This window comes from Glycine max, chromosome 2, assembly GCF_000004515.6.
Source record: "Glycine max cultivar Williams 82 chromosome 2, Glycine_max_v4.0, whole genome shotgun sequence".
NCBI lineage: Eukaryota > Viridiplantae > Streptophyta > Magnoliopsida > Fabales > Fabaceae > Glycine > Glycine max.
Genome location: NC_016089.4, coordinates 46,230,964 through 46,342,100, shown reverse-complemented (window position 1 = coordinate 46,342,100; position 111,137 = coordinate 46,230,964). Strand labels below are relative to the sequence as shown.

Below are 111,137 nucleotides of genomic sequence, written 5' to 3'. Positions count from 1 at the left end.
TAATCTATAGTGCATCTTTTTATCATGAAATCGTTAGTTTAATTGAGTAACGTGGCCCGTATTTTATTTTTTTCTCTTTTCCTTTGCTTCTTCCACTCCTTCTTCCCTTTCCTCTCTTCCATGTTGGGTTTTTTATGATTTGCAGTTGTAGGTAGTTGTAGGTGGTCATCGTGGGTCTTCTTTCCCACAACCCAAACCACCACCGTCACACATGACCATGGCGTCACTCTGCACCCACCTCGGTGTTGGAACCCGACCATTGTTTCTGATTTAGGTCAACACACAAAAAGGGATTTTTGATTTAGAATGGTGGTGATGTGAGTGATGTTGTCGCCGTATGACCAAACAAGAAGAAGGAAACAAAGACGAAAGGAAAAAGGAACAGCGTCGCATACAGTAAACAAAAATCACCACAAATAGTGTTTTACGTTAGTTTCGACGACGATTCACCCTCAAGTTCGACGTGGTGTGTGATGGCGGTGGGCGTTGAGGAGGAGACTTATTGCTTGTGATATTTGGAAGAGGAATGATCTGGTATGGCGGGTATACGATATAAATGTGCATATTAGATGAATCCAACAATTATTAATAATGTTGCACCGGGCAAGACTTTCTCAATTGTGGCATGTTAGAAGTCACCCGAAGTGAAAGAAAATCTCCATGTATAAGTCGTGCATGTGACAAAGCATCAAGCATGGCAGAGTGACAGTGAAAATGATGCAGATGTGTCGAGAATGATACAAAAGAATAATTAACCAAATCAAAAGTGAGAAATGACACCAAATTAGAAAAAGATCAAGAATGAAGCAATCAATCAATATAAGAAAAAAAAAAGGAATAAGTATACAAGAAGACGAGAGAGAGAAACATCAAATATTTTTTAGTGAGTGTCGTTGAGAATTGAAAAGGAAAAGGCTTTTTGAATAAATAATTTTGATATGATAATATAAATAACAAGTGAGACCCAGGGTTTTACTAATTATCATAGTTTTAATAATCAGATTCACCTGTTGGATTAGGATCCAGAGTAGTAGATGGATCGAGCAGAACTAGGCATGGCAACGGGTTGAAACGAGGACGGGTATTGCATTTCCCACCCCCGCCCCCGACTTTTTGACTAATCCCCGACCCCGCCCCCGACCCCCGACGGGGTTAAAATATCCATACCCACCCCCGTCCCCGTTGGAGGTCGGGTTTCCCCGCCCCGCCCCCGCTAGAATTGATTAAAATTTTTTTTAAAAGAGAAAAAATATTGAAACTTATTGAAAAAAAAGGCTAAAAAATAGTTTCATAACAAAAAAACAATAACAAAGCCAAATTCAAAATATAGGATCATTATCATAATTTAAAAAATTACTAAAACAAATCAATCTATTCAATTAAAATCATAAAATTTGGGTATTGCATGAGGAATTAAGACATGCATATTTATTTTCCCACAAAAAAAACATTACCATCTAAATATATGTTGTCCCAACAATAAGTAGCATATGATTCTATTTAGCAAAAAAGGAGATATTAATATACTATGTTGGTTGTCCTTCAACATGTTTCATTTTGTTTAGCAACTTAAAAATGTTTCATTCTTTCAAATTACATAATAAAAAAAAGAAACAACTTAAATTGTTCAACAAATAAATGTTAATCATTCCTCCAAATTAGTGACACTAGCAGCACCCATCATTTCACCTGCATAAAAGAAATAAAAAATTAGAACAAAAGCTTATATTATATAATAACAAAAAATGAAATTTAGAACATTATTTACCTTCATCATCTGAAACCATTTCATTCATTACATTAGCACATTCAGCAACAACTTTATAGCTCGTAGAACCTATAAAAATACATTACTAGTATTAGTTCTTGAATAAACACAAATATCAATTTAACAACATATATGAATAAAACTTTACCCGTATTTTCAGCACTCCACAACCAACTTCTAGCGCACATTAAAGCCTCTAAAGTAGTCCATTGAAGTCTACTACGATGTGGGCTTAATACTTGACCACCAGTGCTAAATGCAGATTCTGAAGCTACGGTAGATACTGGAATAGCTAATATATCCTTAGCAATTGCTTGAAGTGTTGGATACTTGACACCATTAAACTTCCACCACATCAAAATATCAAAGTCAACAGCTCTTGGTAAAACATCTTCTTCTAAATAGTGGTCTAACTCTGATTTAACATAAGAACTTCTAGCCCTTTTTTTTCTTATTATAAATCTATCATACTCAGATAATGCATCACCAACAACTTCACTACCAGTAACATCACCAACATTACTACCAAAAGAGCCTTTGTTCATTTTCATTTGGTAATCAGAAACTAAGTCATAACACAATTGTTGAATGCCCCTCACTTGAGTAAAAGAGTCATGCTCATACAATTTTTCATAATAATACTCAAGCAACTCCATCTTGTACCTAGGATCTAAAACAGTGGCAACTCCCATCACATTATGAATCACACCCCAATATTTATCAAATTTGATCATCATATTTTTTGCCATTTGTTGAATCATTGGGTTAGGAGAGGTAATCCATTGTTTGATTGCCAACTTAATCTCACATATATTTGGAAAATACAAATTAGCAGTTGGATGTTTAGTAGAAGAAAATAATTCAGTGATAGTATTGAACAACTTCAATCTCCCACAAATATCCTTTGCAAATTGCCACTGTAAAGTACTTGGCAAACAAGTATATTGAGACTCTCGTTGCTTTAATCGACAAAATACATCCTCATATCCTATGGCAATTTCAAGCATTTTATAAGTTGAGTTCCATCTAGTTGGACAGTCTAATGCCAAATTTTTAGTGTAAGGGATTCTCAATTGTTTAGCCGTTTCCTCAAATTTTTCCTTCCTCTTGGGTGTTGCTGTCCAATATGCTACACTATCCCGAATATTTTCTACACCTTCTTTCACCACTTCCAACCCATCTTTTACTATCAAATTAAGGATGTGAGCACAACAACGCATGTGAAGTAAAGATCCATCCCTAAGCAAACTACCTAAGTGCAATTTATCCTTAATTTTATCAATCATAGCATCATTTGTGGTACAATTATCTAGGGTGATAGTGGACAGTTTTGTGTCAATATTCCAATCCATCAAACAGTCAGTCAATACATTGCAAAGTTTATCACTTGTATGAGGAGCAGGAACATAGATGAACCTAACATAAAAATAGAGATATAATATAAAAACAACCAAAAAAAAGAGATATAATATAATCATATTCAATCATTTTATAAAATAAAAGGCCTAATAATATAAAAAGTTTAAATTGTTTTATTAATTACCTCAAAATTTGACTTTGTAAGTTCCAACAACCATCAACGTAATGAGCTGTAATAGCCATATACCCCCTCTTCTGACTTGTTAAAGTCCACATGTCTGATGTAATGGCCACTCTTCCATCAAGACTATCCAACAACTTCAAAGTTGTTGCTCGTTCATTCTCATAGATTTTCATTATCTCCTTCTTAATTGTGTTTCTAGTAGGAACCTGAAAAATATCACTATATTTTATTTTATAATATACCAGTTGTATATATCAAAGGATAATTTAAAAATAAAAAATGCATTCATCAATAAATCAAAGGAAATAATTACATTTATTAATAGTTATAAATCAATAAATGTATCTATAATATATTATTTGCATACTTGAAAAAAAGGGATTTTGCTAGCGAACCTGAAACACAGGTTGGAGGGCAGCAGAGTATCTCCTAAAGCCAAGGTGATCAACAATTGATAGTGGGTACTCATGCATAATAATTGCTTTTGCCAACTCTTCCCTTGCACGTTCTGCATCATAAGTTCCCGCACCCAACTCTTGTTTTCCTTGCACGACCTTAGGGGTAAGAAATGTTTGGCCTTTCATCCCTCTCATAAAAATCTTGTATTGAACACAAATCTCATTATGCTGCCACAAATGCTTGGTTCCATTTTTTGATTTTCCACCAAGAAGTTTCTTACAATACTTGCATTCAGCCTTGTCCAAACCATTGACTTTAATTTTTTTGAAATGCTGCCAAATCTTACTTTTCAGCCTACATATTCCTCCTTGTGCCTCCACATTATTAACTTCATCTTCATGAGGTGAAGGAGTATGATCAACATTAACAGGTGAAGGAGAAGGTGCAAGATCAACTTGAATAGGTGAATGAGTTTGATCAATTGGTGAAGGTGAAGGAGAAGGAGACTCATTAATTGGTGAAGAAATAGGGTAAATTCCTTCTGGTGAAAAACTAATATCTTCCATTACTTTCCTGGAAAGAAAAAAAATACAGCAGGTAAAACTGGGGCAAAAATTAGAATTTATTAAAGAATCAGAGAGGTTATAAAATATCAATAAACCTCCTCTATTATTCTATTTCTGTTTCCTTCCTATTAAGTTCCTTCAAAGTACTTGTAAAACAAATGCTAGAAAAATTAAGTGTTTCATGTTAAAAATAACAGCATCATGAACCTTTAGCACAGTATATATATACAACTGCACAAATTAAAGAGTAGCTCTCATTGCCCGATTAAGGATAAAACTACAAAAGGATTGAAAATTGCAACCAGCTTGGTTCATGTAGAATAAAATGAGTGCGACAACCAAGAGGTCAAGCTTAATGTTTCATTACTCCAAAACCATACATACAACTGCACAAATTAAAGAGTAGCTCTCTGTTTTGTCTGTGCCTAATGTTTCATTACTCCAAAACCATACATTAATTTTAACACTTAAATCACTGGTGGAATGAAAACAGAGAGAATTACAAAAAATCTATTTTCAAGGATATCATCATACAATAAATTCATGATATCATCATGTATTGAAGGTCAACCAGTAGTAAGGATAAACAAAAATGGTGTCTTATCATACTCAAAAAGAGAAGCAATAGCAAGAAATCAATCACATAATGGCATTAGATTCTAGAAATTAATGAACTTTATACAAAACCACAGGATTCCATCTTAGCCTCCCCCACCTTTTAAATTCATCATTTATGCTCATCATTCATTCGATACAGTCGATAACAATTCAATCTAAAAAATTACAGAGGGGGCTTAAAATAGAGTAGAGTTGAATTCATGAAATACCACAAGGGAAATATATGTTTAATTTATTGGAGATTTAAATGAATATGTAAGGAGAGAATCTCATTTAATGTTGTTTATATCTTATGTATTTGATGCATAAATTAAAGACCAGTAAATTCATTCTTTTAAATATTTTTAATTAATTAAAGATATATTAAATAATTTTTGTTTTAAACAGATATTGTTTTTCAATAAAACTTATATTTTTGTTTGATTAACTTGAACACTTCACGTATAATATATATATATATATATATATATATATATATATATATATATAAAAATGTTAATAAAATTTGTATATGATAAAAAGGAAAATCTACTATAGTTTTTTATGTTAAAACATGATAATAAATATTGATTGTAAGGTATTTTTTTAGGAACACTGTAAGGTAATTAATAATTATAAAAAGTTATTCATTGGATTATGATTATCAGTGAATGAACTTGGCTAAATATCCTGATTACTGTGAGACCAATTTAATCCCTTATTAATCATGTCGATACTTACCTAATTATTGGTAGGCTTTTACTTCAAAAATTGTTTGTAAAAGTAGCTAGTAGAGCCAACCGAACTTTATGTATCATCTAACCTTCTTCATTCATAAAATGTCTTCAGGTAAGGAAATTGGATAGTGTTTGAAAACAAGAATCGATGGACCTAATAAAGTTTGCTTAATCAATCACTTCATCAGAAAAAATAAAGCAGAACTGTATAATACTATAATTATAAATGGAAGAAGTAGGGTATGGAATGAAAAAAGAGGTCCAGATTTTTAAGGAAATGAGCTGCATTTGTTAATCTGTGTTGTGTCAAGTTGGAAAAGAATGCTTAGGTTTTTCAAGGTCTTTTGGTATATGGAGAAATCTTTTGGGAAAGGATACAGTTTTAGCTTCTCCAGTTCTCCTTGATGCTCTGCTCAAGGTCTTCATATGGGGTTGCCATTTCAGATTTTCCCAGAGATCAGGGTGCTAGGCTGCTATTATGCACTGTTACTCTTGACTTCTGTTTTTCTGGTTCATTGTAATTAGTTTTCTTGTGGAGGAAATATTACCCTCCTATCTTTGTATACTTTTTATTTATTAATATACTTCCAGTTCAATCAAAAATAACTATATATGGAAGAATTTAGTTAAATGTTTGTAGGAGAATGAACTTGCTATATACCTTGCTTTAGTGCAAATGGAAGTTGGAGATAATCAAATGCGTCAAGTATCAGCTCCACATTCTCCAATAGTACTTCCTCTATGCAACAATAGATGTCAAGTCAAAAATCAGTTCACCAAAAACCGTCAATAAAATAGCCTAATGGAAGCACAGCATGATTATAGCCAAGCTTGGTTATCAAATCGTGAATCACCATGCTAATTTTTAAATTGTGAATCATAATTTGTATAGAAACATAAGATCTAAGACAACGAAAAACAACCTTCTGCATCGGGATCTACCGCATAAATCACACTTTCTGCATAGAGATGATAAACTTAAATCTAAAAGCATTTCGGATCTAATAAGCTGAGATTAAAATAAATTTATGAATGAATGAATGAGAAGAAGGAACCTTCGTTGATTCCTCTCTTGAGCGGCCTCACGTTCTCCACCACTTCTCCTTGACTGAGAGGCTGAGAGCTGCAGTAGCTGTAGCGGCGCAAAATAAGATTTAGGTTTAGCAAATAGCAATGTGAGGAGTGAGGACTGAGAGGTGCAGCAGTAGCGGCGCAAAATAAGAGTTAGCCTTTAAAAATTAGGTTTTTCAAATTATAACATTGAGGTGGGTCGGGGTCGGGGTGGGGGCGGGGCGGATACCTGTAATCCCATACCCGCCCCCGCCCCCGTTTTGGGTTATCGGGGAAAACCCGAACCCGACCCCGAACCCGGTCAACGCGGTTTTTATCCGTCAAAGTCGGGGCGGGTTCGATTCGGTTCTCACGGGGTCGGGTTCTGCTGCCATGCCTAAGCAGAACATTAGATTGGACATGCAATGAAATTGGTGTAAACTAATCAATGTGACTCGCCCTATTAAGTGGTTATACCGATGAACCAACAAGTTGAATTGACCTAAGCTAGTTCGTGCATTTAAAATAAAAATTGAAACTGGTAAGGTTATGCAACAGTCCTCGCTAGGAAAATGTTTGCACCGTCATCGGAGGTCGTTTGTGTCATCGTAAATAAGTTTTATCACTTTCTTCTTACTAACTCCAGCCTCCCTCGAGCATCTTTAAAATAAAAATAAAAAATGAAAACTGGAGTTGGATAGATTATGCATCCGTAATGTCGCCGAAAAGCTTTAGCACATTACTCTTGCCACCACCAAGCCCAATTGAACTCGATTTTAGTTTTAGAAAGAAAAGGCTATAACACTAGAATACAGAGAACTGACCAGTGGTAATGGTTTAGGTTTTTAAGGACATGTTTGGTAGGAGGGGAAATAGGTAGGTAACAAAATAAAAAGAAGATAAATATAATAGAAACAAAGGTTGTTTGACGGGAGACAATTAGAGTGAAATATTTGAATTAAAGTTATTTAATAAGTAAATAAATAAATAAAAAATCATATATTTTTGCCCTTAGACATAAAATAATTCATTTTTAAGGGATACTATAAGTAAGTCCATTTTTAAGGGATACTATAAGTAAGTCCAGGCGAAAAGTAATCTAATTTTATAATTTTAAAAAATAAAAAAGACAAAAACACAATTTTAACAAATAATAACCGATTTAGGATAGTGGGTTCAAGGCAGCGTAACAAGCAATGTTTTTTTTGCACAAAAAATAACCATACAAATTACACACCCATCTTAACTCAAAACATGAACAAAGTCCATAAAAAACAAGGTGCTCGGATTAGTTCATACAAATTAAGACAAACAATTTGCAAAAAAAGAAAACAACAAACTAGCTAATAGGAGCAGATGATGGAGAAGAAGAATCATGCAAGCAAACAGGAGAATAAGATGGAGAAAAATGTGCAGTCACATGGATGATTAAGTAATTTCACAACCACAATGTTGTACCATGGGATCCATTCCATTTTTCAAATATTTCAACTCAAATTCAATTTTGTCAAATTGCTCAAATCCTACCGTCTCTTGGTCACCCTTTGGCTTTCAAGCTATCTATGCAACACCAAACATATCCTAAGGGATATGGCCCACGTGGGCCTAATGCTTTTGAGGATTTGTTGGGTCATACACTTTGAACACTACAAAGGTGAAATTTAGGGTGATGGTAGGTGCACCCAGCACTATTGCTAGTGCATCCAACATTTAACGTGAATGGACGAAAATGTCATTTTTATAAATTTAAAAGGTGTACACCCATCAACCCTCGTATCATGTGTTCCGTACGAGCATCTTCTTCCCTCTTCTTCCCTACGCCGCCATTTCATTTGCTTTCGTTGTGCCGTTCGAGCTTCTTCTTCGTTGTGTCATTTAAGCTTCTTCTCCTTTGTTGGTTGTCGGCATTGAGGACCTGTAATTTCGTTGGGTTGTTCCAACGTCGAGGTAAGTTTTTCCTCCCTGTTAATGGCTGCCTTTTCATTTTTGGTATGGTGTTGTCGTACGGATCAACATGATCCATGTTAGTAATAAGATATGTATGACTTGTACGGATCAACTTAATCTGTTTGACCTTTTTATTTCAAAAATTTTAAAAATAGGTATTTATGTTTTGAAAAATGTTTTTAAATAGGTAGTTTATTTGTTAGTTTTGTTATAAAAACAGGTATTGTTTGTGTTTTAAAAAATAATATGTATGATCGCATGGTGTTATGAAATAGTTATAAATTGTAATAGTAAATATATGAGTTTTTGTAGTTGTTTATGTTTATTTTATTTCAATGAAAAATAGTTATATATTATTTAATTATGTAGTTGTTATTTTATTTATGAATTTTGTGTTTTAATTATGTAATCATATATGCTCGTATGAAATAGTTATAAATGGTGTTATTTTATTTCAATGAAAAATAGTCATACATTATTTAATTACGTAGTTGTTATTTTATTTATGAATTTTGTGTTTTAATTATGTAGTCATATATGGTGTTATAAAATAGTTTTAAATGGTGTTATTTTATTTCAATGGAAAATAGTCAATATATTATTTGTAGTTATAAATTTTGTAGTTGTTTATGTATATTTTAAGAGTAAATGTTGAATTTGACCAAAAAATGCACGTGTGTCAAGATTTGCATATTATGGTTAGAACTAGAGGGTTAGATCGTACCTTATGCAGGGTTATAGGTAGAACCCTGGGGAGAGAGGACCATCATCATTCAAATGATGTTCTCCAGCGGCGAAGGCCTACAGCATCCGCATGTGGGCAACGGGAAGTTGCTCCTGTTATTGAGGATGATCTTGTCATGACTGAAGACGTACATGCACATACTAAAGAAGTTGTTAATGATGTTGAGGGATTTCCAGGTGGACCGTATAACCCATCAGTGCTGACTGACTATAGTGACCATGTTGTCGCGTGACCCAAACACTACATAAGTCTCCAAGACTATTCTCTAATACTCTTTTTAAAGCCTAATGAGCAGATTCAACCTTACATTTGAAATGCACAATAAACAATTAAAATCCATCAATTCATCAACCCTAATAGAAAAACTATTGTAATTTTCATACCTATTTGTTGTTGTGTTTCTTAAGTGCATCACCTTATTCGCCCACGCTATAACAAATTTTTCCTTGTGGAGGATTATCCATGTTTCGTTAACATAGTCAACAAACATTGACCAGAGTGAACAAGCAATTTCAAACTTCTTAAGGCAATCATCGAACTGATGTTTCAAAAGACAATTAACCAAACTTCCCCAGGCATCCATCACATACTCCCAAGCATTTTTTTGACCAAATAGGGATTTCTATATTGCATTTACATTCTTGTCGATGTGAAACCTGCACAACAAATTTGTACACTCAGGGAATACAGTTTTCACTGCATTCATCGATGCTAGGTCTCTATTAGTCACAATAACTCCAGGGAGGGCATCACGTCTTAGAAATAAACCTCGAAATCGTTTTAAAGTCCATACCATATTATTAACACGTTCACCCTTCAGATATGCAAAACCAGCAAAGAATGTAATTTTCGTTGGTGTCACACCAATAAAGTCAAGTAGTGGGAGTCTGTACATATTTGTTTTGTAGGTACTATATATCAAAAACACCAAATTACATGCATTACATAACTTCACTGCATCAGGGTGACACCAAAAGATATCATGTATCACGTCTTCATTCTTTAATCTATGTCAATGAATATATTGATCCCGTTTAAGAAGCTTCATTAGATGTTGCATTTCAGTACCACTTTCTCTAATGGAAGAACAATATGTACTTCTTGCATTGTATATTTGTTTGATTGTTGTACAACTATTGACATTGTGCTCCTTCAACGTTAGCAGAATGTTTCTTAGTTTGACCATTGACTTTGTCATATCAGCAATAATTATTTTTTCATCCTTAGTCAATCGCCCAACGTATGGATGTCTAACTAATGACTTCGCCAGTTCATGATTATGACTCTCACACATCAACTTCACCATCCAAGTATCTCTTCTAACAAATTTTTTTTTCCTAGACCTATACTGACCACTCATTTCACAATCAATTAACACAAATGAAGTCCTTCCTCTAATACCAGTGTTTGTGTCTGACCTCATAATCACCGCCACAAATTCGTTTTCATGAGCAACTGATCAAGCCCACTGCAAAACATCATCTCGGATAGCAAACACCTACAACGCAACCCACACAATTTTAGTCTTCAACGGGACATTCATTTTATCAATTTAATAACAATAATGAAGATGATTACCTGAGAAGTATTGAACGCATCCAAGCAATCAACATGTTGTTTATTCACACCATATTCTTGTTCATTTTCATCATCCATATCAACTTCTTCAGACATTATACTATCATACATCCATTGATCTTCATTCATCTTAACAACAAATAAAAAATTTCCAGATGACAAACATACAACACCTAACCGCACTATACATATAATATCATACAAAACTTTACATAATCTTTTACTGCATATCATTTTATAAACACTACAATTCATAACCATATATATTAAAAACCCAAAACCTTATATTAATCCACATACGAATTATTTCAAATACACATATAAACAAATATTTTTTTTTTACAAATTTACATACAAACATATTAATAATTTTAGAAAATAAAACTTTAAACAATTTTTACAAATTTCAAAATCTATAAACCATACGGATTAAGTTGATCCGTATAAACCATACAGATCAACTTGATCCGTATGTTGAAATTACACATATGGATCAACTCACTCACCCAGCAACACAACTCACATACCTGATGTACCTCCAACGACGAATCAACCACTAGAACAACCACCACCCACCAATAACACTTTCATCTCCATCCAAGTGACGCCTCACTCAATGACAAAAACCAACAAAGCACAAAGCGGAACGCAAATGCCACAAACCACTAAAAACTTAAAAAAAAACTAAAAACAACTTAAAACGAAAGAAGAAGACTCGCATGAGTAATTCTAGAATTACAACAAAATGCTGGGTGCACAAGCAATAATGCTAGTGCACTTAGCATCACATTGAAATTTAACAAGTCTCCCTAAAGCTCTAGATATTTTTTTTAGAGGAGCTCTAGATATTAATCAACACTCAATTGATCAATTTCATATTCACCTTTTTTTTTTTACATTGATGATAGTATTTATGAGAGATAAAAAATATATAATCTATTATAGTTAAGCGCGTAAATGTCATTTATTCCATAGCATACCCTTGGGCTAAAGTTTGTAGCAAGTAGACATGATATCTCTTAAATCTCACATCATGCATATGACTGACCAAACAAAATATGAAATAATAACTAAATCATAATAAAATAAAATATAATAAACCAAATAATAGCAGTAATTATAAAATATAATAAACTAATTTAACAAGAAAATATGTTACATAATTAACTAAATAATAATAATAATCATAATATAGGTTTTCTAGGCATGATATGAATTTTTCAAAATTTCAATAAAGATCAAGTCATGCGATTCAACCATTAATCAAATGATTCAGTGTTCTAACCATGTTAATGAGCGAATAGATTTTTAAAACTATGGCAATTATCTTGTTGGAGGAAAAAACAGTTAACATTCTTTGTATGTCAACATGTTATATTAGACAAAAAATTCAATTAAGCAAACTTGACTAGAGTTAACATTAGAGTATTTTTTGGACCCATAAAAAAAATATTAGAGTTTTTGTTTGGTCTTAGATTAAAGATGGCGGATATCTCTTAATCCATCAGGTCAAATAATGATGTGTGATTATCGTTAATTCAACCGAATTTTGATAAAACAAAAGTATTTTTTGAAGGAATATTAAAAAAACAAAATATTTCAATAATAATAATAATAAATAAATAAATGAATTAATTAAAAAATAGGCTTCAAAATTAAATCCCGGTAAGGTACTACTTCAAAAGTCTAGGGTTTAAAGTTCAAATTCAAGCCCCGGTGCGGTTGGTACTTGCATTCGAAACTCAAAAATAAAAAATCAACCAAAAATATAAAGAGCGGGAGACGAAACTTTTTTTATTTTTTATTGGTGGAGACTAAAACTTAGTTCTGCGAGTGCGACACACATTTCACTCATCTTAAGCGCGAACTCAAGCTCAGTTCTTCTGCTCCACTCTCGTCACCACCTTGGAACTCAAGCGCGAGAAGAACTTGCTCTGAGCTCCGAGAAAATGTCCATCGGAGTCCGTCGCTTAACATTGCTGGGTGAGTTCAAGCCATTTGGCCTCATTGCCGAAGCCCTCGATGGCAAGCCCCCCGACACCGTCACCGACAAGTACGATTACTTCCTCTTCGATCCCGAAATCGCTCGAGACCGAGACGCCGACGACGATTGCGCCGACATCGCTTCTGCTCCGAGCAATCGTGGCGATCACGAGCTTTTCATCCGAGGCAATCGGTAATTTCTCATTCTCTTGCAGTAAAACACTAAAACCCTCGCTTATCTGCTCAGTTGCTTCCGAAAGTGCGGAAATGAAGTTAAAGGAAAAAAAGGAAAACGGAAAACGAAGTTGAATTTGAACCTTCGTTTTGAAATTCGGTTGTGTTCTTTTGCTGATGTGCCTGTGCATTTGTTTCTCATTGTTATTACTTTGTCTGAATCTGCACTGTTGCTGCATTGCTTTTATCTAACGTTGTGATGTTTTGTGATAGGATTATTTGGTCGACGGGTGCGAGAGTATTTAAGAGATTTACCCTGTCATCTGACATCGTTAAGGTATGTATGAGTGAGTTTTGAGTTTTCATGGTCTGAATTTGAATGAAATGAATTGGTTTAATTTAATCTGCTATATTAGTAATTTATAACTGCTGTACTACGATTTTTTTGTTTAGTGAACTGAACATTGTTGATGGAGGGATATGGTTGTCTACTTTGCTCAATGCTCACATTAGAATGGCTTTTTGTGTGGAGTGTTTTTTTTGTTATTTTAATTTTGAGTGAAGCCGAAGCTAATGGTTTGAATCTGTAGAGAAAATGTTCTTTAGTGTTTCAGATAGAAATTTATTGGTTTAGTGCTCCCTTCGTGTTTCAATGTATTTGTTCTTTTCTTTTGTAATGTTTACTTTAATCTTCTTTACTCCTCACAAGGAGAAACAGAATTTGTGCCTTTGCAGCCTGTGGTTAGAGGACATGTGATTTGCATATGTAGTTCAGATTCCCATACACATTGTATAAGATGAGATCTAGTGAATATAGAAGCAGATAGGGAAATAATCTTTTAGAGGATGAAAGTGTAAACAATATTCAAGTAAGTAGTATCTGGAATTTTCAGATTGTAACAGTTAATTCAGGAAATTTGGATGCCAAGGATTAGAATTGTATGAGCAATTTTCAATTTAAAAGGAATTTAATTTTAATGGATAAGATAAGAGGATGAGTGTTGTTTAGGACCGTAAGAAAGGAAGATTGCTACTAGCAACATTTGAAGTATCCTTCTTGGCGTGGTTAGTGAATCTTGAGTTTGTGCTAATAGCTTTGGAGTATTTCTTTTTTACTAGTTTTATAGATTTTGGCAGGAATAAGGTAGAGCTCTGTGACCTACGTGATTTATGTTGTCCTTTGAATCCTATCATTTAGTGAAATGTTTGGATTTTAATGAAATATTTGGCCATAAATTTTTGTTGGAAGAATAGTTTTTATAGTATATCTTTGGTGTTCAAAGGTTTCTTAGTGGAACTTTTTTGGTAGGCATTCATACTGGTGCTAGAGGGCGAGCCCTGGTGCAGCGGTAAAGTTGTGCCTTGGTGACTTGTTGGTCATGGGTTCGAATCCGGAAACAGCCTCTTTGCATATGCAAGGGTAAGGCTGCGTACAACATCCCTCCCCATACCTTCGCATAGCGAAGAGCCTCTGGGCAATGGGGTATGAAGTTTTTATTCATACTGGTGCTGCTGTGACTTTGAGACACTGTTGGCCGTACTCTGTTTAATTTTGCTTCTTTGTTTAAGGAGTTTGTTTTATTTTATTTGTATTATTCCATTTTAATCTTTCCTCATAATAAAGTCTTCCTTCAAAACATTTTTGCTTGACTTGGCTTTGGGTTTTCAAAGACTAAGGAAGTTGAAATTTATCCAATCAACTGATGGTGTCAACATTTCCCACGCAGTAAGAAATTGCAACAGTGGAGGATTAAGTCTCAAACTTGATTTTTCTTTTCCCTTGTAGTAAATGTAATGCTGCTTTTTGTTCCATTTTAACTGAACAGTTCTGCTTTAACCAATTGTTTTGAAATTTTAGGTGTGCTGGTGTCGTCTTGGTTATACAGCTGAAGCTCTTCTGTGTATATTACAAAATGATTGTTTGACTATCTATAATACATCTGGTAAGGGTAATGAATGAAGTTTAACTATCATATGATAGAAAAGGAGAAAAAACACTTATGTCATGGGGATGGCACTAGTTTCTGGCTTTGTTAAAAAACTTCATTATACTCTCATTGGAAACAGGTTTCTTTTACTCATTATTCATGTAGAACTAGAACCAAAATAACCAAGAATCCTTGGGATTCTAGTAAAAATTCACAATTTCTTTAATTAATAATTTCAAAACTACAACAGCAACAACTGAGCCTTTTTCCACAAGGTGGGAGTTAATAAATATCAAAGTGTGAATAAAACAGGACACCTTAAATGGTATCCATAGTCAAAAGGTGGTTGGAATCCCAGTCAAACACTAGCTTCTTGAAATTAATAAGGTTAAATTAAAAATTTGGAGCCTATTTTTTTTTTTTTGGAAGGCAAAAATAGTATTATTAAAATAAGTAAACAGTACCAGAGGTACTTAATAAAGTAATACAAGGCACCTATGGTGCCACCTTCCAAAAACAGAACCCAACAAACATAAAACCCAGCAGTCCCCTAACAAGAAGGAGCCTATACTTCCAAAATGGTTTGGAGCCTATACTTCAAACCATTTTTTGTTTTGGCTCCTTCATGGAAAACATTTATGTATTGGTCCTTGCCATTTATAATGTTTTCCAAGTTGGCTAATGTTTGGTAGCCAGTAATGTAAGACAGACATTGGTCAAGTCAGCAAACATTTAAAATGCAGAAATTTTCATGTATGGACCCAAAACAGAAAATGGTGTCAAGAATAGGGATCAATTTTTTTAATTTAATCAATTAATATTTAATAACTTAGTCAAACTAAGATAAATTCCCTAAATCCAAAAAATAAAAATGGCATAAATTACTTTATAGTAGCAGAAGTATGTTCTAATCCTAATTAGTTCATATCATTTATGTAAAATCCAAAAATTAGATTATTGTTTTAGTTTTTATATGTATATTTTGTTTTTAGTCATGGTGAAACTGGGGTCCAATTTAATTAACTATGTCTCATGCTCCTTTCCATTTGAATTAACTATATGTCTAATTGTTTGGGTGAAAATGGCATCCTTTCCGTTACAACATTGCTCTACCATATCAGCATGGCCTCTTCCATTTCATTTTTTGCTTTAGCAGGGAATTTAATGTACTACATCTCTCATGTTCCTTTCCCATCTTTGATTTAATGATCTTTTTAGATCTCTACTTGATACTCACACACTTCACTCATGACTAGAGAAGCAGTCATCAATTTAAATCTCCCTTGTATATCACTCTATATCTGATTGTCAATATTTTCAGGTATTCAAATTTATTTTTGTTTTTGGTGATATAGTGACTGAAATTTCCTTCTGTTTAATAGGTGAAGTAGTATCACTTCCATTTCCTCACACAATTACATCTATATGGCCTCTTCCTTTTGGTTTATTACTCCAGCAAGAAGTTGAAGCAAATATACCGTCACATGTTCCTTTTTCATCTACAAGCCCTTTGCTTAATACACGTGATATGCTGCATAGTGCATCTAATCATATCCAAAAGGGGGAGGGTACTTCGGTATCCTCTCATCTCATTTTGATGGATCCACTGGATGAACTTCGAGTATGTTACCAATCTCCAGATTGTTGCTGAAATTTCTTCCTTCTAGGTTGTCCTTGTGTAGTTTTGACATATTTACTGCTATAATTTCTTGTTCTGGTTTACCTTTTTCATTTGATTACTGACTTTTACTGTCATTGTAGCCAACTTTTATTGAAGAAAGAGGGAAATTGAACATGATGAAGGAATATGATGAAAAGACAATTTGGACAAGTGATCAGGTCCCAGTTATGGCATCCTATAATAAAGGTTTCTTTCATTGAAGTTCTTGCAATCAGTTCCTGGTTGCCTTTCAAATAGCTTGTTGTCTTGGTAATTTTTGTGATAGTGTCACTCTGAATTCAGGAAAGATGCAGCACTCATTGTGGGTTGCAGAAATTGTCAACTCTAACATTGATGAGGATCTGGCCACTAGTTTATTACATATAGATCCCATGAGTGTATTGCCAAAACATTTGTCCTTCCGTAAAATATGGCAGGGTAAAGGTGCTCAGACAGCTGCTTGTAAGGTGTGATATAGGCTATTAGGCTTCTTCACAATTATCTGGCTATTGTTTGTCTGTGCATTTAATTAGGCATTTTTTGGTTTTAAAAGGGAAGTGCAATTCATCAGTTAATGACATGGTTGTTTACTTTGCTTTTCAAGTATTAATATTAATTGCAAGTCCTTAATTAGACAGCTGGATGGATGGATGGATTGCATTTTCCTTTCCTCCTTGGATGGTTTATGATTGAGTTTATACATTCAATTTTATTTCTTTTCTTTTGACTTTTCCCTCAAATGACGACTAGGTCTTTTTGGCCACTGATGATGATGCAGCTCCTGTTGTCTGCTTTTTCCACCAAGAACAAAGAAAGTTGTTGTCTGTTAGTCTTCAGATTGTTGAAATAAATAATGAGATTGTGTTTGATGTTAAACCTGATATGAGCTGGAACATATCTGCAATTGCAGCTTCACCTGTGATGGTAACCCGCCCAAGGTACATATCCCATCTATTTCTATGCTGATTTTGTAATGATGGACATAGTTTTCTTCAAATGTGTGTTTTCAGGGTCAAAGTAGGACTACTTCCATATTCAGACATAATGGTTTTGGCTCCAGAAAATGTTCTGCTTCTCTATGTAAGCCTTACACATGGATGGGCACAAATTGATTGTGTCATTCTTCATATCTTTTTAGTGTCCTGACTCCTGGCATTTCTCTCAGTCTATATACTATCCTGTCTCTACATGTATTTGCCATTATATAGTGTTTTGATTATTATTCTTTTCCTAGCTTCCTTGTGGGTTAATAATGCTTGATTTTTTACAATAAAGGTTTCTTTGCATAGAGTGGATTTGAGACCTCTTTTGAGCTGATGCTTGCATCATTTTTTTGTTGTTGTTGTTAGGTCTTAGTAGGGTTCCTGATTCTCCTGCTTTGTTTTATCTGTGTCAATTAACGTTTCCATATAAAAATTGCTTTCTTTCTATCATCTGATTTTATGAATAATTGATGTGAAGTTTATTTTATTTTTTAATGCTAAATTTTGGGTACTACCTCTCTTAGTAATGTTGTACGTATAGTTTTATTGATTATTGATAACTTGTTCTAGCCTTCTAAAATTTAACCTATATGTTACCATAATGCCTGGATATGGTTTCTTATAAATGGAGCTGTAAACATGTCAGCTTTAATTTGTAGAAATTCTTTTTCATATTGATTTTTTATACTTCATACGAAGTTGTCAGTCTTTCTCAGACTCACCCTTTTTCAAGTGCCATCAATATTGCTAAAGTCTGATATTTCTTTTAGTAATATGCCATGTTTATATTGTAGTCTGGGAAACAATGCCTGTGCAAATATGTGCTACCTTGCTTAAATAAAGATAAGATTTTGCATGATTTGGAGCTTTCAGAAGAATCTCCTCTTCCCAATGACTTAAAGATTACAGGCCTGGCTGATGCAGTTGAGGGGCGAGTCAATGTGATAGTAAATCATAGGCAGGTATATTGACTTGTATTTAGGGATGATTTCTTTTCATTTTTTACCTTGAAGTTGACATATGCAGGTTTCTTGGCAAATGGAAACCTAATAATCCGTTTCTTTGCATCATTTGACATCTCTTCTTTGCATATGCAGATCTTCAGATGTGCATTACGACAAAGTCCTTCATCAGCATTAGCTAATGATTGCATCACAGCACTTGCTGAGGGGCTTCATTCTAGTTTTTACAGACATCTTCTTGGTCTTCTCTGGAAAGATGGTGATCCAGCTCATCTGTCAGATGCTGAATCTATTGTTGATTCAGAATGGGACTCTTTTTGTCATGTAATTATGCAAATCTGCAGAAAATATAAAATTATATGTCAAAAGCATTCTGATTCAGTGCCACATTCTGCTTGGGACTTCCTTGTTAGTAGCCAATTTCATTATAATTTTTGCAAAGTAAACTCCATGTTCGGAATACCTTATGCAGTGTCACTTGATCAACGGGGATTAAATTTCCAAAGGTCATCTGTAGATGGTGCACAAAATTCTGGCAAGCCATTTTATACTGATCTGTTAAGGGAAAGTCTGGAATCTCTTCATGGGCTCTATGAAAGCCTGAAACTTGATAATCTCCGCAAAAGGTATGTCTCTAATCCTGTGTAATATATTTTGGGTTGCCTTTTCATTTTAGTCTCTAGCATCCTAGCTAATGCATTTTCTGATCATCTCTTAGTTCTATCCTATTAGGTGTTTTGTCTGGTAATACTTCCCTGTTTGTTTAGGAAGCAGCTAGTTGATTGGGTTTAGTGAATCTGGCCAGTAATCTATATTACTTTTAGTTCTAAATTCATGTTTTCAATGTCAGCTTGATTTGATTAGCTTGAGGCCAACTTTTAAGCTAAGTGGCTACCTCTTTTCTTCTCTTTCATTTCATGATGATATACCGGCTTTCTTTTGCTTTATGTATTGGTATAGACATAGTACAAAGAATAGTTTGCATAAGCCCTGCTCCTGTATTGCATTTTTTATTCTGTCTGTTTTTGTTTTTTTAAATTGATTTACATGTTTAAGTCCACATTTATCTCTCCTGGGTAAGGTAGAGCAGCCAACTTGAATATCAGTATAGCTGGATGGCAACTGAAAACTATAGAAACAATACAAGTTAAATAATTTATACTTATACATAAATGCTCAAAAATAAAAAATTACATATAAGGATACACATATTCATAATTCATAGTACGTTCATAAGAACTATTAATTGAAAGTCACAGTCTTTAGTCTTAAGCTAAACGCATAAGTCCATAACAACAAAAGTCTAGGAATCAAATAATTTTGTTAGCTACCAGAACACCAGTAACACAATTGGGAGAAATAACTCGCTGTATAGTAGTATTTACAGAAAAAAGAAAAAATAAGTTTGTTCTCGCATCTTTTCATGGTCTGCCCATTGCTATTATAAGTTTGAAATCGCTAGAAGTAAAGATCATACGTCAGTCAGCAGTCTTAGTCTTAGACCTGCAAAAAACTTAGTGCTGATGTTTTTGCTGAGACTTCCATCTGTCATTTTTTACTTCATCATGTCATGCGAAATCTTTAGATTTTTTGCTTTGTGAGGATGCCACCAGACTTACCTTACTAATACTATATCATAAGATCAAGAAAAAACTTTTGCTTTGTGTTCTGATTATTGACAGCTAAAAGTTTAATTTGATTGTCTTTTGGTTATCCATATATATTGTTACCACCATCTGCTTTAAGCATTTCATTGTGATCATAGGCTGTATTTTCCCAAGTAGTTAATTTCCCACTTTTAGTTTTTTCTTAAAATATGTTTTTTGATTTTATATGATAATTGTTTCCTATGATAATTGATTTTATATGATAATTGGTTATCCATATATATTGTTACCACCATCTGCTTTAAGCATTTCATTGTGATCTTAGGCTGTATTTTCCCAAGTAGTTAATTTCCCACTTTTAGTTTTTTCTTAAAATATGTTTTTTGATTTTATATGATAATTGTTTCCTATGATCTATAGGGACTTGGAGCTTCTTTCAATTCTCTTATGCAACATTGCTGAATTTCTGGCTGAGGACAACTACTTGGACCATTATATTCGTGATTTCCCTGGCCTCTGTAAAAAGTTTCTGAAGTCTGGTGGAATCACCATTTTGCCTAAAATTTGTCCAAGTTTATTCAGATGGTTTGAAAATTGCTTGCAATATGGATGTAGTTATGCTAATATTAATGATCTTCCAGCTTTAGTCTGTAAAGAAGGAAATTCTGTGGTTAGCATAGCCCGGAAAGTAGTTTGCTTTTATAGCATATTATCTGGTGCCAAATTGCTGGGAAAGAAACTGTCTACTGGTGTTTACTGTAACATTACTGTGGGATCACATTCTTCAAAGGAGGAGCTTACTGTTTTAGCAATGGTTGGTGAAAGATTTGGACTTCAACAGCTGGACTCACTACCTTCTGGTGTATCTCTTCCACTTCGTCATGTAAGTTTGGCTTCGTTGGTGTCAGTTTCTCTGGGCTTTGAGAACTTTTTATATCAATTAATTTAAAACATTTTACAAATTTGTTCAGGAGTATGTTAAAAATTTGAAATTATATGTCATCTTATATAATGTCATAATTCTAATATTCATCTCGAATGATCTTGATGGCACTCTCATTTATCAGGCATTGCCTACTGTTTTTCTTATATTTGTTTGAATTTTTTACATTCTTGGGACAATGTTCTACCCTATTTTCCTTGTTTTGCTTACTACTATTACTATAATAGTTCTTCTTTGAGCATTATCTCTGGCAAGTTTTAACATATATTTCCAGAGCTTTTTCATCTATTTTCTGTTATGGCTTCTAGGCATTAGATAAGTGTCGAGATTCACCTCCCAATGACTGGCCAGCTGCTGCTTATGTACTTCTTGGCCGACAAGATTTGGCAATGTCAACTTTGGCTCGTGAATGCAAATATAGGGGCATTGAAACACCAACCAATGTGAATGTTATATCTATGTCCACACCTTATATGTTAAATCTGCATCCAGTGACAATATCTTCTACTATTTCTGATGCAATTGGATTGGAAGGAACAAAGTTTGAGGATACAGATTCAGTTGATGGGTCTATGACTGATGGTATGGAGCATATATTCAACTCAAGCACACAGTTGCGTTATGGTCGTGATCTTAGATTGAATGAGGTCAGTTATGGAACTTAAGAACTTTTGAACAATACTGATTTGATTATTGTTTTTCTTTGATATATATTTTCAATCCCTGTTGTGGCTTGTCTATAGATCATATAAAAGATTATGGTTTTTGCCCATCAATGTATTTGCAATCATTTTGGGCAAAGTACTGCTGCTGCTTTTTTGTCATCTCATTGCTACTGTTGAAAATCAGAATATAATATACTGATTTATTAATAATAGTGGTTTATAGGCACATAATCTTTGATTTAGAGGAAACACTATATCTTATATATAATTAATGTAATTAACCTATATAAACATGCATCCACAGTGTACTCTGACACACAATTTTCAGTCACTTATTACTCTATTTCTTCTATTTTAACAGCTACTAGTGAGTCCAGAGGATTTTTTATTTTATTTTTCACCTTTCTTCAACAACAAAAACTGATAGGAGAAAAGAAGAGTGCTATATGATACTGTTAATGTCAAGCCTTTATGCATACAACATCAACTGCTTTATAGTCTTAGAAATATGAAACTTTTTATACTGTTTTTCTTACTTGATGGGACATTTCTGAACCTGCAATGTTACTATGCCTCAATGGAGAATTCTTACAGGATTAGGCTCTATAGTCTATCAGTACATGGATTTTATCTTTACTGATATCTTGAGGCATTTTACTAGTCAAATGGAAATTGATTTATGTTATGCTGGTGCAGAAGTTACTTACAAACTTATTTCTTTCTTATCTGAATCATGGCTCTGGCTACTTTTACTAGGTTAGACGCCTTTTGTGCTCTTCAAGACCTGTGGCAATTCAAACATCTGCTAACCATAGTGCTTCTGATCAGGACCTCCAGCAGGTATGTGTTGCCGTGGTATTTGTTTTATTTGTGATTGTCAACAGTTTTGTTTATAATTTGATTATTCAAGCATCTGATAATATACTCAATGGTGGTATTCTTAGCAAGTCTGATCCTGCCACCCTCCTTCTTTGGTAAAAATTCTTATATACACCCGATGTAATGATCTCAATCTTGCTGACTATGACATACATATAACTTTGAAATTAGATCTGCTGTTCTGTACTGTCATATTAACTTTAAGTGGAATTCTTGGTCATTAGGTGTAAGTGTGTAACATGCCTGATTTATGTAAAAAAAATATCTCCCCATTATAAGATGTTTCATCACACACTAGTGGAAGAAATTCATTCTTTTTCAGGTGACACTTTAGCTATCCTACATATAATTGAGCTTTTCATACATTTCTTTGGTCACATAATTTGGTTGTTTGTTTCCTTGATTTCTTTGTTTATTTTGTCATAAATTTGTGTTTCTTCCGAGTTTTAATGTTTAGTTGATTTTTGTTAGTATCATCATATTGAGGTTAAGTTATGATTTTTATATTAGGTCACACTATTTGATTTAACTATTAAGGTAACGTAAAATAATTACTTGCCAATGTCAAGAATTAAACATTTTGATTCAACTATGGTATATATAACTAAAGGAAAATATGTTTATTTTTTTTTACCTTTTTTACTTTTTCTCCCTTTTGATGATTTTTTTATATTAAAAAAAGTAAATCTAGATTGTTATGAATTGGTGTTTGTTACATTAGTAATCATTTTTCATTTTTAATTGTTACAGCAGCTAAATCAAATCAATACCAAACTAAAGAAACCTAAGAAATTTGTAATTTGCATATTGTACACGACTTGTCTTGTTGTACTTATACAGGGAACATGGCTTGCTTGAGTTGGTAATGATCGCAATTGTGGGCTATGTTTTAATTCTTCCATGTTTGTAATTGTTTTCTCATTTAGTATGTTTTTTCTCTCCTAGCAAATTCTATTCTTGAAAAAGATGGCCAAATTTGATTTTAATTATCTGCTGCACATTGCTTCCTGTTTGTGATTTATATTCTCTTATATATTTCTCAAGTTGAACGGGTACACTTTTTATTTTATTTTTTATTTTTATGTATAAATCTGTCTTTGATACATTTCTTTTATTTTTATGAAGGCTCAATTGTGGCACCTTGCACAAAGGACCACTTCACTTCCTCTTGGACGTGGGGCATTTACCCTTGCAACCATATATACACTCTTAACTGAGGTGCTCTTTACGTTTAACTATTTTATATTCATATTTGCCTTCACTGAGAATTTTGAATTTTCTTTTGGAAATATACTCTTTCTGATTGAAATTGTCACAATTTTTAGGCTTTTACTGTTCCAAAGCTTGTATTAGCGGGCCGATTGCCAGCCCAACAGAATGCTACTGTAAGTAGATATCATATTTTTTACTATATCTGCAATACCTGTTTTGGCTTGTGAAATTATTTACTAGTTTTTCTATTTGTTAACTTGAGTCATGTTTGTCTATTCACAGGTTAACCTTGATCCAAACATCAGGAACATACAAGAACTCAGGTCGTGGCCTGAGTTTCATAATGCTGTTGCTGCTGGACTTAGACTAGCCCCTCTCCAGGTTTAACATTGATCCTTAAGTTACATAGTTTTGAATTGTTTAATCTTGTTTCTGCTAGGAAATTATTTTATTTTATTTTTTGATAATAAAGAAATTTATTAAGATAGGAAAGGAAGATACAAAAAGATGATAAGAAACATTCAACACAACTTGCCAATTTCTCTTGAGATCTAACTAGGACACTCCTAACTCCCCTAAAAAGAAACAAAAACATATAGTAATTAGGCAATTGTTGGATATTGTTAGATATCCTTAATTATGGTAATTAGGCAATTACAATTTCTCTTCACGACTTCAATGAGCTTCTGCCACCCCAGACCAAGAACTTGAAAAGTGGAAGACCTTTCACATGTTATTGACCTTATATGGGTACTTGCTGAGTATTCTTGTATTCATGACCAGTTTTGGGTTTCTCCTACTATTCTTACGTGGTCTATTTTGTTGGAGAACTATAAAGTCTCACATCAAAAAAATAAAGACAAGCAAAGATGTATATAAGTGTAGAGGGGTTGTGTCCTCTTAGGATTCGAGTGTGGGTCTAAGCCTAACTCAACTCCAATAGCCAGCTCATAGAGTGAGGGTTGTGCTCCCTGCCCTCCACTTATGTAAAATTGTATAATTTTTTGTATTTGATGTGTATGGAGAGACAAACAAACAAAACAGCACATTTCAACTCGTTGAGTCACAGGATATTATTTGTATAGGAGCTGTTTGGTGACTGATCACAAGATACGAAAAAAATTTTGTGCTATCCACCAATTGATACACTGCAAAATTTACTACTATACCTTTTATGTTGTGTAACATTTATAAAAAAGGATCTAGGAAAAAAGATTACAATTTTTTTTTTTTTTTTTAAATTAACCCTTTGGCTTCTTTTTGTCCAGAACTTGGACTATTTTAAAAATGGCTTAATGTCTTGGTCCATTATGTTTTGCAGTTGTTTCGTTTTGGTACATTAAGTTTTTAAAGTTTCATTCTGGTACTTAAAGATTTTAAAGTGCCTCACTTTTGTCTTTTTTTCTGATTTCCGTTAGCAAACGTTAGTGTCCCATTAACATTTGAATTTTAAAATAATTAATTAACGTAGTGGCGGCTAAAAACCGCCACTATGCTTATTTTATTTCAAAAATTATAAACCATCAAAAAACCCATCTTCCCCTGTTCAGCTTCTTCTTCAACCAAACCTTAATCTCCCTTCATCTACACAACACACAACATCCCCAGGGATTCATTTTTTCACGACCTTGATCTCACACGCTCCCTTCTTTCCACTTTTGATTCACTCACAAAGCCATACAAACTGTTACCCAACAATAACCTCTGACAATCTATTTTTTCACTATCTCAACAACTCCCCACACATAACCAACCCTTTTCTCACTGGACACAAAGAGAAACAAAAAATCTTGCCTACACATCCAGATCCGAGAAACGATGTGGTCATTGTGTTGGATGCACACAACCATTGAGTTTTGGGAAACGATGTTGCTGAGCGGCATGGAGTGGAAGAGTGTGCGAGTGGCGACGAGATTTCCGTAGCGTGAGAGGGAAAGGTTCTAGAACTCGCCTCACAATCCTTCTTCTATTTCCTGTTCATAGACCCCAAGTTATTGCCTTGCTTTAGATGCGGTGGTGGCGGCAAAGTGGAGGCCGAGATGGTCTGGATACAAACCTTTTTCTCGGATCTGGAGAAGGAGCGAGGGAGTCTGAACCGTGCAACCCCAGCACCACTGTAATGCCACCGTGCGCCATTGATACCTTCACCATCACCCACTTCGTTTTCTCGTCTCATGAACCTAGATCCGCACGACCACCATCACCAGATCCGCATGCCGCCACCCTCTCACGCTCCCTTCTTTGTTTTCTTTTGATTTTCTGTTTTTCGGTCATCTCCTTTCTCTGCAAATCTTCTACATTCAAACATTTATAAAAAGTAATTTAAGACTATACTTTGTACATATTGTTTGATTCCTTATTTGGGGGAGAAGGTAGTGGTGTTGTTGTTTGTGTAGTGATTGAGGTTTTTTATGGAAAAAACACAGTGACAGCTTTTAGCCGCCACTATTTTAAATTACTATTTCAAAAAATTTAAGTTAACAGAATTACTAATGTTTCTAATGGAAAACCGAAGAAATATAGGAGAGTAGTATTTTACTCTCTAAGTGTTTTTTACTTAGTTTCTGTATCTCTTGTAATCAGAGGTTAGTTAACTGTTAGACCGTTGTAAGTACAACTGTCAACAGCTTTATCATTCTGTTATGCAGCTGCCTATATGTACTGCTTCATTCCCCAACCTCTGGTTGGGTTGAATCCTCATCTATACAGAAACACTTTCCTCTCTCTCTCTCTCTCTCTCTCTTCTCCCTAAATCTCTTTAAGAAAGGACTAAAATGAAACTTTCAAAAACTTAAAGGAACAAATTGAAACTTTTAAAACAAAATGTACCAAAATGAAACAACTACGAAACATAATGGATCAAAAGTAACATTAAGCCTTTAAAAATTAAACAAAGTACTTCTTTTTTTATGCTCTCCTTTCCCTTTCTTTTAGCAAAACAAACAGACTGTTAATGGAGTCTGTCAGAAATTAGAGACACATACCAAAAACTCAAGGCATCATACTGTTTTAAAGCAATAATTCACTCTCAACTATGTTGTTACTGAACAAAGCTTTGGGTTTGAGTATTTGTTATTGTAGCTTGCATAATTGTGTGGTTGCATATTTTTGAAAAATGCATATAATTCCTTTTGCAGGGAAGAATGTCAAGAACTTGGATTTTGTATAACAAACCTGAGGAGCCAAATTCTGTTCACGCTGGACTTCTACTTGCACTAGGATTGCATGGATATCTGCGTGTATTAGCTGTTACTGACATCTACCAATATTTTTCTCAGGTTTAATTATCTAATGCTCCACTAGCACTCCATTTTATTTTAATGTTAATGATTTATTGTTACTAAACAGAAACAATTAATCATAAATTTCTGTTGAAAATAAAAAAATTCATACCTCATAGCATATATTATTTGTTGCTGCCTCTCTAAGCTCAATCTTACTTTTTTGGCACATATTATTTAGCCTTTGTATAGTTACCTTTCTAGTCGGGTTGTATCTAGTTATAGGTTGAAAGCTTTTACAATTAGGGTATTTGCCTAGTTATCAAGCGTTGTAGTGTTGCATTGTGGCTGTCCCTAGCTATAGGAACTGCATTGCAGAGTGTTCCTGTGTCTCATCTGTTGTGCCTACAATGCAATTGCAGGTATTGCAGCAACTATGCTGTTTTTCTTTTGGGGTGGTGGGGTTTTTCAGTTGGTAAGGAGCAAGAAGACAATTTTTGTTGCTGAAGGAAAATAGACAATGATGATTGTAAAGTTCTCACAGTTTTTTGTTTTTTTTTTTTAAAACTGAAATATTCTCGTGAGTGATTGGAGTCAGAATGAAGTTCAATGAACTAAAACTTAAATTGGAACTTAAATTCTCTAAGGGTAGAGTCTATAAACTGTTTGATTTTAAGGGCCTGTTTGTCACCACAAAATGCTCGATGCCATATAATTCATTTAATTTCAATTAACTTGGGGACAAATCTTTACTTTTTATGTTATAGTTATCTTTCAGCTTTTCCATTTTATATTTTTTTTTTTTTTTTCAGCAAAAATAGTAATTATATTAATTGAGTACCAGGGGTACTAAAAGATACAATATAATAATCAGTGTTAGGCTCGAGATTAAAATAGATGTCTGAATCAGTAACTGATAACGAGTTACATGCTACATCCGTATGCTTAAATAAAAATTCTATACATGACTGCTGGAAAAAGCTGCACTAATATTAGAAGACCAGTGGTTGTAGTGAATACTAAAATCTTTCTCCAGCTGCATGAGCCATGTCCATGTTAAGAAAATAGCTTCATCTAGTATTCTGTTGGCATTAAAAGTCCCATTGGAGAAGATCATATTATTCCTTTGCTTCCAAATACTCCATGTCAGTGCTAGCCACCACCATTTCCATCTACTTGCTCTCATTCCCTCTGTCACTCCATATATGTGTTGGAGGAAGTGTTGCCTTGGATGATTTGGGAAAGCCCCCACTAACTTCACCCATGATAATGATTCCCACCATAGCGGGATTATCCTTCTACAATGAAAAAATAGGTGGACAGCGCTCTCCTCAGCTGAACTGCAGAATGGACACATTGGATCTTCGACCTCAATTTGCTTTCTCCTCAAATTTGATCTTGTTGGTAGCCTATCTCTTAGTAGTCTCCACGCAAATATGGTAATTTTTGAAGGAAGCTTAAGCTTCCACAACTCCTCAAAAGCTCCGTCCTGCTGCTCATGAATCGCCTCCCCTCGTAGTACGTCATATGCAGATTTAGCTGTGTACCGCCCGCTCGGATCCGCCTTCCACACCCATTGATCTTGATGTTGAGGCTGGATTCTGTAATCTTCAATCTCTCTTAAAAATGCTGCCGCCATGTCTATTTCATTGTCAAATAATGGCCTCCTCCATCTAAAATCCCATTCCCACCCATTATCTCCAACAGCCCCCATATTTTGTATATTTTGATTTTGCTGTGAAGATATCACATACAACCTAGGATACCTTGTAATCAGCGGAACCTCCCCTTCCATCCAGCTGTCCTCCCAAAACTTGAACTTGTCCCCACATCCTACCTTCCATGTAATTGTGTTCTTCAGTGACTCACCCTGTGGCGAATGTTGAACCATGAGCTTTAGATCCCTCCACCAAATAGATTCATTTCTTTGTGTCGATCCCTCACTTAGGCCCCTCCATCCCCCATACTTTGACTCCAGCACCCTAACCCACAACTCCCCCGGACATTGGAATAAGTTCCAATTCCACTTACCCAGCAATGACACGTTAAAAGAATTGATGTCCTTTACTCCCAATCCCCCCTCTTCCTTCGGTAGACAAACTGTTTCCCATTTTATCCATGCTATTTTGCGCTGTTGTTGATCGCCTCCCCATAAAAAGTTTCTCTGCAATCTTACTAGCTTATCCACTACCTTTTGCGGGACCCTGAAAAAAGAAAGAAAATATATAGGAATAGAAGTTAGCACTGAGTTTATGAGAGTCACTCTCCCCCCAAAAGACAAATGTCTTTGCTTCCACTTCGCTAATTTTCTCTCACACTTAGATATGATAGGGTCCCATGTCTGATATCTTCTCGGATTTGCTCCAATAGGAACACCCAGGTATGAGAAAGGTAGTGTCAACAGGCTACAATTGAGGTATTCAGCTGCCTCCCTTTTCCACATTTCAGTCACTCCGAAAGCACCAAAACCGCTTTTAGCAAAGTTTATCTTAAGGCCCGACACTAGTTCAAAAGCCCTCAACATTGCTTTAATAGCTCGGACATTTTCCATGGATGCTTCGCCAAAGAAAATTGTGTCGTCCGCATACTGGAGGAGACTAATTTCCACGTTGTTTTTACCACAAATAAATCCCTTAAACATCCCCTTCTCGAGTGCTTGTGACATAATGCCACTTAGAGCCTCCGCAACCATATTAAAAAGGAGAGGTGACAATGGGTCTCCTTGTCTGAGTCCCCTCTGAGGCACAAACTCGGCTGAAGGACTACCGTTGACCAGAACCGAAACTGATGCTGACTTTAGGCAACCCTCCATCCATGCAATCCACTTAGTGCAAAAACCCATTCGATTCATCATATAGAACAAGAAATCCCACCGTACAGAGTCGTATGCCTTCTCATAGTCCACTTTGAAGACTATGCAAGGTTTATGACATCTTTTAGCTTCATCCATCACCTCACTAGCAATCATCACACTATGTAACATGTGCCGGCCTTCTATAAATGCTGATTGCCTTTCGTGTATGATGAAAGGCATAACCTTCTTTAACCTGTTCGCCAACACCTTGGCAACAATCTTGTAGGTGCACCCTATCAATGAGATAGGTCTATATTCATTTAGCCTCTGTGGGTCTAGGACTTTGGGGATTAGAGCTATGAAAGATGCATTTAACCCTTTTGGAAACACCCCATTTACATGGAATTCGTCCAAAAAACGCAGGAAATCAGCCTTGATAATGGGCCAGAATTGCTTTATGAATTTGAAAGTCAGCCCGTCCGGCCCTGGGCTTTTGTCAGACCCACACTCCCACACTGCCTTCTTGACCTCGTTTTCCTGGAAACGTCCCACCATGATATCATTTTGATGGCTATCGATAGACTGGAAAAGTATCCCCTCCAATGTATATCTTTGGAACTCTGATTCTTGGAAGCGCTTTTCAAAGAACGACCTTACTGCAGCTTTAACTGCTGTTGGCTCTTCTATCCATGACCCATCAATCATCAGCCCTTGCAAGCTGTTATGTCTTCTGCGTGCATTAATCATCAGGTGAAAATACCTCGAATTACAGTCTCCTTCCCTTATCCACCGAGCTCTTGCCTTCTGCCTTAATAGTGACTCGTGTGATTGAGCCGCCACCCATAAGTCCTCCTGAAGCTGCTTCCTTATGCCTTCCTCTTGAAGAGATAAGTGCCTATCAGATGTGGACTCCTCCAGCTTATTTAGTTCTTGTTCAATCTTCTTAAATCTTTTGAAAGTATCCCCGAAATGGTCTCTATTCCACGCCTTTAGACTATTCTTGAGTGCTTTTATTTTCTGTTTTAGAACGTATCCACCCCAGCCACTTATCTGGTTAGATGTCCAGCTCTCCGTCACAGTTTTCTTGAAAGAAGCATCCGATAACCAACAATCCATTATTCTGAAAGGTTTTGGCCCCCAATCAGAATTTCTGGATCTGAGTAGTAACGGACAATGGTCTGAAAAGTTCCTCTCCAATGTGAATTGGGTTGTTCCAGGCCATTTGGTGAGCCAATCTGCAGATACCAAGAACCTATCTAACTTGCTCCTAGCTGATCCATTGGGTCGTACCCAGGTGAACTTACTTCCCACCCAAGGTGGTTCGTCAACCTCCAAGTCTTCAATCCATCCATTAAATTCTCTAGACCCAATATTCTCCAAACTCCTGTGGCATGTTCCAAATCTCTCTGTGTGATTTCTGGTACAATTAAAATCCCCTAAAATGCACCATAAACCATCATGATGCTGACATTTCAGTTGTTTAATTGCCTCCCATAGCACCCTTTTGCCTTGTATATCACAAGGAGAATAAACACTAACAATATTCACTGATTGGTCTTCTTGTATCCACTTTCCTGACATCATTACATATCCTGGCCCAATGATCTTCCTCTCCATCCTAAAAACTTTTTCACTCCATAGGCATAGAATGCCGCCAGCCGTATGAGTTGCTGGTTGATCTGCCCATTGTACATCAGGATCCCCCCATAGCGCATGACATATGTCTCTGTCTATCAACTCCTTTTTTGTCTCCTGAATGCATAACATATCAACATGCTGTTTATTTACCAACCTTCTTATTGCTGGCCATTTTACCCCTCTCCCTAGACCCCTTGCATTGTAAGTGATAATATTCATTGACTCTTCCTCATCCCCCCTAAACTCTCTGACTCTTTAATGTCCCTTTCTTCCATTGCTATCAGCTGCTGAACCTGATCCATTTTCTCTTTGTGGCACGTCACTCCAAGCTCTCTAGTCATCTGCCAAAGTGTCTCTGCTTCCTTAGTTATATTGGTGTCCTGTATTTCATTTTGCTGGCTCATACATTCCCTATTCACCTCGATGTTATCTGGGTCAGCTTGCCAATTATTTGACTGCTCGTGGGCCTCTTTGTTGCTTTCCTGTTGTGTTACTCTTTTCCCCTGTTCCACTACCTCTCCCGAAGTCATCTGTGGTCCATTTTCATTTGATTGCTTTTTGCGCCATTTTTTCCTAAAATACACACTAAATGGGGGTGTTTGGGCAGATTGGGCCTTCAGGTTATAGTCTACCTGATGTGTTAGAAATTTGGGGGGGGTGTGAGTAGTAAAGTCCAGCCCACAATTGTAGTGGGCCATGTCACAAGCCACTGCTGAGTGGATGTTTATATGCTCTACATCTGTCCCGGACCCTCCTTCCTTCTTATTTCCTTGTTCATGCTTTGCTTTTCCCTTCCCGACAGGATTTATGGCCCCTATAATCCGCTCTACCCCTGAATCGCACCTGGTCACTGCTCCCACTGCTGCTCTGGCCTCACCGTACGTCCCCATTTGACTTTTGGTTGCCCCGTTGCTTTCCCCACCGACCCTGCAACGGCTTTCTTCCTCTATCCCCCAGTCCAAGTTATTATCCAGTGGTTCGCTGGTTGTGATGCGACCATTGGATAATAACTGGATGGAGGTGCTTGCTGTCGGTCCTTGCATGCCGTTATCCTCCTCCGGCGCTGTGTCCGCCTCCGACGTTACCCTCCGCTCCTCCACCATTTCAACCTTCTGGCTCCCACTTTGAGGTTTCGCCGTCATCAGTTCCGATAACGAAACCATCTCGCTTTCCTCCGAGCAAATGTCCTCCGATGAACTAAGCATCGTGCTCCGCCGGCAATGGCACCAGTTGGGACTGCTTCCACTTTCCTCTATTATGTGTACCTGGAACACCTCCGTTTCAATGTGGACGCTCACCGTGTGCTGAATCAGTGGTTTCCACGGTGTTCTTACAAGGAGCCTTGCCCTGTCCATCTTCCTCAAATCCTCCATCTCCTCGTCTACTTCCACTACCTCGCCTATGGCCGTCACGATCTCCCTTAAGTGTGTTGGGTCCCATGCTACCAGCGGCACTCCCCAACATTGCACCCATGTAAGTCTAGACCCAGCACGCATCTTCTTGTTCCACCTTTCTACCGAGTAGAACATCACCTCCCTTCCTGCATTCCCTTCCTCCATCATTTGTTTTGCCTTGTCTTCGGTAAGTCCGGGGAGAAGTACCATGTCGTCGCCGATGTATTTCGGCACTACGTCTAATCCCCAGTCCCATAGCATATTCTCCTCTACTCTGTCAAGGAGTGCAAGATTTTTTAGCCTTCCCACCCATGCATCCTGTAGCCATTTCGGTGCTGTCATAGGTCTGTCGAGATGTACTTCTGATCTCGAAGTGTTGGTTTTAGCATTCTGAACTGCCGATGTCCTCCTCTGCTGTATACGTGGTTCTCTCCTAGCTACCACATCTGCAAAAGACCCGCGTACCAGGCCCGGCGTCGCTGTGTGTTTCTGTGCCTGGTAAGTTTCTCTGCGCCCCTGTTCGACAAGCCTGGTGTGTTCTCGTCCCCCTGTTGATTGTGGTTGCACTCGACCCCTACCTCTTTCAAATTTAGGGATGTTAACATATAACTTTAATCCCCCCATGACTATGTTATCCAAACGCCTTTCCAACTGTTGGACGTTATCCACTCCGATGAATCTCACAAATCCATACCTTCTTCCGGTCCTATTCCTCTTGTTGGGAATAAACACCTCCCTGACATCACCCGCTCTTCTGAATATCTTCCATAGCTCATCTTCTGTTGTATCTTCAGGAAAACGTGTGAAATAAAACGATGATATATTCCGATGATCTCTCCAGTTGACTCGCAAGCGACGTTGTTGACCTCCTTTCCCTTCCCTGGCGATAAACAGACATGGACCCTCCATACCTCTCGTCCTCTCATTCTCTCTTCTCTCCCTTCTCGACCTCACTCTTTCCCACCCGCTGTCTCTCTCACTGTCTCGCTCTGTCTCTCTCTCTCTCTCTCTCATTGTGAATTTGATCTCCATTTTATATGACGTTAAATTATTTTCCCTACATATTTTTAGGAGCATGAAAGTACTACTGTGGGATTAATGCTTGGCCTTGCTGCTTCTTATGGAAGCACTATGCATCCTGCTATATCAAAGGTATTATCAAGCACAATTTTTCTGGTGAAATTGTAGCAGATCTCTGCCCTCAGATACTAGATCATAGTTGAAGTGCATTAGAAAATCTTATTGATTCCTTTGTTTTTTTCTTGATCATGAAGGTACTTGCAATTTTAATGCAAAAACACAGTTTTTTTTTTTTTGAACGGCCAAAATATCATATATTATATAAGGATAGTACCAGGGGTACTACAAAGATACAGATAAAAAGCCATAGGCTGAGATTAGAAAGTAAAGTCTACACAAGCTTCCCCAACTAGAGACCGTACAAAAACCACCCGTCCTTCCCACACTAGGAGAATGCAAAGGACATAGATGATGACCATTGATGAAACGGAATGGCAAAGTCCTTTTCCCACCCCCTCAACCAAGACCAGGTGAGAAAAATTACATCATCCACCAACTTGGAAATATCAAACTGTTGGTTTTTAAAAATCATAGCGTTCCTATGGTTCCAGATAGACGCTGTGGCCGCTACACAGTTTAATCTAATGGAACTAAATAAGAGGTATCTCAAGCTGGAGTATAATAGAAAACACTGATTCTTGTCAAGATTTCCATGAAAATTAAATCTGCGATGTGCCTAGTTCAACTGTTTTCCATGACCATGAGGAAATGGTAATATTTTGATTTTAGTGTGGTAAAATAAAATAATAAGCCTTCTTAATAGTATATTTTTACTTAGAACTATAATTTGTTGTGACTATCAAGTTTGCTTAAAATTAATTGAATTCAAGGATATGGTTTTGTTGATGGGGTTGACTTTAGGAATGAGGAGTGTAATTGGATTGAGTTGCCTTTCTTTTCTAATTGTTCTAGGCTAACAATTTAGATTGAACTCCCTCCCTCCCTTACAATCTATACTGTGAATTTTTGCAAACATGATCTGTCTTGATAAATTTCTTCTTTCATCCAAAACAAGGAAACAAAATGGTAGTAGATTTTGTTTTTTTTGGTTGGGAGTATTATAGAAATCATTTGATTCACAAAATGGTGTCAATTGTTGACTCAGCCATTCATTGATACAAACCAGAGAGTGAATCAAAGCATGGCTGGAATTGTCACCTGAATTGCCAGACTTGTGTGCCACACTAATGCAAATGGTCAAATAACAACACCCCCTCATGCTTAGAAATAGACAAACAAAAAATACGGGTGATCCAAATAATGAGTCGAGGATAGGTTCTGATATCATTTTAGAATGTGGACTTAGGGCCTAATTCAACCCTATAAAATCAACTTGTAAGGTTAAGATTGCCGAAGCTTTATAGGAACTACATTTATAATATCTCTAGTTGATGTGGGATCTCAACATATCCCCTCATGCCCACGACCAGACATTTGGAGTGTGAAAATATGCAGGTGATCCCTCTCATGCCTAGGAATAGATATCTAGAGCATGGACAAATATGAAATATAGGTGACCCAATAACAGATCTAGCATAGAATTTTATATCATCTCATTATTAGATTGATCCTATGTAATCAATACTGACCTTATTTGCTGATTATAAGGTCATTCTTGACACATAACATTATGGTAAAACACTGTTATATGGTATCTAGAGCTTAGGTTATAATAAAAGTTGTTCTCAAAACACCGCCAAAGACTGCCACATTGTCCATGGGGCCCCACATAGGGCCCTCACACGTGAAGTTCACACACACGATGCGTGACACATCTCTAGCGAACCGCCTTTAGTTTCTATCGGGTTGACCACATTTGTAACTGTTAGATTTCAACTTAAAAACCAATTACTAAGTGAAGTTACTCAACAGATATATAAGCTGCACCCCAAGAACAGAGGCAGACAATGTGGGACTTCCTAACACCCCTCTCCACAGATGCCTGCCAATACAGACGAGCCTACTAGAACAGTTAAGAACTAAGATGGGCTACAGACTTTGATACCATGTTAGATTTCAACTTAAAAACCAATTGACACTATGTGTGTGATCTCAATCTCAAATACACTCCAAATAAAACTTGACCATCAAAATTAAATAAAAATTAAAAAGCATATTTAGAGTTTTGTCACAATTACTTGCTCAAATACACTCCAATTTCTTTCACATCCTGAAGCACGGCAAGTCAAACTCAAAATTTTAATAGCTAGCTTTTGCAAATTTGGAGTTTGTGACCCAAACATTCGCCACCAATGTGCTACAATACCAACCAAGAGCATAACTTAGAATTCTGAATTGTAACATTACTACATAAAAAAAATGGTATAGTATTTGTATTTGTCATTTGGTAAAAGTTTCTTACTAGGAGAATGAGTTTTCCTTTGAGCCGTTGCAAACTCAGAACCAAAGTGTTCAACACCAATCTTGTAAAGATGCAACTCAGTTTGAATTTTTTGTTGCACATCAAATTGTGGAACCAATTTCTTAATGCAATCAAACAATCCATTGGTGACCTCAAAATCAAACTCCAAATCAGTGTTGTCATAAAAGGACTCTGGATTTAAGAAGTGGGTAGTTGCATGCAATGGCCTATGAAACTGACAATTCCATCTTTTATCAATGATTGCAAACATATCTTTGTACTTGCTTTCGATGTTGTTGAAAGACTTGATAATTGTTTCTTTTGCCTTGTCCATTGCTTCATAAATATAGCCCATGGTTGGTTTCCTTTCATCATCTACAAGACGAAGCACTTTGACAAGTGGAGCCATGACTTTAAGAGTGTAAACCACACTATTCCAAAAAGAAGGCATGATCACTACCTTTGCAGCTTCTTTCCCCTTAGGCTCCTTAGATAACTTGTTTAAGATCCATTCATCAGAAATAAACATCTTTCTAATATTACCTTTCTCTTTGTGGAGCCTTTCCAAGGTTAGATAAGAAGTGGCAAATCTAGTAATAGCATGTCTCACCAATTTCCTCTTGTTTGTACAATTTTTCAACAAGCTTAAGATACTAGAATGGGCATAGATAAACCCAACTAGATTAATTGCCCTTCTAATTGTCTTCCTTATCAAGGGAAGCTTCCCAATGTCTTCAAGCATCAAATCAATATAATGGGCTGTACAAGGAGTCCAATAAATATGTTTCCTTTTGTCTTCTAACAACTTACCCGTTAAAACATAGTTGCTCCCATTATCAGTTACAACTTGAAAAACGTTCTCTTCTCCAACTTCCTCCACAATAACATCAAGCAACTCAAAAAGCTTTTCACCTGTCTTCACAAAATTAGAGCCATCAACAAACTTCAAAAACATTGTACCAACTTGAGAGTTAACCAAAAAATTAATGATGCATCTTTGTTTTCGATCAGTCCATGCATCAGACATAATAGTACAACCATACTTGACCCATTGCTCCCCGTGGCCTTTCATCAGCTTTTCAGTGTATTCAACTTCCTTGTTTAGGAGAGGAACTCTGATGTCATGATAGCTTGGAATGGACAAATGTGGCCCATATTAACCAATGGCTGCAACCATATTTTCAAAGCTTTTCAATTTAATGAGGTTGAATGACAAACCAGCTTGGTACCAAAAGCGAGCAATATATTGATGCACCTTCAATACTTCATTCTTATCCATTGACTCTCTTATGCTCATTTGTCTCAACATTTCCATTTTTTTTCGATTGATTGCATTGTCTGGATTCTTACAAAACCTGTCAATTGGTCCTTTTTTAGTCTCACACTTTGTCTTTGCGGCCAAAGCAATAGCATTGCAAGAGTCCGCAAACTCATCTTCACTTTCATCACATCTAATTGGTTCACCAAATTCAAAATCTCTTATATTTGGCACATTACCACTGTTAGAACTACTGTAAGTGGTTGGGTCCCACTTTTTTTGTTAGACATATATTCCTTGAGCTCTTCGACTACATCTGGTGGAGTTTTCTTACAAGATGCAACGTTACCCGACTTCCCAATCAAGTGTTCTTTGACTCTCGTTATTCCTCCTTTTGTGATTTTTCCACAGTAATTACAAACAATGGTGTTTGTATCCCCTTTTACAAGTGGATGACAATACTTTCAACCAGAGTCTGTCTTATTTTTTCTTGTTGCAGCATTAGATGATGGTTCAGTCATTGTAATTAGTAGAAGAGGACTGAACAGAAAAAAAAAAGCACAACCAAAAATTGTAATAGAGTGTCAAACAAACAAAAAAAATAGAACCAAAAAGTAAAAAAGGGTGTAAAAAAAAAAATAAAATGCTCGCGTGCCTGTAGTCGTCACAATTTGTAGCCGTTGCTGCCGCCCGTTGCTCGCGTGTGTGGTGCTCGCGTGGTGCCGTCATCGACTTCGGGTGAGACTGCCGCCATCCATTGCTCGCGTGCGTGGTGCCGTCTTTGCTGGTGCGTGCAGCTTGCTGCTTGCTGCTCGTGCTCGCGCTGGAGTTCGCGTGCTGCGTGCTGCTCATCCCATTTTGATTCGAAAACTTGGTTTAGGGTTGGGTCGGGTCAGCCCAAGACGACCCAATCTGTAATTTTGGGAAAATTTTCAAAAAGAAGAGAAGTTTCTTCTGCCATAACTCCGCCACCACCGTTAAGCCTATGGCGGTTGCCATGGCGTCGCCATTTGAAACCCGCAACGCCAATGCTCTTTGGTGGCGTTTTTTCAAAAAACCGCCACGCCATACCGCCATGGTGCCGCTGTAACCGCCATTTGACAACACTAAACAAAACCCAAATTCGCAGCCCAATTATTCAAGTGCAGAGGTTCTGACTTCCAAGTGAATTTTACCCTTGAAATGACAGAAATGGCCCAAGCTTATTTGTGACAAAATTGAAGATCTTTTTCTTAGCTTTCCAGGGACTACTCACACACTCCATTTGGAGTTTTGTAGTGTCCTATAGGCCCTGCACAAGACAGATAGGTCAAGTGAGCACAAAAATCTTAAAATAAGCCACAATTAGTAATTAAGCTCAATCATTTGCCAAAGACCAAAACTAAGTTAAAGTGAGAAAATAAGGGTCAAAGAGATGTCGATTGAGCTAAGAAGAATAGAAAAATACTAAACTACTGATAGGGGCCATGCTGTTGATTCAGTGCCACATGAGGAATTAGCTCATCATGAGACAAGAGGGCCCAGAACTTGGCTAGTATATTCTAGAAGGGGTAATAAAGGAAAAAGTGGCTAAGGTTGTTAGAAATGATTGTGACGTGTTATGGGAGTGAGGGAAATATTCTTTCTAGTTATAAGGAGTAAGAAAGAGAATGGGGGGACTCACCTTAGATTGTACTATTATTCCATTATGGTTAGGGAGTACTAATTTCCTAATACGGAGCCTAGCTCTGAGTCAGAACTCTGGGGATTGTTCATTCCTTTTTCTGTAATTGCTTCATACTTTCAGTCACGAATAAAATCCTCACTTTTTTGATCATTTGTTTTTACTATTCTATTGCTCTGTTTTTTCTGGTTTGTAACAAACTGGTCCGACCTGCCGGATAACGACGCCGGAGCCAGTGGATGCCACCTAAGAAAGTTACACTACCAGTGTTCAAACAAATGGAAGCTAAGGTTACAACATTGGAGAGTGAAGTGTCGGAGGTACGTACCACGCTCATGGAGGTTCAAAACAATGTGAAGGAGAATCACGCGACCTTAATCGCGTTGTTGGAGAAGTGTTTTGGAAAATCCGTTCAGCAGGATGAAGGTGCGAGTGGGGTGAAACAGAAAACGCCGGAAGGAAAAGGGTATCCAGAGAAGGAGGGCTCAAGTGGTAACAGTTCCGGTGAAAGCGGAGGTGCGGTGTTGTCGGAATTTCGACACGCTGTGAAGAAAGTAGAGCTTCCGATGTTTAACGGCGAGGATCCGGCGGGATGGATCTCGCGAGCAGAGATCTACTTTCGCGTCCAAGAAACGACGCCGGAAGTGAAGATCAGATTGGCTCAGCTGTGTATGGAGGGATCGACGATCCATTTTTTCAACTCTTTATGGAGTGAAAATGAAGGGTTGACATGGGAAGGGTTGAAAGAAGCACTGCTAGGAAGGTATGGAGGTTACGGAGAGGGTGATGTGTATGAGCAGCTGACGGAGTTGAGACAAGGAGGAACAGTGGATGAGTACATAACAGAATTTGAGTATTTAATAGCTCAGATTCCAAAACTTCTAGACAAACAATTTCTGGGATATTTCTTACATGGATTGAAGCCGGAGATTTGTGGGAAGGTTAGAAGCTTGGCGACGATGGGAGAGATGAATCGATCGAAGCTTCTTCAGGTGACTAGGGCGGTGGAGAGAGAAGTAAAAGGTGGTGGGTCAAATTTCTATCGTGGGCCTAAATCTGGAAATGGGTCACACCGGCCCAATTCCTATGGATCCAGCAAATCCGGGTCCGATTGGGTCATGGTAAAGGGGCGTGAGGTGGAAGCAACAGGGGGTGCAAGAAGTAATGCTAATGGGCCCAATGCTGATAAGCCAGCCCATTCAGATAGAAGGAGGACTGGGCCTAGAGATAGGGGCTTCACGCATCTTTCCTACCAAGAGCTCATGGATAGGAAACAGAAGGGGTTATGTTTTAAGTGCAAAGGCCCCTACCATCCAAACCACCAATGTCCCGACAAACAGTTACGCATTTTGGTGGTGGATGACGACGCCGAAGCAGAGCAAGAGGCGAATGTATTGGCGGTTGAGGTAGACGAATCAGAAGAGGAAGAGGGTGGTGAGATGTGCATCTTAAACTTGAATCACATTGCTTTTGAAAACCACCAAACCGTCAAATTCCAAGGTCAAGTCCAAGGGGTTCCTGTGCTAGTGATGGTGGATAGTGGTGCAACGCACAATTTTATCTCACAAAAGCTGGTGCATAAAATGGAGTGGCCAATTGAAGAAACACCTGTGATGAATATCAAGTTGGGAGATGGGTGTTACAGGAGCTCAAGAGGAGTTTGTTGTGGAATGGAGTTGGGCATTGGGAGTTTCACAATATCTCCCAAGTTGCATTTATTTGAGTTGGGAGGCATTGATGTTGTTTTGGGCATGGAATGGTTGAAAACATTGGGTGACATGATAGTGAATTGGCGCCAGCAGACCATGAGTTTTTGGAGTGATAAGAGGTGGGTGACTCTACAAGGCATTGATGGGCATGAGAAGAAGTTAGTAGCTCTGCAGAGTATCTTGAGCAAACCCAAGCTCAGTGATCAAGAAGTGTTGTGGGGCTTAGAGACTCAAGAAAGAAGTGAGGTGCAGTGTTTGACTAAACACCAGCAGGTGGAGTTGGATCATTTATTGGTACAATTTGAAGATATTTTCAGAGAACCCTCAGGCTTGCCCCCTAGGAGGAATAAAGAGCATGCAATCAACCTTGTAGAAGGGCATGGGGCTGTCAATGTTAGGCCCTATAGATATCCACATCATCATAAAAATGAAATTGAGAGGCAAGTGCAGGAAATGCTCACTGCTGGAATCATTAGACACAACACTAGTTCTTTTAGCAGCCCTGTCATTTTGGTGAAGAAGAAGGATAGTACATGGAGGATGTGCGTTGACTATCGTGCCTTGAATAAGGTAACTATACCAGATAAATTTCCTATTCCCGTTATTGAAGAGTTATTAGATGAGTTGCATGGAGCTAATTTCTTTTCAAAACTTGATCTAAAATCTGGTTATCACCAAGTGAGAGTCAAGGATAGTGATGTATGCAAGACTGCATTCAGAACACATGAGGGCCATTATGAGTTCTTAGTGATGCCTTTTGGACTCATGAATGCCCCTTCAACCTTCCAAAGCTTAATGAATGAGGTATTCAGATCATTGTTAAGAAAATGTGTGCTGGTTTTCTTTGACGATATTTTGATTTATAGTAGAGGATGGGAGGATCATATGAAACATTTGGAGACTGTTTTGAAAATGTTAGCTCAACACAGTTTGGTTGTTAACAAAAAGAAGTGTCAGTTTGTCCAAAAATCAGTAGAGTACCTAGGCCATGTAATTAGTGAAGCAGGAGTAGCAGTGGATCCGAACAAAGTGAAGAGTGTGATCCAATGGCCAGTCCCCAAGAATGTGAAAGGGGTGAGGGGGTTCTTGGGACTTACTGGGTACTACAGAAAGTTTATTAGAGACTATGGGAAGGTGGCTAGGCCACTGACAGAGTTGACAAAGAAAGATAATTTCAAGTGGGGGGTGGAGTCCCAACAAGCATTTGAAGAATTGAAAAGAAGACTCACTACTGCACCAGTGTTGGCCTTGCCTGATTTCACCAAACAGTTTGTCATTGAGAGTGATGCATCAGGTGGAGGCATTGGAGCAATTCTCATGCAAGACAAAAGACCAATTGCCTATTTCAGCAAGGCATTAGGGAGGAGAAATCTGACAAAATCTGCTTATGAGAAAGAAATGATGGCAGTAGTTTTGGCCATACAGCACTGGAGACCTTATCTCTTAGGCAGGAAGTTCACAGTTTATACTGACCAGAAGAGCTTGAGACAGTTGATGCAGCAAAGAATAGTTACTGCTGAGCAACAGAATTGGGCAGCCAAGTTGTTGGGGTATGATTTTGAGATTGTGTACAAGCAAGGAAGGTTGAACAAGGGGGCAGATGCTCTGTCAAGAATGTATGAAAGGACAGAGTTGAACACCATCACATCTTATGCACAATGGGATCAGAAACAGCAAGTAACTATGGAAATACAAAAAGATGAGAAGCTCCAATCTATTATTAAGGCTTTGCAGCAAGACCCTAAGGCAAAACCAGGGTATGTCTACAAGCAAGGTGTGTTGATGTACAATGGAAGGTTAGTTTTATCCAGTCAGTCACAATTGATTCCTGTGTTGCTACAAGAATTCCATGCCACTCCCCAAGGGGGTCATTCAGGTTTTTATAAGACATATAGGAGGATTGCAGCAAATGTATATTGGATGGGAATGAAAGGGACTGTTCAGGAGTATGTGAGGAGTTGTGATATCTGTCAAAGACAGAAATATATGGCTACTGCTCCAGGAGGTTTGCTGCAGCCATTACCTATTCCAGAGCAAATATGGGATGACATATCGATGGATTTTATTACTGGATTGCCCAAATCCAGAGGGTATGAAGCTATCTTAGTAGTTGTGGATAGACTGTCCAAGTATTCACATTTTATACCACTTAAGCATCCTTATACAGCAAGAAGCATTGCTGATGTGTTTTGTAAGGAGATAGTTAAGCTTCATGGGATACCAGTGAGTATAGTAAGTGACAGGGACCCTGTGTTTGTAAGTGGTTTTTGGAAGGAATTGTTTAGGATGCAAGGAACACAACTCAAGATGAGCTCTGCCTATCATCCAGAGTCGGATGGACAGACAGAAGTTGTGAATAGGTGCCTAGAGACCTATTTAAGGTGTTTTGTGGCTGATCAACCAAAAACATGGGTGTTGTGGGTGCACTGGGCAGAATATTGGTTTAATACCAACTTTCATGCTTCTACAGATAAGACCCCATTTGAGATTGTATATGGCAGGCCCCCCCCTAAGTTGATAAGGTGGTTACAAGGTGAAGTCAGAATAGAAGCAGTCCAGAGGGATTTGATAGATAGAGATGAAGCATTGAGACAGTTGAGAAGCCAATTGCTGAGAGCTCAAGAAAGAATGAAGAGACAAGCTGATAAGAAAAGAATAGACAGAAGCTTTGTGGTTGGAGAGTGAGTTTTTGTGAAGCTCAGGGCACACAGACAACAGTCTGTAGTAACTAGAATTAATGCAAAGTTGGCTGCAAGATATTATGGTCCTTACCCTATTCTTGAGAGAATTGGAGCTGTTGCTTATAAATTGAAGCTCCCTACAGGATCAAAAGTTCATCCAGTATTCCATGTTTCACTACTTAAGAAGGCAATAGGCGAGTATCATGAAGAAGAGGCATTGCCGGAGCTGTTGAGTGATGAACAAACAGAAATCTTTGAACCTGAGGCTGTGTTGGGCACTAGAAAAATTAAACAGCAAGGAGAAGAGATCAAGCAGGTTCTGATACAGTGGAAGGGTAAAACTACTGATGAGGCCACATGGGAGGATGTTATAATGATGAAAAGTCAATTTCCAACTTTCAACCTTGAGGACAAGGTTCTAATTGAAGAAGGAGGTGTTGATAGGGGCCATGCTGTTGATTCAGTGCCACATGAGGAATTAGCTCATCATGAGACAAGAGGGCCCAGAACTTGGCTAGTATATTCTAGAAGGGGTAATAAAGGAAAAAGTGGCTAAGGTTGTTAGAAATGATTGTGACGTGTTATGGGAGTGAGGGAAATATTCTTCCTAGTTATAAGGAGTAAGAAAGAGAATGGGGGGACTCACCTTAGATTGTACTATTATTCCATTATGGTTAGGGAGTACTAACTTCCTAATACGGAGCCTAGCTCTGAGTCAGAACTCTGGGGATTGTTCATTCCTTTTTCTGTAATTGCTTCATACTTTCAGTCACGAATAAAATCCTCACTTTTTTGATCATTTGTTTTTACTATTCTATTGCTCTGTTTTTTCTGGTTTGTAACAACTACAAGTGCTCAATCAGACCGAACTCAACCTCACAAAATTGGCTTGTGAGGTGATGTTTGCTTAAGCTTTATAAGGACTACATTGCCCATATCTCTAGAAGATTGTGTTTTATTTGTTTGTGCCCTTTAATGCATGAAATCAGCATCTTTATATTTCACAACTTCTTTGATAACATGCATACTAACCCCTTATCTCATCCCTTCTGCCTGCTATGTTGGGAAAACTGATAATTATTCACTGGCAGACACTTTATTTTCATATTCCTGTACGACATCCATCTTCCTATCCAGAGTTAGAGGTTCCAACCTTGCTCCAGGTATCTTTATGTTTATTTTATTTGTTCACTTTAGATTGGCCCCTTTCACCCCCTCCCTCCTTTGCTGGTGCTTTCTAACATCAGAAGAGAAATTATAAATGCCCAAAGTTGTGGCTTTCACTTGCTTCATTTTTTCTCATGAAGAAATTTATATTTTTTCAGTCAGCTGCTTTAATGTCTTTGGGGATTTTATATGAAGGTTCAGCTCACCCACAAACAATGCAGGTTTTATTGGTAAATATATTTCATGTCTTGATCTGCTGTTTATTCAATGGTTGAACATATGCCAAGTTATTTAATTCTTGCATGCCATCAAGATAAAGGGAACATGAAGGTTGATTATGGTTGAACTGGTACTATTTATTCTGCTGAATTCTATTACTTTCTTGGACCATTTAACCAGTTGGTATGATACTATGTTTTACATTATTGTTTCCTCTTTCCACTTCCATTATATGCAATTAGCTTGAAGTTTTGATATATTTATAATCTATTATCATTTGTGCACTTGTGTGTTTAGGAATTGGTTTATCAAAGTTGTTTGCTTGCATGATATTATCTGTCTGGTATGTGCACAGATCCTATGGTCTGTATTTTGAACAAACCAGCCTTAGTAGCAGTGCATAAATTTCTTTCATGATTCTTTTTTGTTTTGCATGATGCCGTTTCATTCTAAATAATAATACCTATGTCTCCTATGTTTCTCAATTTACTAAATTGTTTGTCTCCTATGTTTCTGTTTGATTTAATTTCTTCTTTTAGGTCTTCCCCTACATCTATATGTATTTTTTTCAGGGTGAAATTGGGCGCCGAAGTGGAGGTGATAATGTTCTTGAGCGAGAGGGTCATGCTGTTTCTGCAGGATTTGCACTGGGTCTTGTTGCACTGGGTATGAATGCTTAAATAATAGGTTTTGGATTTTGGTTTTCTGGTTCTTTATCTAACCAAAATATATTGCCTGAAGGACGGGGAGAAGATGCACTTGGTTTCATTGACACGTTTGTGAATCGTCTGTTTCTCTATATCGGTGACAAAGTACACAATGTAATGGAATTCACAAATTCTCCTGTCATTTCTTTCCTTGTTGAAAATGTTTATAATTGCATATAATGCTCAAGTACTTCTGCATCAGGAGAGATCTCATTTTTCGACAGTCTCAATGGACGAAAGTCGTGGATCTGCACAGGTTCAGAGAATTCAATTTGTAATTTTTTTTCCGTAATGAAATAAAAGAGAAATAAAATTGTATGATACATTATAGTTGAGACTTTCTTTTGCATAACTAATTTAAACATTTGTACTTGTTGTAGATGATGGATGGGACAACAGTCAATATTGATGTCACTGCACCTGGAGCCATCATCGCCATTGCTTTGATGTTTATGAAGGTGCTTTGAATGAGCTCACTCTACAATAAGTAGTAATGGCAACAAGAAGTCTGTTTATCTGCTGCAATTCAAGTTGTTTTCTACCTTTTATAACTTTGGTCTTTATTCTTTTGACAGACAGAATCTGAGGCTATTGTGTCTAGGCTCTCAATTCCCAATACAGGTTTTGATTTGCAATATGTGAGGCCTGACTTTATAATGCTTAGAGTCATTGCTCGAAATTTAATAATGTGGAGCAGGTTTGTACTGGTTTCCTTAAGTTATTGCAACAATCTACTTGGATCTGTTTGCCACCCTTTTGATCCATGTTTACTGCATATTTTTTTTTGTAGGGTTAATCCCTCAAAAGATTGGGTTTGGTCCCAAATTCCTGAGATTGTCAGATGTGCTGTAGAAGGGATTGGAGGTGATGACAATGATATTGATGATATGGATGCTGAGGCTTTTATACAGGCCTATGTTAATATAATAACTGGAGCTTGTATATCACTTGGTAAAATGTTCTCTAGTCTTTGCATTCGTTTTATGATAAATTTAACAGAGTGCTTGCATGTTGTTATTATCCAAATTCTTTATATGACATAGTAATCATAACACTGAATGAAATTATTTAAATCCTGATTGTTACTATTGTCCTTGATGTTATTTTCTTAACCACGGTTCCTTCTATCTTTTATATTTTTTTTTACAACTCAGTGGTTGTGGTACTGTTTAGTCTTTGTCTTAAAACTTATTCTTCTTAACCATGTCAGGACTGATGTTTGCTGGCACAAGAAATGAAAATGCACAGGAATTACTTTATGAATTTTCTATTTACTTTCTTAATGAGGTCAGTCCAGAATTACGTTGCCTAACTCCCCCATGCATGTTAAGTGGTTGGTTTTAGATGGTTTACTTTTATCTTGCAGATGAAGCCTGTTTCTCCTACATGTGGAAAGGTTTTCCCAAAGGGACTGTCTCGCTACATTGATCGGGGCACATTGGAAACATGCCTTCACCTTATTGTTCTTTCTCTATCTGTGGTACCTGCTTCCTCCTTCTGTCCATTGTCAATTATAGATTAAGATCATGACCGGAATTCTATGGTTAAACTTCTAATACCAGGTTATGGCTGGGTCTGGACATTTACAAACCTTTCGGTTGTTGAGATTCCTAAGGAGCAGAAATTGTGCAGATGGGCAGTCAAGTTATGGTATTCAGATGGCAGTAAGTTCTGGAAGTTGTCTTCTTGCTTTTTAACTTTATAATTTTTCTTAAAGAATAAAATCTGGATATATATGAGAGGCTGGATTTGGAACTTGAATTTTCAGGGGGTTGGGGATTGAACTGCCCTACCTTAAAGTGGCTGGAGGTGGGTTGGTACCATTATGCTAAACGGCTAATGATCTTCAAATTGTCTTTTTATCTCATGTCCACAAGTTGTGTCTATATTATGCAAAAATGTTTGTGTGTTAGGCAGTTGGGCTTTAGATAAAAGAATCAGTGAAAAATTCTCTTCAATCATTTGGTGTCTGGTGAACCAAAAAAGTCTGCTTATGTATTCATGTACATTAAGTTTCTTCTCTTCATGCATGCATACATGATACATGCATATAAACATCAGTAGACGAAGGGCTTTTGGTGATTCAGATATCTTGTATTATGATAGTAATATCAAAGAATCAGTTTGAAATTCATATATTCCTTTACTTCATTTGGTAAAACAAATTTTGTTTACATCATTACATGATCTATATTCATGCAACATCTTATATATGCTTGAATTTTTATTTTTTTTCACATGAGTTTGGTAATAATTAGCCTTCTTCAGTCTCCCTTATTTTTGTTTTATAAACCTGATGTTCTAGGTAAGCTTAGCTATTGGTTTCTTGTTTCTTGGTGGTGGAATGAGAACGTTTTCGACAAACAACCATTCCATTGCTGCTTTGCTAATTACTCTATATCCACGCTTGCCAACTGGTCCAAATGATAACAGATGCCACCTTCAGGTATATTAGATTGATGTAATTACAATACCTTGTGATAAAGGCTTAAATGTTTGTTAGTTTACTATTGAAAATTAAGTTCTGAAAAAAAAAAATTTGCAGGCATTTCGCCATCTCTATGTCCTTGCGACAGAGGCACGATGGATTCAAACAGTTGATGTTGACACAGGTCTGCCTGTTTATGCTCCTCTTGAGGTCACAGTCAAAGAAACTGAGCACTATGCAGAATCCAGCTTTTGCGAGGTCACCCCTTGCCTTCTGCCAGAACGTTCAATTGTAAGTCTGAGTGTCTGGATGGTCTCTGAATGAAATCTGTGGGGTACTTTGATTTGTCTTTTTGAGTTTATCTTTTTTGGTTCACAATTCTCTGTTCTGTTTGAATTATCTTTTATTTGGTAGCTTTTCTTATTGTTGAAGCAAAGAAAAGCATTTGTAGCCTTGTAGTTGTAGGACTAATTTGTATTGGCATTGATGGTTACAGTTGAAAAGAATACGTGTTTGTGGACCTCGCTACTGGCCTCAAGTAATAGACTTTACACCTGAAGGTAAACATAAACTATTATGATGTGATCTTATACTGATGAGGTTTTTAGAATTATATACTTTTTGAATTAGTAACCCCAATTGCGCATTTAATAACAGATAAACTTTGGTGGAATTTTGGAGACAAGAATAGTCCATTTAATTCTGGTATTCTTTTCATCAAAAGAAAGGTTGGAGCTTGTTCATATGTTGATGATCCCATTGGGTGCCAGTCACTGCTGTCACGGGCAATGCACAAGGTTGAAATTACGTAGTTTATGATCCTGCTACACATGTTTATACAAGTATTAACACCCTCTTTATTTGTTTGCTTGATCTAGGTGTTCGGCCTGACAAGTTTGAAAGCATCTGATACAATCACGGACATTCGTAGTGGGTCTGGTTCTATCACAGTTGATCAGTTGGTTGGTACCTTCTCATCTGATCCTAGTTTGATTGCTTTTGCACAACTCTGCTGTGACCCCTCTTGGTATAATAGGTAAGCTCATATTTCTAGATTGTTTTGGCATCCATGTTCTGTTTGATTATCTTTTTATTATTTCATTCTACTTTTTTGATTTATGAAATGTTTCTTAAATCTTTTGATGAACAACTGGTCAGATGCCCTTTAATGAATAATTAAAAACTTAAATTTTATTTGAGTTGCACAAAGGGAACAAATCTAAGTATGACTTTCATATACATAGTGGAATCATATCTGGCTGTAGAAAATAAATAAAAAATTGTAAAGATGGGAAAACTCTGATTGCTCATTCATAACAGTGGTCATCCCACTATCCTCTATTTGCTATTCTGTTTATGGGGGGTGGCCACTCTGAGCTGAACACGATGAAGAAAAGCTGAGAAAGGGACATCACCCACCCATTCTCCCAAAATCCTTGATGATGAAACTGGATTTATAAAATGAAAATATCTGAAAAAAATTCCAAGGGCTAGCAAGTCTCATTCACTGCTACATTGACATCTAAACTGTGTGGATAAGGACCATATATAATTCAAATTACCTTGTGCCATAAACATTTATCCCTAGAAAAATGCCATGACAATGTTTTTGGACAGCTAGTTACCAAGATCTAATCCACATTCATTTGTGGGCTGCAACAGATCTCCCATTTAACTTAATGAATTATGTTATCATCCCCAGCACCTGAATAAAATTTATCATAATTCTCTATCCGCTGAGCTACACCTCTGGGAATAGAGGCACAATTAGTCTTGGTCAAATTATTCTTCAAACCTGAAATACCATTTAGTCAAATTAATATTCAAACTGGAGACTACCTCAAACTTCCAAGATAGAGGCATAAACTTTATTGGTCAGATCAGATCATCTTAGCCATGTACTGTGATTGAAGGGGGAGTAAAGGAGCCTCATTTGTGATCTATAGTTTCACACAATTACAATATGTTACACGCTGAAAGTAACCTGGAGGGAAAGGTCACATTCATTTATCTTTTCATCATAATCAGCCAGACATGCCTGATGAGGGCTTTCCTTCAAAAAGTTTTTCTTTTCTTTTTCTTTATTGGGTTCTCAAACCATTTACATTTACATTTTGTTATTCCCAAGATTTATATTGAAGATCATAGATAATAAGTCAAAGATGATTTAAGTATAACTAATTATGCAGACTTGTTGCAGATAGTATTACATTCCTTTTGTTGTAAAGATGGTTCAATATCTAAATAAATTAATAAAAATACTTGCAGATCTGATGTTGATTTCAAGGAATTCTGCTTGCAAGTATTATTTGAGTGTGTAACCAAGGATAGACCAGCTCTTTTACAGGTAATGTGCTTAGAAGGTTAATTTGTATTTCCTAAATTCAATAAACAACGATGACCCAATCTAAAAGCTTCAATACTGGTTGCGTTTCCATTTTGATCATACATGTGGCATTTCAAATAAATTGTTTATCCATAAGTAAATATTCAAGCAGTCAATAATCTCTTCTGTTATAGATTCCACAACGGTAATCTTGTGTACCAAATTACTATTAGTTGTTACAGTATAAATTATGAAATGCCGTGGAATTTGTGAGCATGATCTACATGATATAAAAATTTGAGATGAATTGTTTCTTATGAGAGGCTTGATTCTTATAAGTATGCGTAAATAAATAAAAGTTGGTCTAATGTCTATGCTTGCTGTAAACCATTAGATAATGAGATTTTGCATATTTTTAAATTGGAATATTCTGATATTATTTAATTGATGGTTCCATTATGCAGGTATATTTGTCATTATACACAACTGTTGAATCGATGGCTGAACAAGTTACTAACGGCGCCATTGTTTTTGGTGACTCACTCTCTATATCTGGTTTTAAGGTAGTTTTATGCTTAGTCTTGATAATTGTACTTTCTTTTCAAGTAATAATCTGTCTTTAAACTGGTTTTATGCTAAGCTCTTTAGGTACACAGTTGTTTTCTAGCAATAGTGCTCTCTGATTTGATACTACTGGGCTTTTGCCATTGGTCTCTTGAATTGGATTTTATGATCAAGAAATAGGTAATGATTAAAGCAGAGCTCTGTTAGGCATACTTTATCATATAGGGTTCCCTGGCAAAGACTGTGCAGATATCATATTCATCACAATTAAACTACAGCTATCACTTTTTCCCTAGGGCTAGGCTGTTATATTATTCTCATTCTTTTGAGATCTAATTGTGATTTTTCTTCAAATCAAATAAATCTTACTCCTTTTAAGTTTTTTAAGCATCTGCATGAGGGTGAGTCTTGATGAAATGGTAAGATTGCTTGCTTGTGTTTGTGATGTATCAGTCATGGTTGAGTCATAATTCCTCTCTCCACTAAGTAAGGTAGCATACATTTGACCCACTCCAGGTCCTCATAATGGGCGGAGCCTCATGCACTAGGTCACTAGCCCACCCCTTATGAGTATGTGTGTGACTTGATGCTAATTGTATCTGCTTGCAGCTTGCACTGACATATATTGAGGCATTGATGACTGGAAAATTATCTGCTCCAAAAGGAGGAATTGTACAATCAACATTTGTTGGTTCACTTCGGAAGCAGGTAGAAGAGCTCTTAAATTGTTCCCAGGAATTGAAGGATGATTTTCATAACTACTTGAAATTGGGAAAATGGCCTGATGGAGAATCCCAAGATAAACGTTCGATACTTCTTTCTTGGTTCCTTCAGTGGTTTGATGTGCCATCTTCATCTGCAATTAGGACAGCTGCTGATAGAGTCAAACATAAGCTTATGTCGTCATCTTCAGTTCCCTTGTTGCGTCTGTTTTTTCCAAGAACTCACATTCACGTGATCAGCGAGATAGATAGATGTTTGTCATGATTGTATATCAGCTGTAATCTTTTGACTTTACAAACACTAATGTATAGCAGTCTTCACATCTGTGTAGCTGTGAAAGCATTTTTGCTCATACAAGTTTATCCCTTCGCATACTTTCCTGTTCCACAAACCAAATTGGCATTGAGATTTGAGAGTATGTCCCTGGAAACCGGGCACACATGTGTATATACAGCTGATCTCTTGTTTACTTGTTTGTATAGCCATGCATGCGTCCGTGGAACTGCTTTGGGCGAGTACAAGCAAGTCGTGATGATTCTGATGAACACTAGTTGCTTCTATAGCCGGTACAAACAACTCGACTTTTTTTTCATGTTTCTTATCTATCAATTTGGTATCATTGCATTTCAACTATTGAATTTTGCATCCAAACTTATACAAGTCATTCAGTAGCCCGTAATATACTAATTTATTCATATGTGCTTGTTAAAATTACAAGAATTGTAGAATTACTTTTATTTTTATTAGCAATTCTTACACAATTTCTAAATAAATTGTTTTTATTACGTAATTGTGGAGTTATTTCCTTAAAAAGTTATAAACAAAAGGGTTGTAAAATTGATATTAGGCAGGTTTTGGTTTGGAACTATTTAGAAACTGAAAGTAGAGACAATTATTCTATGAAAACAAGCTAAACAAAACCTTTGTTCTTTATTTTCTCTTCATTCAAGGAGAAAAGATTCATTGTACATTTAAGGATCTTGCTGTGCTTCCGTGCTTGGCTAAATTGGCTTAACAAAGGAAAAAAGGGGTAAAATGCCCAATTCCTAAAAAGAAAAATAAAGTCAATAAAAAATTGTTAAAAATTACAAAAATTGAAACAAAGGCTAAGGCAATCAAGGAAAAAAGAGCATTCTTCATAAGTAAAAGGAGAAATAATAACAATTAAGGAAAGAGGGAAAAGAGAATAAAAGTATGTGTGAAGATATCTATAGGTTGTTTGTTGTAGGTCAAGATTGAGAGATGATCCTTGTATAGAGGAACTCGTTCCAAGTGTCAGGTAATCCTGGTAAACACCAATGGATGCAATCGGCATAAGTAGTAGGATCAGCTTGTTGTTCTGGAGTTAGCATTTTGCCTTGGCGTATGGTGTAAACAGAAGTGTGTGCATCTTTTCTCAATTCTGACAAAGAAGTGATGTTAATGAAGTACACTGGCACCTTCATTGACTGAGTCACATTGTTGGCAATTGTAAAAAGGCGACGATCTGTCCCTACATCCAATGGGGTTGACATGTTGAGAACCGGAGTGATCTCCTTGGCACATTTTATACCATTTGGGTTGTTCCAATTCTCACTCCTACAAAATCATATGCTTAAATGTTAATGTTAAGTATGTTCAAAAGTATGCTTAGTTTATTAGGTACACATGGTAAGTTGGTAACTACAAACTTTGTAGAAAAGAAAAAAAATGTGGTAAAGGGATAACTAACTAAACTATCAAAAGTGAAAACACCAATCATATTGTTAAATAGTTTATGCCATATATGGTCCCACCTAATGGCACAACAAATATGTTGTATTTTCACACTCATGGAAAGTTTGTGGAGGATTGCAAGTGGGTTATAGTTTGGTGTCAACTAACCATTGAAATGGATTAGTAGGTAAGTTTTTCAAAATAACAAAATGATGTTCCAAGTTACTGAATATGAACCCAAACTTTTTTTTTATGGAATGAACCCGAACATTTTAAAACTAGATTAACGATGAATAACATGTATTTATATGACGTTCATCGATTATTTTTACCTAATTCACCGATGAAAAATGATATTAAAGGAAAAAATAATATATCTAACAAATCAAATTAATTAAATACAATTTTTATTTTTGTCGTATATGAACATTTTTGAAAAACAATTCATTTGTATCATTGAAGATATTTAAAAATTTTATATTGAATATGATGCAACACTTAAAAGATAGAGAAAAACTTAAATTTTTATTATATCTAAATGTCTTTATTTATAAGATACATTGTGTCTATATTACTATTCATATTATGAAATCAATGCTTGTGGATTCTTCAAAAATGAAAAGGCATAAATTAAATTAATATGTAGTAGTGATTAGTTACTTGATATGAAGAGGGGACGTGCTGCTGAAGAAAACTTTGGTTCGATTTGGGTCAATGTTGTCATCTATCCATTTTGACCATGTGTTAATGACTCTCCCATATGCTATTGGCCGAGGAACTTCATCATATTCCGTGGATCCTTCATCAAATGACCCTCGTCTATTGCATCACACCCCAAAATTACACAAACTCGTGAATTTGCTTGAAAATCACGAAACATTAAAGAAAGGAAAAAAAAATGGGATAGAGTTAATCGTGTGCTTACAGGACTTTCATAGAGAAAGTGTTCATCCACCATATGTAGGTGTTAAAGATCAAGTAGTCCACATCCTTCCAATTCACTCCATGTTTTTCTATTGATTCAGGCATGATTATACGGTTTAATATGCTGTGCATGTTTGGATCATCTGAATTTGACTCTACAAGGAATGGTGCCCAATAGAATTCCACCGTGGTAACGTGCTCCGGCTCCTACATAAACATAACCACCTAGTACTTAACAGGAGTGTATCCTAAGCAATATTAGTAATTGAATACTCCCTACACAGCGTGTCCTTTCTTAACTACCAAGAGATTGGCACAATCTTCCAAAGTGAGAACTTTCTGACAAAGGCCGAACAAGTAGGTAACTTAGTATTAAAAAAACACCTATATTTAGTCATCAAATTCAGTGGCCCACCACCATCATGCACACAATTATTCTAGTTTCAGCTTTACACCGATTCTATCCCACAAGGGTAAAAATGAATTGAAGTTAAAATAGTAGTTTACCAATCTAATACGATGTTATGCTTGTGGTTAATCATTGTGGAAAAAAATAATGAATTATTATGATTTATGATTATAAAAATAAACTGATATATGTAAGAAATTATTATAGGATTCGGACTACTTTAAGTTATATCAATCTTAATTTAATATGTAATTAAGTTTTATTAATTAATTTTTATAAATTTAAAAACTCGATTATATGTAACATAAATATTGATTAAAACCATTGACACAGTAGTCCTTAACCATGTAATAGTTTCAGGCATATATACCCCTACTTGAACAACAAGAGAAAAAGGAGAAAGTCAATTACAAACCTGGATTTTGAAGATAGCAAGTGAACCAGTCTTGTACCAGGTCTTGTTATGTGAAGGAACCGCAGAATTGACCATACAAACCATTGATTCCCACTGGTTCCTATTCAGTGAATCTCCAACAAACATAAGCCTCTTCCCTCTAATCTTCTGAAACAAAAGCTTCGGTTTGAACCTTAACACGATCACAAAAACACAACCAATAAGAACACTTACTCAAAAAAACTAAGATAGAGAGATAAATAAAAAAGGAAACTAAAAGAACAGAAATTAATCCATACTTTGGCAGAGAACAATCTCTTGGCTTCCACTTCCAATTCTGATACAAAGAATCTGGTCGTCCATTCTTCATGCATGTCACTTGCGAAGTGAGAAACTCACACTTGTCTTCTTTGTACAAAGGGTGTGTCACGTTATCCAAAACCCACTCCCCAGTGAACAAGTCACAATCTTCTGGTGGCAACTCAACTTTCTCCTCTTCTTCTTCTTCTTCTTTTTCCTCTTCTTCTTCTTCCACCTCTTCCTCTTCCTCCGCACGTGGCATTTCAATCTTCTTCTCCTTCTCCACAACAGTTTTCAAATCAACACGCTCATCAGAATCCTCATCCTCAGCACCACTCTTCTCTAGCTGAGCCCTTGAAGTACTCCTCTTAGAAGAAACTTTTACCGTGGCAGTGTCTTCCACATCCTTCTTCTCACTCTCCCTTTGAACAACAACACTGTCTTGAACAGAATCAACATGTTTATTAGGTTCTCCTCCTTCTTGTGTCTCATGCGCTTTGGGACTCGAGAATGGGAATTCAGCAATGGACTTAACATCCTCGTTGTACATGAAGAGCCCAAAGAGGAAGATGGAGAACACCACCACGAAGATGGAGAGGTTGTTGTTCTTGCGACCCTTCATTGTCCCCATTTCTGAGGTGAATAGAGGAGTTTTTCTTCGAAGAGGCTGCATGAGGGAGAGAGAAGAAGAAAGAGGTTGATATCAGAATAATAATAGCAATAATCTCTGAGAAAAGAAGAAGCAAAGAGAGGTAAAAATATAGGGATGATCACAGCAACGAGAGACATTGAAATTAATTTCAAATAATAGTATTAGGTTGGGTTTGTTCGTTTAATTAAGGTTTGGTGAGATGGTCTTGTCTTTCAAGAGGTTATTGGTGGAGGAGGGAAAGTTGTCTTTCTCAATTCTCAAGCTATGAACTATCTATCTATTGATCTATTTTTTAATTATGAACATTCTTTTATTTTATTTGTTGTGATTTTGGTTCCTTTGTGAGGCATTAGTAACCACTTTGAACATTTTCTTCTTCTTGTGTTTGGGACTATACGTGATCTCAAAGCCTTCAAACAAAGTTGGTACCAGTCTCAGTCAGGTGAAGGAGGGGTGGTGGTGGTTTTGTGAGGCTCTTTGGTGGACACAATGTTGCTGTCTTTCAGTTTTCACTCTTTAGATTGCAAGGTAACTTTAATTGATGGTGAGAGAGTTGTGTTATGAGTTTGAGAACCACCCTCCAACGGTAGAGTGTAGATTCAACAAGTCAATAAGTCAACTAATTTAAAATAGCAACAAAAAAAAAAAACAAACAAACTAGTATTTTAGTTCTGGATCAGACATCATGTCCCTAACTTACTGTGTCTAATTTTGTTTGCTGACTTGTGTGGTTGTTATTGGCCAGGAAAATTTTATACATAAAAGAAATTAAATGCAAATTATTTTACTAAAAAGATGGTTGTTTCAACATAATAAAATTTTATAGTTTACACCAATGCGTCAAATATATTGGTTAAAAAAAATACTAGTATTAAATTAAGACTTTAATTAATAGACATGCATTTAGCATGGATAATTTATTCTTAAATTAATTATATGCAGACAAACTAATCTTAATGAATGGATCAGTCTAAGAACAGCGGCTGAAAGACAAAATTAAATACAGGAACTTTATTAAAAAAAAGTATTTATTATGTTTGCTTAAGAATTATTTTTAAATGATTGACAAAGTATAATAGAATGTACTGAATATTCTTAGATTGACCAGAAATTTTCGGAAGAAAAATCTACAGCCATCTAGATTTATGGACTTTCCATTACTTGCTTCGATCGGCTTAATTAATGAATTCTCCAGCAATCTTATGATAATTTATTCAAAATTGACACGATCGTTGCCTTGCCTCCGATTTGCTCATGCAAGAAACATCGTGGATAGTTGCATCCTTTGACATTAATGAATCTAGGGATCTAAGAGGTAAAATATATATGAGTAGTATTTTTTTAAGATCAATTTGTTCTAAGTTTCAATTTCGTGTCAAATTTATCCTCTTGTTAACTTCCATTATAACGGTGCAAACATAAGTTATTTAGTCAAAATTTGTCATGAAAGACTAATTCAAGCTTTGAAATTTTGATATCTTGGACAATTCAATACTCAAAACCATAAAACTATTTCAACTGAACTAACACCTATGGATTTTCTCATGATAAATGAAATCTGTAAAATATTATGCCTAAATTTTTCATTTATAAAATTTGTCACGACAAATGATTGTGCTGAACTCCTTAAACTCGCTAAAGATTTAATAATTTTGTTAGTAAGTCGATCAGGTCATAAAACACTTCTTCAATAAGGTTAAAAAATGGGGAGAATTAAGTAAATTCTTAAACCAAAATAAAAGTAGTTTTTTCTTAAACATTATTTAATTAAGTGATACGTAGTATGACTTTTAATGCATTTTTACGATCTTTTATTATTCCTAAATGTTGCACTTTTTATAACTTTTAATTGCTGATAATTTATTTCACAAGATTTTATATTATGTGTTCATTGATGCGTACGTGGTGAAAAGTTATTAAATATATCATGTTAACTACTTTTAATTACTTTTAAAGATAGACATATTAAACACTAAAAAAATGTCATTTATTAAGATACCAAAATGTAAGCATTAATTGGGATATTTTTTTATCAAATATTTTCATCTCGGAGAATGTAATTATAAGTCTTTTTAAGTCAATTATAAGTTATATTGTGAGTCTACTCTATATTAACATTTGATACGTAGTAGATAATATATATCATTATTTTATATCAACAGATAATATATCTCTCAACACTTGTCAGCATAATATATCATATAATTGGTAAAAACATATAGTGCCTATAAGTTTAATTTTTGTTAGATAAATGATATAAAAATGGAAGTTAATTCAACGTTAAACTAGTAGTAAATGATGTTATGATCATTTACTAGTAGTTAAATTAGCTTATCAATTATCGTTGCGATGAATGATGATTGTAGTAGAAATTTTGACAATAATATTAACTATAGCACTAGTAGCAACAACGACAATATTAGACAATAATGTCATTTTAACCTATTTGTTCTAAACCCGTCGTTAATTAAGTTAACTTTTATACTAATAATAATGTAGGATAAGTTTATTTTATCGCTGCTGTGAAAAATTATTTTATCGTATGATAACATAATTAAATTAAAACATGATAACTTATGTTTAATTACCACCTAACAAGACATATTTTTTAACGTTTGGCTGGTATGGTCTTGATGGTTTGATCATGGTATTTTGTTTGATAATCCAAAAAGAATGCTCGAGAGGTGGATTCTAATGCAACATTAATTTACAGGAAGAAAATATACGTATATAATTTGCTATTCATTCTCACATCTAATTATTTACCATCTATTTTTAAGTCGTTTATTGTAAGACTCAATTAGAATTGAGTGTTCTTTTCCCCCCTATCAATAGGTGTGATAATTAACTTATTGGCAAGCTTTGCATTGAAGACAAACATATAAAAATTAGAAGCTGATCGTTTGAAAGACAAACTTCTGAAAGCATCAAAGCCAAAAAAACATCTGATTAACTTTCAGATGTATACATCATATTAGCTAAACGGCAACATCACTGTGTTAAAGCCAAACTTGTCGATCTTAAAAATATTAACGACCCCCTAGATAAATATGTTGAAGATGATCACCTAATCCTAACTAACATGGAAAAATAAATAAAGAAATATAAGGGAAAAGAGCACTGATATTAAAAAAAAAAAATCAAAGTGGTCCAACGCCAACTCATGTCTCATGCTAACAAGCGAGCATTAATTTTTCTTTTGTTTTTAGTTTTTCATATTATTGTATTAATTAATGGGCAGGGCCTTCCCAACAATAAGCAGTAGTATAATCACATTTGTATAATAAACCTTTGAAGCATTAATTTTGAGAGTTTGAACTAAAAAAGAAGAAAGAAACCAAAACAACAATTGATATATTTTTTTTTATTTCAATGTTGTACAATTTTTTTTCCTTTGGAAGTAAACGAGAAAGAAAGTCTCCTCTTTTTTATATAGAAAAAAATGTTAAGGAAAATATGTAAAAAATATAGTGTTGATAACGTTGTATTTAAACTTAAAAGTCTCCATTTTATTAGTTTTTATCTTTTACTACAAATTAACATTTTATAGACTAATATTTATTTGTCACAAAGTTTGTAGTCCTACCATACATTAATTTATTAATACTATATAATTGCTACTAAAAGTAAATAATATTTTAGGATGAATGGCAACGAAAGTTAATTATATGTAAGCAAATTATGGCTATTGGGGATTGTTTTTCTGCAAAAACATGGAAATGAGTAGGCGATGTAGCGCAGGTTTTTTTTCTATTTTAATTCAATATTTTCCATTTTTTAAACAATAAAAATCTGATGTGATGATTTTAATGAAAGGGTATTAATTTAAATAATTAATTATTACAAATGGTTAATATTTGTGAGTTTATTCTCTAATGTGCGGACTCTACATGAGAGAAGTCCATTTCCAAGAACCCCTTCTTTTTGCCATTTTATGTTTGGTCAATTAGCTCTCGAGTTTACGTCAAAACAAAAAATTAGCTCTCGGGTTTAGTACAAATCCAAACACAATGGTATACATAAAAATGGGCTTTTCGTTTTTCTTTTGTAAGTTTATGCCCACCCTGCTGCAGTGGACCTTGATTTTATTTTGGATCGGTAAATCGGGAGCAAAAGAAAACTCAAGTAGAATATGTTAGCAACACTAAAATAACGTATGACATCAAAGGCACTAAATCACTCAAAGATACCAACAATAGTTAACATAAATTATAACGGGGTTTGTATTTGTTTAATTAAGTGGTTCAAAATTTAAATCTTGATTCATGTTTTGATATGGTTATGAACACAAGAAAAGGGAAAAGGAACAACCTAACTTGGCTAAGAACCTTCAAAAAGAGAGAAAGATAAGGAATGAAACTTATATTATTTTCTGCTGCTCCTTAGTACAAATCAAGCGCTATTTATAAGCTTCATACAATGATGAAATAAAGGAAATATATGAAAGGAATAACAGAAAGCAGTGGGATGCAGTAACAGTAACAGGATGCATGGCATGCAAACGAAGCTTCCACCAATGAAGGCCTACCAACTCAGCTGATGGGTATCTTCAGTAGCGCTTTGAGGGTTAAGGGCTTGCTTCAATAAACTATGTGGAGAGGAGAATACACATTTTGTGTACACATAATCCTATTAATCACTCATAATTTTTACGAAAACTACTTCGTAGACAAAATCACCAAATTGGGTCCTTTTTACAAATTAATTATCAAAATGGGTTTGTTTCATTTTTATTTACCAAGGGGATTTGTTATTTTACTACAAAGCGCTTACCTGAGAGGCGTGTTCCAGCAGAACGCGACACGTGGCGTGACTTGACAGGACGATGAGACAGGGGTGGAAGTGGTGGCCTGCCAGACGCGACCACTAGCGGTGGCCTGTCAGGCGCTACCAGTAGTGGTGGGGCCCTAGGCGCGACCACTAGTGGTAGCCTGTCAGGCACGTCCACTAGTGGTGGCCCAGGCACGTCCCTCTTTCCTATAAAACCTCTTCCCCTCCGTTGAAGCGCTTTATACCGGTTAGAATTACTCTAAATAAATTAAATTACTGTCACAACAATTTCCTACTTCGCACACTTATGACGCAAAACAATCGGCATTTATTTTTAATGTCTATGTATAAATTTTGGCTATTAAAAAAATATACCAACAACATCAATAATTATGAGTTTAACTAATAATAATAATAATGTGCTAGACATAAAAACTACTACGATAAATCATTATTGTCATCAACAAACAAATATAACATAATTATAACCAAAAATTAAATTATTAAGTTACCAAAAATTACTAATTATCACACAAAAAATATAAACAAAATTACTATTTTATTTTATAGTTCGTGTCAATTTGTTTATGCACCTACAAAATATAATCATTATTATCATCAATAAAATAAATATTAATTAATGCTATAATGTATCGAAGATAAAAAATGTTTACTAGTTTTGAGCAAAATTTTTAACCGGTATAAAGCGCTTCAACACACTCAGCTCACTTCAACGTTTTTGTGTGAAAATGAAACGGAGGGGAAGGGGTTTTATAGGGAAGAGGGACGTGCCTGGGACCCACCACTAGTGGACGCGCCTGACAGGCTACCACTAGTGGTCGCGCCTGGGACCCCACCACTACTGGTAGCGCCTGGCAGGCCACCATTAGTGGTTGCGCCTGGCAGGCCACCACTTCCACCCCTGTCCCATCGTCCTGTCAAGTCACGCCGCGTGTCGCGTTCTAGTGGAACGCGCCCCTCACATAAGCGCTTTGTAGTAAAATAACAGACTCCCTTGGTAAATAAAAATGAAACAGACCCATTTTAATAATTAATTTATAAAAGGAACCCAATTTGGTGATTTTGCCCTACTTCGTACCAATATGAAAAGAACGTAACCAATTTTAATATAATTATTTCCAAACTGGTAAATAAGGTTGGAGTGTACCTTAACCCAAAGAACCAGGAATGTTTATGATCCATACCATTCCATTAAATTTTTTTATTTTTTTTACAAGAGATTGTTTTAAAGAAACTAAACTCAAATATATTTTAAGGATGGATACAAGTTATACTTCAGATTGTCAAAACCTAGTTTAATATCTTATATTCTTTTTAAAAATTATAATTCTTTATCAATTATATATTAATAATATAACTTCTTAGCTTAATAAATAATGTTTTGTATGACATGATATTATACTATATTAATATTATTTATTTTTGAAATATAGTGTACAATATACATATATATATATATATATATATATATATATATATATATATATATATAATAAATATATACTGCTTTAATTCTTCAATTTATATATAATATATCATTAAATCAGATTGACTTTATTATTTTCTATATATTAGATCTTTTTTTAGGTGAATCATTATATCTTAATCAAATGGGATTTGGGTTTAGATTTAAATAAATAATTCTATTGGGTAAAGATACCATCCCATGACCACCCATACGTAAGTTATAATTTTCAATTACTAGTTAACTATATTTCCACGTTTCATTATACGATTATCAAATATTGTTCAATAAAATTATATTAACAAATATTAACTAATGTTTTAAGCATTGTAAAAAAAATATTTTCATCCTATCATAAATTACCCTACATAATAAAATTGTTATTTTCAAAATAATTATTTTAAAAATTATATTTAAATTATTTTTAATTAATTAACAATATAAAAATCTTTACAACGATAACTTAAGAAAATTGAACCACAATAAGAATTCTTTATTAAAAAATGTTTATTATTTCAGAAATATATAAAAAATTATTTTTTTGTTTAGTTTAAAGACCATGAGTTTCTCCTAACTAGTAATTTTACTCACAATAAGTAATTATTATTGATCTAAAAAATTTTTACACACAATAAAAATTAAATATAAATTTTTTTATTAAATAAATCATTATGAACATAATTATTGTGTCAATCCTTAAGTTAAAATCATTGAATATATACTTTTTAAAAGTAAATAAAAGTATTTATAAAGCATATTTAATGTTCTTTTATCGTTACTTTTAAAACTAATTAAAAAAAACTATTTTTTTCATGTTTCATAGATACTCCAAAATATAAAGAGGTGCAATATATAGATAACAACATAATAGATAGAAGATATTCTATTACGATATTCAATATTTAATGATACTTCATTGAAAGATATATAATTGAAGCCACTGTACTGTCCCGTCAATATCGGCATGGCAGAGTTGGACCCCAGTCCCTAGAGTAACTGACACAAACTCTGAATTCCTGATTGAAAGCTAAAGTAAAAAATAAGTGTCTAAGTGACACTTCTCTAACTTCAAAATCAATCCAATAAATAAATGGAGCATATGATATACATCTCATTATTGTGGTCCTCTCATTTTTCCCTTTCACTTTCACTCATCCAAAATTCAAACCTTACTAGACTAACACTAGCATGACAAATTAATGAATCTCTCACACAAAACATAGATGGCTGAGAAGATCAAACAACACGGTACCTATCCAATGGATCTTTGAAAAGGATGCGTTCATGGTAAACTCTCCAAGCATAGTCCTCAAAGTCAAAAGAGTTGAACACCCTCTTCTCTAGTTCTTCATCACCACCATCATTGTTTTCTTCTTCTTCCCCTTCAATTTCTTCTTCCTTTTGGTCCTTGTTGCATGTTACCTTGGGAAGGAGTGGAGCCACTCTGCTATCTGTAGGAAGAGTTATCAGCAATGACATTGTTATGCAGCGCGAACCATTTTCATCTCCCACTGTAGCCATTGGTCTACCTCTCACTTTCTTTAACTTGCCATTGCTCCACACCTACACAGTGCAATTGATTAAATTCATATAGTAGCATCACCCCTAAGAATAGGATTAATGTAATGTGCTCTTAAAAATAAAATAATTTATAAAAAAAGATACATGATAGTATGATACAAAATAGAACAAATAATGAATCTTTATAACTTTTTAAGAAATATTATGAAACCACCTACGCCAAAAAACTAAGGCACAACACACACACAAACTGACAAACACTTATGGGGCACTATATACAGTATGATTTTTTTTTCCTCCATATGAAATTGAAATCATCTTCTAATCTTAGTAAACGATGATGTGTGGTGTACCATTTGTCATTTGAGATTTGAGGCTTTTGCCTCGTCCAGTTTTTCTTGGGCGAATTGAAGATTTTTCTACTTTAGGCCACATCCCAATGAAAAATGAAGAACAGACACACCCCGACATAGGGACTTTGCTACACAGTACATTATGTAAGAAGGGGGCCCAACCAACATAAATTATCTGCAGGATCAAAATCAAAATTTGCATGCCCAAATGAATGACTGAAAAGAACAATGGTTGTTTTACTTTATACATATACGTAATAAAATATTTTAATTATAACTTCATTATCATTCTTAGAAATACAAAAATAATGTAGAATGACATCACCCAAACCCAAATAACATTTCTCTCGTTTATCGTGTGACCCAACAACTAAAAGAAGACTCTATACTCAAAAAAAGGGTTTATTAATTAATTTGTTTGCACTTTACTGTTTTGACATTTATGTAAATAAAATCCCAAAAAAAAAATCTAACAATTGTTAAGCCGTCTAAAATTCTTTCCACGACAGAATTTTTCTAACAATTGGTAAACCGTGATAAAAAAATTTGTTGTTCCATATATTTTGTAGCGATCATGACAGCTACGCTGTCAACCATGTTTGTATGACTGTAAACATAAGGAACAAAACACATTAAATTTATTTGTACTAAAACTTACAATGTTTACATATAGAATTAAAATAATAAAGAAGTATAAAAACAAAAATAGACTCATTCATATAATTAATAATGTCTTTCTCATTAGGTGAAATCACATAGTTCAAATAAAACATGATTATAGTTCGGTTTGTCTTTTCAAACCTTGTTCAAACTTCAAATTATTCATACATATGCCAAAATCAAACAATACATGCACCTGAGGGACAATAGAGTAATTACAAGTCATAAATAATTTTATATTAGCCACATCATTACATAACAAACTGACAATCTTATACAAACTTTTTCAATTTTCCCCCAAATCATGTCACTAACTAGGAGAAAAATAAATAAATAAATAAACAAACAGTTTCAAAAGCAAGATCAAACAACAAAATTAACAAATATCCACAAGACGTAAAACAAACAAGATACAGTAATTAACACGCCACAACCAGGAAGTGATGTTATATTTGCAGTTAAAAATATTCGATATATGTTATAAAAATAAAATAAATACAGAAACAATAGTTCTTAATTTATCGGTAAAATAATTTTTGACTAAAAGGTAACTTAAACCAAACATGTTCTAGGTTTGAATAAAAAAATTAATTAATTAAAAATAATAATTTACCTGAGCAATGTCACCAAAAGTGACCAAAATGGAGTCCACGTGTGGCAGCACAGAAACCCATCCCGAATCCGACAGCAATGAGTATTTCTGATTCCTTATCTGGTACTGCAGCCCGATTACAAACGGGTAAAACCCACCCGATTTGTTTCCGGGCAGAGACTCCGAAACCCACATAACCGAACATACCCTGGTCGGGTCATCACCCAGCGGGTTCTCACACCCCAAGTCTTTTGTTAACTCATCAACGATCATTAAACCCAGCTTCTCCAGTTCACGCGCGAACTTGCGCAGGGAAAAGAGTGCCAACTCGCTCGACTCGGTAGAGCACGCCGAGTCGAAGCGGAACGAGTCGGCGACCCCGTCTTCGTCTTCATCTTCATCGTTTCCGTAGCCAAGAGGCCAGTTTTTGGGGAACAAGGACTGCTTCTGGTCTTGCGAAAGGTCGAATAGTGCCAGCGCTTCTGACTCGGCCGAGTTGGCGAGTTCGGAGGGGACTGAGTGATCGGTGAGTTGCGCGTAACCGAGTTTGGAAACGCAGGAGAGGACGTCGTTAAGGGAGAGGCAGGGAGGACACGTGGCGGCTGCGGAGGAAGGCGAGGGGAGGCGCGTGGGGAGGGAGAGCGTGGGCGGGAGGCGCTGGAGGAGGCGCGAGAGCGCATCGGCGGCGTCGGATGAGGACATGATGTTGTCATGGTGCGCCGCCGGAGTTGGCGGCGGAGCTGAGGTGGCGCCGCCGAAGAGGTCTGAAGACGCCATTACGTGAGAGAATAATATTATAATAATAATAAAAATAGAGTGAAATTCTGGGACCCTGTGGGTTGTTCTTATATAGGGCTCGTTGTTGTGGTGAATGTCCGCGCGTGCGAAATATGGGGAACAAAGGACGATTCACACGTGTGATGGGCCCGTTTCCATTTCCATTTTTCACAACGTCTGATATGGTTTGTTCGCTAATGATTCATTGTTCAAAATGAGACAATTTAGTTAACAATGTCGGAGTTGGCACTTGGCAGGCAATATAACACAATATTGGGATCTTTTTTTAATGCATTTATTGCTGAATGTTGCTTATAGCAAGATCATAAAAAGAAAAATTAATTCTTGCAGATTCTTATTTAGCGTAATTAATTATATTACTAGTATCTCTCTTCCATAACTGTAAAATTTTAATTTTTTTAATAAATTATTAATGTTTTACAAATGTAAAATCTTATTAATTAATTAATTAATTTTTAGATTATATTCTTATTTAACAATTATTATAATAGTCATTTTTTATTGTACCCCCTAATCTCTATTGGACTGAGTCCAATGGGCCGATCACATCTAATCTGATAGGTTTTATGCTAACTATTATGGTTATATCGTATTTCATTGTATTTTACTCGAATTATATTTTATTTATGTGATTTGTAGAGATAAGACATTATTATATTTTAACTTAATTAGAAAATCTTATATAATTCACACCTCAATGAGTAGCAGTAAAATACACTTCTACTCTCTTCGGTGGAAAATCTCTAACCTTATGGAAATTTGTAGATATTAGTGCTAAGTGTACAAATTTTGGTGGGCAACACTAGGAACAGTACAACAATTACACTACAATTGGTCATAAAGAGATCAATGACTCAATCCACCAACTCATCTGATCCAATTAGATCTTTGTGAATTGGATTATATCATTAGATTGAGTTGGTTTTAATTTAATGAAAATCAATTATAATTAGATTGGATGACGGATTTAGAGTTTTGGATTCGACCAAAACCCAACCGAATCTATATAAGTTACTATATATTGAAAACCCTAAGCTTGGTAAACACTAAGCACTACACACACTATTATGTTTTGATGATTATTGTTAACTTATTATGATTAATGATTACTATTGACTTAAGTATTTTGAGTTATAAGATAATACTATGTGTTATGATTATTGTTAACTTAAGTATTTTGAGTTTTAAAACAATGTTATATCTTATTATTATTGAATTTTATTATTAATTATTGTTTATCATATGAATAGTATTTTTTTTATTTTCCGTCAAATAAAATATTTTACTATTTTTTTAGTTTGATGGTTTTTTTAAATTTTTTTTCCAAGACTTAAGGTGACAAATTTTTATTGGATAAATCAAATAATCAATCCAATCCAATTTAAATAAAGTTAAATTGGATTGGGTTGAAAAAATGAAAGTAAACCCAATCAAATTCAACCCAATTAAATTTGATTGAATTTGGTTAAAAAATAAATAAAACTCGACTCAACCTAGATTACTTACACCTCCTATATTTACTACTTACAAAACTTTAATGCTCAAGTACAAAAATATGAGTTAGATGATGAATACGAAACATATTAAAAAAATATTATTTATCAGAAGTTAGACATTTTAAATATTATAAAGGAAAAAAAATTCAACCCCTTTAATAAACTTTTGAATCCGTTTCTATGTAGACCTATAATTTATTCCATATTTATTTTAATTTATTTTGGAAAAATAGTTACTCTCTTAACTTATTGAAATAACTTAAGGAAAATAATTAACCCTTAAAATTTAAAATTTCTAAAATAAACATTTATATCTTCCCATCTAATATTTTTATTTTTGCTAATTCTATTTAAATGTAGTTATGTGCTTTTATATAACTTTTGATATTTTATTTTGTTTATAGGATACTTTTATTGATTTTTTTTACATGTCACATTTGATCGTTGATGTGGGTAAGATCTTGTTTAGTAACTCTTTCATTTAATCAATTGTTTAAATAAGTTGAATGTAACTTGGTCGTTTTGGTTTATAGAGAATCCTGCCATACATACTACAGACTAAGAGCCTATATATTGGTTTCGACTTGAGATTTTTATATGTGGATGCTATGGAGAGTGGAGATAGTGCAAACCCACACTTAATTTGAGTTATGCATGCCAGTAGATGTATTCATGTAACATGCGTTATTGAATCACTCAACCTTGGAATTTTGTTGGCCACATTAGTCAAACGCTTTCATTCCATCAAATTGTTTAAATAACTTTTTTAATTATAATTATAATTATAATTATGACTTTTTATGTTTAATTATAAATATTTTATGCTTGATTAATACACGTATATAACTAAAATTTATTAATCCATAATATATTTGTTTGACATCATGTATGTCATGACATTATGCTTGTGCAACATGTCATCAACATAATTAATTTTTAGGTTCGTTTTGATTTTGTCCTTTAACTTTCTATTAATTGAACTTAGTCGCGTAACTTCTGTTTTTATATCACGTTAATATTTTTGTTATAGTTGCATTAAATTTTGATGAAATCTCGATCGCCAGAAATTGATCTGTTTTTGTCTTTCAATAATTATTGAAAATGATTGAGAGGTTCCTCTAAACACTAGATTGTGACCAACATATATCAAAATTTTGTGTGATTTCATTAAATTCAATAAGAAAACGATGAAGTGTGGAGATTAAGAATCATTTTCGTTAAATCAGAATTCGTTTTTCCCCATTTTTTCTTAATATGGAAGATCTATTTTGATAGTTGTTAATGATATATTTTACTTAGATCATTATGAAATCTCTATATTCCAGTAAATACTAATAATTGATTTATTTTTTTAGGGCTTCTAATCATTAACCTTAAATAATTTATAAATTATATGATACTTTATTTTATCAATTTATTTCAAAATTTAGTATACCATCTAAAATATAAACGTCCTACTATTGCATAATTCTTTTTATTTTATTATTATTAACCTTATCTTATATTAAAATATGATTGTATAATCTTATCAAAGTAATATGTTTGGTATGATGTCTACCAGTCAGTGTTCATAAACTAAATTATCGGGAAAAAAAAAGTGTTCTTAAACTAAAGAGACACGAGACAAGGAACAGTGGAATAGACAGGGCTTAATTATTCAAGTGCAATGGAGAATATGTTGATTGAAACGATGAGTCTAACCCAGCATGTTCGTTATTTTATGTTTGGCAGATTTTGCATAGTTAAATAATGTGTCTGTGGTTGCATAGAAAAATGGTAGCTTTTGAAGGCATGCAGGTTAGGGCTGATAGTTAGTGGCAGCCTTGTGCCCTTTTGTGAGGAAAGATGCGCCTCTCGTGGCAGCAAGCAGGCCATGGACAAAGGTGGTAGTTATTGGACAGTTGGACAAAGGCATTACTGTTTGTTTATTTACCCTTTTTTTTTTCATTTTTATTAAACTCTTTGTAGCTTACAAAATTAATTTCCTCACTTCTAGTTTAGGGTTTAATAAAAATTAATAATTACAATTATTTAAACACACCTTAAACTTTTTCTTTTTTTCTTCTGAAGAATGCCTTAAACTTTTACTTATTTTATGCTCAATTCAACTTAATAACCTCACCTGCAACTCACTCAACTCAATGAATCATGAGGTCGAAAACAAACCAAAAAAATATCCTATGGTCAAATCTACTTCCTCACCGATATGCATATTAGAGGCCACCAGGCACCAATTCTTTCTGGCTCGAACATTTAGTCCTTGCAAGTGAAATCAGCTTTGCTTGTGGAGCCTTCTCATCCATTGTAGTTCCATCATTCCAGCCACCTATTCTCCGTCTCCTAATACTCCTATCACAACATAATTGAATTAACTTTTATTAAATATATTTCTTAATGTATAAAGTACCAACTTTAAAAGTATATTGAAAAACAAAAAATCAATATACAGAAGTTTGCTCAATCTTAAATTATCACTAATTAGTTCAAATTATCTGATATATAGCATGGGTCTCATTTGGATTCCCAATATAATGGAACTTGTTTACTTAAATGGCACGTAAAGAATATGATTTGATAAAGTACAAATTCATCACGGTGCATTAATATTATGTGATAATTTCATAAACATGCAGTAACATCGTCCCTAATTACCTAAATTGGATAGGTGCAAGCCATTTTTTTTTATATAGAACCATTTAATTCTTCTAAGAATAAGATCTTTTTTTAAATATGAAAAAAGATCAACAAGTCTATAAAGTGAAAAAGTAAATATATATTTAGTTAATTTAAATTAAAATGTTTTATACAAACTTAACTATTCTTTAAACTCTTTTTAAAAATTGAAAATGTAAAAAAAATAATTTAAAATTAACATAAAAATGATAGCAAAATATTTCCATTTAAGTTTTCTTGCTCACTCGACTTTCATACTTCTCAAGATATAACTAGTGAGAGTTAGTGTAAGACAGTACGAGTTAGAAATGTTTCTTTTTTTTTTAAAAAAAAAAAATCTTACACTTTATACTTAATTATCAATCAGAAAAAAATAACTACAAGTCAAAGTGTTTTATCACTTTTTTAGGCAGAAAAAACACTCTATATTGTTTTGTAAATTATATTTTGTCAAAAAGTTATAATAAATTTTCTTAAATTTTTCCTTATAAAACTTCTTTGTTAGTTTTTTTTTGTTATTATGTACTATTGTTATTTATTTGTTTTATCTTTCTAAATACTATAATTTTTTTATTTAACCACTTTAATTAATATCAATTTTCTATTTAATATCTATTTTCAAGAGTATGTAAATACTTAATTGACAAATAAAAAAACTTAAGCAAAACTTAAATTACAACATTTAAAACTGAAAGATAAGATGTAAAATTATCATGTACAATAAATTTATTATTTTCTTTAATAATTATTTTAAGAATCATATAAAGAATAATTTATCAAATAAATTATTAGTTTGAATAATATTAGACTTGATCAGAATGGTATTGAGTTTGAAAAATAACAAAATTAATGAATATTGTATATCGATAATATGGTAACTAAAAGAAAAATATCCAGAATAATTTCTAGTTAATTAGTAGTGCAAAAAATTATATTAAAAATGTATATCTAACATTTAAAAAAAAACAAAGACATGTTTAATTTATTTCTAAGAGGAGGTGGACAGAGTAAAGCAAAGTGCCTGCCTTCTATGGGCCCTAGTTAACCTTCGAATTTGTTGCGCTGGTAATACTTGGTGTTTCGGAGATCAGATTCGCAAAACTCCTTTGAAGGTTGAAATCTAACGGTCCACGTAACCCTCCAGGCTTCGCATCACCGTCCATTTCGATGAGGAAAAAATCGGAAGAAGCAGACGTGCACGATGCACCATACTGGTGATACACACGGCACCTGAAGCACTGCACGAAGAAACAGAAAATCGGAATACAAATTTGGGCAGCAGAGAGAGGAAGCCAACAAAAGCCAGAAGCTCTTGGATTGGATCATCCTCAACAATGTTCTCTCGATTCTTTAACAAATCTCCACCGCAGCAACGCCCTCAGGTACCTGCTCGATTTCCGCCATGAACAAACGCTGTTCACGCTCATTGCAGATGCTAACATCTTCGATTTTTTCTTGCGGTTACGAATAATGCTAGGGAGCCTTTTGTTTTTTGTTTTTTTTTAATGATAATAATAGTGCATTCGTAGAAGTTTATTTATATATGAACGCAAATCCTGAAGCTGACGTTGTTTCTGAACATTTTTCGCGCCGTTCAGCAACAGGACGTGGCTCAAGAGAGTTTTCCGTCGGGGAATTTTGATCCACGTGTTGTTCTTCACTATGGCGTTCCATCTAATGCGTCTATTCTCGCTTTTGATCACATTCAACGTCTATTAGCAGTGGGAACACTGTGAGTTATTATTGGCTTTGCTTTGGAACAACGCGTTCTGTTCATGTTTTCTGCTATATTGGAATTCTCCGTTTCCAATGATACCGAAATGAAATTTCACTAGTTAGAAAACTGTTTATGCAGTATATAGAGATTCATGCTATTGGAACTAGCTTGTAATACGTTATGCACTTTTTTATTTTAAATGTTATTAAAGGGAATTTTTATGTTTTATTATGTTCATTTGAAATTGTATTTTCAATTGTTTTACTTTAAAAATAAAATAAAATCCATGTTTCATTATTCCTTTGTTGTGATGATTGAGGAGTAGCGTAGATGTAGTACATTAGTTATTAGTTATTATTATTATTACTACTTTGTGGTATTGAGAGCTAGACAGTTTTGCTATGGAGGTTGCTAGTGCCTAGTGGCTATTTGAGCTGACTCTGGCATTTTCTTCCCTCCTGTAGTGATGGAAGGATGAAGGTGTTTGGTGGTGACAATATTGAAGGGACTCTTATCTCTCCCAAGCAAGCATTCTTCAAAAATTTAGAGGTTTGTCATTTTGGATCCATGTTGAAACTTGAAACTAAAGAGTAATGTGTGTCAGTCATGTAATCTCATATTGGTTATTACCTCGTTAGTGTGTGTTATTTTTTCTTTGAATATTTGCATCTCTGGAATCCATGTGTATGTGGTGATGTGTGTCAGTGTGTGTGTGATGTGCATTTGTGTGTTTATTGATCTAATGTTGTACATCTATTAAACTTTAGAAGTTCAATGAAATGATTTTGAGGAACTTCATGAATAATATTATATCTTTTCTCACAGTTCTTGGAAAATCAAGGTTTTCTTGCCAGCGTCTCAAGTGATAACGAAATACAGGTACCTTACAAGTGTAGTGGGGTTCTTTTAAACTGTCTATGACCATGCACCCTCCATATAAGCTTATAATTCTTTTTGGGTCTTCCATATGAGATCTTTTAAACTGTCTATGACCAGGCACCCTCTGAATATGTGTAATAATTTTTGCAGTAAAATATGTTTTTGGTATCTCAAAATATTTCGAAATTCAGTTTTAGTTCCTTAAAAATTTAATACGTTTTTAGTCCTTACATTTTAACAGAAACACTTGTTTTTATTCTTGATGAGGGTCTAAAACCGTATCACTTTGGTAAATATAAAGATTAAAATGTATTAAAATTTTATAGAGACTAAAACCAAATTTTGAGATAGTTTGAGGGACCAAAAATGCATTTTGCCCTTTTTTTTGGGTATTCCATATGAACTTTGTTTCCTTGGATGCTTTTGTTTTTTTTTAAAATGGTTAACTTTTATACCTAGTTTTTTCCCCCTTACTCTCATTTTCCCCTTTCCTCAGTTTCATTCACTAGCCAGCTCAGTATGTTTCTGATAATGGCAGGTTTGGGATTTGAAAAGCAAACAAATTGCTTCTGCCTTGCAGTGGGAATCCATCATAACTGCTTTCTCTGTTATTTATGGCACCAGTTACATGTAAAATTCTTGTGCAGATGATATCTGCATTTGCATGCTACTTGTTCTAATAAAATATTGGTAAATGGGTTTATAACATTTTTGCCCTCTTAATGAGATTCAGGTATATTGGAACTGAGCATGGGATGGTATATGTGTTGATGTTCGATTCTGAAGACAGAAAAATTAAAATATTACCCTATTATGTTCCCACAAATGTCATATCTGGCAAGTACTCGCTCTTGTAGTTCACTTATACCAATTTGAGTTGGAATCAATCATGACTAGTATTTTTGTAGCAGACAAATTAAAGATGCGTTGACTTTTTTATTGGTTTGAATTTTGGTGTGTGGTGACTGGTGAGAGAAATTTTCTGTTCCAAATTTCTGATTAAGATATAGGGCAACTTTTTCTGGATGCAGATCATAACCCATTAACCACAAATTTTGAAATGACCTCGTGGTTGTGTACACAAGAAATGTTGTTATTGCATGCTTGGTGTAATCTATCAACTTTCTTGACATGAGTGATGTGTGTCACCCAGACAGATCTTGAGTTTAGGGTTGTAAGTATTAAAGTATATAATTATTCCTGAAATTTTGTATAAATGCATATGCTCATATACAGGATCTAATATTCTTTTTTGACATTCTGCTAATATCCATGCATGTTTACTTGTATAAATATGTTCTACACCCACTTGACTCAAAAGTTTAAGTAGTTAGGGGAAGACGTAAGAATTTATTTATTTTTGTCTTGAAAATCCCTTAATGCAAAATTCATTTGGGCTTCAGCTGTAATTAAAGCATGGATTCACAACTACCTTATAAAAAAAAAAAAACTTCGTACCCCATTGCCCAGAGGCTCTTCGCTATGCGAATCCATGGGGGAGGGATATATTGTACGCAGCCTTATGGTTTATTCAAAGAGGCTTTTATACTAGATTAAGGAATCACTTGATCATAAAGTGTAAAAGCTTTAACTATTAGGTAAAGAATTATTTGGAGTTTTAGGTTATTGGTGTTGTTCTTCATGGGCGATTTTCTTGTGTACTTGTTTAAATGTTTTCATACATTGTACCACATTGATGCTTTATAAATTGCTCTTGATCTTTATTAATCAACTTGTGAACATCTTCGATGAAATTTTCTTATTGGAGCAGATTATTGTTGGTATTAATGGTATGCCATAAATGTTACATAAGTTCCTACTTCGTAGCCATAAGCATGTTGTTAATGTCTAATTTAGATTGTCTTTTTTCACTTGGGTAATAATACAGTTTCTCTAAGTCTAACATCTAACTTGTTACAAAATATTGTTCACCTTTGCAGAAGCGGTTGGGATGTCGCTTGATCATGTTTCAGTTGTCAGAGTTCTCCATCAACCTTCTTCTAATGGAAAAAGGCAGGACAGGAACATACTTGAAAGTTTCTCTAATTGATGTCCCTATGTTCTATGAAGGATATGTGAGACATGAGTTTTAGGCAATTTTGCATCTTTGTCTAGGCTAGTTGATCTTTCTATTAAATAGTCATATATTTGGGCATTTTCTAAATCATGAGTGGGAGTAAGTTTGAGTTTCATAATAGGACCAAATGTTCTTATGCAATACTATTAATTTGAGTTTTATAACCATAGGACCAAATGTTCTTATACAATGAAGTTTGAACGCAGTATATGCAATACTTTAGCCATGTTTTGGGGGGAAAGTAAAGTTTTATTCACTACTGTTGTGTGGCAATGAATTATACTTATCCAATTCAAATTCAATTTTAATTGCTTGTAGTTTCTTCTTGTTTGAAATATACTACATGGAGAATAAACTCAATACAGATGTAATTCAACATGAAGTTTCTTGTTTCAAATTCACTGCTAATTGGTTGTAGTCTGTTGAAAACATCGTCACAAAATTAATTTATGATGTGTTAACATTCATTGACATATATCTAAGATACACTGTTATACACATGTACAAAGTAACATAGATATGTTTTCATAAAGCTTAAGGGAACTTAACTTTTGTATAATATGTATGGCATGTTCATGTATTAGTTGATTTACTTGAAATTGTCATTTTGCAGACTGCTAATTGCATACGAAAATGGTTTGATGGTACTCTGGGATGCTTCTGAAGATCGAATTGTTCTCATTAGAGGCCACAAGGACATCAAATTGAAGAGAAAAATAGTGACTAGTTATCCAAATGACTCTAGGGTTCAGCTTTCTGATGATAAATTAGACCATGAAGAGGAGGATAAGGAGATAAGCTCTGTATCTTGGGCATCTAATGATGGATCGGTGGTTGTTGTGGGTTATGTAGATGGTGATATAATGTTTTGGGATTTGTCAACTGCTGACTTTCCCCCTGACCAACAAGTTGAAAGATTGTCAAACAATGTTGTCAAGCTTCAATTATCATCAGCTGATAGAAGACTCCCTATTATTGTTCTACATTGGTGTGCCAATAATAGCGGGGGGAAACTTTTTGTCTATGGTGGTCATGAGATTGGATCTGAAGAAGTTCTAACAGTAAGCTTCATAGGCATACTAGCTATTTGACATTGACGTTTTAATAGTTACTGTAATAATTGAAAACATGATTTCATCTATCATGACGTTAACATTTGCAAGAGATTATTCTTAGATAAGAAAAAAATTCCTTTGTTTTGGTTATGATTGTAGAATATAATAACAGCAAAAAAAAATAAAGTCATAATAATGAGTGCCACAAGTTCAAGTTGTCACAAGATCCTACCTTAACAGGTAGTCTTGTGAATGTTTTGGAGGAAGTTTAGTTGAAAGAAGTGAGCTGGAGACAAAACTCTTGTGTTCAGTGGGTTAAGGGTGGAGATTGGGCGAGGTGGCCTCTTGGTAGGAGAAGCAAGAGTTTTCTCCCAAAGGTTGAAGAGGTTAGAAGAAACATTGTCTAGAATCTATTCTCACTTTGAGAATGTTTCTGGCTTTTAAGTTCCGTTGTTGAAAAAAAAATAATGTACCCTAGTGTCCAGAGGCCCCTTGCTATGCGAAGTATGGTGAATGGTCATTGTATGCAGCCTTGCCATTGCATATGCAAAGAGACTGTTTTCGGATTTGAACCCACGACCAAATGGTCACCAAGACACAACTTTACCGTTGTGCAAGGATTCGCCCTCTTTTAAGTTCCTTTGTTAAAAATGACCAATTTCAGATCCTCCATTGAAGGATTAGATTGTTCAATTCCTACCAAACAAATCACACTAAAAAAGAAAAAAAAATCAAATTGTCCTAGATGAATATCATAAATATTGGTCTGTCCTTCTTCTTTATTCTCTTGGTGCTTTGCTTTTGTTATAAGCACTCAACATACATCTAATCATCCTGATAAAGTTGTATTGCCTATTGAAAAGAAAAGAAGAAAACAGGTTTATGCGAACTTGTGGAGAAACACTGTTCATCCTCCTTGCATTGTTACTTTATTTTTATTTATGAATAACTATTTTTGTTGAAACTTATTGTTGCTACAATTAGTATTTCACTTGTGCTACATTAAATTTGAAAATTGAGCATGTCATGTTGGCAGTGTCAATGGCCTATTAAGTTTTCATAAATTTATTTTATGTAGCTAATTAATGCGTAATATGACCCTTTCATGTTTACAGGTTCTGAGCATTGATTGGTCCTGTGGGATTGAAAATCTTAAGTGTACTGACTGCATAGATGTTACACTTCACGGTTCTTTTGCTGATATGACTTTGTTATCTACTGATTGCCATACAGAAGGAGCTTGTAATATGCTATTTATATTGACCAGTCCTGGACAACTGGATCTTTATGACAATGATTGTTTGTCCTCTACAATTTCTCAGCAAGAAAAGAAGGCTTCTGTTCCCCCAGTGCTGTATCCCATCCTCATACCCACTCTTGAACCACACATGACAACAGCAAGGCTTGATGTGGTATGTCAAGATGTGAAGTCATTTAGAGCCCTGTTCGAGGTACTGCACATGCATTAGGTCTAAATTTCTTTTTCCATGTCTAGCTGTTAACCCTGTTGTTAAATGTTATATAATGTTAAGTTTGAGGCACCAACATCTTAATTTTTTTTTTTATAATTATACAATAAAGTTTGATTGTCACAACTCAACACTAATAGCAAACAATGTCTGTGTAGATTCTTGTAGCTGCAAAGCATCGTTCAATACAAAATAAAAAAAGTATTGGTATAAAGTGGCCTTTGACTGGTGGTGTTCTAGGTCAGCCTTTCAAAGAAAACCATCCTATCATTCAAGTATACATAGCAGGTTACCAAGATGGATCTGTTCGGATATGGGATGCTACATATCCTGCTTTTTCACTTGTTTATGACATAAAATCTGAGGTTAGCCATCAACTTATTATACAGTATGCAATCTTTTATCCTGTGATTGTATTGTATATTTATTGAAACTCATATTGGAGACACATGCTGGTCAATCATGAAAGAAAAAATATTTTTGCAACTGTCAGGTTAATGATATTAACATTGGCAATGCAAGTGCTCCTGTGTCAGCATTGGGTTTTTGCCCTGATACTCTACATCTTGCTGTGGGCGATGAAAGTGGTGTTGTAAGATTTATTAGTATTTAGCATCTTTCATTCTTTTCTTATTCAATAGTCTTGAATGCCTGGTAATTGTATCCTATGGGAATGAGTAGGTTCGTCTATATGGGCTAATAAGGAGTTCAGATGACTCCACTTTGCACTTCGTGACAGAAAATGGAACTGAAGGTTGGGTATTTTTTGTTTTCTATTTGAATTGCCATACTTATATTGTAAGCCTTATCAATAATAAAAAGGTACTTTGCTGATCTGCTCCCCAATTTCCATGGGGAAGTTAAATAGTTAAATTGACAATGACCTAAGTTACTTTTCATGCATCTGTTTATGCTAATAAGTGATTTGATATTTCTATTTTCTAATCTCGGATTTTAACCTGTTTTTATCTAAATGGGACAGTTCATAATACGCATAAAGGGGATGGACCTCATTGCAAAGCTGTGTTTTCCCTTCAAAATTCTGCTGTATACAGCCTACAGTTTGCAAACTTTGGAGGGAAGCTTGTTGTCGGATATGAACATGGGCAGGTGAGATCACTTGTTAATTCTTTTCCTTTTTGAAGGAAATGGTTTATTTGTTTTTGGTCACTTGGTCGAGTTGTTGAGTGGCTATTCTAATTAGACTAGCTTATATTTTTCTTATTCATTTTACAGGTGGCTATGCTTGATATCAGTTCATCATCAGTTCTGTTTGTTACGAAAACTGAATCTAACACTTCTTCGGCAGTTGTTTCTATGCATGCAAATTTTTCAGACAGCAGCTTAAACAAACCACTGGAATCTGTATCTGATATTTCTGAAAATCCTGGAATGGGACTAGTCTATGTTATGACAAGGGATGAACACTTTGTTGCAATAGATACCATGACAGGGAATATGGCTTGCAGTAGAACAATGAGCCCCAGCGTAAAATCAAATGTAATTTCAATGCACATTATAGGCAAGTATTTTGGATGAGAAAATTAAATATTATAATTTGTAAACAATTTTATTACTTATGTTGCTGTGTTATTTCAGATGGTAGTACTTCTGACCTATCTGCTGAAAAACTGACATCCACCTCACCTCAGAAGAGTGATTCAGGAATGCAAGCTAACATCCAATCTGAAAATGCACAAGTTGAAGATGAAAGTGCTGTTACTGTAGAAAATTCATATTTTGGACAGATAATATCAAACTCACTCATTTTACTTTGTTATGAGAATGAATTGAGCCTACACTCTTTAAATTTTGTGATTGAGGTGCTGCTCTTCACATCCATCTTCCTTTAAATTTCAATCCATTCCTTCCTACTGGTTAATGAAATTTCCTTATAATAGGGTAGCAGTAAGTACATACGAAAGGTGAACCTTGTACAACGATGCTGCTGGACTACAACTTTCAAGAAAGATGAGAAAGAGTGTGTTTTGGTTCTTCTGTATCAAAGTGGAGACATTGAATTAAGGTGAAATGCTTATACATATATGAATATGCATATTAGAATGAGAGAAGAGGGGAAAATTGAGATTGAGAAACTGTTATTATTCAACCCAACTAACAACAGATTACAAAGGTGATTATATAATTGGATAACAACCAACTATCATAACTGCCAACTAACTAGAGTTAGTTGATACAGCTGTCAGCACTAACAGACTAAACAACTAACTATAACTAACTACTAACTAGAGAAGTTAGAATAACAGCAAAACAAAAAAATACACATCGAGTAATGAATACTTTTATAATGCATTCTTGTACTTTGGTCACAGTAGCACTATTCAGTTCATGAGTGGAGCCACATTTACTTTATACTCTGCAGAAGAAATCATGTACTTTTGGCTCCGAATCTCTAGTAGTTATTCTCGATAGTGTTGTTGTGTTGTTGCTGTATCGTAGCTTTTTGAGATGTCATGGTCTACTTAGCTATACTCCCCACTTCCCTCTCTTTTGATAAGTTTAGGTGGATGTTATCTCACTTTGAGCAGGTCCTTGCCAGCTTTGGAAGTGTTGGGAGAAAGCTCTTTAATGTCGATCCTCAGATGGAACTTGGAAACCAACATGGTGAAGACGATATGTTCTTCATCAAATGGAAAAATTATTCTGGTTTGAAAACTTTCTTGTTTTTCAAATGAAGCTATTTTCTTACATGCTGACAAAATTTACATGATTCGTATGTTGTCTTAAGCTTGATGTCACTTTACAAAATGTTTAGTATTTTGAGTTCAGTATATATCTGTTGGATACTGTTTTAGAAAATAAGAATATACTGTAATTGGCATTTGGCAGATTCTGTTTTCCTAGGTTCTATCAGTTGGATTTGGACCAGGTGTAATTTTTTTTATTTACCTTCCTTAAAGGGATTATTTCTATATAAAATTCCTTTTGTTTTTAAATTTTTTAGACTAGGGAAATGGCTTCATTCCTTTGCATTTTAGTTTCCTATATTAGTGTACAGTTTTCATTATTTATTTCTGCCTTGTAATTCATATTTGATCAAGGAATTTAAACACAACTTTCTTCCTAATTCTACAATACCAATTAACCAATATCTATTCAGTTAAAGATTTTCAAACATTTGATCATTTGGGAGATATAGTAAACTGAACTCTCATTTGGAAACAACTAACAACAAAATTTTCCAGTTTATTCTGTTTCTTCCTTTTCACTTAGTGGGATAAAGTTTTTGTTGTTATTATTCCATTTCCTCCTTTGATTTTCTTGCAAGAATCTCCAATGTTCCAGTTTAGCAATGATCTAAAACAACTACCTTTCATGCCTTGTACCAGTTACTAGAACAACTCCTGAAATATAACGTGATATATCTAATTACACTGAATAATTCATGTTAGATATAAAGCTGTTTATGAACTTTCCACCTAGCAGCTTGAACTTTAGGGGAAATCCATTCATATATAGTGTCAAATCCTCTATAACCAATTAGTTAGAAGTTCGATCCTTGCTGCCCTCGTTATTCTAATTCTAAATAATTAAAAAACAAAGGTAAATTATGTCCCTGCTACTATGTCTTGGGGATGGATATATTACACTACCTTCCCTTTATTTTGAAAAATTACACTCTAATAAATTAATGTATGGCATACTTTGATGAGTTTCTTATGGGTGATTTTTTTCTCTCTCTGACTCTCAACATCTTCAACTACTTCTGAATCCTTATTATTGACTTTGGGACTCTAAAAGATGAAATTGAGATTCTGGATTAAGTTCCAAAACCAATAGTAGGGGTGCTTAAAATTTCATTTCATCTTCTAAATTCCTAAAATCAATAATATAGTTATAAAATTCAATTGATGTTTAAAATTAATTTTCAGTAAGACTGAAATTTAGAGAGGAAAAATGTCACAGAAAAGCTCATTCATAGTTATTCACCATCACTAAGAGGTTTGTTAACATCAAAATGAACTGTAGAATATTTTTAACTAAAGTGAGGGGAGTGTAATTTTTAGAAATAGAGGGGAGGACACTGTAATTTGATCATCTTTAAGGGGAAGGGAACGTAATTTATCAGAAAAATTGAATTCCAGCACCATGTAGGTGGGCTAGTTCATATTCAAGCTTCAAATAATGGCTTTTGTGTGAGGGGGTGTTAGATATACAGCTATTTGTGAGTTTTCATCTAGCAGCTTAGATATAGAACCATTTGTGAGTTTTCATCCAGAAGCTTAAGATTTTGGAGAGTCAGTTCATGATAATCTACAATTAGCATCAATAGTTCTGCTTTAAGGAAAAAAATTAAAACCACCTTACATTTACCTTTTATGTGTTTTGGATTCTGCAAAAGGATTTTGCACAGAAAATGCAAGAAAACATGTTGCATGCATGATTCCTAGTGTTCCTACAAATTAAGTTAGGTTCTTTTTGTTTTATAATCAAACTCGTGGCTATCTTGTTTTACAGGTCAACGGGAATGAAACTGCTTGCATATCACTGTTGAACTGTGAAAATGAGTTCTGGTAACTTCATCATTCCTCCCTTTTCTGGCTATATATGTTTTATTGAGCAATTAGTCATCAATTTTTAACCCCACAGTATAAAGCACTATTAGTATTGTTCATATTCAAAGTATTGAGTAAAATGTTTCAACATAGCAAAGCTCTAAGAATTGATGACTAATTGCTCAATAAAAGAGAGCCTGGGACAACCCACAGGTGGCTGCTGAATGTGATCAGCCTCTCTACAAAATTATATCTATTGTCTCATTGATGATTAGAACTTTGGTTTCCAACTCGAACTTCCAAATTCTTGTAGGACTCCAGAGTCTTTTCCTTGTCTTCATGATGAAGTTCTTGCAGCTGCAGTAGATGCTACAGCAAGTCTATCTCCAAAGCAAAATGAAAGAAAGGTCTAGTTTGTTCAGGCTTGCAGTGCTTTTTCTCCCATTATTTTTTTTCAGGACTTGTAATTGAACTTATCTTGCTATAGGGAGCATCTTCTATCTTTGTTAATATAGCTAAGAACTTTAAAGCGGGGAATGCGGATCAGAATGCAAATCAATCAGTTCATACTAATAGACTGGAAAATTTAAAACAATTATTCTCCAGTCCTCCTTTCTTAAAGTCTTCCTCGAGCACAGTAGATAAGCAAGATCCTTTTGCGATTGACATAGGTTTGTCCCTAACATTTTCTACTGCCAACTAGGATTCTTTATTTTCTTAAAATGTTACCTTATCTTTTGCAGATGACATTCAAATTGATGAACCTGTAGTCTTCTCATCTCCTCAGAAAATCGATATTGACAAGAGAGGTACATCTATATTGTTTTATTTTCTCCAAAAAGTATTTTATGATTTTATCTTTTGAATATTGAATGGTTGCCTTGCAGATAAAGGGAAAGGAACAGACAGACAGAAATTACTTGAAGAAGCAAGCTCAGACTTGAAACCAAAAGCTAGAACAGCTGAGGAAATTAAGGCTAAATACAGAAAGACGGGCACAGGGGTAAACCTAGATCTGAAAACTTCTGCAATTTACTCATTTTAGATCATGTCTTGACTTTTCACTGGTGTCAGGATGCCTCGGCAGCAGCTGCACTTGCAAGGGATAAACTTGTAGAGCGGCAAGAAAAGCTCCAGGTAGAGGATTATTTGATTCCTTAATCCATTACCCGTATCTTATTTTTGACAATTTCAAACTTCTCCTTTTCAAAGAACATCAAAACCTGAATCAAAACTCCATTTTTGAACAGGTTTCTAAAAACAGACTTTTCTTGCTTTATTTAAATAGACGATAGATTTGGGTTTATTTATCTTAGTATGATTGAGGTCCCATTGAAGTCTGTTTACAGACAGTCACCTAGATGTATGAGAAATCAAAGTATTTTTTAGTTACCATGAATTGAAACTTAGCTGGAATTCTCCCAAATGTGTTTTGTTGTTTTTCTATCTAACCATGTCTTGCCATTCTTTTACTAGATACTCAACGAACGTACTGAAGAGTTGCAAAATGGGGCACAAGACTTTGCATCCATGGCAACTGAGCTCGCCAAAAGAATGGAAAATCGTAAATGGTGGCAGTTATGATTGGTTGCATGATTTCTTATTTTCATCGACACGCTTATGCATCTCCTTTCGAAGTTGATCGAAGTTCTGGAATGGAGAACTGGCCTCGCAGTTTGCAAAGGTAGCTCTGATTCCATGCTTACTTACTGTTTGTAAACATATTTGATGCAACGTAGTGCATGTTATTATTATTATTATTTTATTTTGAGAAATGATAGTTGTACAACAATTTGCACAACAAAATATACAACTAAGAGAGAAAAAGAGATAAAAGGACAAAAAAAATGAATTTAAATTGTAATAAATGACAAAATTGAGGAGAGAGATACACAAAATATGATGTTGTATAAATTGTTGTACAACTTGTATGTGTATCATATCTCTTTTATTTTTATGACGCACCTATTAGTGTAATTCTTTTGAGATATTAGTGTAATTTTTTTTATTGTGTACAGCACATAATTTTTTATATTATATTTATAATAAACTTCAATAAGTTGCATGCTGCATAATGCATTTTCAGGTAAATTGAGATTTTTTAAAATCACGAATAAAATGTGAAAAATATCAATATTTTTTTTCTCTAAACTAAATGTTAACAATTATTTATTGATGAAACTAGATAAAAATATGGCCATGCTTCATTTGAGGGAGAATTATGAAGATGCAATTTTCATGAACTTAACTGGACAGATGTATGATTTTGCATTAAAATGTTTTTTTTATGAACTTAACTGGAAAATTGGATATTTTATCTTGAGAAAAAATATGATACTTTGGTAAGTATGTTTTGAACGAAAGAAGATTTAAGACTTAATTATAGTTTTGTTGGTTTCTTTATTTTAGATTATATGTAGTTTGGTCTATACATATTTCGGGCAAAATTAAGTCTCTTGGTTTTTAAACTTAAACTTAAGAAAATTTGGTTTCTTGTTAATTTCTTTTGCACACAGACTCTCAAACTCTCTCTCTCCCTCTCTCGATCATTTTTTTTTTTTTACTTTAAATCTTCACAAATTAAATCGACTAAATTGTTTTAATCTTTTCTTCGTAAAACTCAATAACAAAACATCAAATTTCACCTAAAAGAAAAAAAATATTGAATATTTCTTTCTATCCTTATCTTACATCCTTTAAAATCTTTCAACTTGTAAGCTTTTAAAATTAGTTTATATCTTAAAATCATTTAACCCTCAAATATATGGACAGAAAATGAAATTTTGAAAGTTTTATATAAAAGGAAATTGATGGAGATACCAAATTTATTTGATTTTATTTAATAGATTAATCGACTCAAAAGAATTAGAGTAAACAAAATCACATGCAATTCAAACTAAAGGGCATAAAATATATGCAATTAATCTAAGATTTAAAATAATTTAATCAATTCAATTCATTATTATTTTGAGTATAAAATAAAACTATGATAATTTTAAATAAAAAAGTTGCGAAAGGTTTAATTTTAATAATTAAAAAATGGGTATTAAATTTACTTTTTTTAAAAGGGGTATTAAATTTACTTAAAAAATCGTAGAGAGACTAAAATCATACATTACTAATATTTAAAGAATTAAAACTACAGTTAAGAATTTAAGATTATATAGCTAGGGTGCTGGACCACTCGAAGTAACCTAATATGGAAACAGTGCATGCTCTTTAGAAGAGAATAAAAAAGAAGAAACATGTGAATCAATTCAGTGAAAGTCCCATCAAACAGATCGGGACAACTTAAATGCCAGCCTCAAACATTTCCATACAGTGAAAGCAAAGCTACAAATCTTGGGGGCTTACAAGATTATTGAACTAAGAAATTTTCTGGTCAGAATTAGTGGACATATGTATTAAATTAAAAAGCAAATTATAAAATGATCAAGTTGTGCACGGCGCCGGAATAGGGACTATAAATCCCTTTCAATCCCAATCTGTCGACGTGAGGGGTGTGGCCATATTCATCCAAGCTAGTTTTTAATATTGTAGAATATATATATATATATATATATATATATATATATATATATATATATATATTTGCAACAATAATATAAATTGTTACTAATATCGATCAATATTATTATCAAACTACGTATCCCAAAACTATTTATTATCAAACTTCTGCAATTAAAAATGTCAGTAAACTGTATCACCCACGACATGTTAAATGCCGCGTAGTAAACGAACTGTGTTTCCGGCGAAAAATAATAATAATTTTTTGAGTCATAATTCAACGCCACTTAAAGTACGTGTGTTTTGTAAGGTTTTTAAGTAGTTTATAAGTTTATTTAATTAGTTTATAAGCTAATTTAACCAAATAATGAGAAGGAATAAAAAATTGTCTTATAACATAATTATTTGTTACATCTTTTATATTTTTAAGAAACACGTACTTAAATATCTTTTTAGTTATATATATATATATATATATATATATATATATATATATATATATATATATATATATATATATATATATATATATATATTATTTTTATGTTGGTTCTTATAAAAAAGATAGTCCAAAAACATGGTATATTATGCTTCTAGTTTGTTGTTAGGATAAGTGATAATCAATTAATCAGTTTGTTCACATCAACAATTTGTTTGGCAGTCAAGTAACATATACCTGACATAATTATATACTTTATAGTACAATTTTTTGTTTTAATCCCTAACTCTCCCTTAATTTATCCTCCTCTTTTTTGTTTTAGTCCTTTTAAATATATTTCATTTTATTTTAGTCCTTAACCTGCTAATTCTCCTCCTACGGCCATGATATTACCACGAACTTACTTCGTTATAAATGGCACACTTAATATATTTCTCAATCCACAGGCTATGTGTGGTTTAATTCTTAATTAGTAGCACTATTCACAGTCCTTCCAGCGCCAAATTTAAAGGCATATGCACAATTGTTATTCTTGATCAAATAATCTATAGGCGATCCTCCATACTTGAACTTGAAACATATAGACGATTATCATCAGTTATATTCTTTTATCTTTACAAATCGAAGACTAATATTATAATATTCACATATTTTACTCAACTTATTGAATTAGATTTCTTTGATTTTATTAATTATATTCTCACTCGAACAATTTATTTATTTATTTTTTTAAAAAATAGGGTATAAAAAATCTGATGTACAGTAAACGTTTTCGAAATAATAAAATGAACCAACCAGAGCGAATAAATTCACATTTGATATATGCTATTTTTATTTGTTTTATGTCAATCAATGAGACCTGTTGCTTCCCCACCCCTTCCCCACCTTCGCAAAAAAATACCCACTCAATTGTCTCATCTAATTTTTTTCTTTGCATTAACTTATGAAGCATTCACACCAATTAAATCGCCACGAATTCCACGTTTCATATTGAATTGCGCCCACCTCTCCCTTTCTCTATCTAACACACACGTACCCCAACTGTTGCAATAAAATCAACACCTTTAATTTGTTTTGTTTCATAATACTATATATATATACACACATATATCCATGATATGAACTATGAAGAGTAGTACCTTGGAGAAGAAACTTTGTATAGCAAAAATGATAAAAACCAATAGCTCACAGGATTGGCCTGAGCCAATAATCCGTGTTCAGTCCTTATCCGAAAGGTGCACAGATTCAATCCCTGAGAGGTATATCAAACCCCTCAGTGAGCGTCCATCTGATGATGTTGTTGCTGTTGATGATGATGATGATGTCAACATCCCAATCATTGACCTTGCAGGGCTTTATGGTGGTGACCCTGATGCTCGAGCCTCCACACTTAAGCAAATCTCAGAGGCTTGTAATGAGTGGGGTTTCTTCCAAATCGTGAACCATGGTGTTAGCCCTGAGCTGATGGACATGGCTAGGGAAACTTGGCGCCAGTTCTTTCACATGCCTTTGGAGGTGAAGCAGCACTATGCAAACTCGCCCAAAACCTATGAAGGGTATGGTAGCAGGCTTGGGATTGAGAAAGGTGCCATTCTTGACTGGAGTGATTACTATTATCTTCATTACCTTCCCTTGTCTTTGAAGGACCACAATAAATGGCCCACTCAGCCTCCCTCTTGCAGGTACATATCTAATAGATATGCACTCATCATCGTGTAAAGAGTTTTTACTTTAATTATTCATCTTTATCATGTACGTATAATAACTTTATTGACTTCTACTTCCTACAAAAACTATTTTAAATTTACAACTGATTCTTGTCATGATTTCTGTTGATTATCAATATGAAAACTCAATAATAGAAATTAAACTCATTTTTTATTTTTATATCTAGCTTTATTTATATATATATATATATATATATGGGCTAGTTCTTAATTTGCGCCTATGGGGTTGTCTATTGGTATATACAACATGTATCATCCATTTACTCAAAATATTCAAACCTCGATGATATATGACTGAATTTATATTGTATGTCTAGCATGTTGTATCATCCAAGAATCCTTTGGACACAAAGCATGCATGAATAATGCATAAATTCACTTGTTTTTCTATTGGAAGAGTGAGATATCGACTAAGATTGAATTCTAGACTACAATTGAATACAATAGGCTCTAATACCATATATCATAATTAAATTTTTTGAGTTATTAACTATATTGTATCCCTAGCTAATTAATAAGATTGATTAATTAATGCAGGGAAGTGTGTGATGAGTATGGGAGAGAGGTGGTGAAGCTATGTGGGAGGTTGATGAAGGTTCTGTCCATAAACCTAGGATTGGAAGAGGATGTTCTCGAGAAAGCTTTTGGAGGAGAAGATGTTGGAGCATGCCTGAGAGTGAATTTTTACCCAAAGTGTCCAAGGCCAGAGTTGACACTGGGTTTGTCTTCTCACTCAGATCCAGGAGGCATGACACTCTTACTTTCGGATGACCAAGTCCCAGGTCTTCAAGTCCGAAAAGGCAACAATTGGATTACGGTGAAGCCCCTTCGCCATGCTTTTATTGTCAATATTGGAGACCAAATTCAGGTGAATACTCTCCCTCTCAATTATCCTAATGGAATTAATGTTTGGCTACAAATTCATGATACATGCATCTGTCACATGGAGGGGACATGTCAAGTTGAGGCGTTATTTTTTTTATTTTTTATTTTAAGTTTTATCCTTCGTCAGATTTTTGGATGGATGTGGCCAGACCATTTCAATGTTTCTACCCACATGCATGTGATCTCATTTAGGGTTTTACTTTGATGAAAAAATAAATTATAACTAATGATATAAAATAGTTATACATTAATATTTAATTACAGATCTTCAAACTATTATATTTAATATTTTAAAACTCATATTAATAATAGTTTTTTATTAATTGTGTAAAATTTTACGACTTATACTTAACTCTTATTTTATTTATTTATTTATTCGGGAAAGAACAATATATTAATTATATTTTCTTAGTTTACATCCGACATCAGATTACTTCAAGCGAAGGATTACGTGTGGATTATTATTTGGTTAGTTTTCCTGACTGTAGTTTTTTCTAATGGAAATAAAGTTATTAGTATAATTATTTTTAAATACACTAATAGAGTAAAATATATTGCACTACTAATATGATGTAATGATGATATGTATGTTAGTTTGTTATATTAATAAAACTATTTGTTATTATAACTGTCAACAGAAACTATTAATAAATGTTTTATTATAAATTAGTAGTAAAATAATTTTCATTAGTGATAGTTTGATTGAAACTTGAAAGAGATCTTTATTATAAAGAATGTTCTTTTCAGTGTCGCAGAATCAGCGCGCACACTTAAAAAATGGATAAACATTTGGCCTGTTGGCCACAGCATTAAGGATAAGATCGTTCTTTTATATTGGCATGACATTTCTGAACAAATGATTTCATGCCTCCCTAAGTTTGTGACTGATACTCTATCCTTCATAGTGGTCGTGACCAATCATACCCTCATCATATAAAGCTATGATCAATGATCTACCAATTATAACTAGTACATAATTGCATCTTTTGACAATGTTCAAAAGACCAAACATTGCACCTAGTAAAATATTATTTCTATCATGACTTATAAGATGAAATATCTAGATTATGTTGACTACTAAAACAAGGTTAGAGCACGCTCCAATAAATAATTGAGACTTCAACTAAAAGATTAATTACTGTTTAGATTCCTATAATCTATCCTTGTTTAGATTCTAATTAAAAAATTCAAAAAGACAGTACATTGATTAAATTCTTATGAAGTGTGAACTATGTCAAAATGAAATAAACACCTAATGACTACATGACGTTATTATTTCTATCGTGACTGAAAAAAAAATGACAGAATAGGGTACCAACTACCGCACGATTAGTGATGGTTTTTAAAACGTTGGTTAGTCATGGTGCAAATGACACTGATCATATTGCTAAGATCATTATTACCAAAAAGAAATGCATCTTATTCATTCTTAACGGGGACTGCATTGCGTGCATATATATATTTGCTCAAGCAATGGCGTGGTACGACATTAACGTAAATCTTTGCCCCCGATTTTAAGTTTGCATGACGACGTTACTTCCAATTGAAATTCATCGTTAGATCTTTAGTAGCCATTATCAATCTGAAAATAGTACTAATTTAATTTATTTAATTTTGTGTTTGACAATTAGGTTCTAAGCAATGCAAACTACAAGAGTGTGGAGCACAGGGTGCTAGTAAATTCAAACAAAGAGAGAGTTTCCCTAGCTTTCTTCTACAATCCCAAAAGTGACATACCCATAGAGCCAGCAAAGGAGTTGGTAAAGCCAGACCAACCTGCACTCTACACGCCCATGACCTTTGATGAATATAGGCTCTTCATTAGATTGAGAGGACCATGCGGAAAATCTCACGTGGAATCGTTAAAATCTCCAAGATGATCCATATATCGTCATCATTAATTGCTTGCAATATTGTATAATTAATTAATAATGTAAATCCTGTACCTAGATATGTACTTCTGTCTTAACAATTTGCCTATTAGTTAAACTTAAACAACAAAGCGAGGGAGGATAATTCGATAATATAGATGTGAAATTGATGTGAAAAACTGTTTATGTTAATGGATGAATTTGGGTGGTCCACAAAGATCATTCATATAGCTGAATAATTATTAGAGATTTGTGTCCCCACATTCCCAACCGATGACGGTGATAATAAGTGCACCATAACTTTAGGGGCAATATTTGTATCATATACTAGTATGTACTGTATTAATTTATGATGCAATATCTTACAATTAGCCTGCGTCAAATTCAACGCACTAAATTAATTATTGAACACCACTACTTTTTTCCACTCTCTCTCTGGCATTATTTAAAAATAAATATTTTTTTAGGAGAGTATTATTTGTATTCTCATACTATATATTGTCGTGTTTTAATCAACAAAGGTATAATAAGATTAAAAGGTATACAGGATGTACCCATAAAATTTACATTATCAGCCACACCAACATGAATATAAAGTAACCACCCGAAAGATATAGGCCAAGTGGGGAGAAAAAGCTAAGAAAAAAAAATACTTATGTGTTAGGGACTTACTTAACGATTTAAAAAGTTCTATATTGTATCAAGCAAACCAACATTATAGATTGTCGTATCCAGCAAAATTCTATATTTTTATCACTACGGACTTACTTAGGGATTTTAAATTGCTATATGTTAGCAACAAATGAAGAGTGGAATACTTATGTTATAGTATTTTGAACTGCTAACTAACTTAATGGTTCCTTAAGATCGGCCAACTTAGGTATGTCCCTTCATTTAAAAACAAAAACGATGATTTCAGAACTTGATCTTTGCTTCGCAATGAACACAATCTATCAACAAGAATCCGAAGCAAAAAAAAACAAAAAAACAAAACAAAATCTATCACCAAGAAACCACTTTCCATATGGCATCAAACCAGATCTACCACGCTTTCATGGCATTGAGCTTCCAGTGTGCCACCCAAAATCATATGAAAACATCCGAGAGTGGCAATCAAGTAGAATAAGTAAACAATAAGGTGATGACATAGCTATCAATGTTTAGGAAAAAAAAATTCTCAGAAATAAACTCAATATTCAATCAGGATATTTTCATCACATACTTGGGCATGAATGATAAACATACACTTGCAAAAACCACAATGCTTAATTATGAGAACAAGATGTTTAGACCTGACTAATTAACAAACTTAACATATTATATATATTATATTAAAAAGAAAACAATAACAATAAACACATAGCACAATACTTTGATTGAGACGTTTGTGGGTTTGTGGGAGATTTCAAAGACCTGATTATCTGATCTGATCTAAGGTAGATACACTCGTGAGTCACCATCTGAAACAATAATAACACAATTGAGTTTGCATTATAGGAAGAAAAAATTGAAAAGATACAGGGGATCTTGGGTATAAAAGAGAGTAATCTCTCGAAAATTGAAATGTGCGTAGGGGGAGATGTATTGATCTAGATGTGAAAACTAGTGGGGAAGTATTTTTGTAGTGTGTGTGGCAATCTGGCATTTCATGAATACTAATATTTTAAGGAGTTAATTAAGTTTTTAGTTCTTAATTATTTTTTAAAATTTTATTTTTAATTTTTGAACAAAAATTTAATTGACCAATGTCTTTAGTTTTTTTGCTAAAATTTTTGGTTTCTGAAAAAAAAATTAATCAGTTAAAGTTTTTAAACTTATTAAAAATTTAATATTTATTTCTTAAATAAAAATATGAATTCATTATTTATATTTATTTAATGAGTTTTCAGGAATTAAAAACTGAGTTTTTAAAAAGTTTAGAGAACTTAATTGTAAAAAATTTGGTCAATGACAAAAAAAAAAATCTTAAGGAGGCATTTAATATTAGAACTTTTTTAAGTTTTAACAAAACCTTAAGTTGAGAACGTTTATTTTTTTAAAAAAATAACATTTTCAGAAAATAATATTTACCGGGATATTTTTTGTTACGTTTCTCATAAAAATCTTTTCATAGAGAAAGTGAGAATGTAATTTTTTTTCGAATTAAAAAAACAAGTTTTACTACAATAAAAAATATTAGATTACACTTATTAACTCATTATTTAATGTAGTAAATAATTAAATTTTGTGATAAAATTACTATGTTACTCTTTTATTCACAAGAAACGTACTTATATGATAATATTAATAACAAATCAAATAAAAATTTAGTTATTCCTAAAAATTATGATTCTCAAGTTCATGATTTCTAGAAATGAATATTGTTAGGCATAAAAAACTTTTCTTGTATCAAACATTTCGTAATAGAAAAGAATTGTGGACTTTGAATGATCCGTTAAACTTTTGTTTAAGAAATAAAATCGGATTTTAAAAAAAATACAGACTAAATATTTAGTTTATCTTATTTGAATTTGTGTATATTGTATAAGATAAATATTTTTGTATTGGTATAAATTTTGTTTAACAGAAATACGTAAATTATATATATAATAGGTCCGTGTTAGTTCCTGGTATGAATGCTTAATTTGATACAACCTATTATTAATTTAAATTCATAATACTAATACTTCGAACAAATCTAATTAACAATTTTTTTCACGAGCATATAACCTTTTTTCTTTGTGGACTTGTGGTGGATCTGATTCTGCATGTCACAATTTCATGCTCGCTTTCATACATGTGTCCTTTCTTTATCATAGTTATCAAAATTATTAAACAAATTATTGTTCCTTTTTTAATATGTGGAAATGGAATGTCTAACTTCCTCCGTTGCATTTGATACAAGACAAATGCTTTTCAATTCTTTATTTATTTTCTTATTTTGTGGTGAGGGTGACGGGTTGCTGATTCTCAATGAATAATATAGATTGTATGACACAGCGAGATTCCCCGGTTAATTGAAAAAAAAAAGAAGAAGAAGAAATTTACATCAAATGGATTCATGAATTAAGAAAATTTATTAGATAGTTCTAGGTAGATCACCATATACCTAACATGTAATTGAGTTATTTTTTTTTTCTTATAAATTAAAATTTTGACGATACGTAATACAGAAGTTGACTATAGTTGTAAATAAATAATAGTTTCAAATCATATAATAATTTTTCATGAACCATAATAAATTGTTTTGTTTTTCAATTCTCCCGAACATAATCAATAATAATTAAGGAGAATCTCACTCAATTGATTAAATAAAATATATAAATTATAATTGTTAATATATGAGACTCTATATATTTATTTTTAATTTTTATGAATAAAAAAATCAAGCCAGTAAAAAATGTTCAACAAAGTGGATTATTAATTGCTCCTAATTAACGTAGCATTCACAAAAGTTGTTCTTAAACTAAAACTCACATGCTTGCATAATAAATTCTTGTCACCAGTGAGCTTTATCACGCAACAAAACAAGCATAACTGTTTTGAATATTGTAGAGCTCCAAAGTCAGTATTGTCAACTATTTATTAAGGTTTTCATCATAAGAAAAACTCAATGACAACAATTTTTTAGTCACGTGCTTGGTCTAACTTTATAAAAAGGCCACTCATGTTGTCTCATAGTGGAAGTGACTCACTCTAATCTGGAATTGCTCATTTGGGATTACGTATACATAAATTATTATTAAAAGAGGGAAAGATATGCCACAAACTTCTACAGAAATTTATATTATGATTTACTACTGTTCATTCTTTAAATAAAATCAAATAAAGTTTAACCTCTGACAGACTTTTGTTTCAATGGAAAAAAAAAAAATCTTTCACGCGGATTTAACAAGTAACACTAATACTACAATTTTATTAATGAAAAATAACATAAACAAAACCAAAATTATCAAATTAATGCGTTTTCATCCTATCAATTGTCGTTGGCATGATTTGAAATCTTTGAATTTGGTGATGAACTCTGAATAGTTTAATGCTGGCATCATGGCAGAAAACTGAGGGACAAATAATCCATGGTTATCCAAGCCGTCGATTATTCGGGGTAAACCTTTCATTCATCTTGTCAAGTAAGAAAAGTATTGCTCCTTCCATTCCAATTATATAATTATTTTATATGAATTAAGAAAAATTAATAAATAAATAAAAATAAAAAAATTATAAAATTAATTTTATTGTCATTAATTTATTTTTTTGTTTTTATAACTCATATCATTAATAACATAAGTAATATAAATGAAAAATATAATTAATATTACGTTAAAAAATTAAAATAATAATTATTTTAAGATAATTTTTTTCACTACAATTATAAATTTATAATGAGATAAAAGAAGTATCATCATGCAATTTGTTCCTCTGGTGTGAACTGGAATAGTAGCAGACTAATTACCCTTAACGAAAATTAAGACATGAAAGCGATATGTTGATTAACTATATTTTATCTACGATGTCGTGAAGTAATTATAATTCTAAGGTGCTAGGTAGGTGCCTACGCGAAGTCACTGCCATATATAAACATCATATTTGACATAATTTTTGTCGCGTTTGATTATATATCAATCTCATCGAAGAGAAAGAGGTCATAACCTGAGTTTAAATTTTATTGTTGTTAATTAGACGTAGTAGTTTATTTAAAAAAAATCATGTTCATTGAATAAACGGTTTGTTTACTTGTCGTTGTCTAAAATTTAGCCTTTCAATCACATTAGAGAAGTCACAAGAGCTAAGTAATTAGTGGAGAAAAGTTCTTTAATTACATACCCCACGCAAATGGATCTAGTGGCCAAATTTGAATGGCTTATATTAGAGATGGTAACTATCATACTATTGGACAAAATTAGTACTATGTGTATAGGGGTTCAACCTAATTCATATTACAATTAATGCGTTAACTTCCTGTTTGCCGGCTGAAAAAGGACATGGAATGTAGTCACCAGAAAAAGAATTGGTGGAATTAATGTGATTCATATATGTTGCGGTCCAGTTTCTCACTTATGTCTTAATTAACTATGGGCATCCTCATAAGTATTAGGAAGTAAAAGCTACTCATATGTGTAGGATTACGAAGATCAATATGTTAGTTATATATTTTTTTCAATATGATTTTAAATATTTTTCAAAGTAATCAAAGTTATATTAAAAAGTTAAACACTGTTATAAATAAAAATATCAATTACATTTCTTACTATATATTATATTGTTCCATGTAATTCAAACTTAATTAATCCACCTACCCTTAAACAACTTGATGTCCTCTCTTTCCCATTTTTATCTCAACACTCTCTAACCTCTAAATTTATAATCACAAAATCAAATTTCTCATTCCCAACTCTACTATTGGTCAAAGAAGAATAAACGAGTATTTGATTTTATGGTATTGGGCATCGCAAATCTAAAGTTTGTGTTTGATTTATTTTTTTTATAAAAAAATCATAGGGCAACACTAGTAAAATAAAAATAGACAAACAAAAAATGAAATTTTGATTACTCAATAAATCACAAATAACTTTTTGTTCCATGTACAAAATTTTCAAAAAACAGAAATATCCACTTTCATTTTCCAACTCTCTTTTCTCTCTCCCCCAACCTCTCCCTCCCCCACTTTCTCACTCTCAGTCTCTCATTTGACACTTGCATAACTAATTTAATTATCATCACCTGCAAACACTCCCTTATAATGCAACAAACAAGTCCCTGGCCTTTACCTTGTATAGCAATTTAAAGTTTTAACAACTCACAAGTTCAACATTATTTGATCTCTTCCTTTCCACTCTCTCATTTAATTTCTAAATTAAATTAAGATAATTGGTAATTAAAATTAAAAAGATATTATTATAAATTTCATATTATTTTATTTGTGATGTCTATTATCCTCCGAACAATATATAAAAAGTTATAATGTAACTTAAAGAAACTGTTTTGTATTGTTTCCTTTGTACTATACCACAATCTGTAAATCTATCATTCCCTCAATTTCAAAATAACAAATATTCAAAGGTTTCTTACAAAGATATTACCTATAACATTGAGTGATTAATAGTGGTGGTTAAAAAGTTGATAAATACAATACTAAAAATATAATTAGATTGATGGAATTTATTTGAAACAAATTTAGAATAAAATTTTTAATGTCTAGTTAAAAACTAAAAACATCAATTAACATATTTTTATAAAAATGCTAAAACATCAGTCATCTTTAAATGAAGGGAAGACTTTTTGGTTTTTTTTTTTTATATAGAAGGGAGTATCAGTTTTAGAACTCATGCATAGAGACATGCACCTAATAATTCATACTTTTTAATTTTTCATAATTCTCTCCAACCCCAAGTAGACAAAACATTCACCTATATGTGATTTTCCCTAAGATTGAATCGTACGTTACAAGCTCTTTAATCAAAGTCTCAAGAGTATCACCAAAATTTTTGTTACAACTTACAAGCTCTTTGGTGAATGAAATTTTGTAGAGAGGTTAAAAAATTGCATATTGGCATATGATATTTGGGCGGGGAAGACGAGGCATAAAAGGGGTAACTTGAGTGCATGTCAAGTGGACAACATGATTTTAGTTGGTCGTCCCTTGCCTTTGTTTTTGAGGCAGTTGTTTCTAACACGCACGCAGGAAATATTTTTTATTTTAAAAAGTCAAAATTAGTCAAACAGCACGAGCTTGAAAATGACAGCTGTCCATTTTTTTAATGAGGCTAATCAATGCACTCCGTTTAAAAATGAAAATAATATTTAATATTTTTTGTTATGAATAAAAAAATATAATTTGAAAACAATTTTACTATGCATTAAATATTTTTTAAAAATATAATTGTTTATATTTTTATTTTATTATTTGAATTAATGTTAATTTATTGATGATTTAAAAATATATTATTATATGTAACATTAATTTGAGGAAATTTAAGTATTGAGTAAAATAATTAAGAAAATTAAAAATCATTCTTGGATTGATGAATAATTAAAGAGAAAAACATATTAAATTTTCATAAAATAGTTATTACATTCCCTCAAAAGGAAGGGTATTTTAAAAATAATAACATTAAATAAGATAAAATTTGTTAAAATTTTCTTATATTTTAAAAAAATGTTTTTTCTTCTCATATTTAAGACCAGAAAAAATAAGAAAAATGTGACTGTATGTAGACGTTTATTTCATAAAATCACATCCCATGAATGTTATAACTAAAAATGTTATTCATTTGCATATATAAAAATGCTTGCTAATAAGAATGTTATTAAGAGTTTTTAAATTATAAGTGCTTAATTAAAAACTTGGTATAAAAACTATAAAAATCATTTAACCTTGAAAACTTTTTTAAGATGTGAACTTCAATCAGTCAGAAAATAGGTAATTATATTAATGGTGAAAGTTAAATTTTTATTAATATATTTAAAAATGATTAGATTATATATACTAATGAAAAAATTATTTATCCGTGTAAAATATTAAAATAAAGAATGATTTTAAATAAAAAAATAAATATTTATTATTAAACATTATTCATATACTTTTTAATAAACTAAAATATTTTTAAAGTAAGAAAAAGGTTTTTATCTATGATCTCAAACAAGTATCACATCTTGTTGACATTGTTGATGATGATGTAAGGCTTCAGTGCCCTCCTTGTTTATTATATACACATCATTATTTTCAAAGAAAAAATACGTTTTAAATTATACAAATTGTAAGATTTTTGGTTCTGTACAAGCATACAAGGGGTGAAAGGGTTAGAATGAATAAGAGAATAATCAAGCAGACCTCATTTCATATTACTGCATAGCATTCTATCCCATTCATTCATGATTTAATATCCTTTAGCAAGCGACTAGTCTTTGGTTTAATTGTTTCACTTGTAAAAGTCGAACGGCAAAAAATTGTCTAAATAAGGGTATTTTATTGTTACAGGATTCTAGAAGAAGACATTTGATTATATTTTTCCTTTATTATAAAGAAGATTATTGATTTTACTATTCAAGGAAAGTCACGCAAACCACACTAGCTGAGTAGTATTACATAGTATTTGCAATTATAACTTCGTTATTTAGATAAAGCTAGAAACCCAGAAAAAATATAGTTGTATAGGCTAGAATAAGTTTAACTATGTGCTACAGCTAAATAATACATCCAAATTGGAACAACAACATTTTCTGACAGAAATCTAATCCATTGGAGGAAGCTATTCACTTGATGCGAACATGTAACAAGTTTCACAATGGAACTACCAGTAAGGTTGTGCCTTCTCAGATTCAATAATTTCGTGGAAGGTACTTGTGATCACTTTCACCACTATCCACAAGTGTAACAAAATTAGAAGGTTTTAAAATCACTGTTTCATCAACCTGATCATACAAATCTTGCAACCAAAGGTTTTGGTTCTCAGTTGAGGCATGTTCCAAGTTTCCATCCTCCATTTGTAAAATCAGGGGGATAAATAAGAAAAAATTACATCTATCGACCTTAAGACTCATATTTATGAATTTTTTCTTTATTTATATAATAATGTTCAATTTTTTTCATTTTTACTTAATATAAAATTTTACCTCACTTATATATCAATAGATTTGATGTGTAGTTTTCCTCTCCTGTTGTAACATTGATTCATGTGGTACATACTAAGGTCCCTGATCCTTTTATACAATTTTGTTAACTGCCATGTGGATCAACTAAGAAGGTGGAAGCTTAAGACCATTTTGGAGAACCATCCACACAAAAAAGAAATTTAAACCTACAGATGATGATATTTTTACCCCTAAGTGTAAATTTCATTTGTGGTTTGACTTGGTTGGGACGTTATATCCCAGGTCTGTAAGGTCTTAAGTTTCCCCCATTAAACAAAGAAAAGGAGCGAATTGGGAAAGGGAACGTAGAAAATATATATATATATATATAACGCTTATTAGTTGAATAGTAATTTAGCCCTTTATATGTGGTGTATCTCTTGTAATACCCGTGAAGAAAAAAACTATAAGCAAGAGCAAATATAATGACATTATTCAAAAAGAAAAGTTAATTGAATCAGAGAATGCTTTTTTTTTTTCTTGATAGTATTGAGTATGCACATCCACAACTAATGTGTTCTATGGGAAAGTATTGACAATATTTAGGTATAGTTTAACTTGATTCTTTGTTCTGATTTACTACTTATTATACTCGGAATGTTTGACTTTCAAAGTTTATTGGGTTTGTTATATGAACCAACTACTTATATAGGTTTCTCCCTCTATGAATTTGAAAATTTTAGTGCACAACTTAAGAGGACGAACAAAAAATTAAGTCAATCTTATGGTATTATGAGTTATAACAATATCTTTTTATTGCCCACGTACTAATTTTTCTATTTTCTTTTACAGTTTTTCACATGGAATGCATACGCATTTAAAGTTTTCAGTTACAGATTTTTTTCCTCTAAAATTTATAATATTTTTATTTTTATGTATTGATGCTGTATTGAACCCTATAATTCTATTTCAATAACCAAACAGTTCAGCTGATGTTTAGAAAGATGAAGATTACTAAAAATATAAACTACTAATTTTTAGCTAATTGTTTTGAAATGTTTACAATCTTTGTTTTTTTAAGGGTTTAGTTTCACACCCATAATTTCTTTCAAGTCAATAATTCCTATAATTTATAATAAATTTAAAATATAGGAATAGTTAATGAACTGAATTGAAACATCCTGTACATGACACAATTTAGTATCGGGTCGAAGGATATCGGGTTAAAACATGAAGCCGACACCGAGGATACAATTTCCTCTCCTGAAAACTAGAGTTCTTTAGGCTCGAGAATTCTGGAAATAATATACTACTGACACGAAATTGTACTTTGAAACTTAATTGGGCCTCGTGGGCTCAAAAAGTGAGTTGTTATTTTCACCTATTACATTACTTTTCACTACCCTACTTTTAGATTCAGTTTAAAGGATGAAGGTACCCCTGTTAGCAGTTTCCCTACGCCCCCACCCCTCCCCCTTCTCTTCTCACATGCTGCCATCTTGTTCTCTTTCTCCTTCTCTATTTTCTTCACACCCTCATCTCCTACTTCACTTCCTTTACCATTTTTTCCCGCTACCTTATTTATTTGTCTTCTTGTCCTTTGTGAGAGGTACACTTTTTTGGCATGTGTTTGTGCTATAGAATCACATTTTCGTTAATAAAAGTGAACAAAATAAATGTGACTCTATAGTGTATATCACTAAGATATATATAATGGAATAAAAATAGATTTTCATTGTGTATCTCACTAAGATACACCATAAAAACACATTTTTGTTATGCAATCTTATTAGACACCCAACGAAAACATATTTTTTGTTATATTAATGAGAGGGTGCAATAAGTATGAAACAAAAATCATATTTTCAAAAATAAGAAAAACTCAGCATGTGGAGGTGAAAATAGAAATTGATGGGTGAGAATTGTAACCTCCGCTCAAAAAAATGAAAATTCAACTCATGGGGCATTACTTATTTTGGGACTTATTATATCTACTTCTCTTCTTTACTTTTCCACTCCCCTTTTTTTTAAGTAAACAGGGGAGTTTATATTTTGGAAAACAAATTGAAAAGGAAAAATGGATAACTAAAGAAGGGGAGTGTATATAGCAACTACCCTTATTTTCAATGTTTACTTTTTGACTTGGGCCTTCACAAATAAGCCTTTAGTTTCTCAATCATCACCTTGCTGTTGATTTGATTTGAAAAAAAAAATATGGAAAAATCATTTTTATTACAAAAAAGTATTATCTTATGTTTATTTTATTTTATTGTTTTTAAATAGTTGTATAAAAATATTTTCCTATTTATTATTATCATTAAATAAAAATAAGAAACAAAAACTAAAATATTTAATGAAATCAAACACGCCCTTAAATTTTTATTTAAAACTTCCGTTCAATAATTTTCATTTCACTGTGTTGAATTTTAATTAAGTTTTTGGGAAAATGTTATATATCTATTTTCTTCTGCATGTGTATGAAAAAAAGATGATTTTATTACACATATACAGTTATATATAAAAAAAAATTAAACTTGACATATTAAAGCGTTAAAAAATATTTAAAATTTTTATTTATCAAATTAAATAATTATTATAATTTTTTAAATACTTTTTCATAGGAAAAATGAAAATAAACACAATTCTAATTTATACAATAGTCAATTAGGAGATAGGAGTGATCCACTCTTAGATCTCATCTCTTGGGGGGTCATGATGATAACTATGCCCCAAAATTGTAATCTCTGATCAGACATTAAGCACCAATCATTACCCAATATTATTTTCTAATTTTTTTTTGTTGGTCTTCTACTGTTCCTTGAGTCACTTTCATTTGGAATGGGATTAGGAAGCTATCAATTCTTTGCTGTATTTTCTTCCTCTCCTCAATCTCCGCAAGGTGCTTCAGAACATGGGCATCCGAAGAGACATCCAATGTTGATAATCATTATCTTAGTCATACGTGGGAATTCAAGAATCAGGATAGCTATTAAGTAGTATTAACGAAGCACAAAGCCCCCATTATTAGCAACACAAATTAATTTATGGTATAATAAAACCAAAAAATAATAATATTAGCATCATCAATAATGGCTCTACGCCTTTTAAAATATTCACTTTCAAATGGATCTGAGGGACAGAGAACAACTCAAACAATTGTTTCTTTTTCTTTGTTGTGTATACGTTGGTTATGTTACAATATTCCCTTGGCCCCTAATTGAAATGTTCTTGGGTTTAAAAAGTGAGAGAGAAAAGAAAAGTCAATTATTTTGTTGGGGATTATGTCATTATACTTGACCATTTAGGTCGGGGTCTTGTCCATACAAAGACGCAATCAAAATATTGATAATGGGGGAATAATAACCCTTTTCCTACATTACAAGTAACATAGAAAAAATTTGCATTTTTTTATTTGAAAGGAAAAATTTTGCATTTATGCACCCTATTTGTTTATATTTTGAAGTTCATGAGCATTTAAACCATGAAATTACATGCTAATACTATTAACCTAAGAAGTGACACTGCCAACAACTTTGGCACCCCATTTATGGATTACTGCCTAGATTTAGTCTAGGTTTTGTGCAATTTATAGAAGAAATCTAAATATTGATGCTGAATTGCCGATGTTATAAACTAGACCTTTTTTTCAGAAATCATAACTGACACTAAATTTATCACGTGTTACATTTATTTGGAAGTTACGCTAACGCTGTATGCTTTGAGCTTCAACCATGCAATACATGTACAACCTGTCACTTATCCTCTTAAATTAACATAAAAGTGACATATTTTTAAGAACTTGGCATGTTTCATGCGTGGCCTCACTAATGGGCAACTCGTTTGAAATTCAAATGCTGAGCAGGGCCAAAGAGAAAAAAAAGAAAAAAGAAAACAAAAAGCAGGGTGAGGACAACAATAATTGTAAAGGGAACAAATGAAAGGAGGGAAAAGAGGTTAATGATTCTACATGCCATGGTGAGTGGTGTGAGTGTGGTGTGGTGAATGATCAACCTGGAAAAGAAAGGAGTGGGTGGCGACTCAGTTTCATATATAGAATTGAGAAACAACATTATGATATATGGTGGGTCTAAGCTATTGATTATTGCCCCCCTAATCAAAAGTAGGTTATACCAGTAAAAAAGTTCAATTTACTCTTAAGATTGGACATGTGCATGTGGTCCTACTAATTTTATTAATCTTTGCTTCTTGCCGAATTATATCAACCTCTCTCTTTTATTTATGATAATCACAATATCACAATTATATCATATTCTCGAAACATATCCATTCTAAAATCAGGTGGTGAGTTATCCATATTTGCAAAAAGGAAAAGAAAAATACTACTCTCAATGACTAAGACCACTTCTTGAAGAAGTTTCTTTGCGCCAGAGCCTCCAGCGACATTTGCTTATGAAAGCATTTTGTCCATATCGGCAACCAATTTGATTCTATTAATTCATTCGACTTTTTAATGGTCCAAGTCATTCTGAATGCTGCCCATTTCAAATGTTTTACAATCAAACAATCACAAAATTTCAAACAAGAAGAATATTCGTAGCATAAGGAAGTTTTTAAGGCGGCTCGACATAATCTAATAATAACTATCTATATTTTCATTTGGTCTAACCAAAAAATTATGTAATACATCCACTAATATTGTAACATTCCATTACAAACCGTGAAAATTATTTACTTTTATAATAGTAGTTATCTTAAAATCACAACAAAAAATTAATGATCAAATGAATAATTATTTTTTATCACTAATTTAGGAATCATAGAATTTTTTTAATGAGAAATATTTAAAATTTACAAACAAATTATTTCCTCATTAGCAATGAATAATTTTTAATTAGTTGGTAGTATAAAATTTTCACATTGATAATTCATGTCTATAAGATAAAAAAAATGTCAAAATTATTCTAAAAATAAATTTTATTGACGTTTTCATTTAATATTTTCATGAAAAAGAATGAACTCCCCAACGAAATAAAGAGAGAAAAAGCTACGAAGGAAGGCGAAAAAACACGTTCTGGAAATGAAAAGTAATAAAAACCGCTAAAGGGAAAAAAAGAAGAAGGAAAAAAAGCAAAACGAGATGGTCCCATGCCATGTTGACTTCTCACCATAAAAGAAAAAAAAAAATAAAACAGTCACGTGACGTGTACACGGCATGATGATCACACGTGTCAAATCAACCATCCATAACGTCTCTGACCCCACCAAATAGCAACCTCTCACAAACTTTCTCTCTCTATTCGTCTTTTCAAAGTTGGTAAGACATAGGCACCCATGGTTTGGCTTATGTTTTACACAGAAAACAGAGAGAGAGAGAGAGAGAGAGACGCAGAATCTCCCTTATTTCTCTCTTGCAACCAGAGCATGCACATCATAAACCATGCGTTTTATTACGCTTTTGTCCCTTCCGTCTTTCTTAATTCACATGTCACTGCCCTTCTTAGTCGTCTGCAGCAACAACAACAACGTTTCTGAGTTGGCCTTGTCGTGTCCATGGCTGTGTCCAACGGCGTCGAAGCTGTGTTAGAGTTTCTAAGGAAGAATGGATTGTCGGAAGCTGAGTCCGCTCTCCGAGAAGACATCATCGAGAACACCGACCTCGGAACCTTTGACTACGAGAAGTTCTTCTTCCCCATGGTCCCGCCGCCGCCGCCGGTCAGAGTCCGATCTTTCTCCCGGCCGTCGGGGCTCTCCGCCGCCGGCAACTGCTCCATATCCAGCTCCGATGAGTTCGTCAGCATCGGTGGTTCTCCCACTTCTCGTGTTTCTTCTTCAGGTACTTCAAACTTGGAAGCAAGCTACTATTAGTTATCATTCAAATTCAAATCAAATTGTTTAGTGCTAATGCTCAATTTGCGTGTGTTGATCAGTGATTGGTGATCACTCTCTGTTCCAAGTAACGGAGACGTTAACAGTTTGTAACTGGGTTGTGTTGAATGCTTTCTTTTAATGTTTTTAATTTGTATATTTGGATTTGAATTCGAGTGTTTGATTTTGTTGGTCACAACTCGATTGCATTCTGTGTTCAGTATTCAGGAGTTCGTTATATTGATATGTGCTTTTATTTTTGTAAAAAAAAAAACAATTACTATGTTTTAGGGGATGCAACAAGATAGTCCTACCTGACTTAAGCAAGATTGTCTCTCCTGAAGTATACCTGTGGTTTCGTACAAAAAAAATGCTGATATTTAATTTTTGTTAGAAATATATGATTTAGTAATTTTTCAGAAAATATCCGTTTAGTTGAGTGGTGCCATACACGAATATACAAGAATAGAGCATCCTAAAACCTAGTTGTTTTTGCAGAATTCATAAATCCATATGGAATCCATTCCTCGTCTCAGACTCAGAATGACTCTGAATCTTCTTCGTCTGAAAGATTATCTCAATTTGGCACTGCACGTGATTATCACGATTTTGATATGCAGAATGAACCGTATTGGTATAATGAAAAAGATGATGACTATTTCATGACTCCTAGTTTTGAAGGGCCGGACTTCTTTGCGTGTCAAAGTGAAGATAAGTTTGTCATGACAGCAGAAAAGGATAATCAACATGACAATTCTCGGGACCTTGATTACAATCATAAAGAATTTCAATCAGAGGAAAATAGTAATGGTGGTTTCATGGACAAGGCATGCCTTTATAATAGTAATCCTTCCTCTGTGGAAGATGGAACTGTGACATATTCAAAAGGGTATTGTCATGTTGATAACAACAACCAGTTTGAAGGAGAATTAGAGGGCAAGGTTGAGAAACAAACTGTTGCCTGTAGTTGTGAAGTTCCATTTTGCAAAAGCAGTCCAGGTTCAGGAGGTTCTTGCAGTTTGGATCCTACAAACTTCGGCTACCCTAATTTGAAGGAAATCCATCTGAATGGTTTTCCTTTGAGGCTACCCTAATTTGAAGGAAATCCATCTGAATGGTTTCCTTTGAAGGTTGTTGGGGACATTAACTCTTTTGACTCTACTTCAGAGCTAACTGTGAATCAAAGTTTCGATTACTACACTAAAAATGACAGCAGTAAGGAGTACAATGGTCCCTATGACTTAACTATCAAAGTTACTGAAAAAGATCTACCAAATGGACTTGACACCTATAAAGCACGAGATGGTGGAGAATTAGCTGAAGAGTGCCTGGATCCAGAGATTACTGCAGATGGAGAGGATACTACTGATGATGAGCTCTTAAAGTATACTCAAGAGGAAGAATATGAAGTATTTGATCTGAGAATTATACATAGAAAGAACAGGTTTGCTTGAACGATGATTTTGTATCCTGAACTTTCATTTCTACCAGATATTCCTGTTAATGCTGGTGAATAAGTTTGATTTTGAGTGTGTAGGAAACTAGGAGTTAGTAAAATTTGAAATTAAATGCAACTTTGTTGGCTTTTACTTTTCGCATTTTTTTAGTCTTCAACTTTTTCTTTTTTGGCTTTAACTAATTGCTTTGACTCAGTATTTATTTATTGTCGAATTTGTCTTTTGGCTTTTCACTTTGGCTCTTTAGGTATTTTAAATAGACTTGCATTGTATTTGAGTATAACTTGCCATCATTCATTATTTCATATACAGGACTGGATTTGAAGAAAACAAGGAACTGCCCATTGTGCTAAATACAGTCTTGGCTGGAAGGTATTATGTAACAGAATATCTTGGGTCAGCTGCCTTCAGTAGGGTTGTTCAGGCACATGATCTTCAGACAGGAATAGATTTTTGCTTAAAGATTATTAAAAATGATAAAGACTTTTTTGATCAAAGCTTAGATGAAATCAAGCTTCTGAAACTTGTCAATAAGCATGACCCAGCAGATAAACACCACATTTTGCGCCTTTATGACTATTTCTACCATCAGGTATGTCATATACAACCAGATTGATTTCATGTAAGGTATAGAAATGTTTAGTTCAAGCTATATCCAAAATATTTGTGAAATAAAAAATGTGCTTAACAGGGAAACTTTGAACTATAGACTGTAAAGCAAGAGCACAAAAATAAATCCTTTTATATAGCTTTTAGAATGATCTAGTGGAAATTTATGATTAACATTTCTTTCTATATCTTCTTCCATCCCATTTAGTCTGAAGTCACCTTGAATGAAAACTTCACAGGAGCATTTATTCATTGTAACTGAACTTCTGCGAGCAAACTTGTACGAATTTCAGAAATTCAACCAAGAATCTGGAGGGGAAGCATATTTTACATTGAACAGATTGCAGGTTTGTTCAAACAGAACAATAATTTTTGTACCTCTTGCACATGATTACTTGTTCAGTTTTTATATTGCTTAAGTTAGTTGTCTAAAGCACTGTTGATCATTCAGACCTATGATCCTCAGCAATATGTGGCTCCTATTAATACATTGCCTATCCATTGTTAGATAGTTAATTCAGCTATTTGTGTAGAATTGCTTCTTGTCAGATATAGAGTTGTCTAAATGATCAGGGTTGTTGTTATCCTTCTTTGCAGCTCATTACTCGCCAATGTTTGGAAGCATTGCAATACTTACATAGCTTGGGAATTGTTCACTGTGACCTGAAGCCAGAAAACATTCTAATCAAAAGTTACAGAAGATGTGAGATAAAGGTTATTGATCTTGGAAGCAGTTGCTTCCAAACAGACAATCTGTGTCTATATGTACAATCCCGGTCCTATAGAGCTCCTGAAGTGATGTTAGGCCTTCAATATGATGAAAAGATTGATCTATGGTCTCTAGGCTGTATCTTGGCAGAGCTATGCTCCGGTGAAGTATGATCTAATTTTCCTTTTTTATGATATTCATGAAATACATTTTTCTATCGCTTCAACATGAGCATAGATTTTTTTTCTTTCTTTCATATTGGTTAATCAGATTTTCTTTTTGGTAAACTAATATAATTGAGGAATAATTTATGTTCATAGAATTTTTTTGTTATTCACTCATCCTGAATTCTTATGTCTTCTGCAGGTGCTGTTTCCAAATGATGCAGTTGTGATGATTCTGGCACGCATGATTGGAATGCTTGGCTCTATTGATATGGAGATGTTGGTGAAAGGGCAAGAAACGCACAAGTACTTCACCAAAGAATATGATATTTATTATGTAAATGAGGTTTGTTTCCCCTATTTTCCTTCTTCATAGTTGTTCCTTTTTTAAAAGATTTTTCGTTTTTTTTTTCTGAAATCATAGGTGAAAAAACATTTTCTTCTCACTTCTGAATACAGGTTGTATTGACTTATTTATTTGAAAGAAAAAACAGCAAAAAGTTCTCTTCTTGTTCCTTGAAGTATTAGCATGCTATGATCTAGTTAACACGAGAATGCAGTACATCTTTCTTCATTTTCTTTATGAGCAATGATTAAATCATATACTTTTCTTACCAAAAGAATCTTAAATTCTTATTAATCCACAATTCCACACTGTGGCCAATTTCAAATTAGCCAAGGGTGTTTGATGAAAACCCACTACCTTTTTCAGAATATATTAGCAAGAAGGGTAAAGTTGAAGTGAAGAAAAACTCTGATGAATTAGTTTGTCTATTTTGAGTGAGAGAAAGTAGAGTAAATGAAAGGGGAATATACACGTACTAGTTTTGCATCAGCATAATTGAATTTGAAACCTCCTTCTAAATTTCATTTAAGTTGTTTCCAACTAATCTTTAAGAATGTACACTTTACACAGGAGACGGATCAACTGGAGTACATAATTCCAGAAGAGTCATCATTGGAGCAGCACCTACAGGTCACTGATACTATGTTTATCGACTTCGTCAGATACTTACTTAGCATCAACCCGAAAAGAAGGCCTAGTGCGAGACAAGCACTAAGGCATCCATGGCTTTCCTATGTTTACTAGTCCTTTCTATTGGAATTATCCTCATCATTCGCGGTCTCTTCTGCTTATTTTCCACATATAGCAAAGCTTGCAATCACAATTTTGGTTTGTTTACAAGCTGCACCAAGTGAATTCACTGTCTCATGCTGTATATTTTTTATGCCTGCTGATTTATAGTTTGTTTTTTGTTGTACAGAATTTCTTCCCATTCTTTTTTTTTTTGCCTTCCATGAATTGGGAGGTTATCAGAATAACATTTTCATGTCACCCCATTTGGTTCTAACATCATGTCTCATAATACAGGGGTTCCATGAATTCACTGGATTTGGATTAATATAGTTTCATTACAAAAACAAATGGAACTTTCTAAGTGATCGGTGCTGCTAATTCAGATGCCAGCTTTTATTTTATAAATGTAAGTTCTCTAAGATTGGGCTATTGGTGAGAGGCTCAAGTAAATCAGCTTCAGATCAGATCAGATATTTAAACCTTATTTCTATAATTATAAAAAAAATCTCACTCTTAAGCGTCAAAATCCCGCATTATATTTTTTCTTATAACATATGAATTTAATTATTATTTATCACTTATTTTTAAATATTTTTTTAAAATTTAATTATGAGTTGTTTTTATATTTTCTTTTATATTCAACTTTTTTCACTCAAATCTTAGACTAAATTACTTTTTATTTGTCTATATTAAATTTTTCTCTTTCATCTTAAATTTCTGTCATTAATACTCTTAATTTTTTTTAAATTATTCCTTTTTTGAAATATAAATAACTTATTACTTTAACTATTTTTATTTTATTTAAATTGTTTTCTCATAATTTAAAATACTTATATCCATTTTTTTTAGATTTACTTCAATTGATATGTACTTCATTATAGATAAGATATTTAGCAATTACGTTAAAATATTAATTATGTTGATGACATTTATAATATACAAATTTAAAGTAGATTTTACAAATATATTAGTATAAGTATTTTTAAAATTCTGTCAACAGAATTTTTTTATAAACAAGATAAATTAAAATAAGTATACTCATTTTATAAAATGTAAATAAAATGATCATTAAAAATAAATGAAAACAAATACGTGTATCTTTATATAATATAAAAAAAATGGTAGTCCAGAGACATTTTTCCCACTTTAATGTTCTAAATTATATATTTTACTTTAAAAGTAATTTTATTACCCACCCATTAATCCAAGTAATGTTCTAGATAGGCAAATAATTTCATTATTATATGCATTCAAAGAATTGAAAATAAAAGTTTGAATGTTTGATCATAATATGAGGAGGGGTCATGGGGATGAGATGAGGAGAAATAGACTGAGGGATAATTGAGGTTCCTGGATAATGGGGCTTATGTCGTGGAATTTTTTCCTCCCTCTGTGGTCTGGTAAGTAAACATTCGGAAGAAGCCTGGGTTGGCCCAAAACTCTATCAGCTGAGGAAGGGTACTGCTATTGGCACTATCTAAATTGTTATTGGCACTACCAAAACGTTTAAATTACCCTTCCCCACACCCCTCTCCTCCCCCTCTCTTTGTTCAGCAGCATTTTCTCAACATTTTATTTATAAGTGTCGGACACTATCTAGTATATTACTATTAGAGAGTGTTGTTACATTTCTCTATTCAATGAACAATGATCCATTTTTTTATCAAACACAACCCAAATTCTTCTCATAGCCACCCCTTAAGTGTCTATACCTTGAAAGAGATAGGAAGAGAGAAGAAATAAGTGATTGAATTTGTTAGTAATATAATGTGATAGGAAAAAAAGATGAAAAGAAATTAAAACTATTGATGGAGTATTTGTAATTTGTAGGTGTCTAAATATCAAGACTCTCCTTCTTATTCAACATGTTAGGTTAATTGTACCGTATCTTTATTGTGAATTTTACTATTTAAAGGTGCAAAACATAACCTAACAATTTTATCCAACACAGACTTTGAATTTCATAAACAAAAAAGTAAAAGAAAAACTATGGATACTGCTAGTTAGTTAATGATAAT

At 33.8% G+C, this 111,137-nt stretch overlaps 8 protein-coding genes across 17 annotated transcripts; 4 read left to right on the top strand and 4 right to left on the bottom strand.

Moving 5' to 3' along the window:
• Window positions 1-1,855: 1,855 nt before the first annotated feature.
• On the bottom strand, window positions 1,856-6,646 carry LOC106796771 (zinc finger BED domain-containing protein RICESLEEPER 2-like). The gene is made up of 5 exons (XM_041009007.1): window positions 6,534-6,646; window positions 6,272-6,349; window positions 3,707-4,283; window positions 3,312-3,517; window positions 1,856-2,112 (listed from the first exon to the last, which is right to left on the bottom strand). The coding sequence occupies exons 3-5, from the start codon at window positions 4,274-4,276 to the stop codon at window positions 2,061-2,063; spliced, it is 828 nt and encodes a 275-aa protein (XP_040864941.1). The 5' UTR covers window positions 4,277-4,283; window positions 6,272-6,349; window positions 6,534-6,646; the 3' UTR covers window positions 1,856-2,060.
• A 6,050-nt stretch (window positions 6,647-12,696) lies between these two features.
• Window positions 12,697-52,557, top strand: LOC100778607 (anaphase-promoting complex subunit 1). Of its 6 annotated transcripts, none has more exons than XM_041008991.1 (37): window positions 12,697-13,106; window positions 13,361-13,424; window positions 14,946-15,030; window positions 16,398-16,636; window positions 16,777-16,882; window positions 16,979-17,142; window positions 17,426-17,613; window positions 17,662-17,755; window positions 18,453-18,620; window positions 18,756-19,246; window positions 20,648-21,110; window positions 21,479-21,817; window positions 22,592-22,675; window positions 23,840-23,932; window positions 24,040-24,099; window positions 24,209-24,307; window positions 27,064-27,204; window positions 34,045-34,125; window positions 44,818-44,889; window positions 45,052-45,123; window positions 45,685-45,778; window positions 45,854-45,933; window positions 46,022-46,093; window positions 46,200-46,277; window positions 46,395-46,516; window positions 46,610-46,770; window positions 47,030-47,106; window positions 47,186-47,299; window positions 47,382-47,483; window positions 48,125-48,265; window positions 48,365-48,538; window positions 48,744-48,807; window positions 48,905-49,044; window positions 49,126-49,283; window positions 50,516-50,594; window positions 51,038-51,136; window positions 51,747-52,557. In XM_041008991.1, exons 1-37 carry the CDS (start codon window positions 12,880-12,882, stop codon window positions 52,122-52,124), a joined length of 5,463 nt encoding a protein of 1,820 aa, XP_040864925.1. In that variant the 5' UTR covers window positions 12,697-12,879; the 3' UTR covers window positions 52,125-52,557. The 6 variants fall into 6 exon arrangements, with proteins under 6 accessions (XP_040864925.1, XP_040864931.1, XP_006575543.1 ...); XM_006575480.4 differs by having other exon boundaries at window positions 12,698-13,106; window positions 17,686-17,755; XM_041008995.1 differs by having other exon boundaries at window positions 12,699-13,106; window positions 46,022-46,075.
• Window positions 29,197-33,989, bottom strand: LOC121173424 (uncharacterized). Its single transcript, XM_041009002.1, has 2 exons — window positions 32,212-33,989; window positions 29,197-29,351 (listed from the first exon to the last, which is right to left on the bottom strand). The coding sequence occupies exons 1-2, from the start codon at window positions 33,985-33,987 to the stop codon at window positions 29,328-29,330; spliced, it is 1,800 nt and encodes a 599-aa protein (XP_040864936.1). The 5' UTR covers window positions 33,988-33,989; the 3' UTR covers window positions 29,197-29,327.
• Window positions 52,558-52,771: 214 nt separating the features above from the next.
• On the bottom strand, window positions 52,772-56,759 carry LOC100785578 (protein ESKIMO 1). Of its 2 annotated transcripts, XM_014769928.3 has the most exons (6): window positions 56,664-56,733; window positions 55,582-56,249; window positions 55,304-55,475; window positions 54,481-54,686; window positions 54,216-54,374; window positions 52,908-53,438 (listed from the first exon to the last, which is right to left on the bottom strand). In XM_014769928.3, exons 2-6 carry the CDS (start codon window positions 56,211-56,213, stop codon window positions 53,090-53,092), a joined length of 1,518 nt encoding a protein of 505 aa, XP_014625414.1. In that variant the 5' UTR covers window positions 56,214-56,249; window positions 56,664-56,733; the 3' UTR covers window positions 52,908-53,089. The 2 variants fall into 2 exon arrangements, with proteins under 2 accessions (XP_014625412.1, XP_014625414.1); XM_014769926.3 differs by having other exon boundaries at window positions 52,772-53,438; window positions 55,582-56,759.
• Window positions 56,760-63,389: 6,630 nt separating this feature from the next.
• LOC100785042 (1-aminocyclopropane-1-carboxylate oxidase 2) lies at window positions 63,390-66,735 on the bottom strand. Its single transcript, XM_003519352.4, has 2 exons — window positions 65,638-66,735; window positions 63,390-64,053 (listed from the first exon to the last, which is right to left on the bottom strand). Exons 1-2 carry the CDS (start codon window positions 66,391-66,393, stop codon window positions 63,727-63,729), a joined length of 1,083 nt encoding a protein of 360 aa, XP_003519400.1. The 5' UTR covers window positions 66,394-66,735; the 3' UTR covers window positions 63,390-63,726.
• Window positions 66,736-71,675: 4,940 nt separating this feature from the next.
• On the top strand, window positions 71,676-84,615 carry LOC100777534 (uncharacterized). 3 transcript variants are annotated; one of them, XM_006575477.4, is made up of 24 exons: window positions 71,676-71,965; window positions 72,182-72,315; window positions 72,765-72,849; window positions 73,126-73,179; window positions 73,718-73,809; window positions 73,913-74,016; window positions 75,120-75,192; window positions 75,870-76,317; window positions 77,427-77,762; window positions 77,939-78,145; window positions 78,274-78,372; window positions 78,462-78,534; window positions 78,763-78,890; window positions 79,017-79,302; window positions 79,380-79,603; window positions 79,682-79,806; window positions 80,330-80,447; window positions 82,260-82,315; window positions 82,611-82,704; window positions 82,785-82,968; window positions 83,041-83,106; window positions 83,185-83,300; window positions 83,372-83,434; window positions 83,774-84,615. In XM_006575477.4, exons 1-24 carry the CDS (start codon window positions 71,918-71,920, stop codon window positions 83,879-83,881), a joined length of 3,321 nt encoding a protein of 1,106 aa, XP_006575540.1. In that variant the 5' UTR covers window positions 71,676-71,917; the 3' UTR covers window positions 83,882-84,615. The 3 variants fall into 3 exon arrangements, with proteins under 3 accessions (XP_006575540.1, XP_014625382.1, XP_006575541.1); XM_014769896.3 differs by lacking the exon at window positions 72,182-72,315; XM_006575478.3 differs by lacking the exons at window positions 71,676-71,965; window positions 72,182-72,315; window positions 73,718-73,809 and having other exon boundaries at window positions 72,764-72,849.
• A 2,501-nt stretch (window positions 84,616-87,116) lies between these two features.
• On the top strand, window positions 87,117-91,132 carry LOC100784518 (probable 2-oxoglutarate-dependent dioxygenase At5g05600). Its single transcript, XM_003519351.5, has 3 exons — window positions 87,117-87,925; window positions 88,508-88,838; window positions 90,487-91,132. The coding sequence occupies exons 1-3, from the start codon at window positions 87,369-87,371 to the stop codon at window positions 90,733-90,735; spliced, it is 1,137 nt and encodes a 378-aa protein (XP_003519399.2). The 5' UTR covers window positions 87,117-87,368; the 3' UTR covers window positions 90,736-91,132.
• A 13,432-nt stretch (window positions 91,133-104,564) lies between these two features.
• LOC100783988 (dual specificity tyrosine-phosphorylation-regulated kinase 4) lies at window positions 104,565-109,425 on the top strand. Of its 2 annotated transcripts, none has more exons than XM_014769890.3 (8): window positions 104,565-105,070; window positions 105,601-106,175; window positions 106,221-106,546; window positions 106,872-107,151; window positions 107,408-107,515; window positions 107,766-108,044; window positions 108,244-108,387; window positions 108,958-109,425. In XM_014769890.3, the coding sequence occupies exons 1-8, from the start codon at window positions 104,788-104,790 to the stop codon at window positions 109,129-109,131; spliced, it is 2,169 nt and encodes a 722-aa protein (XP_014625376.1). In that variant the 5' UTR covers window positions 104,565-104,787; the 3' UTR covers window positions 109,132-109,425. The 2 variants fall into 2 exon arrangements, with proteins under 2 accessions (XP_014625376.1, XP_040864921.1); XM_041008987.1 differs by having other exon boundaries at window positions 105,601-106,179; window positions 106,225-106,546.
• Window positions 109,426-111,137: the final 1,712 nt, after the last annotated feature.

Bases quoted from the DNA above. Each gene is read 5' to 3' on its own strand.
- LOC106796771 (XM_041009007.1), bottom strand. From the start codon at position 4,276: ATGGAAGATATTAGTTTTTCACCAGAAGGAATTTACCCTATTTCTTCA. The intron at 3,518-3,706 runs GTTCGCTAGCAA...GATATTTTTCAG, and splicing joins CCCTCCAACCTGTGTTTCAG to GTTCCTACTAGAAACACAAT. The intron at 2,113-3,311 runs GTAATTAATAAA...ATGTGGTGGAAG, and splicing joins TTACAAAGTCAAATTTTGAG to TTTAATGGTGTCAAGTATCC.
- LOC100778607 (XM_041008991.1), top strand. From the start codon at position 12,880: ATGTCCATCGGAGTCCGTCGCTTAACATTGCTGGGTGAGTTCAAGCCA. The intron at 17,756-18,452 runs GTAAGCCTTACA...TTTATATTGTAG, and splicing joins AAAATGTTCTGCTTCTCTAT to TCTGGGAAACAATGCCTGTG. The intron at 47,107-47,185 runs GTCAGTCCAGAA...TTTATCTTGCAG, and splicing joins CTATTTACTTTCTTAATGAG to ATGAAGCCTGTTTCTCCTAC.
- LOC121173424 (XM_041009002.1), bottom strand. From the start codon at position 33,987: ATGAGAGAGAGAGAGAGAGAGACAGAGCGAGACAGTGAGAGAGACAGC. The intron at 29,352-32,211 runs GTAGACTATAAC...TTCTTTTTTCAG, and splicing joins CCAAATTTCTAACACATCAG to GGTCCCGCAAAAGGTAGTGG.
- LOC100785578 (XM_014769926.3), bottom strand. From the start codon at position 56,255: ATGCAGCCTCTTCGAAGAAAAACTCCTCTATTCACCTCAGAAATGGGG. The intron at 55,476-55,581 runs GTATGGATTAAT...GATCGTGTTAAG, and splicing joins AGAGATTGTTCTCTGCCAAA to GTTCAAACCGAAGCTTTTGT. The intron at 54,687-55,303 runs GTTTGTAATTGA...ATGTTTATGTAG, and splicing joins TTGCTATCTTCAAAATCCAG to GAGCCGGAGCACGTTACCAC.
- LOC100785042 (XM_003519352.4), bottom strand. From the start codon at position 66,393: ATGGCGTCTTCAGACCTCTTCGGCGGCGCCACCTCAGCTCCGCCGCCA. The intron at 64,054-65,637 runs GTAAATTATTAT...TGCACTGTGTAG, and splicing joins CTTTTGGTGACATTGCTCAG to GTGTGGAGCAATGGCAAGTT.
- LOC100777534 (XM_006575477.4), top strand. From the start codon at position 71,918: ATGTTCTCTCGATTCTTTAACAAATCTCCACCGCAGCAACGCCCTCAG. The intron at 72,850-73,125 runs GTTTGTCATTTT...CTTTTCTCACAG, and splicing joins CATTCTTCAAAAATTTAGAG to TTCTTGGAAAATCAAGGTTT. The intron at 73,180-73,717 runs GTACCTTACAAG...TGATAATGGCAG, and splicing joins CAAGTGATAACGAAATACAG to GTTTGGGATTTGAAAAGCAA.
- LOC100784518 (XM_003519351.5), top strand. From the start codon at position 87,369: ATGAAGAGTAGTACCTTGGAGAAGAAACTTTGTATAGCAAAAATGATA. The intron at 87,926-88,507 runs GTACATATCTAA...TAATTAATGCAG, and splicing joins ACTCAGCCTCCCTCTTGCAG to GGAAGTGTGTGATGAGTATG. The intron at 88,839-90,486 runs GTGAATACTCTC...TTTGACAATTAG, and splicing joins ATATTGGAGACCAAATTCAG to GTTCTAAGCAATGCAAACTA.
- LOC100783988 (XM_014769890.3), top strand. From the start codon at position 104,788: ATGGCTGTGTCCAACGGCGTCGAAGCTGTGTTAGAGTTTCTAAGGAAG. The intron at 105,071-105,600 runs GTACTTCAAACT...TTGTTTTTGCAG, and splicing joins TTCTCGTGTTTCTTCTTCAG to AATTCATAAATCCATATGGA. The intron at 106,176-106,220 runs TTTCCTTTGAGG...CCATCTGAATGG, and splicing joins AGGAAATCCATCTGAATGGT to TTTCCTTTGAAGGTTGTTGG.